At 58.7% G+C, this 122,752-nt stretch overlaps 7 protein-coding genes and 2 non-coding genes across 15 annotated transcripts; 7 read left to right on the forward strand and 2 right to left on the reverse strand.

The window, feature by feature from the left end:
* The first annotated feature begins 6,721 nt into the window (after positions 1 to 6,721).
* On the forward strand, positions 6,722 to 11,427 carry SALL2 (spalt like transcription factor 2). 2 transcript variants are annotated; one of them, XM_077832262.1, is made up of 4 exons: positions 6,722 to 6,829; positions 7,935 to 10,192; positions 10,349 to 10,747; positions 11,134 to 11,427. In XM_077832262.1, exons 1-3 carry the CDS (start codon positions 6,814 to 6,816, stop codon positions 10,727 to 10,729), a joined length of 2,655 nt encoding a protein of 884 aa, XP_077688388.1. In that variant the 5' UTR covers positions 6,722 to 6,813; the 3' UTR covers positions 10,730 to 10,747; positions 11,134 to 11,427. The 2 variants fall into 2 exon arrangements, with proteins under 2 accessions (XP_077688388.1, XP_077688389.1); XM_077832263.1 differs by lacking the exon at positions 6,722 to 6,829 and adding an exon at positions 7,439 to 7,586.
* A 1,923-nt stretch (positions 11,428 to 13,350) lies between these two features.
* Positions 13,351 to 18,105, forward strand: METTL3 (methyltransferase 3, N6-adenosine-methyltransferase complex catalytic subunit). Its single transcript, XM_077832355.1, has 11 exons — positions 13,351 to 13,556; positions 14,480 to 14,670; positions 14,994 to 15,392; positions 15,824 to 15,999; positions 16,220 to 16,436; positions 16,831 to 17,018; positions 17,283 to 17,321; positions 17,403 to 17,511; positions 17,597 to 17,662; positions 17,763 to 17,875; positions 17,946 to 18,105. Exons 1-11 carry the CDS (start codon positions 13,463 to 13,465, stop codon positions 18,055 to 18,057), a joined length of 1,704 nt encoding a protein of 567 aa, XP_077688481.1. The 5' UTR covers positions 13,351 to 13,462; the 3' UTR covers positions 18,058 to 18,105.
* A 247-nt stretch (positions 18,106 to 18,352) lies between these two features.
* Positions 18,353 to 25,792, reverse strand: TOX4 (TOX high mobility group box family member 4). 2 transcript variants are annotated; one of them, XM_077831657.1, is made up of 9 exons: positions 25,680 to 25,792; positions 23,000 to 23,068; positions 22,079 to 22,321; positions 21,572 to 21,829; positions 20,934 to 21,173; positions 20,686 to 20,757; positions 19,424 to 20,131; positions 18,707 to 18,870; positions 18,353 to 18,585 (listed from the first exon to the last, which is right to left on the reverse strand). In XM_077831657.1, the coding sequence occupies exons 1-9, from the start codon at positions 25,683 to 25,685 to the stop codon at positions 18,522 to 18,524; spliced, it is 1,824 nt and encodes a 607-aa protein (XP_077687783.1). In that variant the 5' UTR covers positions 25,686 to 25,792; the 3' UTR covers positions 18,353 to 18,521. The 2 variants fall into 2 exon arrangements, with proteins under 2 accessions (XP_077687783.1, XP_077687782.1); XM_077831656.1 differs by having other exon boundaries at positions 20,934 to 21,176.
* Positions 25,793 to 26,059: 267 nt separating this feature from the next.
* Positions 26,060 to 33,883, forward strand: RAB2B (RAB2B, member RAS oncogene family). 2 transcript variants are annotated; one of them, XM_077831659.1, is made up of 8 exons: positions 26,060 to 26,090; positions 26,538 to 26,609; positions 27,573 to 27,640; positions 27,924 to 28,006; positions 28,102 to 28,194; positions 28,505 to 28,616; positions 29,005 to 29,073; positions 29,403 to 33,883. In XM_077831659.1, the coding sequence occupies exons 3-8, from the start codon at positions 27,593 to 27,595 to the stop codon at positions 29,505 to 29,507; spliced, it is 510 nt and encodes a 169-aa protein (XP_077687785.1). In that variant the 5' UTR covers positions 26,060 to 26,090; positions 26,538 to 26,609; positions 27,573 to 27,592; the 3' UTR covers positions 29,508 to 33,883. The 2 variants fall into 2 exon arrangements, with proteins under 2 accessions (XP_077687785.1, XP_077687784.1); XM_077831658.1 differs by lacking the exon at positions 26,060 to 26,090 and adding an exon at positions 26,097 to 26,226.
* A 3,165-nt stretch (positions 33,884 to 37,048) lies between these two features.
* CHD8 (chromodomain helicase DNA binding protein 8) lies at positions 37,049 to 69,187 on the forward strand. 3 transcript variants are annotated; one of them, XM_077831997.1, is made up of 38 exons: positions 37,049 to 37,145; positions 42,944 to 43,815; positions 43,948 to 44,322; positions 44,784 to 45,151; positions 45,600 to 45,714; positions 45,972 to 46,160; positions 46,402 to 46,470; positions 46,695 to 46,750; positions 48,029 to 48,146; positions 49,705 to 49,788; positions 50,122 to 50,259; positions 51,294 to 51,415; positions 51,836 to 52,079; positions 52,724 to 52,900; positions 53,156 to 53,299; positions 54,057 to 54,312; positions 57,044 to 57,257; positions 57,508 to 57,703; positions 58,180 to 58,347; positions 58,697 to 58,876; positions 59,200 to 59,310; positions 59,902 to 60,110; positions 60,270 to 60,469; positions 60,592 to 60,748; positions 61,346 to 61,435; positions 61,599 to 61,702; positions 61,904 to 62,018; positions 62,455 to 62,530; positions 62,800 to 62,854; positions 63,411 to 63,615; positions 63,853 to 64,061; positions 64,319 to 64,837; positions 65,725 to 65,870; positions 66,150 to 66,392; positions 66,721 to 66,834; positions 67,101 to 67,280; positions 67,776 to 67,892; positions 68,278 to 69,185. In XM_077831997.1, exons 2-38 carry the CDS (start codon positions 43,093 to 43,095, stop codon positions 68,755 to 68,757), a joined length of 7,266 nt encoding a protein of 2,421 aa, XP_077688123.1. In that variant the 5' UTR covers positions 37,049 to 37,145; positions 42,944 to 43,092; the 3' UTR covers positions 68,758 to 69,185. The 3 variants fall into 3 exon arrangements, with proteins under 3 accessions (XP_077688123.1, XP_077688125.1, XP_077688124.1); XM_077831998.1 differs by lacking the exon at positions 37,049 to 37,145 and adding an exon at positions 41,942 to 42,063; XM_077831999.1 differs by lacking the exon at positions 67,776 to 67,892 and having other exon boundaries at positions 68,278 to 69,187.
* On the forward strand, positions 62,270 to 62,372 carry LOC144273940 (small nucleolar RNA U6-53/MBII-28). The gene has a single exon (XR_013347827.1). It is a non-coding gene; the product is annotated as a small nucleolar RNA U6-53/MBII-28 (small nucleolar RNA).
* LOC144273939 (small nucleolar RNA U6-53/MBII-28) lies at positions 66,516 to 66,623 on the forward strand. Its single transcript, XR_013347826.1, has one exon. It is a non-coding gene; the product is annotated as a small nucleolar RNA U6-53/MBII-28 (small nucleolar RNA).
* Positions 69,188 to 70,126: 939 nt separating the features above from the next.
* On the forward strand, positions 70,127 to 83,633 carry SUPT16H (SPT16 homolog, facilitates chromatin remodeling subunit). 2 transcript variants are annotated; one of them, XM_077832087.1, is made up of 26 exons: positions 70,127 to 70,282; positions 71,788 to 71,880; positions 72,045 to 72,215; positions 72,593 to 72,745; positions 72,918 to 73,064; positions 73,273 to 73,424; positions 73,702 to 73,874; positions 74,073 to 74,163; positions 74,500 to 74,573; positions 74,940 to 75,052; positions 75,338 to 75,403; positions 75,792 to 75,890; positions 76,146 to 76,261; positions 76,871 to 77,024; positions 77,422 to 77,549; positions 77,872 to 78,007; positions 78,145 to 78,271; positions 78,384 to 78,502; positions 78,657 to 78,782; positions 79,078 to 79,190; positions 79,486 to 79,561; positions 79,831 to 80,000; positions 81,319 to 81,448; positions 81,728 to 81,857; positions 82,219 to 82,296; positions 82,554 to 83,633. In XM_077832087.1, the coding sequence occupies exons 1-26, from the start codon at positions 70,217 to 70,219 to the stop codon at positions 82,703 to 82,705; spliced, it is 3,153 nt and encodes a 1,050-aa protein (XP_077688213.1). In that variant the 5' UTR covers positions 70,127 to 70,216; the 3' UTR covers positions 82,706 to 83,633. The 2 variants fall into 2 exon arrangements, with proteins under 2 accessions (XP_077688213.1, XP_077688214.1); XM_077832088.1 differs by lacking the exon at positions 71,788 to 71,880 and having other exon boundaries at positions 70,142 to 70,282.
* A 287-nt stretch (positions 83,634 to 83,920) lies between these two features.
* RPGRIP1 (RPGR interacting protein 1) lies at positions 83,921 to 100,977 on the reverse strand. Its single transcript, XM_077831779.1, has 24 exons — positions 100,890 to 100,977; positions 100,557 to 100,613; positions 98,482 to 98,614; positions 97,916 to 98,187; positions 96,651 to 96,807; positions 96,268 to 96,373; positions 94,409 to 94,432; positions 93,924 to 94,070; positions 93,646 to 93,719; positions 92,980 to 93,089; positions 92,540 to 92,619; positions 90,526 to 90,699; positions 90,153 to 90,270; positions 89,295 to 89,741; positions 88,767 to 88,936; positions 88,058 to 88,397; positions 87,742 to 87,926; positions 87,314 to 87,517; positions 86,847 to 86,997; positions 86,160 to 86,266; positions 85,711 to 85,897; positions 85,021 to 85,105; positions 84,346 to 84,476; positions 83,921 to 84,036 (listed from the first exon to the last, which is right to left on the reverse strand). The coding sequence occupies exons 1-24, from the start codon at positions 100,975 to 100,977 to the stop codon at positions 83,921 to 83,923; spliced, it is 3,663 nt and encodes a 1,220-aa protein (XP_077687905.1).
* Between the last annotated feature and the right edge of the window lie 21,775 nt (positions 100,978 to 122,752).

Below are 122,752 nucleotides of genomic sequence, written 5' to 3' on the forward strand. Positions count from 1 at the left end.
TTGGCCCCCCCTAAACCCAGGGTTGTGAGTTCAATTCTTGAGGGGGCCATTTAGGGATCTGGGGCAAAAATTGGGGATGGTACTGCTTTGAGCAGGGAGTTAGACTGGATGAGGTCCTGTACTTTCTCCACACCAGTCATGATTTTATAGATCTCAATCATATCCCCCCTTAGTCATCTCTTTTCCAAGATGAAAAATCCCAGTCTTATTAATCTCTCCTCATACGGAAGCAGTTCTATACCCCTAATAATTTTTGTTGCCCTTTTCTAAATCTTTTCTAATTCCAATAGATCTTTTTTGAGATGAGGCGACCACATCTGCATGCAGTATTCAAGATGTGAGAGTACCGTGGATTTATAGAGAGGCAATATGATATTTTCAGTCTTATTATCGATCCCTTTCTTAATGATTCCCAACATTCTGTTCGCTTTTTTCACTGCCGCTGCACATTGGCATAATCCAGATGTGGGCTGGTGTTGTATCCTATTCACCTGTCTCGGTGGGATTTATGCCTGAGTTGCGCCTATTCTCCCATCCAGATGTGGGTCTGTGATTGCCCGATGATTACACACCCAGATGCAGCCCATCAGGCTGACCGCACCACACTGTGCGCCCAGAAGCTCTTGGCTCAGAGCACAGAGCAATCCACCTGCCTAGCTAAGGTGCACTGGTTCCCTGCACCCCCGCAGGAGCAGCTGGCCTGCAAATGTAGCCAAAAGGCTTTGAATGTGCAGTTCTGGCCTTTTCACACCCGAGTGGGTCTCCTCCCCCCACTTCTCTAGCCCCACCAGGAAAAGCTCAAGGAAGGAGCCGGGACAGAGCACTGGACCTTAGTGTCGACTCTCAGGCAGTTTGGCCTCTTCCCCAGCCGGGGGAGCTGCTTCCTCATTGGGCTGCAACGAACTGAAAACACAAAGATAGGGCCAGATCCCCCAGCTGGTGTCAGGCGACTGCAGCTCCATTGGAGCCAAGGCGGGCCAGATCCCTAGCTGGTGTAAATCAGCCATCTCAAGATCTGTCCCATATTCCCTCTCTCTGTCTCACTGCCCCCCACACACACACACTCACACTCTCTCTCTCTCACACACACTCACAATCAGTTTTGGTATCTGAGTTCCTCTCTCTCTCCTGACCCTTCTCTTCAGGCCCCAGGGTTTCCTGGGGCCAGACAAATTGGCTGTGTATGCCCTCCACAGACCCCCCACTCCCCAGCACAGGGGCTGGGGTGCAGCCTGCCGTTTCCTCCTCCCCTCAGCCCACTGGCCTCATCACAAGCCCCCTTGTCTTTGTGCAGTCAAGGGGAGCTGCGTAGGGCTGGGTGTGAGGTGCTGGAGAGCACTAACTCTGCCCAGGGATGCAGGGAGGGGGCCAGGGACAGATCCAAGGGGATGTATGGGGGCAGAGAGCTAGAGCTGCCTCTGGGCCCCTCTGCTCAGCCCCATGGCAGGACTGGGGGTGTTCTGTGCTCGTAGCCATGAGGGCCTGTATTTTCAGACACTTCTAGACACTGGGGGCCTGCTGTCCAGTGGGGCCCCTCAGGAGTTGCTCAGCTCCTGAAAGAGACTTCTCAAGCCGGGCACCAAAAACTTGGGGCCACTTTTGAAAACCAGTGCCCCGCTTCTGCTCAGTGGTTTACAAAGGGATTAGGGGAGGAGCACGGTCCCTGTCTCTGCCCTCGCATCCACCCCCAGCAGCTCCCCTGCTGGAACTGACGCTCCTACACACAGACAGGGGCCAGCCACACCTCGGGGGCAGAGAACTTCACCCTATGGGCTGCAGCAGCTTAGCTGCCATGCATGTGTCAGGGAGGCTGGACAGGAAGGGATGAAGATTAAAGTCCATGGGAGACCATCCCCCTCTCCCCTGCAGTACCCCCTTAACAGAGTGAGTGGGGCCCTATGGAAACACAGCCCCCCTGCACCCCCTTTATATGGAAAGCATGGTCATATGGGTAAATGCAGCCCCCCCGCGCACATACCCTGCACCCCCTTTACACGGAAAGCATGGCCCTATGAGAAACACAGCCTCTCCCCCCACTCCACCCCCTTTATACAGGGAGGGGCCCTGCACCCCCTAAAAATCCCCATCCCCCTTTCTCCAGCCCCAGTACATGAGTCTCCTCTCAGCTGCATGAATGGAAGGGGCAGGCATGGCTCCCATAGGCAGCAAGTTGGGAGGTTCTCAGAGCCCCCCCCCATCCCCATCCCCCCAACCCCTCCCCACTGAGCCACACACAGCAGCAGCCTGTCTCAAAGGGGCCCTTTCTGAGGGTTTTTTCGAAGTCTTTTCCCCCTTTGTGCTGCGGCTTCATTAACATTCCCGCAGCGCCAGCTCTGCTGAGGCCTGGGCTTTTGTGGTGCTCGGAGAGGTCAGGAGGCCGCGGGGAAGAGGTGAAAAGAAAAGGGGAAGAAAGAGGAAGGAAGGGTGTCATGGGGGGGAGACGGGGGGAGACGACAGGGCGGGAGAAGGGAGGGGGCATGTGCTGGGGGGGGCTCTGCTGCACGGCGTGGGGTGAGGGGCTCAGTAGGGGGCGCCCTCTGGACCGTCAGCGCTGACCCTAATGCCCCAGTGCGGCAGGAGGGGCAGGTTTGGGGAAGTGATGCCCACTTGGTGAGCGGTAAGGGGATGCTGCGTTTGCCCGAATCGGGGTATTAAAGCCAGTGCCACGGTTCAATCCCAAGTCGCATCCTGCCAAGTTCTGCCTGCAGGTTCCCTGCCTAGGGGAGGCACCTTCACGTCCCATCCTAACCCCCGTTTCGGCAAAATTAAACACCCTCCAGCCCTCCAGAGCCTGTAGCACTGCGAAGCAGCTGTTAAACTTTCCTCTGCCCCACCCCAGAGGCAGCTGCATCTCAGCCTCAGGCCAGGGCTCTCTGCAGAACCAGCCCAAGTGTCGTAGCTCTGGACCAGGCCGGCCCTGGGTAACCAGCCACCCCACCCAGCGCCCGAGCTCTGCCCGGCAGGAAGGGGTTAAGGAGCCTTCGCAGCCCCAGGCACAAAAGAGACCCGAGTGACCGGCCAGATTAGGACTTCGCCTTGCCAATGAGGGCGCAAAGGAGGGGGCGTGTCCCTGCTCCGGGGAGGGGGCAGAGACCCCGCCTGGGAGACTCCCGGTGCCCACTGGCTCCCAAGCCGAGCGGCAGACCCAGGGGTGCCCGGCCCGGCGCCCCCGCGGGGATGTCTCGCCGCAAGCAGCGCAAACCCCAACAGCTCATCTCAGACTGCGACGGGTCCACGGCCTCCGAGAACGGTGGGTGCCGGGGGGGCCTGGCAGGTGTTGCTCGGAGGGGGGGGGCTGGGGCCGGCAGGGGGGCAGGGCAGACGGGGCAGGGGGAGTTCCCAAACTAAGTGAAACTCTCCAAAGTCTCCAACTCCCACGGGCTGTGCCCCTGCGCCCCTGCTCTGTCTAGGTCTGTATCCCCCTGCACCCCCTCATCTGTCCCCTGCACCCCGTCTAGCTCTGTATCCCCCTGCACCCCATCTATCCCCTGCACCCCCTCATCTGTCCCCTGCACCCCATCTAGCTATGTATTCCCCTGCACCCTCATCTGTCCCCTGCACCCCATATAGCTCTGTATCCCCCTGCACACCATCTGCCCCTGCACCCCTCATCTGTCCCCTGCACCCCATCTAGCTCTGTATCCCCCTGCACCCCTCATCTGTCCCCTGCACCCCGTCTAGCTATGTATCCCCCTGCACTCCATCTGTCCCCTGCACCCCCATCTGTCCCCTGCACCCCATCTAGCTATGTATCCCCCTGCACCCCTCATCTGTGCCCTGTACCCCATTTAGCTATGTATCCCCCCTGCACCCCCTCATCTGTCCCTTGCACCCCACCTAGCTTTCTGTCCCCTGCACCCCATCTAGTTATGTATCCCCCTGCACTCCCTCATCTGTCCCCTGCACCCCCTCATCTCTCCCCTGCATCCCATCTAGCTATGTATCCCCTGAACTCCCTCATCTGTCCCCTGCACCCCCTCATCTCTCCCCTGTACCCCATCTAGCTATGTTTCCCCTGCTCTCCTCATCTCTCCCCTGCACCCCACCTAGCTTTCTGTCCCCTGCTCCCCCTCATCTATCCCCTGCACCCCATCTAGCTATGTATCCCCCTGCACCCTTCATCTATCCCCTGCACCCCGTATAGCTCTGTATCCCCAGCACCCCTCATCTGTCCTCCAGCACCCCATTTAGCTATATATCCCTCTGGCATCCCCTCATCTGTCCTCCGGCACCCCATCTACCTATGTATCCCCTGCACCCCCTCATCTGTCCCCTGCACCCTTCATCTCCCTTCCGGCACCCCATCTAGCTATGTTTCAGAGTAGCAGCTGTGTTAGTCTGTATCTGCAAAAAGAAAAGGAGGACCTGTGGCACCTTAGAGACTAACACGTTTATTTGAGCATCTAGCTTTGTATCCCCCTGCACCCCCTCATCTGTTCTCTGGCACCCCATCTAGCTCTTTATCCCCCTGCACCCCCATCTGTCCCCTGCACCCCGTCTAGCTCTGTATCCCCCTGCACCCCCCATCTGTCCCCTGCACCTCATCTAGCTCTGTATTCCCCTGCACCCCCCATCTGTCCCCTGCACCCCATCTAGCTCTGTATCCCCCTGCACCCCCATCTGTCCTCCACGCACCATCATCTCTCCCCTGCACCCCTTCATCTGTCCTCCAGCACCTCATCTAGCTGTGTATGCCCTGCACCCCTCATCTGTCCCCTGAACCCCTCATCTATGTATCCTCTGCACCCCCTCATCTGTCCCCTGGCACCCCATCTTTGTATTCCCCCTGCACCCCCTCACCTGTCCCCTGCACTCCTCATCTGTTCCCTTCACTCTTCTGTCTATGTATCCTCCTTGCCCCACCTCATCTGTCCCTCCCCACCCTTCATCTATGTGTCCCTGTGCAGCCTTCCACCTTCTCCTGCCCCCCTATCTGTGTGTATCCCCTGCACCCCTCATCTGTCTCTGGCACCCCCTCATTGCTCCTCCAGCGCCACATCTAGCTATGTATGCCCTGCACCCCACATCTGTCCCCTCCTACACGCTTTTCTACCTGTCCATCCACCCACCCATCCCTGTCCGTCCGTCTGTCTCTTCCCCACTCTGTGCAGCACAGGTCCCCTCCCAGCCCCCTCGGGACCCTTTGTGCGGTTGCTAGGTAACCCTGTGAGCCCTGGAAATCTTCTCTTGTGTTGAGTTTGGGGTTTTTCTTCTTGGGACTTTGGCTGCGGCAGAGGGAGCCGGAGAAATGGGCCAGGGCTCCCTGGGAGGGGCTGGTCAGAGCGAACATGCCCCCCAGTCCAGTGTCTGTCTGTCTGTCTGGTGCCAAACAGCAGGGCCCCACGGGCGTGAAGCCCCAGCTGGGTACACTGACCCCTGCTGCTCCAGAACCAGCGAGGCTGGATCCCGGGCTGGTGTAAACCTGCATGAGGGAAGCCAAGCCACCTTGGGGGAATCTGCCCCCCAGCGTCTGGGTCACCAGGTTCTCCCTGCACCTGCTGGCTTGGCCTGTGACAGTGCTTCGAGCCCTGGGGGTACACAGAGCTCTTCCAGGGGGTACCTTAACTCATCTAGAGATTGGCCTAGTTTTACAACAGGCTACAGAAAACGGGCTAGGGAAGTCCGGACAAAGGAGCATAGCGTCCAATAACTGGTTTATACCGCTCTCTACGCTAGACACGGAAATGTTGGAACAATAGTGATGTGCCGGTTGATTTACTGTATAATTACAGGGTAAAAGCTCAGAAGTCGGCCATTGTTCAGTACTAGTGTGGCTGGGCCACTCTTCTATTTTCATGTCTGATGTTTAAGCAAGTAGTTTTTAAGTGTGGTGAAACTTGGGGTTACACAAGACAAAGGGGTACAGTCGTCTGGAAAGGTTGAGAGCCACTGGCCTAGGGGTCTCCTTCCACAACCCCACCTCCACCTGTCCCCCTGGGTGGCAGCTGCCCTGGGCATGCAGGAGGGCGGCTGTGGGGGAGTATCGGGGAGCAGGGACCCACAGCTGGGATCTACAGGGTGCAGGGACACCCCCCACACACACACACGTATAGGAGGGCGCAGGGACCCCCAGCTGGTCTCGGGGACCCCCCAGGCATTGGGCTCAGGGATGCCCGGCTGGGCTCGGAGCTCGGGAACCCCCGGCTGGGTTCGGGGACCCCTGGGCATTGGGCGCAGGGACCCCCGGCTGGGTTCAGGGACCCCACGGCTGGATTCAAGGCGCAGGGACCCCCAGGCGTCGGGGGACAGGGAACCTTGGCTGTGCTCGGGGCACAGGGACCCCCAGGCATAGAGGTGCAAAGACCCCCAGTTGGTCGCGGGGACCTCACAGCTGGATTCAGGGCACAGGGACCCCCGAGCATCGGGGCGCAAGGACCCCTGGCTGGGCTCGGGGACCCCACAGCTGGATTCAGGGCGCGAGGACCTCCCGGACATCTGGGCACAGGGAACCCTGGCTGGGCTCGGGGCATAGGGACCCCCGGGCATACAGGCGCAAGGACCCCCAGTTGGGCGCGGGGACCCCACAGCTCGAGTCAGGGCGCGGGGGACCCCAGGCATCGGGGCGCAAGGACCCCTGGCTGGGCTCCACACGGAGCGGGCCCCCGTGCGTCGGAGCGCCCGCAGCGCTGGCCCCGGGCTCGCCGCCCCGGACTCCGGACACCAGAGGTCCCTGCAGCCCCGGCGGGTCGGATCCGCTCCGGCTCCTCCCTGCATCCGCCCCTCCTCCTGCTTCCTCCCCCCGCATCCTCCTTCTCCTCCGCCCGGAGCGCGCAGGCCCCGCGCCCGCAGCTCCAGCGCCCGGGGACACGGGCCATGGCGGAGCCCGCAGGTGCGGTACTGTCCCTCGGCCCGCCCGCCTGGGACCGGTCCGGGCCGCCGCCGCCGGGAGGGGGGAGCGGCTCGTCCGGCCTCTGTCCGTGCGTCCCCTGCACCGTCTGTGTGTCTGTCTGTCCGTGCGTCCCCTGCACCGTCTGTGTGTCTGTCTGTCCCCTGCACCTTCTGTGTGTCTGTCTGTCCGTGCGTCCCCTGCACCTTCGGTGTCTGTCTGTCCGTGCGTCCCCTGCACCTACCTGTCTGTCTGTCCGTCCATCCGTGCATCCCCTGCACCTTTCTGTCTGTCCCCTGCACCTTCTGTGTGTCTGTCTGTCCGTCCGTGCATCCCCTGCACCTTTCTGTCTGTCTGTCTATCTATCTATCTGTCCCCTGCACCTTTCTGTCTGTCCCCTGCACCTTCTGTGTGTCTGTCTGTCCATCCGTGCGTCCCCTGCGCCTTTCTGTCTGTCTATCCATCCGTCCCATCCATGTGCCCCTCTCTGTCCATCCCTACCTCCCCTGCACCCTCTGTCTCTCTGTTCCCCAGCACCTTTCTGTCTGTCCGTGCGTCCATCCTCTGCAGCCCTCTGTGTCTGTCTGTGCATACATCCCCTGCACCCTCTGTCTGTCCGTCCCTCCCCTCTGCCTGTCTGTCCATATGTCTCATGCATCCCAATGGGATTACTCCTGATTTACACCCTGGGAAAATGAGAACCGGGCCCTGTCTCCCTCTCAGCCTGGGACCTGACCCCCCTCTGGACTCCCTTGTGCCGGTGAGGGGTGGGCATGCGTGGCACCAGGGGGTGCCGTGCGGGGAAAGCCAGCTAGGCACTGTGTTCTGAGCGGGGAAGGGGGAGGACTGCATGGAGGGGACTTGGGGGAGGCAGCTCCCCAGCCCTTATGCCTCCTTGAGGGGAGCAGGCTCCTCTGCCCCCTATAGCTTTGGGGGGATGTAGGGACACCCGCTATAGTTACGGGGGAGATCTTAGGTTCCTGTATAGATATGGGAACTGTCTCTGGTTCCCCTATGGTTTGGGGGAGTTGCGGAAGCTCTGGGTTGCAGGGGACTCCCCTGGCATTGCCACTCCAAGGTCTGACCCTCTGTCTCTCTCTCTCCACAGGGGACACAGGTGACGAGGCAGCCCCGTCCTGCCCCACGGAGCTTGCTGCCCACGGGGACACCTGTCACCCCGAGCAGCCCCCTCCCTCTTCCTCCTCCTCGGCCAACGGGCAAGACAGTGCTGGCTCTTCCTCCTCCTCCTCCTCCTCTTCCTCCTCCTCGGAGCCCCGGCCCGACAGCCCCCCGGGCATGGAGACAGAGACAGCTCCTCTGGCCAGCAATCCCTTGGCCCCGGACCCACCCCCTCCTCCACCGCCACCGCCCCTGGCTCCACCAGCTGCCCCCCCCCACTCTGGGCACCTCAACATCCCCCTGATCCTGGAGGAGCTGCGGGTGCTCCAGCAGCGCCAGCTGCACCAGATGCAGATGACGGAGGAGATCTGCCGGCAGGTGCTGCTGCTGGGCTCCTTGGGGCAGTCAGCCCCCTCGGCCCCCGCCTCAGAGCCAGCCCCGGGAGCCTCCCACCAACCCAAGGCCCCCTTGCCTGTCTTCTCCATCAAGTCCGAGCCGGTGAGGACCCAGGTGTCGGGCTCCCCAGAGGTGCCCAAGCCCACCTTTTTCCACCTCTACCACCCCTTCCCTGGCAGCGCCAGGGGCCCCAAAGCAGAGCCCATCCTGGCCCCAGCGTTCCCTACCACGGGGCTCCTGGCCGCCCAGTGTCTGGGGGCAGCACGGGGCCTGGAGCAGGCCACCTCCCCAGGGCTGCTGCGGCAGAAGAACGGGGCCGGGGGAGCCGAGCTGGGGCTGGAGGAGAAGCCGGGGGGTCGGCACAAGTGCCGCTTCTGCGCCAAGGTCTTCGGGAGCGACAGCGCCCTGCAGATCCACCTGCGCTCCCACACGGGCGAGCGCCCCTACAAGTGCAACGTCTGTGGCAACCGCTTCACCACCCGGGGCAACCTCAAAGTGCACTTCCACCGGCACCGGGAGAAGTACCCCCATGTCCAGATGAACCCCCACCCGGTCCCGGAGCACCTCGACTATGTGCTGACCGGCGCCGGGCTGCCCTATGGCATGTCCGTGCCGCCGGAGAAGGCCGAGCCGGGTGAGGAAGCAGCGCCCCCCGAGCGCAAGGGGCTGAGCGCCACCGAGAGCCTGACACTGCTCTCGGGCACCGCGGCCGGGGGCACAGCCGCCACTCAGACCCTGCCCGTCTTCAACAAGCTGGTGCTGATGAAAGCGGCCGAGGGGCGGGGCAAGGGGGACGAGAACACGCCGCCGGGGCGGGAAGCAGAAGGAGCCCGGGTGCCCCTGGGCAAGCTGCCCAGCTGGGCCCTGCTGGCCAACCACTTCAAGGCGGGCAGCACCGGCTTCCCCTTCCCCTATGTGCTGGAGCCGCTGGGAGCCTCCCCCTCGGAGACCTCCAAGCTGCAGCAGCTGGTGGAAAAGATCGACCGACAGGGGGCCTCGCCCGGAGCCGGCCCGGCGGCCCCCTCGGCCTCCTCGCCGCCCTCCTCTTCCTCCTCGGGGCCCAACCAGTGCGTGATCTGCCTGCGGGTGCTGAGCTGCCCCCGGGCACTGCGCCTTCACTATGGGCAACACGGAGGGGAGCGTCCCTTCAAGTGCAAGGTGTGCGGCCGGGCCTTCTCCACCCGGGGCAATCTGCGAGCGCACTTCGTGGGCCACAAGGCCAGCCCGGCTGCCCGAGCCCAGAACTCCTGCCCCATCTGCCAGAAGAAGTTCACCAATGCCGTCAGCCTCCAGCAACACGTCCGCATGCACCTCGGGGGCCAGATCCCCAATGGAGCCCTGCTGCCTGAGCCCCCCGCTGCCCCGGGGGAGGGCCCCCGCCAGCCTGAGGGTCCCGCCCCGCAGAGGGACGAGGAGGAGCTGTCGGAGGAGGAGGAGGAGGAGGAGGAAGGCAGCGATGAGGACTCACTGGACAGCAGCACAGAGAAGGCCATGGGGGGCGAGGAGAGGGCGTCCAGCCCGGAGGAGGAAGCAGCCCCAGCTCATGCCAAGGAAGAGGAGGATGTTGGGAAGCCAGAGGTGGGGGGAGCAGCTGATCGCAGCCGCTCGCCTCCTGCGGGAAGGAGCCCCCCACCGGCCACGGAGGGAGAAGGGGACCCTAGCGCCCAGAAGGCAGAAGAAGGAGGAGACAGAGCACAGGAGGGAGAGGAGGAGGGGGCAGCAGGGGCTGGAGCCGAAGAGCCACGGGCCAGCCAGGCCAAAGAGGGGGTGGCACTGGCCTGTGGGGTATGCAAGGAGGGATTCCCTGACGGGGCAGCACTGCGTAAGCACGCCCTGGCAGCCCACCACCAGGTAAGGGAGCCCCTGCTCCTCACCCCCTATTCGCGAGACTGTCCCCTGCCTCTCTCCCTGCTCGAACCTCCCCCATCTGCCCTTGCCTTTATCCAGGGCCCTCGGTCTCCCTTGAGATTGAATGGGCTCCCCTGTCTGTCTCTGTCCCGGTGGCAGGTTCCCCTGGGCAGCACAGCGTGGAGCTGCGGCACAGCACGGCGTGGCCGGCGTCCGGTCCCAGAGGCCCTAGCAACACCGGGAGGCACAGCAAAGCTGCAGGAGTTCCTGGCGCGGGATGTGCCAGCCCAGCTGGTGGGGCCCCTGTCCTTCTGGAACCAGTACACGGCCTTCATCGCAGGGGGGTGCCTGGCTGCCAAGACCTGCCGGGGCCCCCCCATCACCGCTACCCCCTCCTCCTCCACTGCACCCCCTGTGCTTTTTGGCCCGGCCACTGCGCCCAGCAAGGCAGCACCCCCCGAAGCCAAGGAGAAGCCGGCGGGAGGACCCCCAGCTGCAGGGGAGGCTGCCCCAGAGAGCCAAGGCAAAGCGGAAAAGTAGCCTACAGGCCCTCAGCAGGTAACATCCTTCCTTCCCCAGGGAACAAAGAGAGGAGGAGCTTGACCCCAAAGTCCAGCCCAGCTGTGATGGGGGGCTGCCCCAGAGACACAGGGAATCCCCCCAGCCTTCCCAGCCATGGCACAGCTCTTTCCCCAATTTAGCCATTTCTTGGGGGGTGGGGAGCTGGGAGGGTGGTTGATGGAAAGGATGGGGGCCAGGGCAGACTAGGGGTCACTTGGGAGAGGGCTGGGGTAGGAGGCTGCTCGGTGGGATGGATTTGGGGTCAGAGGTCAGTCAGTAGGAGGGGTAGATGTCAGAGGTCATGCCATCAGTTTGGGGGTTGTGCGACCCCACTCTGCCCAGCAGTGCTGCCCCCTAACCCCATCTCTCTCTCTCTCCTCCAGGGGGCGCCAGCCCTGGCGTGCTGCAAGAGGCACCAGCCCCCGCGAGGGGATCAGGCATCGGGGACGCGGCCCCCACACAACTTTAGTGGCATTTTAGTCTTTTACTTTTACCGTAGCTCAGAGGGGACTGGGCGGGGGGCAGGACCCTGGCGCAGGGACCGGGGCTCGTCCCAGCCACCCTGGACCCATAGTGAAGTGCCCTCTAGTGTAGAACAAAGGCCCAGCCTCTCTGGCCAGGGTCAGCGGGACTTTGTCTGCGTCCATCATTAAAGCAGTTTGACAAATCCCCAGAGACTCAGGTCTTATTCTTCCCAGGGACGGGATGCGGGGGGTGAGTAGGGAGATTCAGACTTTTCTCTGCATCACGCACACAGAGCAGAGCTTGTCCCTTCCAGCAGGGGGCAATAGGGGTACACAGACACATGGCAGGACTCCTCCCTCCACCAGGGGGCAACAGGGAAACACACACCCACACAGAGCAGAGCTTGTCCCTTCCAGCAGGGGCAGCAGGGACAGACAAACAAATGGCAGGACTCACACACACGGCAGGGCTTGTCCCCTCCAGCACAGGGAAGCAGGGACACACACACACACACACACACACACACACGGCAGGGCTCGTCCCTTCCAGCAGGGGTCAGCAGCGACATATACACACTTTGGTCGCCTCATTACCTCCAGTGTGACTAAGGAGCCAGGCCCATGTGGCTGGGGGCTGTAACACGCTCATGTTCCCTGTGGATCGACACTGGGGGGCAAGAGGGGGGTTGCACATACTCCCCAGCGGATTACCAGTACTGCCTGGCTCCAGCCCTGCTCCCTGCATCCAGGCCGGGCTCTTTTCCCCTCCCCTGCCAGTTTCACATAATGCTCCTCAGCTGCTTGAGCCTGATCCAGCCAGAGCTGCTTGGGAGGCCTCTGATGAGGGGAACGTCCAGCCACCGCTAATCCCCAGAGTCATCCCCCCTTCCTTCTCCAACTCAGCTGTTCTTCCCTCCCCTCCTATCTTGCCATCCCTGTTTCATTTTCCCTCCCTCCTGCATCTGCCAGCTCTTCCTGTCTCTCTCCAGCCCCCTCACCACGACAGATTAGCTGCCCCCTCAGCCCAGGTGCCATGCTAAAGTCAGGGGGAGGGAAGAGTTCTTTACCCCCAGGAGGGACCTAGGGCTAGATTCAAGGACCGTGAGTCTGTGGCGGAACTGGGACTGGAACTCAGGCATCCTGAATCCTAGGGTGTGAACTGCCTGGCAATCTGGCGCCCCCCTTTGCTCCACATGGGGCAAACACCCAGGGGTGTTTTCTGCTGCCCTCCAGAGGTGGCTGCATGTTGAGGGGGTGATGTGCCTGGGGACACAAAGGGGCTGGAGGAATGGCAAATGTTATCCTTCAACCAGCCTAAAGCACGCCAGGAAAAGGAGAAGCTGCAACAGAAGAGGGAGCAGGGTTAGGCCCTCATCCCTGCCCACAGCTGGTCACTATCACTGGGTTTGTCTGTCAGCCCCCAGGATCGGGTCAGTGCCAGGTGCTCACTACCATGCTCCTTCGTGCCAGAACGGCCTCCCTAGTGTCTGCGAAAAGCAGCTGCCCCCAGTCACCAGTGGGACGGGTTTTGCGCCCAGGGGCCAGTGACCAAGATGGCTGCCTCCACAGGTCCACTGCATTGACAGCAGGGCTTGTGGCTTGGGGAAGGAATGCTCTGGTGCCAGTAACCAACATGGTCGCCACAGCTTCGCAGTGAGATTGCCACGCCTTCTATTCATCTCCTTGATGTGAGAGACCAACAGGGGGTGCCACCTCAGATGGGAGCCAGACACCAACATGGCTACAACCACTGCCCTGTGAGGCTGGTGTGGAGTCCAAGTATAGCCAACAAGGGCCAAAGCCTTTGTGCCAGTAACAAAGATGGCTGCTATAGCGTGGCTAAGCGCCTCGGTGCCAGTAAACAAGATGGCAGCCAAGCCATCCCCAGTCAAAAATGGCCGCCGTGAGGCTTTAAAACCAAGATGGCCGTCGTTTGCCAGTAAATAAGATGGCTGCTTTTACAACAAAGATAACCAAGATGGCGGTTTTAAAAAAATACCCCTAACCAAGATGGCCGCTCTGTACGCAACCCCCCCATAACCTTGCTTGCCAGTATACATGATGGCCACGGCGGGTTCGAGGTGTGGGCAGAAACCGGAAGTGCGCGCTCCTTATCTCAATCCCCCCGAGGCATTTCCGGTTACTGCTGTTTGCGCGGCTCGGGTGAGCAGCATCGGTCCGCCCGGTGCCTGGGGCTGCCTGAGCGGGGAAGGGCGGCGGGGCCGGAGACCCCGGGCCGGGCCGGACCATGTCGGACACCTGGAGCTCGATCCAGGCCCACAAGAAGCAGCTGGACTCGCTGCGGGAGCGGCTCCAGCGGCGGCGGAAACATGATCCGCTGGGTGAGGAGTTGGGGGGCAGTGGGGGGCAAAGGGCAGCGCGGGGCCATGTAGTTCAGGGGTCAAAGGGCACGGGGTCGTGGCCACTCATAGGGCATTGATGATGCAAGTAGGTCGGGGCAACGGGAAGAGGGTCAGGAGGCAAAGGACACGTGGGGGCAGTGGTGACACTGGCAGGATCCCCTGGGGGGGGTCAGGGGGGTCGCAGGGCCAAAGGGCAAGTGGCACGAGTGGGGAACTGGGGCCCAGAGGATACCAAGGGGTCAGGGGTAACTAGGGGAGGCAACGGGCACAATGGACATGGGGCGGCGGGCACAAGGCTCGGTGGGGACTGGGGTTTGGCCGGGGAAGTGGGGGCTCAGGGAGGTAGATGGTCGTGTGGGAGGGTGCAGGCTAGATCCCTTGGCTGTGAGATGGAGGGGCACTGTGGGGGTCAAAGGTCAGCAAGGCCATGACTGGATCAGATGGGCAGATGCAGGGGTACTGGGCCAGGGGGATTAGGAACCATGAGGCAGGGCCAGAGGGTGGCTGCAGCAGTGGCAGAAGCAGGACCCTTGTGTTGGGGTAAGACGTTCAAGGGCATTTTGGGCTCAAGTGGTCCCCAAAGGGCACTGGGGCAACAAGGTGCTGGGGATACAGGGGGTCAGGAATGCAGGAGGCATTGGGGTCCAGGGTGGCAGGAGAAGCCATGGGGTTGGGGCACTAGGGGGGTCGACAGCAGCTGCAGCAGAGACCCCAGCTGGATCCACTGGCACAGTGGTGAGAGGCAGTGGGGAAGGGGGCAGGACTGATTGGCTGCGGTGGTTGGGATTGGGGTGAGGTGGGGGATTTGGTGTTGTGGGCAAGTGCCAGGGCAGTAGGTGGGGAAGGGGGTGTCACCTCTCGGTACTCAGACATCACCAGCCTCACCCCATCTCTCTCCCCAGACCTCAGGAACCCAGAGCTTGCGTCACCCTTCCGCAGCGACAGCCCAGTGCCCGCAGCCCCCACACTCAGCACCGCAGCTAGAGAGCTGGCCACTGACCCTGAGCTGGAGAAGAAGCTGCTGCATCACCTCTCGGACCTGGGGCTGGCGCTGCCCACCGATGCCCTCTCCATCTGCCTGGCCATCTCCACAGTGAGAGCCCGGTCCCTCCCTCTTGCTGCCGGTCCCATGGGACCCAGCCCCATTCCCCTCCACCACCCATCCATGTGAAAACACACCCGCCTTCCCCCAGCAACGCCTGCTTTGTTTCCTGTTTGGTGTTCCTTTGTTCCCTGGGTTGGCTGATCCTCTGACACATGCCCCCCACCCTCCCTCCAGTTTGACCATCCTGCCTCCCAATGCTGCACTCCATCTCTCCCCACATGGGGGACCCTGTCTCTCCACCCTGCCAGGCACTAGGGTGACCCCATCTCTCTTCACACTTGCCCCACCCCGTGACCCTATCTGTCCCACAGCCGGAGGCCCCCATCACCCAGCACAGCGTGGAGAGCCTACTGCAGAAGTTTGCAGCTCAGGAGCTGATCGAGGTGCGCCGGGGACTGCTGCAGGACGATGAAGAGCAGCCCACTCTGGTCACCTATGCTGACCACTCCAAGCTCTCCGCCATGATGGGCGCTGTGGCTGAGAGGAAAGGCCCCACTGAACCAGGCAGCACTGGGGGCCAGAAGCGCTGGGCGGAGCAGGATGCTGGGGGTGCCGTTCCTTCCCCAGCTGGTGCCACCCCCTCTGCCTTGACCACCTCGGAGCTGGCCAAGGAGCCGGCCAAGAAGTCTCGGAAGCAGGCATCAGACCTGGACCTGGAGATCGAGAGCCTGCTGAGCCAGCAGTCCACCAAGGAGCAGCAGAGCAAGAAGGTACCAGCTGGACACCTGGATCCTAGCCTCAACACAGGCTGGGGGGCCCAGTGCTGGGATCGCTCCATGGCTCTGGGAGGGCAGAGGGGTCTAGTGGGTTGGAGCAAACATGATCTCAACCCTGGCTTGGGGTGGGATCCTGAGACCTTTTTTCTCTGGACCAATACAGTCTGTTTCCTTTCCGCACCTCGTTAACAACGTTCATTGGTACAGGCTATTGTGACCATTTATGAACCCTTACCCAGTTTCCAGCAGTTGGGGAAGGTCTGCTAGACCACAGTTATTCCCACAGGGAGGAGCAGGGTGGTGGGGAGACTGGGAGTCAGGACTCCTGGGTTGTATCCCTGGCTCTGGGAGGGGACTGGGGTAGGAGTGGGGGGAAGGGAACCCCGGATTCCTGGGTCCTTCTCACTGCTCTCCCCCCACCCCAGGTGAGCCAGGAGATCCTGGAGCTGCTGAACACAACCACGGCCAAGGAGCAGTCAATCGTGGAGAAGTTCCGCTCGCGAGGCCGTGCCCAGGTACAGGAGTTCTGTGACTATGGCACCAAGGAGGAGTGTATGAAAGCCACAGATGCTGAGCGGCCCTGCCGCAAACTGCATTTCAGGTGAGAGCCAGCCCCGGGGCTGGGAGCCAGGACACCTGGGTTCTGTCCCAGGCTTGAGGAGGGGAGTGGGGTTTGGTGGGTTAGAGCAGGGGGCGTTGGGAGCCGGGACTCCTGGGTTCTGTCCCTGCCTCTGGGAGGGGAGTGGTCTAGTGGGGGGAACGGCAAGTCGGACACCTGGACTCCTGGGTTCCATGTCTGTCGTTTCCCGCTCTCCCCACAGGCGCATCATTAACAAGCACACGGACGAGTCTCTGGGCGACTGCTCCTTCCTCAACACCTGCTTCCACATGGACACCTGCAAGTACGTCCACTATGAGATTGATGCCTGTGCCGACCTGGACGCCTCTGGGGGGCGCGACCACAACGCTGGCCAGGAGCTGGTGCTGCCCCAGGCAGTGGGTGGGGACCCCAGCATCGACCGTCTCTTCCCCCCGCAGGTATCGCTGGCAGGTGGGAGGAATGTCTGGGCAAATCAAAGGGGGTGGGGGGTTAGGGAGGAAGTGGTATGGGACAGCAGGGCTCTGGGCAGCGCAGCTGTCAGATCTCTGGGGAAAGGTTTGGTGGGGGGCTCTGGGCAGCATTACGGGGGTGAGACTGTCCTGTCTCTGGGGAAGGGTTTGGGGTGATGAGGGGACTCTGGGCAGCGTTACGGGGGTGGGGCTGTCAGGGCTCTGGAGAGGGGCACAGAGGCTGGCGAGCTGTGGGACGAGGTGGCTCTGGGGAGCCCAGTGTGAGGTGGAGGCTCCCTGCTGTGCCATCAGCGGCCGGAGGCCATTCTCCTTGGGGATAGGGAGTTTTGGTTTCTCTCTGACACCCCCCTTCCCCCCCCAGTGGATCTGCTGCGACATCCGCTATCTGGATGTCAGCATTCTGGGCAAGTTCGCGGTGGTCATGGCTGACCCGCCCTGGGACATCCACATGGAGCTGCCTTACGGCACCCTGACTGATGACGAGATGCGGCGCCTCAACATCCCCGTCCTGCAGGACGAAGGGTTTCTCTTCCTCTGGGTCACTGGCCGGTATGGGGGGGCGGGGGCAGGGCTTGAGCCTCTGGGTCACCAGCCAGTACGGGTGGGGCATGCAGCAGAGGCTCTGGGTCACCAGCTGGTACTAGGCAGGGGAGGAGGTGGGTGAGCCTGCTACGGCTCCTGGGGTGGGTCAGGCTGCGGGACAGGCAGTCTGTGCGTCACTGTGTGGTGTGGCAACGGAGGGGGGGTCTAGGCTAGGTTGAAAGGGTGCCTGGGTCAGTAGAGCATCTCACCTCTGCCCTGCTCTCCCCCCAGGGCCATGGAGCTGGGACGCGAGTGCCTCAATCTCTGGGGGTAAGTGTCTGTCTCCCTCACCCCCCCCCATGCCACTGCCCCCTCTAGCCTAGCCCCTAACCCCCTCTCCTTCTGCCCCAGGTACGAGCGGGTGGACGAGATCATCTGGGTGAAAACCAACCAGCTGCAGCGAATCATCCGCACGGGGCGGACGGGGCACTGGCTGAACCATGGGAAGGAGCACTGCCTGGTATGGGGGAGCACTGCCTTGGACCAGGTAATATGGGGGGGGTCTCCCCAGCACCTGGCTCAGCCTCTCTCTCTCTCCTGTACAGGTGGGGGTCAAAGGGAACCCCCAAGGCTTCAACCGGGGCCTGGACTGCGATGTCATCGTAGCTGAGGTGAGTTCAGCCCCTCCCCACGCTCTGGCCCCCCTGCTGGGAGTGGCCAGGGCTCTTTCCCTGCTCCCCACAGCTCCCCCATGGCCACCACCTCTTGCAGGTCCGTTCCACCAGTCACAAGCCAGATGAGATCTACGGCATGATCGAGCGCCTCTCTCCTGGCACCCGCAAGATCGAGCTGTTTGGCCGCCCTCATAACGTGCAGCCCAACTGGTGAGTGTTTCCCCCCTACCCCGGACACTAGGACCCCCCACCCTCTAACCCTGCCCTCTCTCTTTGCCAGGATCACCCTGGGCAACCAGTTGGATGGCATCCACCTCCTGGACCCTGATGTGGTGGCCCAGTTCAAGCAGCGCTACCCAGACGGGATCATCTCTAAGCCCAAGAACATGTAGGGGATGGGGGGACAGGGGGCTATTTCGTAATAAAACAAGAAAACTGGTGCTGGGCCTCATTCCCTGGGACTGGTGGCAGCTGCTGGCGCTGGGCACAGGCAGCACCCCCAGAGCCCATTCCGCTCCCAACTCCTGGCTGAAGAGGACCCAGGCCAGGCAACGGGGTGATGATGGGGATCACCAGCAGCTAGCCTGTCATCCCCCCCCCGACCCTCTCCCCAATAAGCAGTTCACAAAGTTCCAGCCCCTCCCACTTTAATCAGCTCCAGAGGCATGGCCTGTAGAAAGGGCAAAGTCTGTGCCATCCCTGTGCCTGCACCCCATCTCCCGCCCACCCCTAGGGGACATCGTCCCCCATGGTCCCCTGCAGTGTCTGTGCCGGGCTTGCCCGCTGTCCTGCAGTGTCTGGGCCAGGCACTGCCCCACACTCTGAAGGGGGGCACTCTGCACCCCTGCCGCGACGGTCACTTCACAAACACCACGCTGTTGTTGGAGTTACGGGAAGCCAGCCACGCTAGGAACACGTCCCTGCGAAGGGAGACAGAGCGAGTGTGAGCGTCAGCAAGCAGGAGGGGCGTCCAGGTCCCTGCCACCTGCACGAGGACAGAGGGGAGGAGAAGGTTGGGGAGGCACAGCCCACCCCCCTCACCTGCAGTGCTTGACAACACACTCGCTGCTGCAGTACTCGTTGTCCCAGTCGCTGCTGCTGACAGGCGGGTTGTCACAGCCAGAGCGCACGCAGCGGGGCCGGGGCGACAGCCCCATGGGCGACTCTGACACCAGCTCCACGTCCATCTGCGTCGGGGACTCCACCTGGGCATGGGGGGGGGAGAGACCGTCACTGGCTGCGGAGCGAGGCCCCAAGGCTTCTGCCCAAATCATGGCCCCGCCCCCTGCCAGGCCAGTCCTCCCTCAACCCTCCACGACCTCATACACCCGACCTCTCACCCCTCCACAACCCCACACATGCCCCCACAGCATCCCTCCAGACCCCCCGCACCCAGCCTATCCCTCCTATCAACCCTCCACAACCCCACACTTCCCTCCACCACCCCCTGCACCCAGCCTATCCCCCCACACCACCCCTCCGCAACCCCGCACATCCCCCCAGACCCCCTGCACGCAGCCTGTCCCCCCCACGTCACCTCTCCACAACCCACACAGAGAACCCCTGGGTCATCTACACCCCTCCAGTCTACCCCACCCCATGGCCTCTCAGAGACCCCTCAGCACTGAATGGGCTGGGTCTTGGCCCTGCCAGCCCCCCCATCGACCACGGGGCGGGGCAGAAGTACAAGGACACAGGAGGCACTGTGTCTCCGCCCAGCCCTCCCCACTTCTAGGAGCAGGGCCCCCATTCCCTCACCTCAGGCACCACGTCAGCCGTGATCATCTCCACGGGCTCCGGGGAGCCCTGGGGCTCTGGGCTGGGCCGCTCAGGACTGGCCTCCTCAGGCTGCAGGGTGACAGGCTGGATCTGCAGGGCTGGTGGAGGCAGGATCTTGATCTGCAGGGGCGGGGGCTGCTGCTGCAGGTGGAGCCGCACCTTCTGCTGTAGGGCAGGCTGCTGCATGGCCTGCAGGGGCGGCGGGGGCTGCAGGACAGCGACCTGCTGGGCAGGGGGCTGGGGCGGGGGCATCTGCTGCAGGGGTGGGGGCTGGAGCCGGGGCAGCTGCATGGAGGAGGCAGCAGCTGCAGCCGCAGCTGCAGCCTGCAGCACAGAGCGGGTAACTATCTGGGTGGCGCCCGTGCCCAGCTGCAGCCCCCTGGAGGTGACGGAGGTGACGGGGATGACAGTGACCACACCGCCCTGCGAGGACACGGCCAGCGACGAGGGCAGCATCTGCTTGGGGATGATGATCTTGGTGAAGCTGGGCTGGGCTGGCGGTGGCGAGCAGAGGTTCCCAGCGCTGGGTGCTGGCTGGGGGGCAGCCGGTGGGGACTCCAGAACTGGCGAGGGGGCAGGGGGCGTGGGGGCTGGCGAGGGGGGCGTGGGGGCTGGAGCTGGCGCTGGCGGGGGAGCTGCTGGGGGCGGCACTGGGTTCAGGTCCAGCTCTGCCGTCTCAGCTGCTGTCTGCGGAGAAGGAGAGGGAAGATTAGCCCAAGAGTAGAGAAAGCAGGAAAGTGGGGGGACTCTGAACCCTCCTCCCTGCAGCAACCCAGGGGAGAACAGACAAGCCGGAGCCTCCTGGGGGGTGGGGGAGAAGCAGCTGAAGCAGGGACCTTCTGAGAACTTGTTACAGTTTTGCTGAATTCCCTCAGCCATTTTCTCTGACCCACTCCCTCCTCCTCCATCTCCACCTCATTCCACCCTGCTCCTCGTCCAGCCCCCTCTGTCAGCTGAGCCCAGCCCGCCTTCAGAACTGCAGGGCACAGAGCGGCCACTTGCTGCCAGCCCCTGCCCTCGGCCTGAGACTATACATACGGCGCCAAGTGCAGTGGGTCCCCATGCCCGGCTGGCCTTTGCACTACCAGGGCACACCTGATAAGGGACAGACAGCGACATGGACAGATGGAGCCAGTGAGTGTCCTGCTGAGGGGCTGCAAAGGGACTTGGCAGGGGAGAAGGGAGCAGACCAGGCCAGCTGTGGCAGGGAGATGGAGGCCTGACCCCCTTATCTGACACACCTGGATAGCCCGATAAGCCGCCAGTGCCTTCAGATACTCCTTCTTCGCCGCCTCCGTCTTCCTCTTGTAAACCTGGCAAGGAAGGACAGGGACTGAGCAGCAAGGCCCACCCCACCACCCTGCTCCTAGCCTGGCCCACCCCCAGCCCCACCCCCACTCCTCCCATCCCCAGCCCTCACCTGCCTGTGCTCTTCCCCCCAGACCCCCATGGCCCTCCCCACCGCAGTCCCCCCCCATGCCACCCCCACCTGTTTCTGCTCCTCGCCCAGGCTGTCCCACATGGAGGCCACAATCTTGGAGACCTCCCCAAAGGTGGCGTTGGGGTTCTGGCCCTTGATGGCAGCCTGTGTGTCACGGAAGAACAGGGCGTAGGCTGAGACCGGCTTCTGCGGCTCATTTGGGTCCTTCTTCTTCTTCTGCTTCTTGGCGGGCTTCTGCTTCCGCCCCGCGTCCAGCACCACCGGCGCTGCCTTCTGGGCCGGCACCTGCTGCTGGAGACAGGCATCACCTTCAGCAGCACGCAAGTGGGAGCCAAAAGGCCAGGAGCCATGGGCCCCAGCAAAACCCGTGGGGGAGGGAGTGAGGGGCCCCGGCAGAGCCTGTGGGGGAAGGAGCAAGGGGCGGACAAGAGGGCTGGGCACTGGCAGAGCCAGGCAAGGGGGAGGGAGGGCAGGAGAGAGCACCAGACGCTTGTGTGTGCGTGTGCGTGTGCGAGAGAGAGAGAGGATGGAGGGCGCCATCAGAGCATGGCGGGGAGGGAAGAGGCGGGTGGCTGGGAGCACCGGCCCGCAGCAGAGCCCATGGGGGGCGGTGGGGAGACAGACACAAGGGGCGCCAGCACTGCCCGTGGAGGGGGGCACAGCCCGGGGCACCAGCAGCATCTCACCCGTCTGAACTCCTCGGGCTCGTCTTCCTGCAGGGAGCTGGTGGGCGAGGGCGTGGTGGAGAGCCGCTCCTCGGGCGACTGGGCAGCGGGCGGTAGGATGGAGCTGCCCCCCAGGCTCAGGCCCAGCTGGGAGCTCAGCTCGGACTGGTCAATGGTCGTCAGCTGGCCATGCCCCATCAGTGCCCCAGGGCTCATGGGCACATCTATCGTGACAGGCGGGTTGGTGCTATACTGGGTGCCCATGGAGTGATCCAGGTCCTGGAGGGGCAGACACAAAGCTGAGGGGCTGGCGCTGGGGGGAACTGCCCCTCCCCCGATGCAGGCCCAGCAGCACCAGCCCCCTGCAATACCCCAGCCTGCTGCTAGAGGGCACCAGCCCTGGCCCCCCCGCAGCACGTACATCCCAAGTTAGCCCCTGGGGGGCCCAGGCTCCTCCACACCCCACAGCCAGGCACTACAGGGCAGCGCCTTGCAAAGCAACCCGCCCTCCCCTGCCCAGCCCCTCACCATGGCCAGCCCCCCCGTCAGGAGCCCGCCGCCCTGCTCCATGAGGCTGTGGTTCATGCCCACGGGCATGTCGAGAGCCTGCACGCCATACTGGGTGGAGAAGCCGGTGTCCGGTGCGCTGCTGGGGTCCCCCAGGTCATCGAAGTGCCCCACCACGTCTGAGACAGCTAGCGAGGGGTCGGCGTCCAGGGAGATGGGCGGGATCTCAAACTCCTCATCCCCCAGGCTGGGGGTGTGGAACGTCTACAGAGAGGTCGGAGACTTGAACTCGGTGCCACCTGCCCCCTCCCCCGGCCAGGGCCCAGCCCCCATCTCCCTGGTGTCCCCTCCCCTGGCCAGGGCCCAGCCCCCATCTCCCTGGTGTCCCCTCCCCTGGCCAGGGCCCAGCCCCCATCTCCCTGGTGTCCCTCACTACCCCTCCCCCAGCCAGGGCCCAGCTCTATCATCCTGGTGCCCCATAGTGATCCAAAGGATCTGTGCTACACCCCATCTTTTAAACCGTCCCTCGGACAAATCCCTTCAGTGAACCAGACCCCCTGGGGTCCCACCAGCGTCAGCCACATGGCTCCACGACCAAGCTCTGGGCTCCAGCCCCCCTGCTTCACCCCAGCAAATCCCACTGGGGCAGCAACATTTTCCCCGCTTCAGGGACCAATGCACCTCCGCGGGGGTCTGCAGTGCCAGCAGGCAGCCTCTTCCACCCTGAGCCGGGCCCAGCCTGGCCAGGTCCCTCTGGCCGAGCCACAGCTCCTTCTCCCAATGCTGCTGAAGGAACCGTCTTGGTTTCCTCTCTCTGCCTCTGCTAGTCGATCATTCCCAGGTGAGCCTGGGTCTCCCAGCTCCAGCCTCCGTCCATGTGCCTCCTCCCGCAGACCCTGCTCTGCTCAGCTCCCACCCCAAATCTATCACCTGTTTTCTCACCTCCGCCCCCGACAGGAAGGGATGGGCCGTCCCCGTGATGGCCAGGTAATTGTCGTTTCCTCCAGGGAACTATGGGGGAGAGAAGAGATGTGGGCTGGTGAGGGAGGGGGAGCAGAGCAGCCTGTGTCTTCAGTCTCTATGCAAACCCCAGCCCACGAGCCCTCGCTATGGCATTCAGCCCTGTACATGGGGTGACTGGCACCCAGTCCAGGCAGCAGCGAGAGGCAAATACCTGCCCTTGCCATCTGCAGCTGGGCCTTTCGAAGGAGCCCCGGGGGTGTTAATGGGGCTTTCCAGTAAGACACAGGCAACCATGCCAACCTCACCTGCCCTGGAAGCTGGGCTAGGCACATTCCAGGTTGGAAATCAGGCACCATTTGGGGGTTTTTTTGTTTGTTTTTTAACAATGAGGGTAATTAACCACTAGGACAAACTCCCAAGGGAGGTGGTGGAATCTCCATCTCATGAGGGCTTCAGAGACAGCCCAGAGACCTTCCAGAGGGAACTGGGAGGAATTCTCTGGTCTGTGACACACAGGGTCCCTGTTGGCCTTAAAATCAATTAAAAGTGCCAGGGATTTACTTGAACCATTTTCCAAACCAATTCAGTTACCCTGGTGCTGAGCCTTGTACAGATGCCCTCCTTACGGATTAAAGCAGGTACATTTCAGTTTGGGGCCACCCAAAATAACCAGTTAACCAACTCAAAATAAACTGGCTTTAATGGGAGATAAGGCCCCCCACATGCTTCTGTTCTGGTTTAACTAAATTTAAACCAACCTGTGGAAGTGGAAAAAGGGATAAAGGGAATTTGAATGCAGACATCTTAGTTTCTTAGGAATAGAGCAAGAGTCAGGCTAACTCTAAACATGAGACTTTAAGGCAGGGCCTGGGCGAGCGGGAAGCGAGTGGGAAAACTGTAAGAGATGCTGTTTTGACTTTGTGTTAGATAAGAATGGAATGCAGACTGTAGCAGGAACTGCTGAGAAAAGTGAGATATCAGGAAAGAATATGTATAAACAAGATGTGGCTGTTGATCATTATTGTATACAACAAAAGGTATAAATGCTTGCCCTAATTGTTTATCAGGCAGAGACTTGCCTAGGAAGGGGAAATCCCTGTCCCTGCACACTCTCCCCCTTGCAACTGCTTGAGAATAAACGGTCTCTGACTTGTTGCAAACAACCTAAGAGTGAAGACTGTGTTTTCTTCCACAATTCTCTTAAACTAGCACAACAAGCCGCCAGGCTACATACTGGCTTCAAAGGTTTTAGCATTTGTCTAGGTTTGAAAATTAACCCAGATTGAGACAGGAAGAATTTAAACTACAAGTTACTCCACTCCCTGCTTTGTCACAGACTCCCTGTGGAACCTGAGGCAAGTCACTAAGGGTTTGTCTACATGGGACACTCAGAAAAGTTAATCCAATTTAACAAGTGTAAATTTCAAGTGGATTTGCTAAACTGCACACAACTCCTGTGTGGATAGTCTTATTCAAGTGGCCCTAATTCACTTTAATTAACTTCCAAGTGAGTTAGGTTAAATTGAATTGAGGCCACTTTAATTCTGAATAAGAGCAAGCATCTTCATATGTATTTAATGTGGTTAACTAATCCACTTTAAATGAATTCACATTAATTTTCCTGAGTGTCCCAGACAAGGCCACAGCCTGCAGTTTAACCCACATAAGCTGGGCTAAAGCAAAGCCCTGGTCTAGAAGGTTTAGTGCCAGAGCTGTCTGTTACGGGTGTGACACTTATGCCAGAAAAACCCCCACAAGAGCCACAGTGAAACTGGTAATAAAAGATATGCTAGAAGAGCTTGTTTCACTTCCCCAGCACAAATATTTTATACCAGCAGAGCTATCTCTACACTGGGTGAGGGGTTTGCTGCCTTAACACTACTGACATGGCCATGACACCACCATGTTTAAGTGTTGACAAGACCTGGCTCACAGCCTTTTTGTCCCTCTAAAGTGGCCTAGGGATCTGGGATTTCAGCCTGACCCACAGGCAGAGATCTCTTTGAGGATGGGATTTTACACAGGTTCAGTCAAAGTGACGTGAGTTCGCGAGTGCTCAGGTGGGCCGGTAAGTTTACAGGTGCGAATCAAACTGCCTGAACCAGTTTCATGCCAGCGGGAGGCAGGTGTCAGTCACAATCCAGCCCCTTCATTACTTTGGTGTAAGGTCTCATCTATACTAGCACAGATTTGCTGACAGAGCTGGACATCGGCGCAGCTCTGCTGCCAACGCTGCCCTAATGGAGACACGCCTGATGCCAGCCCAAGAGAAATAGCATTTGAGTGGGACACAGCTCAGGCCAGATCGCAGAGCCAAACAAGCTGCACCAGCAAACGTGCTTTTGTGTCAGCATCACCCCACCCGGGGGTCCTGGCTCCATTATTTGGGGGAGGGGGGATGCACACGTGTGTGTGTGTGTGTCACACATGGATACTAGCAAAACCTTTACGTGTGGAACAGGTGTGAGACTGACTTCAGCACCCCCCAGCCCCAGCCCCCCGCCACCTCCCCAGCCCCCCAAAGCCCCAGCCACCTCCCTGCCTCCCAAACACCCCCCTGCCACCTCAGGCCCCAGTCCCCCCCCCCCCGCCACCGCCCCAGCCGCCCAACGCCCCAGCCACCTCCCCAGCGCCCTCCCTCTCACCCACCCCCCCTCACCTCCATGGTCCCAGCAGCCGCCACCGCCTCCGAGTCTGTAAGCGACACCCCCACCCCCCCACCCCGAGCCCTCTCCCGGAACCGGAAATCGACGCCCTCCCGTGCTCCCCAGCAGCACTATTCTCCCCCAGCCGCCGCTGTTTGGCGTCACTTCCGGTGCAAACCCCAAGCCCTCCCGTAGAGCTGGGAGTGGGGGACAACGGGACGCGCGGCCGGCCAGAGCGGCTTCCGGCTGGAGAGCAACAGAGTTTAGCCCACCCAAAGATAGAGCGGCGCCGGAAGTGGATAATAGAGTCGGCACCGGATACAGGATAGAGCGTACCAGAAGTAGGGCATAGAGTAGGCCCTGTGCTGGGGATAGAGCGGCGCCACGCGCTGGAATAGTGCAGTGGAGACTGGAGACGGCACTGGGTGGGGATAGAGCGGCTACCAGATGTAGAGCAGTAGAGTCGGAGACTGGGCGGGGATAGAGAGGCCTTTGGCGGACCTGGTTGGGGCGTCATGTCTTATGCCTATCTTTTCAAATACATCATCATCGGGGACACCGGTACCGGGGGCCCCGGTGGGGGAGGGGCGCTGGGCCCACCGGGGAGGGGGCGCCCCGGTGGGGGAGGGGCGGGGCGCGGCGCTGGGCCCACCGGGGAGGGGGTCCCCGGTGGGGGAGGGGCGCTGGGCCCACCGGGGAGGGGGTCCCCGGTGCGGGAGGGGCGCTGGGCCCACCGGGGAGGGGCGCCCCGGTGGAGGGGCTCACTGCCTACCCCTGGCCCCGCGCTCCCGGAGTAGGGGGCGGGCTGGGGGGAGACGCAGCTTCAGCCCCCAGGCGGGGCCGGGCCTGAGAGTCTCATTTTGTGCCCCCAGGTGTCGGGAAATCCTGTCTCCTGCTGCAGTTCACGGACAAGCGCTTCCAGCCCGTCCATGACCTGACCATCGGTGACAGCGGGCCGGGGCACCGGCTGCCTGGGGGGCAGGGGCTGCGGATCGGGAGTGAGGGGCACCGGCTGGCTCGGGGGCTGGGCTAGCAGGGGCTGTGGGTCGGGACTGAGGGGCACCGGCTGGCTGGGGGGCTGGGCTGGGCTGAGCTGGGCTGGGCTAGCAGGGGCTGTGGGTCGGGACTGAGGGGCACCGGCTGGCTGGGGGGCAGGGGCTGCGGGTCGGGACTGAGGGGCACCGGCTGGCTGGGGGGCTGGGTTAGCAGGGGCTGCGGGTCGGGAGTGAGGGGCACCGGCTGGCTCGGGAGCTGGGCTGGGCTGGGCTAGCAGGGGCTGCAGTCCGGGAGTGAGGGGCACTGGCTGGCTGGGGGGCAGGGGCTGCGGGTCGGGATTGAGGGGCACCGGCTGGCTGGGGGGCTGGGCTAGCAGGGGCTGCGGGTCGGGACTGAGGGGCACCGGCTGGCTGGGGGGCTGGGCTAGCAGGGGCTGCGGGTCGGGACTGAGGGGCACCGGCTGGCTGGGCTGGGCTGGGCTAGCAGGGGCTACAGGTCGGTAGTGAGGGGCACCGGCTGGCTGGGGGGCAGGGCTGGGCGGGGCTGGGCTAGCAGGGGCTGTGGGTCGGGAGTGAGGAGGTGAGCCCAGGGCTGCGGGTTGGGAGTGAGGGCCACCGGCGGGGTCGGCAGGGTTCGGCTAGCAGGGGCTGCGGGTTGGGAGTGAGGAGGTGAGCCCAGGGCTGTGGGTCGGGAGTGAGGGCCGTCGGCAGGGTTCGGCTAGCAGGGGCTGCGGGCCGGGATTGAGGGCCACCAGCAGGGTTCAGCTAGCAGGGGCTGTGGGTTGGGAGTGAGGGGGTGAGCCCAGGACTGTGGGTCGGGAGTGAGGAGCACTGGCGGAGCTGTGTACTATACTGCGCCTGCCCCATTGGGTCCCCCTTTTGATGGTTTCCAATGTTGTGTCTTTCTGCCAGGTGTGGAGTTCGGGGCTCGGATGATCAACATTGATAGCAAACAGATCAAGCTGCAGATCTGGGACACGGTGAGATGGGCAGACACTGGCGGGGAGGCTGCATTCACAATTGTGGGGAGAAATGGGGCTGGGAGAAGTATCTGAGGAGGTGTGGGGTTAGGTAGCTAGGAGCAGTGGGAGTGATGGGGCTGGGAGCTGTGGGGTGTGGTTGTGTGGAGGATGCTAGGGAGGATTGTACGGGAAGGAGGTGGGTGTGATGCAGGGGAATAGGGTGACTGGGAGAGCCGGGGGACCCAGCAGGGAAGTGGAGCCAGGTGAGCAGCTGCATTCACCCCCTTTTTCTCCCATCCAGGCCGGCCAGGAGTCTTTCCGTTCCATCACCCGCTCCTACTACCGTGGTGCAGCCGGAGCGCTGCTGGTCTATGACATCACCAGGTAGGGCCTGGCTCCCTCACCCCACACTCCCCTCCCTCACACGCTCAGAGCCTGTCTGTCCCCACAGCACCTCCCAACCCCTCTCTGCCCTGCAGGCGGGAGACCTTTAACCACCTGACCTCGTGGCTGGAGGACGCTCGGCAGCATTCCAGCTCCAACATGGTCATCATGCTTATCGGCAACAAGAGGTAACTGAGGGGGTTGGGGTCCAGGCCAGGTCCATGCAGAGATCTTCTGTCAAGGAGCTGGGGGAGCTGCCAGGGGGGTTCTCATCTCTGTGGGGTGCAAGAACCCCAGGGGGTAGGTGGGTGCAGGGCTGGCATCTGCTGGGTCAGATGGGAAGCTGGCTCTCAGTGAGGGAATTCTCTGCGTGGTGCAGGGATCCAGGGTGAAGCGTGTTCAGCCCTGCCAGTACAGGCTTCACAGCCGAGGGCAGGACTCCCTGGAGCAGGACCCCTGCCCAGACATGCTCACCCCCCACCCCTGGTGTCCCTGCAGTGACCTGGAGTCCCGGCGGGATGTGCAGAAAGCAGAGGGAGAGGCCTTCGCACGGGAACACGGGCTGGTCTTCATGGAGACCTCGGCCAAGACATCCACCAACGTCGAGGAGGTGACCAAGGGAAAAGGGGGCTGGGATCACGGCCCGGACTGCCCCTTCCCACCCACCACCAGCTCTCCCGCAGTCTCCCCATCTGCCCACCTGCTCTCCTGCCCCATCCCCCAACCTGCTCTCCCACCACCTCCCCCCGCCTGCCCACCCGCTCTCCCGCCCCATTCCTCCCTGTTCTGCCCACCCCATTCCCACACCCTCCGCTTGGCCAAGACAGCCGCCAGTGGCAGAGGGGACCTGGGGTAACTTCCCATAGTCCCCCCCTCCACACCCTGTTACACCCAGGAGTCCCCCCCCTTACAGCAGGGCTAGGGGGTGCATCTTGGGTGTGGGGGAGAGACGCCCCCAGGCCAGCCTGCTTTCAGCCCCACATGTGTTGGGTTTTCAGGCCTTCATTGACACAGCCAAGGAAATCTACAGGAAGATTCAGCAGGGGCTCTTTGACGTCAACAACGAGGTGAGCCAGACCCACCCCCGCTCCCTGCCCCACCTGGGCCCCATTGCTCATCCCCGAAGGCCTGCAGGGTCTCCTGGCTTGGGGGTGCCCTGGCAGTGCTGTCCTGGACACCTGGGTTCCCACTTCCTCTCCAAGGCATATGCTGTGGGAGTGAGTGCCCCATGCTGCTATCTCGGATGCCTGGGTCCCTTCCCCTAGGGGCCAGGAGCTCTGTGAGATCTTCTAGGGGTGATGGGATCCCATTCCCAGACCCAGTGTCTTGTTGCAGGGCCCCTGGGGGCAGCACCCTCCCCTGTGCACACCTGAGTAACCTCCCCTCTCTCTTCTAGGCGAATGGCATCAAGATCGGGCCCCAGCAGCCGTCAGGCACAGCTCCTGGCGCCGGCTCTCGCCACAGCCCCCAAGGCTCAGGAGACAGCTCGGGCTGCTGTTGAGCCCCTCGTTGTGCACTCTGGTGCATGCCAGTGCCCCTGGAGTGGGGTGGCGGGGGGTCACCCTCTGCTCCCCTGGGACTGAGACCAGCCCACCCCAGTCCCTGGCGGGGAAGGTGGCTCCCTTGCTGAGCTGTGGAGGTGGGATGGGGCTCATGACTCCTGTCCCAACCCCATAGAGGGGAACAGGTGTCCCCTGACTCGTGCCTGGGGGGTGGTTAGAGACCCTGCCCGTGGTTCCACCACCCCCAAACATTCCTTCTTGTAAGCTGGGGTGGGGGGCAGAGGCAGAGCCGGGTCTGGAGTCTCCCCTCGTCAGTGCCTTCTCGCTTCAGCTGCATTTCTTGCTGCCCGGGCCTCAGCGAGGCCCCACCCAACCCTTCCCTGAGGCTTTTGGGTCCCAACTGGGGACCCCCCCACACCCTGTTTGTGTGTTCCTGGCCAGGTGCCCAGCCCCCACCCCTCAGCCTGTATTGGCTTTTATTGTGTACTCGCTCTCTGTGGCTCCTCGTCTTATTAAACGTGTGCATGTCTGCAATCCGCACTCCCTGCATCTCTGCTTATGGGGCAGGGCACCATGGCTTGGTCCTTCCCCTCCCAGAGCCGGGGAGAGAACCCAGGCATCCTGGCTCCCAGCCCCCCTGTTCTAACCCACTAGACCCCACTCTCCTCCCAGAGCTGGAGATAGAACCCAGGAGTCCTGGCTCCCAGCACCCAGTGCTGTAACCTCCTAGGCCGCACCACTGATGGGAGATTTATTCTTTTGTCAGTGTGGGCAGGACTCAGTTTTTCTAAGCTTTCTGGGGGCTTCAGGCACTGAGTTCCCCATTCACTGGGCACCCAGTTCCCTTAGGGAGCTCTGAACATCTGGGCCTCAATGTCTCTGGCCACAGGGGGAGCATACTGACAACACAGAGGTACAGACACTGGTGATTGGGCCATAGACTGCATTCAGTAACTGGTGCATCTGGGGTAGCGTTTTACAGTCAGGACTGGGGTTTGCAAAGACCCCAACTCCCCTTTTCTCTCAGCTCAGGTCAGCATGGCTCCCAGAGGGAACAGACAACCATGTGCCCGGCCTCCATTCCTGCCCCTTAGCTCTGGGGAAAGCTCCCTAAAGATACCCCTTGGCCTCCTCTGAATCCCGTGTGCGCTGCTGCAGGCAGCTGGAGGGCTGTGCTGGCCCGTGGCTACACACTGCATACATTCTACTAAGTCACCCCATCTCACTTCACCCACCTGCAGAGTCTGGAAGGTCTTTTAGTCTTTACCTGCATGGGAACGTTGCACCGGTTACACCAGGGATCTCAAACTCAAATCACCACGAGGGCCACATGAGGACTAGTACATTGGCCCAAGGGCTGCATCACTGACACCCCCGCACCCCCACTGCCCCCAGACCTGCTCCACTCCACCTCTTCCATGAGACCCCGCCCCTGCCCTGCCTCTTCCCACCCCTGCCCTGCCCCCATTCCAACCCCTTCCCCAAAATCCCCACCCCAACTCTGCCCCTGCCCTGCCTCTTCTCTGCCTCCTCCCCTGAGCAGGAGGCTCCCTGCTCCTCCCCCCCTCCCTCCTGGCTGTTTGGCGGAGGGAAGCGCCTGGAGGTAGGCGGAGGCGCGGGAACGCGGCGCTCTCTGGGGGGAGCTTGCTGGCCACAGCAACCCCTGGGTTACACGCTGATTGGTTTGAACCTGCTGCTGGACCCCGTTGGACACTGTTCCCAATTGTAAACTAAACTGAAATAGGTAGGGTGACCAGATGTCCCGTCTTTATAGGGACAGCCCCTTTTTTGGGGACTTTTTCTTATATAAGCGCCTATTACCCCCCACCCCCTGTCCCGTTTTTTCACAGTTGCTATCTGGTCACCCTAGAAATAGGCCACTTCTAAACCCAAATGGGAGACAGTGCCGTGGTTTGTTCTGGCTTGGATGTCTGAGTTGGAATTTGCAGGTTGGCTGCGTTAGACTGATGCAATTTCCCCATGTAGATGATACCTGAGGGGCTGTCTACTCAGGAAAGTTAATCTGAATTCACTTTTAAAGTAGATTCCTTAAAGTGCATTAAACCCCTGTGTGGATGCTTTTATTATTTAGAATTAAAGTGAGCTGAATACAGTTTAGCTTAATTCATTTTGGCTGTAAATTAAAATAAACTGAATTAGCGTCACCTTAATTCTGAATAAGAGCATCCATACAGGGATTTAATCTGGTTTAATGGCTCCATTTTAAATTCACCCCTTAGATCACAAGCTGCTTGAGGTGGGGAGGGTTGGGTATTCTGTGTCTCCTGGACCAAGTGGGCCCCAACCTGCTGTGCTCTTTGTGTGCTACTGCTGTATACGTGTTACTGGCATAAATAGCACTGGGGGGGGCGGGGGTGTCATTGGATTTTGGACAAAAATGTTTTGCTGAAAAATAGGGTTCCATCTCTATATACACGTAGATTCCCCCTTCCCATAAATATTTAACAATTTAAAATATTTTGAAGGGGAAAATATTGCAAATTTTTGGTTTGAAATTGTGGGGAAATGTCAACTTTCTCGCATTTTTATTTTCTTGCATTTTCTATGGGGGAAAAAGGAGTTTGAAAGGTTTTTAAAGTTGGAGAATGTGGGAGGAAGAACCCCTCTGTTTCTCGTGTCTGCATTTTCCCAGTGAGAAAAAACGTTTTAACCAAAAAAAAGTGATCATTGTTCTACCCTTTTTTTTTTTTTTCCCAGTGAGGTAAAAAAGGAGAGAAAGGGAATTTAAAAAAAAAAAAGAAAAAAAAAAAGTGAGAGAAGGAAAAAGCAAGAAAATCCTTTTTTAATTACATAAATGTTTGTTTACAAACACTTTGAAAAAAAACTTGTTTCAAATTTTGAAACAAAAACAATTTAAAAAGTTTAAAATGTTGAAGAAACAAAAATTGTTCATTTTCTGTTGAAGCTTTTTGTAAAACAAACTTTCGACCCATCTCTCAAGTGCAGGAGACAGTTTCGAGGCACATATTGGCTTTGTTAGGTACAGTCCCAGCTTGCAAGCCTGGGGACTTGCACGGTCTGTCTCTAGCTGTGTCTACACTACGCAGGCTATGCCAGCATGCACTGCATCTCCAGAAGTTTTTCTGCCAGTGGAGGAACGTGACCTCGCCAAACAACGTGAGTTGTGCTGACAAGCCCTTTTCTGCCCGCACAGCTGGGGCTTTGTTGGCATAGCTGTGTTTGTGTTTTGTTCACACCCCTGGCTGACATATCCATTAAGTGTAGACAAGGTCTTAGCATCTCCTGGGACAGGACTGACCTGAGGGAGTCCAGCCCCACAGGGAAGCTATCTGGGAGTTATGAATTCAGTCCAAAATTTGGGCATTTTAGGGTTTGTTTTGGGGGCAGTTTTTTATTTTATTTTAAAAAGAAAATGAGCAATTTTAATTTCATTCAGACATTTTGATTAGTTTTTGTTTGGTTGTTTTTCTTCCTGTTTCAGGGGGGACGGGACTCTGAGGGGGAACACTAGTTTTTCTGGTTCCCCTTTTTTCACGGGTTATGGGTTATTTAAACTTTTGAAACTGTCAAATGGTTTCATTTCAGAATAGCAGGAGTCGGGGGAATTCCTTCTGTCCCTCACTTTTACATCCCCTCCCTCTTTTCCTGGGGCAAGGAAAGGGGAGGGCTACTGGAGGAGGGAAGGAATTCCCCCACTGTTTGTAGAATAAAATTTTTTACTTTGTTTAAAAAACAATAAATCTTTTTCTGTGGGAAGTGGCTTTGCGGAAACATCCCTTTGGGATTAAAAAGCTTTTTGGAGGGAAATGTGTTGAGCTGCTCCAGGTCTCAGCATCAAGCTGGAAGGGCTGAGAATCCCAGCTGAGGGATGCTTTCGCCAGACACCAGTCACTGGGCTTAGTACAGAAGTTAGACTAGGTGAGCCACTGCTCTCTGCTGGAAGGACCGGAACGGTTTTGTGGGCATTTCTCCCTGCACTTCTCAGACACCTTGGAGCTGCACTGGGTCATCTGGGTGTGAGACGTGGCCCCGTGTAGGCTGGCTGGGTCGAGCCCCCGGGAAGCGCAGCAGTGACTAATACATGGGTCACAGAGGCTAATGTTTCTGGGCATCTCTGGGGAGAATGAATTTGACTGGTCACCCACGCAGCTGTCTGTCCTTCCCTCTGCAGTGTCTGTCCTCATCTACCCACCTTGTCCTTTTACTGATAACATTACATATCTCTACCTGGTGTCTGTCTGTCCATTTCTCCACGCTTTCTAGCCATCCCCATACACACCTGCTTTTTTCTCTGCCTGTGTCCTCCCATCCCTCCTCAGTCTGCCTATCTGTCAGGACTCCTCTTGGTTTCTTTGTGACCCTGGATGTCGAATAAACCCTGCCCCTGCCTCAATGTGCCTGTTTTATTTGAATCCCATTGGGGCTCAGCTTCCTTTGTGAAGACTGGGTCCTGGTTCATAGGCTGAGCCCTGAGACCAGGGGCATGGCGCTGACTTCAGGCAGTGACCTCTGAATGAAGAGCAGAAATGGAGCAAGGCAAGCAGGCTTTTAACGCTCCGGGGTCAGGGGCAAATAGCTTTGTTCCTACTCTGCGATGGTGCCTCTGAGCGTGCCAATGCAGGGGGCAATGGGGGGCAGAGGCCCCAAAGAGTCCCACAGGAGGCGGATGCTGCTGCAGGGTTTGTCCCTCTCACTGACAGAAGCTCTGTTGGCCACACCATGATCCTAGCTGTAAAATCCTCAGGGACCTGGAGTGGAGCAAGCCCCACCATCTCTCTGTTCACTGCCCTGGAATTTCCTTCACATCTCCCAGAGCCCAGAACGCACCTAGACTTAAGGCCTGCTTACACACAGCGTTGTCCAGATTAACCCCACATGTGGACATTCTTATTCCAGAAGAAGAGTTCTTGGCTTCTGTGTATCACTGCACAGGCTTTGCCAGGGTAACTGTAGTAGCTAGACCAGCAAACCCTCTTAGTGTGGACACAGTTTATACCAGCAAGAAAAGATGGTGCTTTTGCTGGCACGTCCAGCAGGTGCCTTGTACACACTAGAAAAGCTTTTCTGCCGTAGCTGGACCAGTCTAGTTACACGGGCAAATCCTCCTGGAGGAGACAAAAGTACTCACGTGCCAGTATAAATCCATCTGCTCTCAAGCTTAGAACGGGTATGTGGGTAACAAAACACCTGGTGAAACAGCTCTGCTCATATCAATGGTAAATGTAGACCAGATCTCCATCAAGTGAAAGAGCTGTACCAGTAGAAGAGGAGTATTGCTAAGAGCTTTCCTGGCACACCTTTGTGAGTCGGGATACACTGCTTCACAACCCCGACCCATAAACTGAGTCGACAGGAGTCTACAGTGTAGACAGCGCCTGAGGGTTTATGTACATGTGTAGTTTTCCTGACTAGAACTCCAGAAGTGGGCATTTTTAGGGATTGTCTACATGGGGATATTAATCCAGTTTATGGCAGGGCATGAATTTAAAGCGGAATAGTTTAGAATAACTTCCTGTGTTGTATGCTTTTATTCTACAATAAAGTCTTGTTTACATGGGTGCACTCAGAAAAATTAGTCTGTATTAAAGATGTGAATTACAGAATAAGAGCATCCACATATGGAGTTTTTCAGAATAGCTGTTCTACTTTAAATTCACACCCTGCCTTAATCAAGAGCAACTCCATGTGTAGAACAGCCTTTAAGATTCTGAAAACCAGGATTGACACCATTTTATTCCTTTGAAAAATGGGAATTAGAGGGCTAAAGTAAATCTCTCCTGTGGTAATACCCAGAAATAGGGTTATGTGCAGGGGAGAGAACTGCACCTCCCACTCAGCTACCAGCTGTATCTCCCTCCTGACCTCTCCATCCCCCCACAGGGCTAGAGGGGAAAGGGGCTCTGCAGTAGGTGAGGGTCATAGAGGTATGAGCTGCCTCATTCATCTCAGTGTGGTGCTTTCAGCTGACAGATTTATCTTGATGCCATACCAGTGTGTGTGAGCTGCCACATTCATCTCAGTGGGGTGTTCACCTCCCCCATATCCTGGGGTGCACTACTTTTAAGGCAGATTACCAATATGCATGGATGGTAATCTGAAAGCTGTAAGCAGCTCACTTGTGTTGGGGGTAGGAGGGGGGTTTCTGACTCTAGAACTCCTTGACCAAATTACTCCAAATTCGCAGCACAACTGCTACTCCAGTTCCTGTCGGTGGTCTACCAGCAATCAAGATGATCTCACTGTGTATGTGGATTTCAGTGCATTTTGAAGATGTAAAAGAAGCTAATTTTGTGTGGGGCAGAATCTTGGGAACCATTGGATCAAATGACCCTAAACACTGGCCACTAATTCTTCCCCTAGGCTTAATGAAGCCAAGCAATTTTCAGGACAGTGTGAGTATGCCTGCAGATTTTAGAGCCTTTTGAATTCGCTACTCTTTAACAAAAAGTTCTGCCCTTGAGGTTGACTGTTCCACTCCACTCTAAACTCCAACCATAGAAGGATAACAAAAATATTTTTTTTTTTGGTGCAGGTTGGTGGTTAATTAATGTTTTTTAGCATTTCAGTGTTGCCGGATTTAATCATTTTATTGCAAGTCTTGGACATTGGGTGTTTCTCTTAAAGCCCCAGCTCCTAGCGTTAGGTGATTATTCCTGGCTCTGCTTCTGGCTTGCTGAGTGACCTTGAACAGTCACTTCACCATGTTGTGCCTCAGTTTCCCCATCTCTAAAATGCGGGTAGTTATACTGACCTTGTTTTTAAAGCACATTGGGATCAACACAGATGAAAAACAATAGATAGAAGCTAGAGATTATTATAATTGTTTGTGAGACAGCCAGCTTTCTTACTTTGTAAAGGGACTTTCTGGCCCTGCTGTTGGATGAGAAAAGTTGGAAAAGTGACCACCCCTAAAGTCTTAAAAAAAAAATTAAAAAGAATCGTAAATGTTATACTTGTTTACAAAAAACTCCCATGATTTTTAAACACAATCCCATTAATTTAAAAGTCAGTCTCATTACTATTGAACCCAATCCCAGGATTTCTAACCCTGATCCCATGATTTTAGGCCCATCTCATGATTGGGGGGGAAGCTGACTTATGGTTTTTGGATCAGGGTCAGGCAGACTGTTCACCAGCCGGGCATTGGAGGGTGGTGGGGCACTGCGAGTGTGGGGTCACCCCTGGGTGAAATAGGGGTCCCCCTCAAAATACACTCAGCATCCATCCCACACCAACATGGCTATACCACATAGCTGACCTACCCACTGCCTGACTGTGAAAGGGGTGTAAAAAAATTCCCCACAACAGGTTTCCAAACGAATGGGGGGGGGGATAAATCCACAAACAACGGGTTTATTAAATTATTATTATTTTAATTCAGGCACCACTCAAGGCAGACCCGCCCGGGCGAGGCCCCTCACTCCTTCCCCCTCCTCTCTGCGGAGACTTCCTGGTCGGCTCTCAGCCTAACCTGCTGGCTGGCCCCGCCTCCTAGGCCGCCGGGCCCGTCGCCGCGGCCGGGCGAGATGGGCGGGGCTTGGAGGGGCTGCGGGTTAGGTTGCGCCGCCCATGCTCAGCTGCCTTGTTCTCTCTCCCGGGGAGGGGGGGTAGCGCCGCGAAGGGTGAGGCCGAGGCAGCCGCAGGGGAGACCCCAGGTAAGGTCCCCGCCCCCCCGCCCGGCAGGGGTATTATGGGATGGCGACGTGCCCGTCTGCGGGATGCAGGCCAGGCAGGGAGATTCCCCCCCCCCCCCGAGAGGGATGGTCCAGCCCGCCCCCCATAGGGGATAATGGGGGGGGCGCGTCCACACTGCACTGGAGGAGGGGGGGGCTGGTCCACGCTGCACTGGAGGTGGAGGAGGAGGAGGAGGGGGCTGGGTTCACATTAGGATTGGGGGGCTGAATCCACATTGTACTGGGGGTCCATGTCACCTTGTCCTTGGTGGGTGGGGGAGGGGTAAGGAGATTGGTGGGGGGAGGAAGCACCAGGTAGCCCTTTCCTGGGGGGGCAGGGAACACATGGGGGGGATTGGTGCATCTGTGCTGTGCTGTTCTGGGGGGCACAGGGAGAGGATACATCGTGCTGCCCCTTGTGGGAAGGTTTCTGTGGGGAGGGTGCTGCCCAGTCTTCCCTCTGGAGTGAAAGCCCTCCTTCTTTCCACACCCCCTCTAGGGCCTGGGAGCCCCCTGCCTGTGGGGGTGGAACTGGTGCTGGTTAGCAGTAGAGGGGCATCCACTCAGGTTGGTCCCATGTTACTGTATTGAGTGGGGAGACAGTGTGGATGATGTGGGGTGTCTCCAATAGCACCTTAGCCCCTCTCCACGGGGTTCTGAACCCCTGTCTTACCATGGCTTGTCTCTGGTTTTCTTCTTCCCTTGTGTCTGGTAATAGCTCAATCCTCCCCTCCCCATGGTGCATAGGAGTAGGTAGGCCCCATGTGTACGCAGGGGGTGTCTGCCATACAGAGGAGAAAGGCTGGAAGGTGGGGGGCCTGTGGGAGGGTGAGGGTGAGGCACATGGTGTTGGAGCCCCGTTACAAGGACTATCAGGGATCTGAGAGATGTCAACCCAAGATCCTATCACAGATATTTTCAGTGGGAGTTTTGGGGCTGGGGAGAGCTTGGTGCCTGTGTGTTGCAGGGGCAGCTCAGGTGAGGGGAAAAGTATTGAAGGACACTGGCAGAGCTGTGGGTGGGAGCCCAGGGCTGGGCTAGCAGGGGGCTGCAGGTCCGGAGTGAGAGGCACTGAGAAAATTGTGTGTGGGGAGCCCAGCCAGGGATTGCAGGGGTCTGTGGGTCAGGAGTGAGGGGCACTAGCAGTGCTATGGGTGGGGAGCCCCAGGTCAGGGATAGCCACTATTCGTGGGTTGGGACTGAGGGGCACAGGCAGACCCTTGCCTGGCATACATCACCCGCCACATGTGGGCCAGGACAGAGCCTTGTACAGCATTGCAGGGCTGTCGGCATGGGTGATGGGGAGTAGCGGGGTGCAGCAGGCTGTGCTGTGCAGCGTGGCAGGGGATGGCAGGCTCTGTACGGCAGCAGGGTGTGTGTGTGCACGGCTCAGACCAAGTGATGGCATCGGGGGAGGAAGGGGGATGATCTCTGGGCCAATTGGGGGCTGGCACCTAGGAGCCCTGGTAGCTGCAGCACATTGCATGGCTGTGAGGGGACAGAGGGTGCATGCTCTTCTCCGTGTGTGAACCCTAGAATGACGAAGGACCTCTTTGACATGAACCCGAGATTCTGCAGCTGCTGCCTTCCCCCTTAGTCACTGCCTGGCCAAGCCAGATCACTGGCACTCTCCTGACTCTGCAATTTGCCCATTGAGGCCCTTAGCTGCGTGCATTTGAATCCCTGAGCCCTGGAGTGGGGGGTGCTCCCCGACCCCCATTGTTGCCGAGTCACATTGCTAGCTCCCGGCTGTTTTCCCATCAGTAATGTTGTGCAACCTGGATGTAAGGTCGTTGCCCGGCAACAACCCCAGCCTGTCCCCCAAGGCAGGGATGCTATGTTGAGGGGAGAATGGAAAGTTAGTTTTCTCCCCTCCTGTCCCATCACACACTTGCCCCCTGGGGCATCCCCTCACCCTGGTACAGTGGGATGGCCTTGGATCCCTCCCTGCGAGGACTCTTCCAACCCCCAGGACCTACCTCCAGGAACGTGTCCTCAGGTGGGAGCTGGAGTTGGCAGTGGGGTCCTGATCCCTGTCATGTGGCCCAGGCCCAGCTGAGCTCCACAGGGCCACAGTATGGGGGATCCCCGTTTTATGCTGACACTCCCAGGGAGCGGGGCATGGGCTCCCAGTGTCAATTTTGTGTTGTGCTGCAGGCGGGGGACAGGATGATGCATGCAGGGAGAGGGTATGTGGCGTGGGCCTTCAGCAGAGCTTGGTTACTAGTGGGTGGGCACCGGGAAGTGGGGGTCACAGTGCAGCCCAGTGGGGGGTTGCGGTATGGGGAGCGTAATGGCTGAGGTGCCCTGGGGGTTCGGCTGGCGCAGAGTGAGCATGGGGGATGGCTGCCTGCAGACAGCACTGAGAGGGGTGTTGGGAAAGGTACAGGACTAAGGGTTGCACCCCCACCCATTGGCTTGTTGGGTGTTACTTTCGGCTCTGGGGTGTATGGGAGGTATCTCTGGGCACAGTGGGGAGAGGGCAGCTGGAGCAGTTGTGGGGGGCCCTGGAAGCGGCTGTATCTTGCACAGCCCTGAGGGGAGGCCGGTAGGTATATGCTGGGGTGGGTGGGTGGCTGGAGCTCCAGGCCTGTCGTGCAGTGGGGTGTTAGATGGGGGGGGTCCTCTGGGCTCCTGCGGGGGGGGAGTTGGTGTGTGGCACAGTGGTACGGCAGAGGTCGGCCCCAGCATGTGTTTGGGGAGTCATGGCAGAGTTTAGCACTTAGCACCTGCATCCCTGGGCTGGCTCTGGGAGTGACTCGGGGGTGCAGCAGCTCAAGGGGGAAAGGTGGGGCAGGATGGGGGGGCTGAGTTGGGTTTTTCTGGGGGGTCTGCTGGGTGGGGTGGGATGTTGGGGTTCTCAGGAGCTCTGGGGGGGTGGTCGGATCTTGGGGGTGTTGGGTGGGGGGCTGGGAGGGGGGTCTCTTGGGGGTGGAGTTTGTGGGGGGGTGTCTCTTCTGTGGTGCTGGGGACGCTGGGTGTCCGTGGGGCCAGGCTGGGGGAATCCTGGGGAGCTGGGGGGGGCGGGTCTCTGTGGGACCAGGTGGGGTAGGGGCAGGTGTCTGTGGGGCTGGGCTGGGGGGGGGTTCCTGGGGAGCTGGGGGGGTGTCTGTGGGGCTGGGGGGGGTCCCGGGGGTAGAGGGGGCTGGTGTCTGTGGGGCCAGGAAGGGGGGAGGTCCTGGGGGCGGGGGGGCGGGTGTCTGTGGGGCAGGCTGGGGGGGTCCCAGAGGGAAGTCGGGTGTCTGTGGGGCCGGGAAGGGGGGTCCTGGGAACTGTGGGGCCGGGAATGGGTTTCCGTGGGGGCGAGCTGGGGGGGTTCCGGGAGCTGGGGGGGCGGGTGTCCGTGGGGGCGAGCTGGGGGGGTTCCGGGAGCTGGGGGGGCGGGTGTCCGTGGGGCCGGGCTGGGGGGTCCTGGGGGCGGGTGTCCGCGGGGGCGGGCTGGGGGGGGTCCCGGGAGCGGGGGGGGCGGGTGTCCGCGGGGCCGGGCTGGGGGGGGGTCCCGGGAGCGGGGGGGGGCGGGTGTCCGCGGGGCCGGGCTGGGGGGGGGTCCCGGGTGCGGGGGGGGCGGGTGTCCGCGGGGGCGGGCTGGGGGGGTCTCGGGAGCTGGGGGCGGGTGTCCGTGGGGCCGGGCTGGGGGGTCCCGGGGGCGGGGGGCGGGTGTCCGTGGGGCCGGGCCCTCTGTCCGCTGCGCTGCTGGAAGCGGCCGGCCCCGGCCCCGCCTCCCGCCCGGCCCGTGGGACGGACCCGCCGCCGAGACGCCGGGGTTGGAGCCGCGTCCGGGAGAGCCTGGGCCCCGTTGCGGGTGGGGGCATGTGGGGGGTGCCCTGGGGGTGAGGAGGGAATGGGGGAGCATGGGGGGGGTGAGGGCATGTAGGGGGAGATGGGGTGGGGGGGCATGTGGGGGAGCATGGGGGTTGCCCTGGGGGCATGTGGGGGGAGATGGGGTGGGGGAGCATGGGGGTTGCCCTGGGGGCATGTGGGGGGAGATGGGGTGGGGGAGCATGGGGGGGTGCCCTGGGGGCATGTGGGGGGAGATGGGGTGGGGGAGTATACGGGCCATGAGGGGCATGTGGGGAGCTGTGCGAGAGGCATTGGGGTACTGAGGCAGATTGGGGCAGGGGTGTACAAGGGGAGGGACCATGTGGGTGGGGTGGGGGAGCACTGGGGCCATGTGGGGGTGAGGTGGAGCAGTATGGGTTGGGGGAGAAGGAGCACTGAGGGGATGGGGGTGTGGGGAGCTGTGGGAGAGGCGTTGGGGGCAGGGAGTGAGGTGGATGGGGAACACTGAGGTTATGGGGGAGCTGGGGCTGGAGGGAAATGGGGGTTGGGTTGGGGGCTGCAGGGGGATGGGAGTGGGTGTGGTGAGGGTGCATGGGGCAGGGGTTGTGGCGAGATGGGGAGCTGGAGAGTTGTGAGGGATTAAGGGAAAAGAGGACACAGGCTGTAGGAGGGTGGGGATAAGATGGAGGAATATCAGGGGGCACTGGGTCGGGAGAGGATTGGTGGGGCAGGAGAGGGATGGAGATGGGACAGCCTGGGGAACTAGGAGCAGTGAAGTAGGGGTTCTGGTATGGTGTGCGGGGCAACGGTTGGTGTAACGCTGTGGGGGGTGCGGTGTGGGAGGCAGGGTCTGTAACAGTGTGGGGTGCAAGGCCTGTAACGTTGTGTGGGGGTCTAACACTGTAGGGAAGGGTATGTGTAACGCTGTGTGTGGGGTGCGGGGAAGGGTCTAATGCTGTGGGGGCTGCAGTGTGTGGGGATGGAGGGAGCAATGTGATGGGGGAGCAATGTGGTGGTTGCCCGAGTTCTGTCTGCTCAGTGCCATCTTATCCACCGGACGCTGTTGGGGAGCCCTTTTCTGGCCCCAGTCTCTGTGCAGCACCCCCCAAGGTGCATTGAGGTGAGGGGGGCCTGCACTGGAATCATCAGATACTGGATGTATCTGATGAAGTGAGCTGTAGCTCACGAAAGCTCATGCTCAAATAAACTGGTTAGTCTCTAAGGTGCCACAAGTACTCCTTTTCTTTTTGGAATCTTTCAGTTTCTCTGGGGTTGTCCCGAACTCATCTTGTTGTTTCCCTGCTGTGTCTGGGGACGGGGGGCTCCTGGTTGTCATTGTTGGTTTATTGGCAAGGGGAGGACTATGGTGGGGGGGTCTCTTGTTTCTGTGCAGTGACAGCAGGGAAGTTGGGATCCCTGCTGCTGTTGTGCGCTGCAAAAGCGAGACAGGGTGTGGGTCTGAGCAGCGGTTTGGGACAGGATTTGGGGGGTCACGTCTCTTTGGGGACCCTGCTCCTGCTCTGTGGGACTGGTAGCTGTTCAGGCATGAAGAGGGGGACTCTTGGATACCAGAGATGTGCCCCCTTTTCTGTCTCAGTTGGAGAGTTGGGGTGTGTGTACGGGACATGGGAGAAGCATTGGAAAGCAGGGGACGGTGGGTCGGGATTGCTGGGGCCATGGGGCTGTGGGACGGGATTAAGGGGCAGAGCTGGGATGGCAGAGCACTGTGGGTCAGGATTAAGAGGCAGCAGAACTGAAGCAGCAAGGAACTGTGGGGCAGCAGCAGAGTGGGGATCGCAGGGGGCTGTGGGGCGGGATTAAGGGGCAGAGCTGGGACGGCAGGGGGCTGTGGGGCCACGGCAGATCTGGGACAGCAGGGGGATGTGGGGCGGGAGTGAGGAGGGCATGTACATGGGAGCATCTGGCCTCCCTAGCTGGGAGCCAGGGATTGAGATACTGGAGGTGCGTCCAGTAACCCTCCTCCCGTGTCTCCCATGCAGCCGGACCTGGACTCCTGCTCTTCCTTCTCCATGAGGCCTGGCGCTGCCTGACGTGACCCGCGGAGGCCCCAGTTTTGACGCTCTTTGGGGAGGGGAGCCCCAAACCCCTCCCCACTGTGACAGCCCCCTCTTCCCCCCCCCCCACCGCCATGGCTGACCCCATCATGGACCTGTTCGACGACCCCAACCTTTTCGGGTTGGACTCCCTGACGGACGAAGGCTTTGCCCAAGCACCGCCCGACCCCATCGAAGAGGCGCTGGGACTGCCGGGGGCACTGGACCCCTCCCAGCCAACGCCGCCCCCTGCCACAGAGCCTGCCCAACCAGAGACGCTGCCGGGGCAGCCGAATCCCACGCCTGTCTCCCCGCAGCCAGACCCTCCACAGCCAGGACTCCCCCAGGAGCAGGAGGTGCTGAGCCAGGGGAACCCCTTTATGGGCGTGTCCAGTGCCGTGGTGTCGTCCTCCTCCGTTGTGGGGCAGCAGCTGCCGCAGGCTGCAGCCCCGCTGCCAGCCCCCAAGATTGTCATCCTGAAGGCCCCAGCAGGCGGCTCCGTGACGGGGGCCCACGTGGCTCAGATCCAGGCCCAGCCCCAGCCACTGGGGGCAGCCAATGGGGGCAAGGTGACCTTTGCCAAGGTACTGACAGGCACCCCACTGCGCCCTGGCGTCTCCATCGTCTCCAGCAATGCTGTGCTGGCCACCAAGGTGTCCGCCTCGGGCGGCCCCACCACTGTGCACCGGCTGGTCCAGCCCGGCCGGCCCGTCAAGCAGCTGGTGTTGCAGCCAGTGAAAAGCCCGCCGGGGGGCATGGGGGCTGCAGGTGGAACACCCCTGAAACCTGCTGTCACCCTGACATCCGCCCCTGCTCAGGTAAGGAGGCTGGGGGACGGGCATGTCTGACCCCAGTGTGAAAGAGTCAAAGCGCATTCTGCTGACGCTCCGGGGGGAGGGCACTGGAGTGGGAGGGCTGGTGTCTAACCCCCATTGCTCTCTCCCCTGCAGGGTGAGTCGAAGCGCATCACTCTGGTGCTCCAGCAGCCGCAGGGGGGCAGTGGCCCCCCAGGGCAGCGCCACGTGGTGCTGGGCAACCTGCCGGGGAAGATCGTGCTGCAGGGCAACCAGCTGGCAGCCCTGAGCCAGGCCAAGGGGGTGCCGGGCCAGCCGGCCAAGGTGGTGACCATCCAGCTGCAGGTGCAGCAGCCCCCAGGGGGTCAGCCTGGGGGGCCTCACAAGATCCAGCTGCTGCAGCAGCCCCCGGCGGCAGGTGCCTCAGGACAGCAGCCCCCCCTGGCGGTCTCCTCCGTTCAGCAGGCCCAGGTGGTGGGTGGCCCGGGGCAGAGGCTGACGGTGCCGCTCAAGGTTGTGCTGCAGCCACAGGTGAGCTGGGGATTGGGGCCTGCTTAGGGGGAGCTGCCCAAGGTGGGGGGTGGTGAAGGTGTCTGTGAAGGCTCCCCAGGCCCATTGGGAAACTGGGGCCAGGGGTGACTTTCCCCTAGGCCACACATCCCTGGGTGGCTCCACATGGGGAAGGCGGCGTCTGAGGGGAGTTTGGGTTGGGGATGATGGTCCCAGGCTGGCTTGTCCCACGGCAACTTCCCAGGGGGAAAGTGGGATCTAAGGGGAGTTTGGGTCGGGGTGATGGTCTCGTTGTCCCCCCCTTCCCCCTGGCTGGCCCATCCCTCGGCTGCTGCCCTGGTGGAAGGCGATGTCTGAGGGGAGTTTGTGTCAGAGGGTGATGGTCTGAGGCTGGCTCGTCCCACGGCAGCTCCCCGGGGGGAAGGCTGGGTCAGGGCGTCTGAGGGTAGTCCGGGTGATGGTCTCGTCCCCCGCTCTCCCAGGCTGGCTCATCCCAGGGTGGCTCACCTGGGCTCTCCGTGGTGAAGGTGCTGAGCAGCAGCGAGGTGGCGGCACTGTCCGGCCATGGCACACGCAGTGGCTCAGAGGAGACCCGCAAGCTGGAGCACCAGAAGAAGCAGGAGAAGGCGAACCGCATCGTGGCGGAAGCCATTGCCCGGGCGCGGGCCCGCGGCGAGCAGAACATCCCCCGCGTGCTGAATGAGGATGAGCTGCCTAGTGTGCGGCCCGAGGAGGAGGGCGAACGCAAGCGGCGCCGCAAGGGCGAGCGTGGGGGGCCCAAGGAGGAGAGGCCCCGCAAGGGCCGGGGCCAGGGGGGCTCTGGCAAAAGCAAGGGGCGCAGCAAGCCCAGGTGAGACCCCTCATACAACCCCCCCAGTCCGGAGACGCCCATCTCATCATGCAGCCCCACCCAGGGGAGACTTGACCCCCAGCCCAGAGATGCATGAAACTCAGGGTTGAAGGCTGGAAAGTTTCTCCATCTTCCCCTGTTCCAGCCGCGCCCCACCTTTCCCCAGCCCCTCTGGTCCCATCTGCCCTGCCTTGCCCTTGCGGGGTGCAGGCAGGTGGCTGGTCCCTGGTGGGGGTTGTACTGGGAGCTGCAGCCAGTGCTGGAGGGGTTGGGGCTAGATCTGGGCTTGAGTGGGAGCTGTGCTGGATGCGCTGGCGAGAGGTGGGTAGCGGCTCTGTCTGCCCAGCAGAGTGGAGCCCTGGCCTCCCTTCCCCCTGCACTCCCCCCGATGGGGTGTGAGCCCAGCCCCCCCTCACTCTGCCTGTCTGTCCCCTGTCATCATCCCCAGCACCATCACCCCCGTAGTGGGGAAGAAACGGAAGCGGAACGCCTCCTCCGATAACTCTGACACTGAGGCCATTCCAGCTCCATCCCCCCGCGAGGAGGAGGAGAGCAGCGTTCAGGTGAGGAGACGTGTCGGGGGGTTGATGCACGGCATACAGGCTTTCCGGACACTTGGGTTCCCTGCCTGGGAGGAGAGCAGCGTGATCTCTGCTAGGGGGGAGTGAGTGGGGCAGGGGGCTGTGCCATGCACCCTGTGTGTGTGTCTGTCCCCCTGCCTTCTAACGCCTTATGTGTGTATGTGGGGCCCTATCTGGGCTCAGTGTGCAGTGTCTGTCCTGGGGTGTCTCTAACACGCGCCCCACTCCTGCACCCCCAGAAGCGTCGCTCCAACCGGCAGGTGAAGCGGAAGAAATACACCGAGGATCTGGACATCAAGATCACGGACGACGAGGAGGATGAGGAGCTGGACGTGACAGGGCCAGTGCGGCCTGAGCAGCCTCCCGTGCCGCAGCCCCCTGCCCCTGAGCCGGAGGGAGAGACCCTGCCCTCCATGCAGTTCTTTGTGGTGAGTCCGCCCCCCAATCTGCCTGGGCCCCAGGGGGATGCAGGGAGCAGAACCACTGCACCCTACACCTTTCCTTGTGGTAAGCCTGGGGGCTGGGTGGGAGGGGCCCCAAGAGCGTTTGGGCCGTGAAGTATGATGCAGCTGTGGCTAGGGTCCAGTCTGCAGTCTGGGGGGCAGGGTGTGAAAGGCTTCTGCTGCTTGTAATTCCCTCTCCCCCAATCTCTCCCATCCTTGCCCTCAGGAGAACCCCAGTGAGGAGGATGCCGCCATTGTAGACAAGGTGCTGTCCATGCGGGTGGTGAAGAAGGAGGTGAGAGCGCACCCTGCAAGGATGGGTCTGATGCCTCCTGGGCACCAGACCCCACAGGAGGGGGCCAGGGACTGCGATATGAGGCTTTTCTCCTCTAGGGGGTGCTGGCTGCAAGGGAGGAGGGTGGAGCTGGGTGCTTCGGTGGGTTTGGGAGGGGGTGGTGTTCAGGGAATTGAGTATAGGGTGTTAGCAGCACTAACTCCTCTCTCTTTCTCTTTCTCCAGCTCCCCTCAGGGCAGTTCACTGAAGCAGAGGAATTCTTCGTCAAATACAAAAACTAGTAGGTATCATGCCGTTCCCCGAGGCGTCTGGGCACCGCTCCCCCTCCCAGAATGCACTGAGCCCAGCTCCTCACCTGCCCCTGCGTGGTGTGAGGAGGGTGCAGCCGTATCTCCCCAGCTCTGGTTTTCCCCTGCAAGGGCCTGAGGGGAGGCAGATGGATCTGGAGCACCTAATGCCACAGACCCTGGGTGGCAGGGGCACTGGGCTTGCCGCTCACCGCTGCACTGCAAATGGGCACCAGTGCCCAGTTGGGGAAGGTCAAGGGTGTAGGAGGGGTGGAGCATAGGAGGCATTTAGAGCTGGTTGAAACATTTTCAGCAAAACAGTTTTCCCTTCCCAAAAAATGCCCCAAAATGTGTCAGCTCTGTGACAATTTCACAACCAAACTTTTGACAAGAAGATTCTCATTCCAGGGATGTCCAGGAAGTAGAAGTGTTTCATTTTGACTGGCTCTCTGTTGACTCCACTTTTCTATTAACAAATTGGGATGTTCCATCTATGTACATTATCCTGGGGCCCGAAGGCCCAGGCAGGTTGTCGGAACCTGGGGCCTTGCCGGGTTGTTTCCATAAAGAGAAATCGGTGATAGTCAGGTCTGCTCTTTGCTGCAGTCCTAAAGAACCAACACACAGTCCCATGCCCTGGGACACGATAAGGCAGTTTCCTGGCCCATGCTCTCCAGGCCTGCCTCCGCGGCCAGTCCTGTGTCCCAAGGAGCTCCATGTCTCAGCTCCCACCCCAGGCCATGCTCCTTGCTGCATCGCTCCTTCCTGCTGGCTTTCGCCCATGCCCACGTCAGCCCCCAGACCCTGCCTCTGCAGCCAGACCCTTTGCCTAGGGGGATGGTTACCTACTGCTCCCAGCAGTCACTACCTAACAGGGCATTGAACTGCTCCTTCTGTTTAGCTTGACTGAAGGATGGCCGGTGCGCCCACCAGCTCTGTGGGCCATGGCCGCTGTCGATGCCCGCTAGCACAACATATCGTGTTATATGTCTGTTTTCATATAAAATGAGACTACTTGAAACCATAAATTCATAAGGCTCCACCTTCACCCTATGGAAACGGCGGGTTTCCATGCCCATGGGTCACACTTGTTTCACGGTTTTGTTTCTCAGGAGATTCTAAAATTTCTGCTTCCGTTCAGATTCTGAATGGAGAAAACCCCCCACTGTCAGAATTTCCAGGCGCGGAATTCAAACTCCAGTTTCTGGCCAGATCTAATATCACTCGTGGGGTGTCCGTCCATTTGCCTAACCCCTCTGCCCTTCCTCCAGCTCGTATCTGCACTGCGAATGGGCCACCATTGCCCAGCTGGAGAAGGACAAGCGAATCCACCAGAAACTCAAGCGCTTCAAGACCAAGATGACCCAGATGAGGCACTTCTTCCATGAGGTACCATGGGGCGGGTGGGTGTGAACCATGGGGGGACCACAGGGTCTGGGCAGCAGTGACACTTCCTGGGAGTACCCAGAGCTGTGAGGCTCCTCGATACCCCCTACCCTGAGTGTGAGGGCAACCCAGCACCCCAACTCTATGGGTAACACAAGCACTGCCCCCTTGCCTCGCCTGCCCCACTGTTACTGAACAGGTTAGCGATTGACACACCCCAGCTCTGGGCCCTCCACACCTCCCCTGGCCACTCACAGCATCCACAGACTTACTACTCCCAAAGAGGCAGGACGCCCTCAGATCACCGCTCCCTCAGCACAGCACTTGGATACATTTAGAGCTGCGGTTCTCTGCCTGTGGCCCATGTGACACCCTCAGGGCCATACAGGTAGTGTATCTATTGTAGTGGGGGCAGCCTACGTAACACAGAGCCACATATGCAGCCCTTAATGGTAAATAGGCTGAGAACCACTGGTTAATACTGAAAACGAGGATACGGTTTCATTGACAAAGTGTAGAGATTCCAGTTGCAGTAAGTAAAGTATTGGAAAGAGAGGGTGACTAGAAAATGAAACACCACCACCCATTCCAGAGCCTGGACTGACTGAGCTACAGACTCTCTTGATGAGTATTGCTCACCCAGATTCTTTGCAGCCAGGTCGGCTGTGACCCTCCTTTCATGGGACAGGCATGCTGGCTGGCTGCCTCCCAGATGAAGGCACTGGTGTTCATTGCTTTGCACTCCGAGGTACAGCAGAAATCCTCTGTTGTTCCTCCTATACAGGATGCCCCCACTGTCTGTCATTCCCGTAGATGCTGCAATCTCTTACGTAGCAGATGGCTCGCTATATAAATAGGTGCACGTTGTGAGGCCACAATAATCAAATTGCCAGACAGGGAGACCTTGGGGGGTTTCACCTTCCTCTGCAGCGTGGGTCACCTGCAGGTTTTAACTAGTGTCAGTGGTGGATTCTCTGTAACTTGAAGTTTTAAACCATAGTTTGAGGACGTCAGTAATTCAGCTAGAGGTTGGGGGTCTGTTACAGGAGTGGGTGAGGGTCTGAGGCCTGCGACTTGCAGGAGATCAGATGAGAAGATCACAGTGGTCCTTTCTGGCATTAATGACTGAGTATCTGAGAAGTGTCTGGTCCTGTCGGCCTGAAAGCAGCGTTTCAGAGGATGTCGCCACTCTAACTCCAAGCCCTTAAGAACATAATTTCCAACACAGACCCAGAACTCCGTAAATGTTCTCTGTATGTGCATTTCCTGAGGACTGGCAGCTGGTGGGCTGCTGGCTCATGGGACAGATCTAACTTGCCACGCTTTGGTGAGCTGTGACATACCTAACTGACCCAGCAGGCTCCTGTGAAGCCCTCTGCCCATGGGCACCCAGGGGTCCCTTTGGCACTGTGGCCATGGGACTGACTCCTTCCCCACAGCAGCAGAGGGCTGGGAGGGTGGGAGCTGGGGGTCCCTGGCCAGGATGGGGTGTGTGGGTGAGTGCCAGCCCTCGGGGAGACGGGGGACAGGGAGAGGGGAGTTATGTACATCTCCTCCCCAGGATGAGGAGCCTTTTAACCCTGACTATGTGGAGGTCGACCGGATCCTGGATGAGTCCCACAGTGTCGATAAGGACAACGGAGAGGTGACCAGGGTGGGGTTGGGGGTTTAGCTGTGGGGGGAACTGGGACAGTGAAGTGTGGGGGGGAAGTGGGGTCTGAGGCAGGGGCCAAGGCTCTGGGGCTGCAAACCCCTCTGATTTATGGGGGGCTATTGGGGCTAGTGAAGCTCCAAGGAAACTCGCTTCAGGGGTGGGGTTGAGGGTTGGGAACAGGCACCAGTTCTCCCCTCCCAGCACGTGGCCCTGGCCTGGTTGGGGAGAGCTGACACTCTCCATGGGGCGGGGATGAGCTGTGGGGGCTGGGTGCCGTGGGAGCCCCTTGTGACCATGGGCCTGTCCCTGTCCCTGTCGCCGCAGCCGGTGATCTATTACCTGGTGAAGTGGTGCTCCCTGCCTTATGAGGACAGTACCTGGGAGCTCAAGGAGGATGTGGATGAGGGGAAAGTCCGTGAGTTCAAACGCATCCAGGCCCGGCACCCTGATCTCAAACGCGTGGTGAGTGACAGTCTCTGGCTCCACCCCCCAGTCCCAGCACTAGGGTTGCCAACTTTCTAATCACACAAAACAGAACACCCTTGCCCTGCCCCTTCTCCAAGGCCCTGTCTACTCCATCCACCCTCCCTCCGTTGCTCGCTGTTCCCCCACCCTCACTCATTTTCACCATGCTGGGACAGGGGGTTGGTATGCAGGGGTAAGGGTTCCAGGGTGGGGTGAGAAATGAGGGGTTCTGGGCTGGAACAGGGGGTTGGGGTATGGGAAGGAGTTTGGGTGCTGAAGGCATTCCGACCTGGGGCAGAGGGTTCAGGGCGCAGGATCCGGGCAGCACTTACATCAGGTGGCTCCCAGAAGTGGCCGGCATGTCCAGCTCCTAGGCGTAGGGGCAGCCAGATGGCTCTGCATGCTGCTCGCAGGCGCCACCCCTGCAGCTCCCATTAGCTGCAGTTCATGGCCAATGGGAGCTGTGGAGCCGGGGTGGGGGCAGCGCATCGAGCCACCGTGGCTGTCCCTCCACCTAGGAGCCAGCCATCCGGACTTCTAGTGGCCTGGTCAACAGTGCTGACTGGAGTCGCGAGGGTCCCTTTTCGACCGGGTGTTCCGCTCGAAAACTAGATGCCCGGCACTCTGAGCTCAAATGTGTGGTGAGTGACAGCCCCCAGCTCCACTCCCTCAGCCACCAGCTCTGCCCCCTCAGCCTAAATGCATCCAGGCCCTGAGCTCAGAGGCAGGAGGAGTGACAGCTGTGGCTCCACCCCCTACCCTGGCTCCAGCCACCCCGCTTAAATGAATGGTGAGTGACAGCCCCCATCTTGCCTCCCACCCCAGCCCCCATCCCAAGTTGGCTCAGCCATCATTTCTCCCCCCCTCCAGCTACCTCCCATCCCAAAAGCAACAGGTCAGGCACCTGGAACGCCCATGCATGCTGAGTGACAGCACCTGTCTCCCCTCCGTGCAGCCCCCTCTCCACCGCCGCTGGCGCAGGGGGTGCTTCTTTCTGCCATGCTGACGGGGTCCCCCACTGTTCCCCCCAGGCCCGCCCCCAGGCCATCTCCTGGAAAAAACTGGAGCTCTCCCACGAGTACAAGAACCGCAACCAGCTGCGCGAGTATCAGCTGGAGGGGGTCAACTGGCTGCTCTTCAACTGGTATAACAGGTGAGCTGGGTCTGGGCGACACAGGAAGGGGACGGGCAGGTGAGGCTGGGGTTAGCGCTTGGTCTCCCACTCAGCGGGCAGAACTGCACCCTGGCAGAGGGCCTGGGGCGGGGGAGGAGGTGGTTGGGGTGGGGGGATGCTGACCCCCATTTCTCCCCCCACAGGCAGAACTGCACCCTGGCAGAGGGGCTGGGGCAGGGGAGGAGGTAGTTGGGGTGGGGGGATTCTGACCCCCATTTCTCCCCCCACAGGCAGAACTGCACCCTGGCAGAGGGGCTGGGGCAGGGGAGGAGGTAGTTGGGGTGGGGGGATGCTGACCCCCATTTCTCCCCCCACAGGCAGAACTGCACCCTGGCGGAGGGGCTGGGGCAGGGGAGGAGGTAGTTGGGGGGATGCTGACCCCCATTTCTTCCCCCATAGGCAGAACTGTATCCTGGCAGATGAGATGGGGCTGGGGAAGACCATCCAGTCGATCGCCTTCCTACAGGAAGTTTACAACGTGGGCATCCGAGGCCCGTTCCTGGTCATCGCTCCCCTCTCCACCATCACCAACTGGGAGCGCGAGTTCAACACGTGGACCGAGATGAACAGCATCGTCTACCACGGCAGCTTGGCCTCCCGCCAGATGATCCAACAGTACGAGATGTACTGCAAGGACTCCCGGGTACGGGGGAGAGGGGCAGATGCACGGAGCGTGGACACTGACACATGCGTGTACTGCAGGGACTCCAGGGTACCGGGAAGGGGGCAGACGCAGGGGGACATGGACACAGGGACTCTGGGGTACCGGGGGGGACAGACGCAGGGGGGTGTGGACATATGCATCTATACTGCAGGGACTCTGGGGTATGGCAGGGGGGCGGACACAGGCGTGTGTATTGCAGGGACTCCGGGAGGAGGAGCAGACGCAGGAGGACGTGGACACAAGCGCGTGTACTGCAGGGACTCCAGGGTACCGGAGGCGGGGTGGGCGGGTGGGCAGATGCAGGGGGACGTGGACATAGGCGTGTGTACTGCAGGAACTCCGGGGTACCGGGGGGGGTGGGCAGATGCAGGGGGACGTGGACACAGGCATGTGTACTGCAGGGACTCCGGGGTACCAGGGGGAGGGGCAGACGCAGGGGGACGTGGACACAGGCGCGTGTACTGCAAGCAAGGAGCAGGGGACCCAGCAGGGCAGGCTCTCTGCAGGCCCCAGGAGGTGGGTTTCCTGCCCTGGCATGTTGTGGGGAGGCTGTTCTCGGCTGTGCTGGTTCCCGGTGCAGCCCACCACCACTGCGTCGTCTGATTGCCCTTGCTCCCCTCCAGGGCCGGCTGATCCCTGGCGCCTACAAGTTCGACGCGCTCATCACCACTTTTGAGATGATCCTGTCAGACTGCCCCGAGCTGCGGGAGATCGAGTGGCGCTGCGTCATCATCGACGAGGCCCACCGGCTCAAGAACCGCAACTGCAAGCTGCTGGACAGCCTCAAGCACATGGACCTGGTGGGATGACTGGGGTCCCAGAGGTGTCCGGGGATGGGGCGGAGGGGAGCCCTGGGGGGAAACTGGTGGCTGTGGTGGAGCTGGGCTGGGGCTGTGTCGGGGGGCTGCCCTGTGCTGGGCCCTGAGTGGGGGGGTTGGGGCTCTGTGAGGTGTGGGCCCAGCCTCTGGGCACTGTGGGGGGTTAGGAGGCTCCATGGAGCTCTTTGGAGGGAGGGGTAGCGTGGGGCCGCCCCCTGACACCCTGTCCCGTGCCAGGAGCACAAGGTGCTGCTGACGGGCACTCCGCTGCAGAACACAGTAGAGGAGCTGTTCAGCCTGCTGCACTTCCTGGAGCCCTCGCAGTTCCCCTCCGAGGCAGAGTTCCTCAAGGACTTCGGGGACCTCAAGACAGAGGAGCAGGTAAGGGCGAGCGGGCGTCCCCCGTCCGTGTGCCTCATCCTGCTCTTCCTTGCCATCCGCGCACCACTGCCCCGCCATCCCCAAGCCCCTCGTCCCACCATGCACCACCGCCCCACCCTCCCAAACCCCTCATCCCTCCCTGCTGACCGCGCACCACTGCCCAGCCCTCCCTGAGCCCCTCGTCCCCCCACTGCGCATCACCGCACCACCCTGTTGTCTGCTTACCCCCGCCCCGCCTTCCCAAGCCCCTCGTCCCGCCGCGCACCACCGCCTCACCCCGCCCTGCTGTCCACGCACCCCTACCCTCCCTGAGCCTCTTGTCCCTCCGCCCATCACTGCCTCGCCCTCCCTGAGCCCCTTGTTACTCCACACACCACCGCTCCACCCTCCCCGAGCCCCTCATCCCTCCGGGCACCACCGCTCCGCCCTCCCTGAGCCCCTTGTCCCACCCCGCCCTGCCGTCCACGCATCACTGCCCTCCCTGTGTCTCTTATCCCCAACCCCCTCGTCCTGCCCCCCCGGTCCTCTGGTCCAAGTCCCTTGTCCCCCATCCACGTGCCTCGCCCTGCCCTCCTGCTCGCACGCGAAGAGCCCCTTGTCTACCACGCACACAGCCCTTCCTGCCCCCAGCCTGTCCTCTGTCTCCTGTTCACAACACCCACCCCTGACGGTACCCCTCAGTCCCATACCGCAGCCCCCTGCTGTCCCAGCCCTGGGCTCCTCCCGCATGTGCTGACTCCCCCAGCCCTGCTCCCAGGTGCAGAAGCTCCAGGCCATCCTGAAGCCCATGATGCTGCGGCGGCTGAAAGAGGATGTGGAGAAGAACCTGGCGCCCAAGCAGGAGACTATCATCGAGGTGGAGCTGACCAACATCCAGAAGAAATACTACCGGGCCATCCTGGAGAAGAACTTCTCCTTCCTGTCCAAGGGGGCGGGGCACACCAACATGCCTAACCTGCTCAACACCATGATGGAGCTCCGCAAGTGCTGCAACCACCCCTACCTCATCAACGGTGAGGGGCTGGGTGGGGGCTCTCCCCTCGGTCAGCGCTGCCCCCTCGCCACCGGCGCCCGTCCCTGCAATGGGGGCATCTCAGCGGGGCCGGGTGGGGGCTCTCCCCTCGGTCAGCACTGCCCCCTCGCCGCCGGTGCCTGTCCCTGCATCCCCCCCGGGGGCAGCAATGTCCCCTCGCTGCCGGCGCCCGTCCCTGCAATGGGGGCATCTCAGCGGGGCCGGGTGGGGGCTCTCCCCTCGGTCAGCGCTGCCCCCTCGCCGCCGGCGCCCGTCCCTGCCTCCCCCCCGGGGGCAGCAATGTCCCCTCGCTGCCGGCGCCCGTCCCTGCAATGGGGGCATCTCAGCGGGGCCGGGTGGGGGCTCTCCCCTCGGTCAGCGCTGCCCCCTCGCCACCGGCGCCCGTCCCTGCAATGGGGGCATCTCAGCGGGGCCGGGTGGGGGCTCTCCCCTCGGTCAGCGCTGCCCCCTCGCCGCCGGCGCCCGTCCCTGCCTCCCCCCCGGGGGCAGCAATGTCCCCTCACTGCTGGCGCCTGTCCCTGCCTCCCCCCCGGGGGCAGCAATGTCCCCTCGCTGCCGGTGCCCGTCCCTGCAATGGGGGCATCTCAGCAGGGCCGGGTGGGGGCTCTCCCCTCGGTCAGCGCTGCCCCCTCGCCACCGGCGCCCGTCCCTGCCTCCCCCCCGGGGGCAGCAATGTCCCCTCGCTGCCGGCGCCCGTCCCTGCAATGGAGGCATCTCAGCGGGGCCGGGTGGGGGCTCTCCCCTCGGTCAGCGCTGTCCCCTCGCCGCCGGCGCCTGTCCCTGCCTCCCCCCCGGGGGCAGCAATGTCCCCTCGCTGCCGGCGCCTGTCCCTGCCTCCCCCCCGGGGGCAGCAATGTCCCCTCACTGCCGGCGCCTGTCCCTGCCTCCCCCCCGGGGGCAGCAATGTCCCCTCGCTGCCGGCGCCCGTCCCTGCAATGGGGGCATCTCAGCAGGGCCGGGTGGGGGCTCTCCCCTCGGTCAGCACTGCCCCCTCGCTGCCGGCGCCCGTCCCTGCCTCCCCCCCGGGGGCAGCAATGTCCCCTCGCTGCCGGCGCCCGTCCCTGCAATGGAGGCATCTCAGCGGGGCCGGGTGGGGGCTCTCCCCTCGGTCAGCGCTGTCCCCTCGCCGCCGGCGCCCGTCCCTGCTGCCCCCCCAGGGGCAGCAATGTCCCCTCGCTGCCGGCGCCCGTCCCTGCAATGGGGGCATCTCAGCGGGGCCGGGTGGGGGCTCTCCCCTCGGTCAGCGCTGCCCCCTCGCCGCTGGCGCCCGTCCCTGCAATGGAGGCATCTCAGCGGGGCCGGGTGGGGGCTCTCCCCTCTGTCAGCACTGCCCCCTCGCTGCCGGCGCCCGTCCCTGCCTCCCCCCCGGGGGCAGCAATGTCCCCTCGCTGCCGGCGCCCGTCCCTGCAATGGGGGCATCTCAGCGGGGCCGGGTGGGGGCTCTCCCCTCGGTCAGCGCTGTCCCCTCACTGCCGGCGCCCGTCCCTGCCTCCCCCCCGGGGGCAGCAATGTCCCCTCGCTGCCGGCGCCCGTCCCTGCCTCCCCCCCGGGGGCAGCAATGTCCCCTCGCTGCCGGCGCCCGTCCCTGCCTCCCCCCCGGGGGCAGCAATGTCCCCTCGCTGCCGGCGCCCGTCCCTGCAATGGGGGCATCTCAGCGGGGCCGGGTGGGGGCTCTCCCCTCGGTCAGCGCTGCCCCCTCGCCGCTGGCACCCGTCCCTGCAATGGAGGCATCTCAGCGGGGCCGGGTGGGGGCTCTCCCCTCTGTCAGCACTGCCCCCTCGCTGCCGGCGCCCGTCCCTGCCTCCCCCCCGGGGGCAGCAATGTCCCCTCGCTGCCGGCGCCCATCCCTGCCTCCCCCCCGGGGGCAGCAATGTCCCCTCGCTGCCGGCGCCCGTCCCTGCAATGGGGGCATCTCAGCGGGGCCGGGTGGGGGCTCTCCCCTCGGTCAGCGCTGCCCCCTCGCCGCCGGCGCCCGTCCCTGCAATGGAGGCATCTCAGCGGGGCCGGGTGGGGGCTCTCCCCTCTGTCAGCACTGCCCCCTCGCTGCCGGCGCCCGTCCCTGCCTCCCCCCCGGGGGCAGCAATGTCCCCTCGCTGCCGGCGCCCGTCCCTGCAATGGGGGCATCTCAGCGGGGCCGGGTGGGGGCTCTCCCCTCGGTCAGCGCTGTCCCCTCGCCGCCGGCGCCCGTCCCTGCCTCCCCCCCGGGGGCAGCAATGTCCCCTCGCCGCCGGCGCCCGTCCCTGCCTCCCCCCCGGGGGCAGCAATGTCCCCTCGCCGCCGGCGCCCGTCCCTGCCTCCCCCCCGGGGGCAGCAATGTCCCCTCGCCGCCGGCGCCCGTCCCTGCCTCCCCCCCGGGGGCAGCAATGTCCCCTCGCCACCGGCGCCCGTCCCTGCCTCCCCCCCGGGGGCAGCAATGTCCCCTCGCTGCCGGCGCCCGTCCCTGCAATGGGGGCATCTCAGCGGGGCCGGGTGGGGGCTCTCCCCCCGGGGGCAGCGCTGCCCGTCCCTGCACCTCCCCTTGGGCAGCACTGCTGGCGCCCGTCCCTACACCGGGGGCATCTCAGCGGGGCTGGGCGGGAGCTCTCCCCATAGTCAGCGCTGCCCCCTCGCCACCAGCGCCCGTCCCTGCAATGGGGGCATCTCAGCAGGGCCAGGCACGGGAGGACTGCTGGGCCCCGGGGTAACACCCCCACCTGTTCCTTCCCTGTCAGGCGCGGAAGAGAAGATCCTGGCTGAGTTTCGGGACTCTTGCCCGCACTACGTGCCCCATGATCTGCACCTCCAGGCCATGGTGCGCTCGGCCGGCAAGCTGGTGCTCATTGACAAGCTGCTGCCCAAGCTTAAGGCGGGCGGCCACAAGGTGCTGATCTTCTCGCAGATGGTGCGCTGCCTCGACATCTTGGAGGACTACCTCATCCAGAGGCGGTGAGGGGGTGCTTGCTATTCTAGGGCCTGTGTGTGAACAGACGCTCCTGCCCCCAGCTGTGTGTGTGGCGGGAGGTGGGATCCAGGGGGTGGGACCTTAGCTCTGCTGCAGGGCATACATCAACACAAGCTGGAGCAGGTTGGAAGGGGTGTCACAGGGCCAGTGGTAATGAAGCTGGGGGTGCAGTGGAGCATGGGGTTCCATCACTGTAGGCCCTACGTAAACACGGTGCTGGCGCCTCCCCCGCAGGTACCTGTATGAGCGGATTGACGGACGGGTGCGGGGGAACCTGCGGCAGGCTGCCATTGACCGCTTTAGCAAGCCTGACTCGGACCGCTTTGTCTTCCTACTCTGCACTCGGGCGGGCGGCCTGGGCATCAACCTCACGGCAGCCGACACCTGCATCATCTTCGACTCAGACTGGAACCCCCAGAACGACCTGCAGGTACCGGGACCCCCACACACACAGCACCCCAACCCCTCTACAGCTCCCCTCAGAGCCCCATCCCACCCACTGACACCCACATCACCTGTGACTTGGATTGGAACCCCCAAAACGACCTGCAGGTACCAGGGACCCTCCCCTGCCCCACACCCTGTCCCCATTGTGTGCCCCCTCCGAGGGCAGGGTCATGCCCTTCTCTTCCTGTACTCCCTGCAGTGTCGTCCTCTTCTCTTCTGGGCTTCCCCTCCACTGAGCGCCCTCTGGGGTCCCTGAGTGTTCTTACCCCACAACCCTGCCCCATCCCTGAGCATCCTCCGGGCCTGTCCCAGCCCCTGTGCACTTCCCAGGCCCCATGACCACTGTCCCCCAGCTCCTCCCTTTCCCTGCTCTTTAGCGTGCTCAGGGTCCCGCACCCCAGACACCGGCTCCTCCCCCTGCCAAGTGCACCGAGCACCCTGCCGCCCCTCTCTCCCCAGGCGCAGGCCCGCTGCCACCGGATCGGGCAGAGCAAGGCGGTGAAGGTCTATCGCCTCATCACCCGCAACTCCTATGAGCGCGAGATGTTCGACAAGGCTAGCCTCAAGCTGGGCCTGGACAAGGCCGTGCTGCAGTCCATGAGTGGGCGCGAGGGCAGCATCGCTGGGGTGAGAGTGCAGCAGGAGCCCTGGCTTGGCTCTGATCCGCCCCAGGGCAAGGGACTGGTGGGTTCAGGAGGGTGGCGGGGAGGAGGTTGCGTGGAGCTGCGATGTTGCAGGCATCCATGGGCTGGGGTGGGAGGGTGGTGGGGAGGAGGTTCGTGGGGGTACTGTGACATTGGGGGTACCTGTGGGCTGAGGTGGTGGCATGACGGGGAGGAGGTTCTGAGGGGTGGGGGTGCTGTGATGTTTCAGGTACCCATGTGCTGGGGTGGGAGGGTGGTGCGAAGGAGGTTCCTGGGAGTGCTGTGATGTTGTGGGTACCCATGTGAACAGGTTCCTCCCCCCTCCTCCCCAGATCCAGCAGTTCTCCAAGAAGGAGATTGAGGACCTGCTGCGCAAGGGGGCCTATGCTGCCATCATGGAGGAGGACGATGAGGGCTCCAAGTTCTGCGAGGAGGATATTGACCAGATCCTGCTGCGCCGTACGACCACCATCACCATTGAGAGTGAGGGCAAGGGCTCCACTTTCGCTAAGGTACCCTTCCCCCGATTCCCCCGCACAAATACCCCCTGGCTACCCCCTGGCTACCTCCAACACCCTCCTCTGGAGAGTGAGTGCAGGGGCTCCCCCTTCACCATGGTCCAGCTCTACCTCCCCACTGCCCTAGGGGGCCATCTCACACCTGCATCCCAGTGAGAGGGACAGAGGGACACACTAAGAGGTCAGCCTGTGGGTGGGGAATCGAAGCAGGGAGGGACAAATGGGATAGCTAGACATGTGGGGCATTGTAGCTGGGAGATCCAGAGGGGGCCCCCCACCCACACACACACTACTAACCCCCCGGCTGCCTCTGCCAGGCGAGCTTCGTGGCCTCGGAGAACCGCACAGATATCGCCCTGGACGACCCCAACTTCTGGCAGAAATGGGCCAAGAAAGCAGACCTGGACCTGGACCAGCTCAACAGCAAGGTTGGGGGGAGGAGTGGGCACGAGGGGGCTGGGGAAGTGAAGGCATGAGGCGCAGGTGCTGGGGACGTGCCCTCTTCAGCTGTGGGGGGAGGGGATGGGAAGTATTGTGTGGGGAGGTGGAGTTGTGGGGGAGGGCATGTGGGGAAAGTGGGGTTATTAGGGACCCCATCCCCACAGCAGGCTGGGCAGACAGAGAACACAGTCGCCCCAGTAGTGTGGATGAGCATCGGGTCGGAGCCCTACCAGGAGGAGAGGCTGCTTCCCACTGTGCTGTGAGCCCACACAGCTCCCCACCACTCAATCTCACTCCCATGGGGCACTGGAGCCTCGGGTCAGCAGGGGCCCCGGGCTTCCCTGCGCCTCCCTGAAACTGAACGTGTCCAGAGCCACCTTGGAGAGGTGGGGATGTGTCTGGGCCCTCCTCCTCCCAGGCTGAGCCTAGGTGGCAGGAGGTTATTCCAGCGGAAGGGTGGGGGGCGTATCCCAGAGCTGCCCTCCTACAACAGGAGCTGGTTCTGGGGGCTGGGCTGGCAGCTCTCCCTGTGTGCCCCCACCCCCCAATCTAGGTGTAACCGTCCCTCCCCTCCCCAGAATAACCTGGTGATCGACACGCCGCGGGTGCGGAAGCAGACCCGGCACTTCAGCACCCTGAAGGACGATGACCTGGTGGAGTTCTCGGACCTGGAGAGCGAGGATGAAGAGCGGCCGCGCTCCAGGCGTCATGACCGCCACCACCCCCTGCACCACTCTTACGGGCGCACCGACTGCTTCCGCGTGGAGAAGCACCTGCTGGTCTACGGGTGAGGAGGGCTAGGAGGGCTTGTCTGGGGGTTCCCAGGGCTGGCAGTGACCCAGCCAGTCCCCCAGGGCTGCAGGTGCTGGTGGGAGAGCTTGGTATGGCCGGGAACACTGAGGGGAGGAGAGTTGGGGCCAGCGCTGACCCGTGCGGCTCCCCACAGCTGGGGCCGCTGGCGGGAGATCCTGTCCCATGGGCGGTTCAAGCGGCGCCTGTCGGAGCGGGACGTGGAGACAATCTGCCGTGCCATCCTGGTCTACTGCCTGCTGCACTACCGAGGTGACGAGAACATCAAGGGTTTCATCTGGGACCTGATCAGCCCCGTTGAGAACGGCAAGGCCAAGGAGCTGCAGAACCACTCGGGTGAGGGTTCCCAGCCCACCCCCCAGCTCCCTCCCTGCCCGCCCGCCTGAGAGAGGAGCCATGGGTGCGACGCCCCGCCAGCTGCCTCCCCAGTCTGACCTCTCTGTCCATCTGTCCACCAGGCTTGTCGATCCCCGTGCCACGGGGGCGCAAGGGCAAGAAGGTGAAGTCCCAGAGCACGTTCGATGTCCACAAAGCCGAGTGGATCCGCAAGTACAACCCCGACACACTCTTTCAGGACGAGAGCTACAAGAAGCACCTCAAGCACCAGTGCAACAAGTAAGGGACCTAGGCGTCCGGGCTCCCCCAACACATGTGCACTGGCCGCTGGTACAGGGGACTCAGATGTCCGGATCCCCTTCCCAAGACTTTCTTACCACCAGTACAAGTAAGGACCCTGGTGTCCAGGCCCCTTCCCCCCAGCGCGTATGCTCAACACTGGTACAAGTAGGGGTCCCAGGCGTCCAGCTCTCCTTCCCCCTCCCCCACATACATGCCACTGGCTCAAGGGACCCAGGCTCCCTCCAACATGCACACGCTTGCCACTGGTACAAGTAGGGGTCCCAGGCGTCCAGCTCTCCTTCCCCCTCCCGCACATACATGCCACTGGCTCAAGGGACCCAGGCTCCCTCCAACATGCACACGCTTGCCACTGGTACAAGTAGGGGTCCCAGGCGTCTGGGCTCCCCCAAACACACACACTCACCCCTAGTACAAGTAGGGGAGCCAGGCATCCAGCTCTCACGCACACCCACCCCACTAGTACAAGGGACCTAGGGGTCCGGGCTGCCCTCCCAGGGCTGGGGATGGGACTCAGGCGTCCTGCTGCCCAGCATGGCTCGGTGCGCTCTCTGATCCGTGATGTGTCTCTGCCAGGGTGTTGCTGCGAGTGCGGATGCTGTACTACCTGCGCCAGGAGGTGATCGGGGACCAGGCCAGCAAGGTGCTGGCTGGTGCTAGTGCGAGGTAATGGACCTTCTGCCCCCCACGCTGTGCTCCACTGCCCCCCCCCCCCGCCCCTCATTGCTGCCTGTTCTGTTTCCCACCCTGTCCCTGGGACCATCCCTGTCTTGTGCCTCTATGTCTGGGCCCGCGTCTCACTTGTTTCTCTGCCCCACTCTCCTCGCAGCGAGATCAACATCTGGTTCCCACTGGTGGAGCAGCTGGAGGTGCCAACCGGCTGGTGGGACGCTGAGGCCGACAAGTCCCTGCTCATTGGGGTCTTCAAGCATGGTGGGTGTAGGGCACTCAGCTCCCCTAGGTTGGCAGCAAGGGGGGTGAGGGGAGTCTCACCTGGGGAGAGGTGACTTGTGCATGTGGTGGGAAGGGAGCGGAAGTTCCAATGTGGCTGGGCCAGGGAAAGCTGTTTCTGGCCCCGGTGTATGTGTGCCTGCAGAGAGATGCTGACCCCTGATCTGTGCCCCCTCCCCCCAGGCTATGAGAAATACAACACCATGCGAGCTGACCCCGCCCTCTGCTTCCTGGAGAAGGCTGGGCGACCCGATGACAAGGCCATTGCTGCGGAGCACCGCCTGGATGTGGGGGAGGGGTGAGTGATTGTCAAGCGGGTGGGGCCTAGGTACGGGGTAGGGGTTGTGGTGAATGACTGTTTAGGGGCTAGGATGCAGCCTGGCCACAGGAGTGGGGGCAGGGCCTGGGGATGGGGGGGGTCCTGGCCACAGGGGCAGGGCCTGGCCACAGGGGTGGGGTGAGTGACTGTCTGGTGGGGGGCAGGCATAGGGGTGGGGGCGTGAGTGGTGGCCATCAGGGCGGGGCCTGGGTAACCTGTCCCGAGGGGCATGCCTGTGATGACTCGCCATGCTAATACCGACCCCCCAGCAGCACTTGGCTCTGCCCTGGGGGGGAATGAGTTAAACTTGCTCCTCATGGAGTTCTGAGGCACCAGCCCCCCAGGGGCTGTGGAGGGGGCCCAGCTGGGGGCAGTTCCTGACGGTCACTAACCCCTCCTTTCCCATGGGCCTCAGGGCGGAGTTTGACAAAGACTGCGAGGACCCTGAATACAAACCGCTGTCTGGGCCAGCCAAGGAGCAGGATGACGAGGTGAGAGCTTCTCCTGGCCACCCCCTCACCCTAGGGTCCCCCCTGCCTCCTACTCTCCATGGCACTCCACCTTGTCCCGCTCTGCCCCCAGGTCCGTCTCCACACTGGGTTCCCCAGATCCCGTGCTCCCCAGCCCCCCATTGGCTCCTGGAAGCATCTGTCCCTGTCTGAGGCAGGCAGCAAGCTGTGTATCGGGCAGGGGGTGCGTGAAATGGCTGGGGGGCACAATACTCTCCGTCCTTACTGTGTCTCCCCTTCCCCACCCTCAGGGCGATCCCCTGATGCTGCTGGATGAGGAGATCTCGGTGGTGGATGGGGATGAAGGTAAGGGGGTGGGGGAGAGGGTGGCAGGAGCACAGAAGGGGTTAAGGCAGGCACTGTCCCTCAGCGTGCAGGCTGGGGGTGGGTGGGAGGGTTTGGGGTGCAGGATCTGCGTGCACTGGGCGGCTCTGACCCTGTTGTCCCCCTGCAGATCAGCTGAGAGTTTGGGGTGCAGGGTCTGTGTGCACTGTGGGGGCTCTGACCCCTGTTGTCCCCCTTACAGGCCAGCCGGGGGGTTGGGTTGCAGGGTCTGCGCACTCGGGGGCTCTGACCCCTGGTTTCCCCATGCAGGGCAGCCGGAGGTTTGGGGTGCAGGGTCTGTGTGCACTGTGGGGGCTCTGACCCCTGTTGTCCCCCTTACAGGCCAGCCGGGGGGTTGGGTTGCAGGGTCTGCGCACTCGGGGGCTCTGACCCCTGGTTTCCCCATGCAGGGCAGCCGGAGGTTTGGGGTGCAGGGTCTGCGTGCACTGGGGGGCTCTGATCCCTGTTGTCCCCCTGCAGGCTGGGGTGCAGGGTCTGCATGCACGGGGGAGCTCTGACCCCTGTTGTCCCCCTGCAGGCCAGCCGGCCCAGCCTGGGCACCTGTTCTGGCCACCAGGCTCGGTGCTCACAGCCCGCCTGCGGCGCCTCATCACCGCCTGCCAGCGCAGCTACAAGCAGGAGCAGCTGAAGATGGAGGCTGCAGAGCGTGGGGACCGGCGGCGCCGTCGCTGCGAGGCAGCCTGCAAGCTCAAGGAGATGGTGCGCCGGGAGAAGCAGCAGCGGTGAGGCTGGGCAAGGTGCAGCCAAAGGGGGGAGGGGGAGCCCCACCCTGTTCCAGGGGGTGCTCTGGAGGTGTGGGGACGGGACACGCACCCTGCAGCCACCACAGGTCTCTGGGATGTGAGGGCCAGGTTCTGGGATCTGGAGCAAGCAGGGTAGGCCTGGGGCAGAGGTGCATCTTCCCAGGGACTGGCTCAGGTCCACGGGCCCGCTGAGGCTCTCCTGTTCCCCACCCCCAGATGGACGCGTCGGGAGCAGTCTGATTTCTACCGCGTGGTGTCCAGTTTCGGGGTGGAATACGACCCTGACACGCTGCACTTCCACTGGGGCCGCTTTCGGGCGCTGGCCCGGCTCGACCGCAAGACAGACGAAAGCCTCACCAAGTATTTCCATGGGTTTGTGGCCATGTGCCGGCAGGTGTGCCGGCTGCCCCCAGCCGCCAGCGATGGTGAGTGCCTGTCTGTTTCTGTGCCGGCTGCCCCGGCCACCAGTGATGGTGAGTGCCTGTCTGTTTCTGTGCCGGCTGCCCCTGGCTGCCGGCGATGGTGCATGTCTGTCTGTCTGTCTGTGCCGGCTGCCCCTGGCTGCCAGCAGCCCTGAGTGGGCATGTACATGCCAGAGAGAGTGAGGATAGGGGAATGCTGGGGGGGCTGTGCTCCCAAAGTCTCTGACACCTCCCCCCCTTCCCCCCACCTCTCCTTGTAGAGTCCCCGGACCCCACGCTGTTCATTGAGCCCATCTCAGAGGAGCGGGCCTCCAGGACGTTGTATCGCGTGGACCTGCTGCGCCGGCTGCGGGAGCAGGTCCTGTGCCACCCACTGCTGCAGGAGCGCCTGGCCCTGTGCCAGCCACCGGGCCCTGAGCTGCCCACCTGGTGGGAGTGCGGGCGGCACGACGGGGAGCTGCTACAGGGGGCGGCACGCCATGGGCTGAGCCAGACGGACGACACCATTATGCAGGACCCCGACTTCTCCTTCCTGGCTGCCCGCCTCAGCTACCTGCATGGCCGGGCCGGGACACCTCAACCCCCTGCAGGGGGTGCTGGAGCCGCCACCACCTCCCCCCTGTCTCCCACGCCCGAGATGCCGGCCCCGCTGCTGCCTGTGCTTCTCTCCAAGCCGGACTCGGCTGACGACTCGGACTCGGAGCTCGACCTGGGGAAGCTCTCGCCCTCCACGTCCGGGTCGTCATCGTCCTGCTCTGAGGACAGCGACGACGAGAGGGGTGAGTGTGGGACCCCCTGTACCCCTCCCCTTGGGGTCCCACCCCATCCCCTCTGGGTCACCCATACCCTCCCTGAGCCAGGGATCCACCCCTGCCCTCCACATCCGGGTCGTCGTCCTGGTCTGAGAACAGCATGGAGTGTGGGACCCCCATACCTCCTCCCTGTACGCAGACTGAGCTAAGGGTCTCCCTGAGCCAGCTCTGACCGCAGACGAGGGTGATTGACCTAACCCCATAAGCCAGGTTCCCCCCTCCACAGCCTGTTCCAGTGACCATGATGAGAAGTGGGGGTACCCTCCTGGGCCGCCTCCAGAAGCCCTTAAAGACCTATGGAGCCAGGAATTCTCTTCCCCCACCCCTACCCCCTTTGATATCAAAGTGTCCCCCTCTGGAGCACAGGGATGTCCCCTGGCCTGAGGGACAAGCCCCTGGGGGGGTGGGGCAGGTCCATTTGTGGCGGCAGGTCAGTCTGTCTCTGCGTCATCCTTGCCCTTGTCTCTCTCTCTTCACAGGCAGGGCAGCTTGCAGGATGGGTGCTGGCCTTGGGAAGCAGGAGGCCTCCGTCTCTCTGCGGCGGGGGCGGGAGGTGTCTCTCACCATCCTCTGTGTCCCCCCACCCTCACCCCCTAGGCACGATGCCCTGTATCAGGAGTTGCCCATGGGGTGGGATGTCTGTCTCTCACCATCCCCCTGGCATGGTGCCCTGTCTAGGGAGATGTCCGTAGGGGGCTGGGTGTCTGTCTCATCATCCCCAGGCACAATGCCCTCGGGGGGGGGGGGGGGTGTCGTCTGTCTCACCACTCCCCAGGCATGGTGCCCTGCGGAGGCAGCTGTCTTTGGGGGGGTGGGGTGTCTGTCTCACCACCACCCCCCTTCACCACCCTCAGGCACCATGCCATGCAGGGGGAAGCTGTCCGAGGAGGAGGAGGAGTCCCTGCTCTCCCTGCCCACCTCCCAAGAGGGTGACTCTCCACAGCCCACTGCCCCGGAGCTGCTGCTACAGGAGCGGCAGCGTGCCCACGAGTGGCCCAAGGTACTGCTCCCTTGCAGTGGGGGGGGACACAAACCCAGCCCCGATCATCTGGGGAGCAGGGCGGGGCCATTGGGGGGTAGGGGGTAGGTTCTGTTGGGGAGTGTGGAGTGGTCATGGTTACATGGCAGGTTTCGATGGGGTGGTTGCTGTGGTTATATGGCAGGTTTCGATGGGGTGGCTGGCATGGTTCTGCGGGGGAATGAGGTGGTTGCCATGGCTATGTGGCTGGTTGTAATGGGGTGGTTGCCATGGTGACATTGACACCCCTGTTTCCCCCAGGACCGGGTGCTTATTAACCGCATCGACCTGGTGTGCCAGGCTGTGCTGTCGGGGAAGTGGCCCTCAAGTCAGCGCACCCAGGAGCCCTGTGGGGGCCCGGGAGGAGACGTTGCCCCACGGCTGCCAGGTGACTATGCCAGCTTGCCTGCTCCCCATGCCTGCCCCCAGGAGGAAGCACCAGCCCTGTACACCCGGCTCCGGCACAGCCCCGAGGAGAAGGAGTTCACTGTGCAGATCAAAGACGTAAGTGGGGGGTGAGGACTATGGGAGGGTGTGGGGGCGCCTGTCCCATGGGATGGGGGCAGAGTCCCATAACTCACCATGCTAATACCAGGCAGGGCATGGGGGATGTCTATCCAGAGGTGGTGCCTGTGATGACTTGCCATGCTAATACCGACACCTCCCTGGCAGTGCATGTGGCTCTGCCCTGGGGAGGAATGAGTTAAACTCACTTCTTATGGAGACCTGAGGTGCCTGCTCCCCTGTGGGTCTAGGGCAGTCGGGGGGGTCACTCTGGGGTAGCATTGGGCCCCATTTCCCAGTGCTCATGCTGACCCTGTGTCTTCCCCAGGAGGAGGGGATCAAGTTGACGTTCCAGAAGCATAAGCTGATCCCCAATGGCGCTCTACATGAGCGGCACCCACACCCGCTGGGCCACAAGAAGAGCAGCAAGAAGCTGGTGGAGGTGAGGGGATGGGAGAGTGTATTGGAGGAGGTGGGGCTGCGGGGGGTTTCTGAGTCCAGCAAGAGCTGCAGAGCCTGGGAGGGCTGTGGGGGGTTGTATGCGCAGGGGTTTCTGCCTTCGTGGAAGCTGCAGTGCCTGAGGGAGGGTCTCTCTCCTGATTGGGGGGTCTCTCTGCCCCAGCTGGAGCTGCAGTACCTGGGGAGGTGGGATGGCTGGGGGGGCTCTGTGAGGTCTCGCTCTCCTGACTGGGAGTCTCTCTGCCCCAGCTGGAGCTGCAGTGCTTGGAAGGGCTGCGGGGCCCTGACATTGATCTGGAGGCACGGATCCCAGTGGTGCACAAGGCGAATGGGACATTGCTGGTGGGGGAGGCGGCCCCACGCCGAGCTGATCTGGAGGCCTGGCTGCATGCACACCCTGACTTTGCCATTGACCCCCGCTTCCTGGCTGTGAGTGTCACCCCATCCCTCCCTTCAGTCAGGGCCATGCCGGAGAGCCTGGAGCCCTCAGGCCCCAGCTTCCTGCCCTCCTGCCTCTTCACCCTGGGCTCCTGCTCCCCAATGTCAGACTGGAGACAGGAGAGAAATAGGCTTTGGACACGGGGACACATACACACCCACCTGTCTCTCCCTCCCTGGTGCTGCTTCCCCCATGTGATCCTCCAGAACTGCCCCCTCCCACCCTGTGGCTCTGCCTCACTCCCAGAGACACAACTGCTCCCTGAATACACTGCGGCCAGGAGTGTTCAGTGGGCCCAGGCCCCAGTGAAATGGGTGGGGGGATGGGCTTTGTTGGGCCCCAAATGGAGGGAGGCTCTGATAGCTGCTGCGCCCTGGTGGCATGGGGCAGATGCTCTGCCTGGGGAAGCGGAGACAGGGCTGAATAACCAGGTGTCACTTTCTCTTGCCCCGATCCCTGTGTCATTCCCCGTTCCTACCCCCCAGTACATGGAGGATCGGCGCAAGTGGCACCGGTGTAAAAAGACCGGCTCAGTGGAGCTGAGCTGCCTGCCGGGGTTGGAGCGGGGCCCGGGGGCCAGTGGCTCCCACAATGGCAAGAAGGTGAGAGGCATGTGCTAACCCCTCCCTGTCCACCCCTTCCATCTCACCCAGGGCTCGCCTCCCCCCTCCCATTGTTCTACCCCCCGCCTTTACCCTTCACCTTCATGCAGCTTGTTCTAAGCCCCTGCAAGGGCAGGGCCCAGAGGCTGGGTCCCCGTCTGCCCAGACTCTCCTTGGGTTTCATCCCCCAGATCCCCCTAGTCATAGTGCCTGCCCTCTTGGGAGAGGGGTGAGACAGCGAGGGGGATCTCTAACTGCTGGGCTAGCAGGGGAGGAAGGGAGCCCCACTATCCCTGCTGGGGGCAGGCTAGACCCATAGCAGTACTGGGTACTGGGGCGGGAAGCCTTGCAGCACTAATTCCTCCCCATCTCTCTCCCTGCCCAGGGCTTCGTGACTGACCCTGTGATGAGCCGGCTGTTGCCAGGTCCGTTGGAATCTGAGGGGGGCCTGAAACAGCCACGGGGTCGCCGGGCTGGTGTGGAGCTGTCCAAGATGGTATCCCTGATGGGCGGGGCCGGGCGGAGCCAGCTGGGGGCTATAGGGCCCCTGTCTTTACACGGCCCCTTCCAACCTGGACCAACCCCTGGCTCTTCCCTTCCCTACATGCCCTTCCCTACAGCCTCCTCCTCTGGCTCCCTGCTGCACCCGGGGTTGGGCCACGGCAGCTATCCCCCAGGCCCGCACATGCACCTGGGCTCCCTGGGGCACCCGCAGCCTGATGAGGAAGAAGAGGAGGAGGAGGATGAGCTGGATGACTTGTCTCAGGGCTACGCCAGTTCAGAACAGGACTTCTCTCTGCTCGATGACCCTATGATGCCGGCCAACTCGGACTCCAGTGATGGTGCTAATGATGGAGGCGACTGAGCTGAACAGACAGAAGGGGGTACTGGAACTCACTGACTGGGTGGGGGATGGCTGGAGCGACCCTATTGTGGGCCCTCAGCATCCATCAATCCTCTTCCCCTGCTGGGGGTCAGGGTAGAGAGTGGGGGGACTCTGCCCTGACCTAGGGTGATGGGAATGGGCACAGATCCTGTCCTGGGGCAGGGGAGCTTCCCTGGGACAGAAGTATGTGGGCTTGGCCAGTAAAACTGCACCCCAGCATGAGGCACCAGCTGGGGTCACCTCCCAACCTGCGGCATTATCTGCCAGCGTGCATCCCTGCTCCTTACTTGGCCTTCGGGGGGTGGCAGCCCCTATCCTCAGCCTCAGTGGTGAAGGGCCCAATGCTGTATTGTATGGGGGGGAGGGGGGCCTATATTTATATAAATATGTAATATGTCTTGTGTAATATGACGGGGTGGGGAGGGACTGCTGTGGTGGGGCCGGGACCCTGTGGGGGCTGCCATGTGGCTGGAGCAGGTGAGGGGTAAGGGTGGGGGTGGGGCAGGTTCGGTTAGCGCTTCCTGTAGTTCGATTTTTTTTTTCTAATAAAAGAAACAAAATGTGCAAAAAAACCCCAAAGGTGGCCCTAGCCCCTGGTGTACGCGGTGGGCATGGAGGAACTGTAGGCGCGCTGGCGAGGCCGGGGCAGAGGGAGCTGCTGGGCAGCGGGACCCCTGGGCTGGATGCTCCTGGCTCTGAAATGGGACTTTGTGTCCAGCCCCCTCCCACCAGCCGCACCTTTCACTGAGGGGCCCAACCGGCCAGGGGAGGGGTGGGGGGAACGGGCAGGCCTCGGGCCTGCCCCCCATCCAGGCCGTAGTCTGCCCCTCCCTGGAGCCGCAGCCTGGCCAGCTTTCCGCTCCTGGTCTCCTCCAGGGCAACCTGCCCTGAGCTGGGAGACCCCTGCCCCGGCCCAAGGGGCCCCTTCCCCCGTCCTGGCCCAAGGGGCCCCCTGCCCTTCTCCCTCCCCCCCACCCGCCGCCGGGCCCAAGGGGCCCCCTGCCCCTCCCTCTCCCCCCCATAGCGCGGGGGGGGGGCGCTGGGCCACTCCCCCCGTGAGCGCGCATTACGTTTCCTGCGGGGGGCCCCGCGTGGGAGCCAGGGGGTCACGTGGTCGAGGGCGCGCGGCGGCGTGACCACGTGCTGGGCACGTGGGAAGGGGCGTGTCCAGGATCCCCGCGCGTAGCAGGGTCACGTGCCCGGTGAGCGCCCCGCTGTTGGAGGCCGTTCGCGCGCGGGCGGGGCGGGGCGTCTCGGGGCCGCGCGGTGGCAGGAGCGGAAAAAAAGCCGCGAAAAAGGCGGGGAGGCCCCGCGGGCGCGAGGCGGCGGCCCGGAAGCGGAAGCGGGTCGCGGGAGGCGGGGCGGTGGAAGGTGCTTCCGGCGGGCGAGGGGCCGCGGCGGGGCCTGGCGCGCGGGGACGAGCCGAGTCGGAGTCTCCATGGCGCTGAGCCTGGACCGCGAGGCCTATTACCGCCGCGTCAAGCGTCTCTATGGCAACTGGCAGGTGCGGCCCGGGCCCCCCTCCCGCGGGACCCCGCCGTGGGGAGACCCCCGGGGCTGCCCAGCCTGAGCGCCCCGGCCAGGGCTCTCCTCTGGCCTGCGCCCCCGGCGGCCGTCGCTGGGGTCCCCTTTCCCTGCCCCCGGCCAAGCCCGAGCCCCCCGAAGTGCCCGGGCGCGGGCCTGGAGCCCCTCCCGCCGGCGGGTGCGGGGACTGGCCCCCCCGTTCGCCCCGACGTCCGCGCGACCCAGCTTCTCCCTCAGCCCCAGGTTGTCCCTAGCTCTGCTCTGCTCTCTCCAGCCTGGGAGCAGGGCAGTGGCCCGGGGCGGGGTCGCTGCTCGGGGTCGCCCCAGGGCGCTGTAGTGGGGTGCCGGGTTCTCTTCCCCCACCCAGCGTGGGGCTCTCAGGCGCCCTGGAAAGGTGCCATGTTGCCGTCAGGCCCCCACCTGTGAGGGGATCTGGTGGCGAGGGGTCCCGCTGGCTGCTAGCGGTGCAGTGCCCCGCTCTGAGCTCTGCTGTGCCCCCGCCTGCCCCCCGCCCGCCGTTTATTGCCCGCCTAGCAGCCTCCAAGGCGGAATCGGAGCGCCGTTCTGCTCGGGGCTGCACAGAAGAGGCCTCCCTAAGTCATTTGTGATCTAAGTACAGAGCTGAAGGTGGATGCAGCCACCAGAGTTGTGTTAAGATCAAAGGGTGCACAGGACAAGGGGCTTGGGACTCTGAGGACCTGGGTTCAACTTCCTGCTTTGCCACAGACTCTCTGTGAGAGTTTGGGCCTGTCCCTTAGCCTCCCCATGCTTCAGTTTCCCATCAGTACAATGCCCTACTCCAGCCCCAAATGCTCCAAAATCATGAGATGGGCCTAAAATGGTGATTTTTTTTCTTAAATGAACTTTGATGTTTTGTTTTGTTTTGTTTTTTGCTGTTTGGTTTCTAAGTCTTTGGGTAGCATGTGAGTCGCGTTCCCAGGCTTTTCTCTGCTATCCGGAGCCGAGAAATGTGCCATGTGTTTCAGCTTTTCTAACCTGCCTAGGGGATTTGGGTGCCCACTTCTGTTCACTTTGATGGGACTAGGGTGTCCAAATCCCTCAGGTAGCTTAGGCCATCTCTGCCCAAGTGAGAGGCTAGGATTTTCAAAGGGAGTTAGGTGCCCAGCAGTCATTGAATTGCCGGTTGGGTACCTAACTCCCTTAGGCTAAAGAGTCTTCGCTGTCCAATTTTGTAGTCCGCTGTTGTCTCCTTTCTCGTTCATCTCTGCTAAACACACTTCCTTCCTCATTGCCGGTCTCTGAGCTTCTGCTTCGGTTTCTGCTCTGTCCTGTCTGAGAACCCTTCGGGTTCATATCACATTAGGATTGCTCCCTACCCTTCGAAGCCCTGGGCAGCTCCTCTGAGGCTACAGGTCATTGAGAGCCCAGAGAGGTCAAATGAGCCTTTCTGATTAGCATGACATGGTTTGGGGCAGCTAGTGGAGGAGAGACCCAAGCCCTCGCTTCCCTCTGCTTCCCTTGCAGAAGGGAGAGGATGACTATGCCAACGTTGACGCCATCGTGGTCTCAGTGGGGGTGGATGAGGAGATTGTCTATGCCAAGTCCACTGCCCTGCAGGTCAGTAGGAGGGAAATCCGTGGAGGATGCCGCTGAAGCTGGGAATGAGGAAAGCATTGAGCAGAGGGGAGGTTGGGGTAGCACTCATGGGGGGTGAGGGGAGTCTCTGATGGGGAGCCATGGGGAGGAGTGACTCCTTTCCCTCATGGTTCCCCTTCCTGCAGACGTGGCTCTTTGGCTACGAGCTCACCGACACCATCATGGTTTTCTGCGTGGACAAGATCCTGTTCATGGCCAGCAAGAAGAAGGTGGAGTTCCTGAAGCAGATCGCCAACAGCAAGGGCAGCGAGAACGCCAATGGCGTGCCGGCCATCACGCTGCTCGTGCGGGAGAAGGTGAGTGTGTTGGGTGCCGCCTGGCAGTTGTGGGGCACTGCACAGCGGGGTGTCCATACCAGGATGGGGTGGTGCATGCTGAGGGATGGAGAGTTGTGGAATGAAGATTGACACTCCAGGCTGGGGGAATGTTGAGGGTGTTGTGCTGCACCCATTGAGAGTTGCAGGAAGGTTCAGCCCATGGGAGTCGGGGGTGGTGGAAGGTTGTGCACACTGGGCTGGGAGGAGGTTGAGGTTGCTGCTTATGGGGCAGTTGAGGAATGTTGGCAGGGTGAAGGGCTGGGGGTAACCAACAGGGACTCTGGTGGTGCAACCTGCCTCCTCCCTAATGCCACTCCCCCGTTTCGGGGGACTAACCCTACCCCTGCCCTCTGCAGAACGAGAGCAACAAGGGGAACTTTGAGAAGATGATTGAGGCACTGAAGGGCAGCAAGAACGGGAAGCGCATTGGGGTCTTCAGCAAGGACAAGTTCCCTGGGGAGTTCATGAAGAACTGGAATGATTGCCTCAGCAAGGAGGGCTTTGAGAAGGTGAGCTGGGTGGCAGGATGGGTGGAGGGGAGCTCCCTTCCCCCCATCTCTGGCTTTGCAGGCGGATATCAGTGGGGTTGTGGCCTTATGCCAAGGCAGGGATGTGAGGAGCTCTACCTGCTCCCCTCACCCTCTCCCTGCTCCCCTCACCCTCTCCCTGTCCCTGGAGCAGGTAGATATCAGCGCAGTCGTGGCCTACACTATCGCAGTGAAGGAGGATGGGGAACTGAACCTGATGCGCAAAGCGGCTGCCATCACCTCTGAGGTCTTTAACAAATTCTTCAAGGAGCGGGTCATGGAGATTGTCGACGCTGACGAGGTGAGAGGGTAGGGAGGCCTTGGGGTGTGGTGGGGTGAGCTGTGGATGGGATGTGGGGGCTGGTAGGGGGTGAGCCGCGGCTTGGAGGTGGTGGCAGGGGGGCTGGTAGGGGTTGAGCTGCGGCTGGGAGGTGACTTGGGCCTGGGACGCTGGCAAATCCTGTGGTCCATCTGGCTGTTCCTACTCGAAGTCTCCATGTGCCCCACAGAAAGTGCGGCACAGCAAGCTGGCAGAATCGGTGGAGAAGGCCATCGAGGAGAAAAAGTACCTGTCAGGGGCTGACCCCTCCACAGTGGAGATGTGCTATCCCCCCATCATCCAGAGCGGCGGCAACTACAACCTCAAGTTCAGTGTCGTCAGGTAAGTGCCCGCATGGCTCCTAGCCCTCCCACCCAGCCGCCCCACCCCTACCTCTGCTGAGCAGGCAGATGAGGGCCAGGGTCAGGCCTCGCTTCCCCCAGAACCGCCCAATGCTGGAGACTTGTCAGGGAGCTGGTGCTGCTGGCTGGGTTGGGTCGGTCTGTCTGGTCCTGCCTTTTCCAAGATCCAGGGACTCCTGGCTCAGCCCCCAGACACCCCACGCCCAGCCCATAACTAGCGCCTCCCTGAAATCCACCTCTCTTTGTCCATCCACTAGCGACAAGAACCACATGCACTTTGGGGCCATCACCTGCGCCATGGGCATCCGCTACAAATCCTATTGTTCCAACCTGGTGCGCACGCTCATGGTGGACCCGCCCCAGGAGGTGCAGGACAACTACACCTTTCTGCTGCAGTTGCAGGAGGAGCTGCTCAAGGAGCTGCGGCATGGTGAGTAGGGGTGATGCGGGGGTGTGTGCTGGGGAAGTGGGGAGGGGTTCTGCTGCCCTGATGGGAGGAGGGGCAGTGGAGGATGTCGCACTGCCCGGCCCCGGAGGTGTGGGACTGGGATGTGATGCTGCCCTGGCCCAGGTGGGAGGGAAGGGGAGGACATCATGCCACCTAGTGCTCACGCTGAGACTCCCCCAGGCGTGAAGCTGTGCGAGGTCTACGCTGCCGTCATGGATGTGGTGAAGAAACAGAAACCGGAGCTGCTGAACAAGATCACCAAGAACCTGGGGTAAGAAACCGCCCCCCCAACATCCACTACACAAACCCACACGCACCGCACACCCTGCATCAGCCGCCCTGAGTCTGCTGAGCATGAGCATCCAGAACCTAGGGGAAGAGAACCCTGCTCCGGGTTCCAGCCGCAGCCCAGCCCCCATGTGCCCAGGGCCTGCACAGCTCAGCCTGGCTCAGGAGCGAGGCTCTAGGCTCCTGCTGGAGTGGTGCCTGCAATATCTGCCCAGCCTGGTGTAGGGCAGGGACTGGCGCCGGGTCTATGGGGCAGGGAGCATTGCCAGGGCCAGAGGGTGGCTATGGGTAATGTGACTGCCCCCTGGACTCTTCACAGATTTGCCATGGGCATCGAGTTCAGAGAGGGCTCCCTCGTCATCAACAGCAAGAACCAGCACCGGCTCAAGAAAGGTGAGAGACACCCCCACACACACACACACACAGATCCCTTCTTGCTGATGCCATCGCATCCCCATGCCCTCAGAGCCAGCTTAGTTATGGGGAGGGACCCCCATTGTCCTCACAGTCAGGTACCCAGTCCCTACACCACCCCCTATGCAGCCCTTGAGGCTCGAAATCTCTTTTCCTGCAGGCGGGAGCCTCCCCTAAAGCATATGCAGGGAGGGGTATCCTGCTCGTGTGTAGCTCCGTGTGCAGCTGCTGCCTGTGCATGTGGACTGGTTGGCGACTGCTGACCTCCCTGCATGTCCCCCGGGCCCTGCCACCCCAGCCTGGGCCTCCCTGAGCGTGTCACCTCCTTTCTCATCTGACTGGCAGGGATGGTATTCAGCATCAACGTGGGCTTCTCTGACCTGACTAACAAGGAAGGGAAGAAACCAGAGGAGCGAACATACGCACTGTTCGTTGGGGACACCGTGCTGGTGGATGAGGTGGGTGTTGGGGGTTGGGCCGCAAGGTTATTTGGGGAGCACCATGCTGGTGGATGAGGTGTGAGGCGGGGCCAGAGGGTTATTTGGGGGGCACTGTGCTGTTGGGGTGAGGCGGAGGGTTATTTGGGGGGCACCGTGGGGGTGGGGAGGCACGCAGGGTTATTTGGGGGGCACCATGCTGGTGGATGGGGGGGCGTACAGGGTGAGTATTTTATGCTTCTCTGCCCCATGTGCGTTATGGGCTGCCATCTGCTCCCCCCTCTGACTCTCTCTTTGCTCTCCAAGGACGGCCCAGCCACCATTCTCACTTCTGTTAAGAAAAAGGTCAAAAACGTTGGCATCTTCCTCAAGGTGAGGTTTGGGGTGCGGGAGAGGTGGGGGGAAGGCAGACTCGATATCAGAGCAGGGCATGCCGGGGCTCCCATGCTTCGGGGGCAGGGAGTTCTGCATGGAGGAGGGGATGACAGAAGGTCCTCAAGGTGCTGGGTGGGGGTGGGCCTGGGAGATGTTGTGGGGCAAAGTGGCAACATTTCATAGATTTGTAGGTTCCCAAGGCAGAAGGGACCATTACGACCCTCTGGTCTGACGTTCTGCAGAATGCAAGCCAGCGAACGACCCCAGCGTAAATCCTAGCACATCCCTTCCAGTGTGGTGGAGGATGAAGGGTGCAAGGAAACGTGGGGGCAGAGGTGTAAAGGGTGGGGGGACCAGCTCTGACCATTCTGTCCATCTCCCACAGAATGAAGATGAGGAGGAGGAAGAGGAGGAGAAAGACGAGGCTGAAGACCTGCTGGGGCGCAGCTCCCGAGCAGCAGCTCTGCTGACGGAGCGGACGCGGGTGCGGTTCCTCCTGCCATGGGGAGCTGGCCAGGGCTGGTTGGGCTCCAGAGCCTGCGTGGGACACCGGCAGGGGTCCCTGCAGCTCAGAAGGGGCTGGGGGAGCTAATTTCCCCACAAGGGAGGGGCTGGGGGCCATGCTCCTATGGGACTGGGGCTGAGTGGTCCCTGTGGCTGCGGGGTGGCTCAGGGGCAGGGTGGTGGCTGGGCTGCTGAGCTGGGGTCTGGGCCTCACTCGCATTCCTGCTACCCCCAGAATGAGCTGACGGCGGAGGAGAAGCGTCGAGCCCACCAGAAGGAGCTGGCCATGCAGCTCAACGAGGAGGCCAAGCGGCGGCTGACGGAGCAGAAGGGCGAGCAGCAGATCCAGAAGTGAGTGGAAAGGGAACTCGGGGGTGAGAGCAGATCTAGGAGTGAGTGGGGAGATGGGGGGGCAGGGAGGGGAGTGACTCTAGAAGTGAGTGGGAGGAGAGCCTGGGGGTGGGGTGAGCAGATCCAGAAGTGAGTTGTGGGGGAGTGGATCCAGAAGTGGAGCAGGCCTCAGGGTTGATACCTGTCACTCTGTGTGTATGTATGTATGGAGGGCCTGGGTTGGAGCTGTATCTGTGGGTGATCTGGGGTTCCTTGGAAGTGTGGTGCCAGAGAAGGAGCGCTGTGCCGTTTTTCGGGGGGAAGCTATGCATGCTTGCTAGATATCTGGGGGCCCTAGAGGCTGTGCCGTGTTTCGGAGGGAGGCTGTGTGTGCCTGCTGGATATCTGGGGGCCTGGGGACTGTGCTGTGTTTTGGAGAACGCTATGCATGCCTGCTGGATATCTGGGGGCCTGGGGACTGTGCTGTGTTTTGGAGAACGCTATGCGTGCCTGCTGGATATCTGGGGGCCTGGGGACTGTGCTGTGTTTTGGAGGGCGGCTGTGCCTGCCTGCTGGATATTTGGAGGCTCCGGGGGGCTGTGCTGTTTCATCTTCCCCCACCCCACCCAGGGCCCGCAAATCGAACATCTCCTACAAGAACCCATCGTTGATGCCCAAGGAGCCACACATCCGGGAGATGAAGATCTACATTGACAAGAAATACGAGACTGTCATCATGCCAGTCTTTGGCATCGCCACACCCTTCCACATCGCCACCATCAAGGTATGGGGGGCTGCGTAATGGGGAGCCTGCATGCTTCTGCGTGGCCACTGTCAGCTCGGGAAGGTGACTCCTCAGCCAATAAGACAGGGAGGAGGTTAGGGAACCTGTTGGGTTGAGGGTTGTGTTGGTTCTTCAGCTCGAAGGAAAGTGGGGGCCGTTTCCCCCAGAGGCCCTGCCTCTAGGGGCCATGCAGGCAGGAGCCCTGGGGAATGGGGGGGTTACAGGCAGGAGCTCTGGGGAGTGGAGCTGGGGGGGCGGTTGCCGGCGGGAACCCTGGGGAATGGAGCTGGGGGGTGAGGGGAAGGGTGCTTACAGGTGGGAGCCGGGGTACAGAGAAGTCACCAGCTGCATTCAGGGCGCACAGTCTGACTGACCCCCCGACCTCCCTGTGGTGCAGAACATCAGCATGTCAGTGGAGGGTGACTACACCTACTTGCGCATCAATTTCTACTGCCCAGGCAGTGCCCTGGGGCGCAACGAGGGCAACATCTTCCCCAACCCCGAGGCCACCTTCGTCAAGGAAATGTGAGTGCCCCCTTCCGCCGCCCCCCACCCTCTGCCCACTGCTTGGACGACCTTCCCCAACCACTCCCCTACAGCCCCCTCGCGCCCCAGGCTGGGCTGGGACTCAGGACTCCTGGCTCTGGCATAGTCTGGCTGTGTGACCTGGGCTCTTGGCCTCTGTACATGGCAGAGCTTGACAGCCTGCTGTATGGGGCAGCGGGGAGACTAGGCACCAACTTTCTGTGGGGGCTGGGCACCCAAGTGCCCCATGGGCTGTGTGGGGCAGGGGCTGCATACATGCAGTGCTGTTATGGCCAGTAACCACTTACCGCACCTCCCCCAGCACGTATCGTGCCTCCAACATGAAAACGCCGGGTGAGCAGACCGTGCCAGCCCTCAACCTGCAGAACGCCTTCCGCATCATCAAGGAGGTGCAGAAACGCTACAAGACCCGGGAGGCAGAGGAGAAGGAGAAGGAGGTGAGCCAGGAGCGGAGAGCCCCTGGGAGCCTGGGAAAAGTTGACCCCGTATCCTGGTCTCAGGCAGAGACGCTAACACACGGCGGGCTCTGTGCTCCGCGGGATCTCACTTCCTGGTTCTCATCATCTCTCTCTAGGGCATTGTCAAGCAAGACTCGCTCATCATTAACCTGAACCGGAGCAACCCCAAGCTAAAGGACCTGTACATCCGGCCCAACATTGCCCAGAAGAGGATGCAAGGCTCACTAGAGGCCCACGTCAATGGTAAGGGCCCCTTCCCCCAGCCCGCTCGGCTCCCAGCCCCAGTCCAGGGACAGCCTCCTCCTAGTTGCGCTCCAGCCCAAGGGTCCCCTCTCACTGTCTGTCTCTTGGGCAGGTTTCCGCTTCACCTCCGTGCGGGGAGACAAGGTCGACATTCTGTACAACAACATCAAACACGCGCTGTTCCAGCCCTGTGACGGGGAGATGATCATCGTGCTGCACTTCCACCTCAAGGTAGGGCCCCTGTGCCCCCAGGAACCATCTCCGGGCCTGATCTTGCCCTGTTCTGTGCGGGGCTGGGGAGGACTCTTGCAGGGTTTGACCCGGGCGCTGGTGTGGGGTGTGAGAGACACAATGGAGCCTTCATGCCCCCCCTCCACTCCCCCAGAATGCTATCATGTTTGGGAAGAAGCGGCACACGGATGTGCAGTTCTACACCGAGGTGGGCGAGATCACCACAGACCTGGGCAAGCACCAGCACATGCATGACCGTGACGACCTCTACGCTGAGCAGGTGAGATGTGGGGCAGGGGTAGGCTGCAGTGGAGGGGCAGCCTCCAGGCTGACCTTGCTGCCCCTGCAGATTGAGTGCGAGATGAAAGGGGACTGGGCTGAGGGGGTCTCTGTCCTTAGGAGGCTGTGCTGACCCTGCAGATGGAGAGTGAGGGGTTACGTTAGGGGGCTCCTATCCCCAGGAGACAGGCTGTTGTCCCTGAGCCCCATGCAGATGGAGCGTGAGGGTAGGTGGGGGGCTCAGAAGGGAGGGAATCTCCCTGAGAGCCTGGCTGATGTCCCTGTGCCCCATGCAGATGGAGCGCGAAATGAGGCACAAGCTGAAAACGGCCTTTAAGAATTTCATCGAGAAGGTGGAGGCTCTGACCAAGGAGGAGCTGGAGTTCGAGGTGCCCTTTCGGGACCTAGGGTAAGGGGGTGAACTAGGGCATCAAGGTGCCCTTCTGGCACTCCTAGGGATGGGGGGAGCAGGGGCGTGGAGGTCCCCTTCTGGGACCTTTGTGGGGGAGCAGGAGTGTGGAGGGTGCCCTTCCGGGATCTTTGGGGGCGTGGAGGGTGCCTTCTGGGACCTGGGGATTTGTGGCCCTGGACCCCGTGGGCACAGTCTAACACAAGATGCCCACCAGGGGTTCAGTCTGGCCCCTCCCCCCCCACTCTGGGTCTGTGGCTCTCACTGACCTCGCTCCCTTTGCTCTCTCTGGCAGGTTCAATGGCGCCCCCTACAGAAGCACCTGCCTGCTCCAGCCGACCAGCAGTGCCCTGGTGAATTGCACTGAGTGGGTAAGTGTCTGTGGGGGACCTGTTCATGCCCCCACCCCAGTCCCTGCCCTGCTCAGGACCTGGCACAAACCTGTGTCCCAAGGGACCTGCGTGGGTGCTTATGGGGGTGGGCGGAGCTCAGGGCGAGCACCGGCACTGTAGGGTGGGAAGGGACTTGGGGGTGCAGCTCTGTCCCCTGTGACTACTGGCCTCATTGGCAGGGGGTCTCTGTCCCAGGGTTGGTGAGGGGGTGTCTCCATCCTGGGCCTGACCCCACCCCTCCCCTGCAGCCTCCGTTCGTGGTGACATTGGATGAGGTGGAGCTCATTCACTTTGAGCGAGTCCAGTTCCACCTGAAGAACTTTGACATGGTCATTGTCTACAAGGACTACAGCAAGAAAGTGACCATGATCAATGCCATCCCCGTGGCCTCCCTCGACCCCATCAAGGAGTGGCTCAAGTGAGTGACACCCCCCCCATCCTCCTCCCTGATACCTGCCTCATCAGGATCCTGATCCACACCATACCCACCAATTCCATCAACTGGGGGGGTCTCCACTGAGGAATGATGCCCCCTGACCCCTCCACTGAGACCTACTTCACCAGGATCCCGATCCCCCAGCTCCCAGCCTCCTCACTGGTACCCACCAACGCCATCAACTGGGGGGTCTCCACCAAGGATTGTCCCCCTTCCCCCCCCACAGGACGCCTCTCCTCTGCCTACCCCACACACACCAGGACTCTGATCCCCCCCCGAGTGGAATGATTTAAATCAAGGGACTTTAAATCACCAGTTTTTAATCATGATTTAAATCAATTTTAATCGTGTTTTGCATTCGTAATTTTTCAGGGGGGTTTTCCCCTAAAGAAAGGTTGATTCTCATTGGCTGGTAACAATTAAAACAAGTTGATCTGCAACTGAATACAGCCTTTATGCTACATTTAGTTCTTTTTGCTACCCAGGAAGACATGCTATCTATATCTATACACAGTTATTTAAGCAATGAAAGCAGTTTACAGTTCATTCAGATTCTTAATTTTACATTTTTTATTCTGTTAGAAAATGGTGAATGATCCATATCTTGATGATGATTTTTTACTTCTGGTTTGTGCCAAGCTCTGTTTGGATTGAAATTCAAATCCAATTCAAAAATGCACAAAACCATTGTAAAATGCTTTTTTATTCGTTAAATAAACTGTCTTAATGTGCTGGATACATGCCAAAAAAGTATATCAAAGTTTATCTAAACATGTTTTGCATTTTACAACCAATTAAGCAAAGGAAGCTTTTCCAGTTCCCAATAGGTTTTTCAATTTTGAAAACTAGTCATTGAACTGAACTTGGAACGCACGGAAATGAAGACAATATTCTCTCTGCACTTGCAGAGGAGGCTATTGCTATTAAAAGCTTGTTAGGCCTTCAACAAACTCTGGTTCCAAATGCTTGGCCAGCTACTTCCACCAATTCAGTGGTTTAACTTTCCTTAAAAGTTGGTAGCAAACATTTACTGATAAAAATATTTAAATTTAATGTAAATAGATTATAGTAAGTTTAGGTCTTAACATAGGTTGTCATAATTTTAAATAGCTTTATTTTTTTAAAAAAAGTAAACCTGTTTAGTTTTATATAAAGTAAATCCTATTTAGATAAAAAATCTGATTTTATTTATTTTAAATCATCAATTTTTATCCACTCTGGAGCCTCCTGATACAATTCCCCCCCAGTCCCAGTACCCTCATCCACTCGGACCCAATACTGATCTCTCCTTTCTCCCTAGCTCTTGTGACCTGAAGTACACGGAGGGGGTGCAGTCCCTCAACTGGACCAAAATCATGAAGACGATTGTGGATGACCCTGAGGGCTTCTTCGAGCAGGGGGGTTGGTCGTTCCTGGAGCCCGAGGGAGAGGTATGTGGGGGACTGGACTCTGACTCCCCTGGAGGAGGGGGGAGCTCTGTCTCCCAAGGGGGAAGGGCCCCTGCAAAGGGATGGTGGTTGGGGGGATTACTTAGATTTCCTCTGGACACCCTGGTATCTGAGCCCAATGAACATTAATTAATCTGATCTCACTCCCACTTCTTTCTGCCCCCCATGACCTATGGGAATCACTGAAGATCACCCAGTGAATCAGTGACAACTGGGGATAGAACCCAGGAGTCCTGATTCCTGGCTGCGATCTCTCCCCAGGGCAGTGATGCCGAGGTTGGGGAGTCAGAGTCGGAGATTGAGGATGAGACATTTAACCCCTCGGAGGATGAGTATGAGGAGGAGGAAGAGGACAGTGATGAAGATTACTCCTCTGAGGCTGAGGAATCAGGTGAGGAGGCCCCTGCAGCTTAGGCTGGGGGTGGAAGGGTTCTTGGCACCAAGCCTCTGTGCTGGGGGTCTAACCCTGAGGGGTCACCTGGCAGAGTACACCCTGCTGGGCAGCAGGAGTCACCCCTACCCCCTTCTCCTGGGAGCCCTCCCTTATCCTCCACACACTGCCTGCTCTGTCCTGCCTCATTTCCCCCTCCCACCTGTGCTCCCATTCTGAGGGGTGGGGTGGGGTGAGGTGAGGTGGGATTAGGCCCCTTGTTCCAGTACAGGGGGATGGTTCCCTCCATTGGACAGAAGGTTGAGCTGTGGGGTGGCGCTGTGCACAGGGCCATCCTCTGAGCTCCTGTCTCCATTTGCAGATTACTCCAAGGAATCCATGGGCAGCGAGGAGGAGAGTGGGAAGGACTGGGACGAGCTGGAGGAGGAGGCCAGGAAAGGTGAGTGCCAGCCCTTGGGACATTTCCCAAATGCACACAGGGGCCATGGGATCTGGGTTTCCTTGTGACACCCTGTTCACTCTGACCCCTAATGGTTATGGGGGAGGGGACAGAGCCCTGCACCTCCTGTTGCCTTGCAGTAGGACAGGAGAGCTGGTAGTGGAGGGTGTTGGTGGGGATAGGTACCAGCCTCTCACCCGCTCCAGCAGTTTGGTGGGTTACACAGCCATGCCCTGACCCCCATCCTACTCCCCTAGCGGACCGGGAGAGCCGGTACGAGGAAGAGGAGGAGCAAAGCCGCAGCCTCAGCAGGAAGAGGAAGGGCCCAGCCCACAGTTCCAGCCGCCGCAGTTCCCACAGCCGCAGCCCAGGCCGCAGCTCGGGGCCCCCCAAGAAGAAGAGGAAGTAGGCAGTGAACTCTGACCCTCCCCAGCAGCGAAGCCTGGGGCACCAGACCCTGCTCAACAGCCAATCCCAGGGTGGGGGGGGGCACCATGCCCCACCCACAAACTTTTGTCTTTTCCTGTTTTCAATTTTCCCTGTTTTTGTTTCTTGAGTTTTTCTGGCCATTTGTACGGACCAATCAGCTGTGAGAATTCCAGGCCCCGCCTGCCTGTAACCATGGACATGAGCACTGCCAATGAAGAGGAGGAAGAGGCCTCTCGGAGTAAGGACGCTGGTGTCAGTGATTGCTCACCCCACCCCCTTCACTCCCTCCTGGGGTCCCTCCCTAGTCACCCCCACATTCCCTTGTGAGGTGTAGGTATGGCCATGGCGCAGGCTGCTGCTTTCTCCCCCCAGGGAATCTCTGGCAATGGAATCATCCCCTGTTTCCCAACAGCTCTGGGGAGACGCAGCCAGCGCAGAGGATCTCTGAGTGTCTCGGACTTCATCCTCAGGGTGCTGGTAACCAAGGCGGGGGGTAGACTGTGCAGGGCTGGCACCTACAGGTCCATCCCATCCCTGCTACTGCCTTCCTCAGCACTGGAGGGGTTGGGAGTGGCCCAGCCCTGCCAGGAGTGGGGTGGATGGGGGGAGTGGTCTAGCCCTGAGAGGATCCAGCTTCTTGTTTTTTACTCGCCTGGCTCTGTTCCGTATTTATCTCGTTTCCTCAGTTGCCAAGTCAAGCCTCTGGTAGGAGAGATGCTTTTGTTTTGGGGGGTTTTATCGTGTCATCTCCCATGGGCCCCCATCACCTGCCCCTGCTGCTTGCTGGTGAGGGAGGCCCCTGGGGGGTGATGGGGCAGGGGAGGGCTCTAATTTTTTTTCATAGCCGGTAGCTCTTGGATTTTCGACTTTGGAGAATTGAAACAATAAAATGTGTTTTTGTAAGTTCACCTTTTCCAGGTGCTGAGTCTGTTCAGTCAGTGGGGAGGGGAAGCTGGTCACCTATTGTTGTTGTTTGTATTACGGCAGCACCTGGGAGCCCAGGACCCCCTTATGCTAGGCTCTGTATAGACAGAGCAGGGACAGGCACTGCCCCGAAGAGCTCACAATCTGAGTCGTGTTGATTGCTCAGGCGGGGTGGCATCCTTCACTAGTGAGCTTTGAGCTGGGGGAGGGGTCCCCATTTGAACCTTACAGTCCCAAGTCCTTGCACGCCTTGTGGGAGCTGATGGAGCCCTCATTCCTCCTCTTCAGCCTTTCGTCTCCCCTCCCAGTAGATGGCGCAGAGGGCAGCAGCTGCTTCCACAGAGACCTTCAACCTCCCGATGGCAGAGCGGTCCTGAGGGCTGACAACTGCCGGGAGTGGGTAAGAGAGCGGAAGTGAGGGGAGGGGTCAGTGTTTCTCCAGGGCCATTCTCTGGCTGGGCCTGGTGTAGGACTTGCCTCCCCCAGCCCCGGGAAGGGACAGGACTTGCACTGCTGCAGCTCCCAGGACATGGAGGGAGGTTGGCTCCCAGGTATAGATCCCAGTTCAGTGGCCAGGTCCCTGGCCTCTTATTTGCTCCACTGGCCCCCTTTCATGCAGGTGGCGTGCAGGGGAACAGAGGCAGCAGCTCAGCAGTGGAGACCGCTCGTTTGGGTGCTGCTGGCTTCGTCACTCACCATCGAGGTCACGCTCCAGCACATCATTGCCTGTCAGCAGGATCTCGTGCAGGTCTACATAGGCAAAGCCCACGTCCTCACACTCGCCTCCAGTCCCAGGCGGGGGCTCGCTCACCACCACGAACTGCAGCCTGCAATAAGGGGGCAGTGTGTCTGGATCCTGCACCTGCATCCAGCCCATCCTACCCCGGCTCCCCACAGAAAAGCCAAGCTGAAGGGCGCTGTCCGCACCTCTAGTGCACTCAGTGGCCTGGGCCCAGGGGATCTAAAAGAGCCAAAAGCTCAGGGAGGAGGGCTCTGCCTGACAGCTTTACTCTTCTGGCCAAGGGGGCCTTCTGCAGGAAGTGTAAAGCTGCAGAGGGGCACGTTGGGCCTGTGTGAAACAAATGCCTCCAAGAGCTAAGGACCATTACAGACCTCCCGGCACATTCCTTTGATCTGCCTTCTCTAACCTACAGCAGCATGGGTGCACATGCTCCACCCACAGGAGAGAACAAGCATGGGGCGGATATTGGTCACAGTGTTCAGGCACTTACAGGAACATGCTCAGAAGAGGTGATGAGCAGGCTGTAAGAGCCTGTACGGGGAGGGGATGGGGGTGGGTGCAGCAGGGGTATGTGCTGGGGACCTTTATCCCAAGGGACTGGAATTCCTGTCCCTAGCCAGGATGCTCACCAGCTCTGCCCTGCCTCCTCTGCCTGCAGCATGGAGAAGAGGCGTTCCCGCTGCATGCTCACCCCCTCGGTGTCCAGCTGAATCACTGTGGTGGGGGCAAAAGGCTGTTAGCCATGGCAGTGCTCAGTGGGGGGGGCACCAAGGGGAGGAGTCAGGGCGATGCTCGCTGGGGACTGGGGGGGGACCAAGAGGAGGAGTCAGGGTGATGCTTGCTGGGGACTGGGGGGGGGGACGACCAAGGGGAGGAGTCAGGGCAACAATCTGATGCTCCCCTGGGGCCAGATGGTGACAGTCGACCCATCTCCAAACTCCCCAGTGTTGCTCCTCTTCCCAGGCTGCTAGTGGTCCAGCGCCACCTTCTCCCTGTGGGGAGGGGGCCTTTGTCAGCTTGCCCTGGCAGTGGGGGAGCTGAGTCCCAGGGAGGGGGCTGAGGAAAGTGGGGCTATTAAACTAGTCATGGCCCCCTTTTCCCAACAACAGCACCGCTGTTCTGGGCCTGGAGTGATGCCCTGCAGACCTGGGCCCAAAGGCCTAGGTATGAGCTCTGTCCCGGGGCGGGGGAGAGATGCTTTTCCTGTCTCCACCCATGTGTCATCCCCATCCCCACATGAGGCATGAGACGCCCGCCCTGCCTCTGGGGGGTAGGGCTGTGGGAAGGGCGAGAGCCAGACCCTCCCCACAGCAACTCACCCTTGCTGAAGTGGAAGTAGATCTCCTCATTGCCCTGGGGCTTGCGGAGGGACAGGGGGGTCTCAGTCTCAGCCAGGGGCACCCCTGGGAAGTGGTACTCCACGTACAGCTGCTGGATGTGTTCACAGGCCACGGCCTCAGGGTGCAGACTCAGAGAGACGATCTCAATGCGGATCCACTCCATGTCCTGACAAGATGAGGTGAGAGCAGGTCACACAAGGCCTGAGAGGGTGGGAACCAGGGCCCCAAACTCTTCTGCAGGGGGTAGGGGGAGGCTGGCTGAGCCAAGCTCCCCTCTCCCCCACTTCAGAACCCAGTAGGGCTCAGCACTGTCACGACAAGCTGTAGCTGCCCCATGCTCCTCCCCGACTCCTGTACCTGGCATGGCTCCCTCCCCATGGGTCTGTGCACCCTCTCCTCCAGCACTGCCTCAGGGGTGGGGGCATTACCGCCTTTGGAGGGCTCCCCAGGCTGGTCCCCACCACGATCTCGTCACTGTCTGTGGTCTGTGTGTCGCTGCTGCTCTCCGGCGCTGGCTCACAGGCCTCCTCGGGGGCTGGCAGGGACAGAGTATTTGTTACCAGGAGGGGAATTAGAATGGAACCTGCCCGCCCCCTGCTCCCATCTGTACCATGGGCCTTGAAGAGCATGGCTGCAGCGGCAGCCTGCTTTGGGGCTGCACCTATGCCCACCACTGAGTTTGTTCATGCAGGGACCCTGCTCTGCAGCTGGATAGCCACGTCGCCCTCCCCCACCACAGTGAGCCCCAATCCACAGCTGGATGGCCGCGTCGCCCTCCCCCACCACAGTGAGCCCCAAGCCACAGCTGGATGGCCGCGTCGCCCTCCCCCACCACAGTGAGCCCCAAGCCACAGCTGGATGGCCGCGTCGCCCTCCCCCACCACAGTGAGCCCCAAGCCACAGCTGGATGGCCGCGTCACCCTCTGCCACCACAGTGAGCCCCAAGCCACAGCTGGATGCCCTGTCTGTGGTTCTACATTGTGCCACCTGGGGCTGGGTGCGTGTGACCTGTACCATCAGCTCTGGCACAGCATGAGGGACTGAGCAGGACCCGAGGGTAGCCTGGCCAGTTGGCTTTGACAGCTGGGTACCCCATGGGAGGCAGGAGCTGGTACCCATGTCCTCGGGAGCAGAGCCTACATCCAGTGCAAGGGATTTTGGCTCCAAGTGCTGGGTCCTGGCAGAGGTTTCAGCATCCTTAGCTGAGTATCCTGTTTCCTCCTGCTCCTCCTGGCCAGCCTGGACCTCCTTCCCCTCCAGCGTCCCCTGCACAGACAAACCACATCAGGCTCGGGGAACAGCTGGTTCAGTGTGGGGCACTAGGCAGCCTGTGGGCCAAATCTGGACTGCCAGATGCTTGTGAACAGACCATTACATCTTTTTATGTACTTATTACTATCATTGTTATTGCGGTGTGAAAACTGTTTCTCTGAAGTCTGGACCTTGACTGTACCTTGCCCAAGAAATTTGGACCCTGAGTAAAAATAATTGACGACCCCTAGTGTGGGGTGAGCATTGGGAAGGGGCCTTGGGTTGCTGCACCCTCACTGCCTGCTTCCTGGTCCCCTCTAACTAGTCTCACCTCAGCAGTGTCTCCCATGGGAGCCACCTCTTCTCCCTCCTCCGGTGTGTAGCCACTGGCTGCTGGCACTGGATTGGGCTGGGTCTGACTGCTGGCTCCCCGATCCCGCTTCCCCCTGCATCCATCAGCCTTGACCACCGAGACCTGGAGCTGCTTCCCCTGGCCCTCAGGCTGCGATGGCAAGGTGCTGGGACCAAGCCGGGCCTGAGCAGGGGTCAGAACAGCACAGTCACGCCACAGCCTGGCAGCTTCCCCCATTCCCACTAACCTACTCCTTTTTGTACTGGGGTGCAGGAATGGCAGCATCGCCCAGCAAGGCAAAGAAAGAGCAGTGGATAGAAGCCAGGAGCCCTGACTCCCAGCCCTCACTAGGAGGGTGATATTGTAGGGGGCAGGTGTTAAGAGAGGGCTGCTGGGTCGTTCTGTACCTGGCTGTGTAGTGCAGCCCTTTCCTCCTCAATCAGCTGCTCCAAGGGTCTCTCACTCTGGTGTTCCCTGGCCCAGGCCACTTGGTGCAGGGCAGCCCCCGGGGGCAGATACCGACACTTCCACTCCAGGCTGAGGCTGATGGAGCCATTGGGGTACCCAGATGGGTTGGTGAGGACGAAATCTCCTATGGAGTACAGAATTGGAGGCATAAGAGGGCACAGGGGGTGGGGGCCTGGGCACTGAGGCCAGGGGCAGGGGAACTGTGCCCAGCTCTGTTCCTTGAGCAATAGAGGATCTGGGTCCAGCGGCTTTCACCTGTGATATTGTGCCCGCATGCCAGAGGCAGCAGCGGGATCTGTGCTTTGCCCAAGTAACTGCCTGGCTCTGCATCCTCATCATCGAAGATGTACACCCAGAGGCTCTCTAGACGCAGATAGCGGTCGAGTTCAGCTGTGGGGCGCATGGGGAAGGTCTGCAGGTCTCCAAAGTGCGGGTTGTTGCTGGAGTGGATGATGGGTGTGTCGTGGTCAGGGAAGGTGAAGAAGCGGTACATGGCGTAGGGGCTGGGCTGGGTGCTGAGCCAACGACCCCGCAGGCTGGTGCAGCCCACAATCTGCACCTGCAGCTCATTCCACAGCCACTCAGTTTCCAGGACCTGGAGGGGGAGACTGAGAAAGGCTGGTAACTGGATGAGCAGAGGGCCCAGGCTGCATCCCATAGGAATCATGGCTTTGCCACATTGAAGGCACTTTAATGTCCAGAGTGCCTGAGGCCTCCCTTACAGGGATCCTGCTCTGACATGTGCCAGAGAGCTCCTAGTGCGGAGCACATATCCCTGTGAGGCCCTGTGGTTGTGTCCCACCATGGGGAGTCCCTTTTGTGGGAGCATATGTCCCTACAGGGATCCTGTACCAGTGGGCATGGCCCTGTAAGGCTCCCCCTTTCTGGGGTGCATTTCCTGCAGTATGAGTGTGTGTGTTTACCCTCACATACTCCTCCCCCATACACACCCCTGCTTCCTCACCCCCTCCTTGTCCTGCTGCCTGCTCTGCTGGGCAGCTCTGGCCTGGGGCATGCAGGCTGACAAGTAGCCCAAGGCCTTGGTGCGCTCGCAGTGCAGCCGCATGGTCTGCTCCATGGGCAGGCAAAGCCTCATCCAATACTCCAGCATCCCATAGTTCTCGCCGTTCGGACCTACAGGGTGTGAAGCGGGCAGGGGGGTGAGGGGACATGCAGAAGGCAGTGTGGACAGAAAGTCCAGGGGATAGGAATTGGGGGAGCAAGAAGGAATTAGGGCAGCAGGTAACAGGACATGAAGGCCACAAGGACATACGAATGGTTAGAAACCTGGAATGTTCCCCAGGCTGCAAGCCTTGGCCCCAGGGAGTCTTTACTGTGAGGGAAAGATGAGCTAATGGCTCTCCAGGCCATGGGAGTGTTTTACTGTCTGTGGCACTGACAGGCCGGGCGCCCTCACTGAGCAGCTGCCATGGCAGAGGGCAAGGGGAGCGCTTCATCGTAGAGCATCACCGTGGCGAGGGAAAGCTCTTACCGTGCAGCATCGCTGTGGCGTGCAAGCGCTCCCCACGCCCCAGAACCGCCCGGAAGTGCAGCCAAGAGGAAGCAAGAGTGCTGTGTTCAGCAGCCGTGGCCAGGTGCAGGTCTAGGCGAGCGGCAGCCCCCTGCAGGTACTGCAGGAAGAGGGGCTCAGCCTGTATCACGTACTGAGAAGTGAAGCTGTAGCGTGGCCGGGCCCCACGCACCATCGGTGTGCAGTGCGTCTCGCAGTCGTAGAAGGCATAGGTGCAGAAGGTGACGGGCTGGACATCCCCCAGCACCTGCAGCGCCTCCCTTGACAGCACTGCCCCTGCAATGTGCAGCTCAAACAGGTTCTCACCACGCCGCAACACAGGTGCCTTGCCCTTCTCCACGTCCACATCACCCTCGGTCCGCAGAAGTGGGAGCTGCTGCGTCCCATAGGCCACTTCCTTCAGCTGCTCTGGGGGAGGAGATGCGGACCTGTGAGGCGTGGACATGTCCCCATCTTCTCCCCCCTCTATCCCCAAGGCATAGCTTGTACCCGGCCCTCTCCCCTATCGGTTCCTGACAGGAGTGACCCACTGCCCTGCTGCTGTCTTCCCCCCTCTTGCTGCAGGGTCAGTCCCCACAAGCCCAGCGTAGCTGTCTGCCAGCCCAAGTGCTGTGCAGCAAGCCAACTAGCGAGGGGCCAGGTCCCCCTCGGAACAGTACACTGGGCACGCAGGGACCCAGCACAGCCTCTTGGGGCAGGGAACGAGAACACAGGTCCAGCCAAAGATCCATCCTGCCCCGTTCTGTCTCCAGCAGTGGTTGTGAGGGAGGCACGACGAAAATTGCTCCAGGGGGCAGGTGGGACTGGCTCTGCCCTTACCCTCCAGCTGGCGGATGTGGGCGCTGCGCAGATCCAGGAGATGCACCATTTTCTGCTGCTTTTCCTCATGTCCCCTCTTCTCCTGCTCAGCCTGCACCCTCACACCTTCCAGCTCGGCCTGACACAGCACCCGGGTCAGTCACACAGTAGCTCACCCCCCCAGTCCCACAGTTCATCCACCCCCTGCCCCCCCGCCCCACCACTCATCCCCTCCCCCCGCCCCACAGCTCGGCCTGACACAGCACCTGGGTCAGTCACCCAGCAGCTCATCCCCCACACCCACCCCTCAGCTCATCCCCTCCGCCCCCTAGCCCACAGCTCGGCCTAACACAGCACCCGGGTCAGTCACCCCCTGTGCCACCACCTCCCCAACCTGATAGTCCCGGTTGATGCGGTGCTGCAGGATCAGCATGTCCCGGGTTTTCTCCAGCTCCAGGATGGTGTCAGCATGGGCAGCTTCTGTCTCCCGGAGCCTCCGGCTCAGGCTCCGCTGGGTGAACAGCTCCTCCTGCTCAGTCTGGGTGGGGAGCCGATCCAAACAGGGGTGCTGTAGGGAAACGGGCGAGTGAGCAGAAGAGAGCCTTGCCTCCCCTGCTGAATGAGGGAGGAACACCACAGTCCCCAAGGCTGCAACTCCCCCGTGCCTAGCACCAGCACTCGCCAGGACGTGCGGGCCCAGCCTAGCCCCCCTTTGTCTTCCCCGCACAGGCTGCAGCACTTGTCATGATGGGGGGGCCGGCCCAGACTCCCTAAACTCTTAACTCCCCCTACATAGCATTCGCCATGAGAGGAAGGACCACCCCAGACCTGCTGACTCCCCCACATATGGCCTTGCACTTGCATGAGAGGAAAGTGATCAGGAACAGCCAGCATGGATTCACCAAGGGAAGGTCATGCCTGACTAATCTAATCGCCTTTTATGATGAGATTACTGGTTCTGTGGATGAAGGGAAAGCAGTGGATGTATTGTTTCTTGACTTTAGCAAAGCTTTTGACACGGTCTCCCACAGTATTCTTGTCAGCAAGTTAAGCAAGTATGGGCCGGATGAATGCACTATAAGGTGGGTAGAAAGCTGGCTAGATTGTCGGGCTCAACGGGTAGTGATCAATGGCTCCATGTCTAGTTGGCAGCCGGTATCAAGTGGAGTGCCCCAAGGGTCGGTCCTGGGGCCGGTTTTGTTCAATATCTTCATAAATGATCTGGAGGATGGTGTGGATTGCACTCTCAGCAAATTTGCGGATGATACTAAACTGGGAGGAGTGGTAGATACGCTGGAGGGGAGGGATAGGATACAGAAGGACCTAGACAAATTGGAGGATTGGGCCAAAAGAAATCTGATGAGGTTCAATAAGGGTAAGTGCAGGGTCCTGCACTTAGGACTGAAGAATCCAATGCACCGCTACAGACTAGGGACCGAATGGCTAGGCAGCAGTTCTGCGGAAAAGGACCTAGGGGTGACAGTGGACGAGAAGCTGGATATGAGTCAGCAGTGTGCCCTTGTTGCCAAGAAGGCCAATGTCATTTTGGGATGTATAAGTAGGGGCATAGCGAGCAGATCGAGGGATGTGATCGTTCCCCTCTATTCGACATTGATGAGGCCTCATCTGGAGTACTGTGTCCAGTTTTGGGCCCCACACTACAAGAAGGATGTGGATAAATTGGAGAGAGTCCAGCGAAGGGCAACAAAAATGATTAGGGGTCTAGAACACATGACTTATGAGGAGAGGCTGAGGGAGCTGGGATTGTTTAGCCTGCAGAAGAGAAGAATGAGGGGGGATTTGATAGCTGCTTTCAACTACCTGAAAGGGGGTTCCAAAGAGGATGGCTCTAGACTGTTCTCAATAGTAGCAGATGACAGAACGAGGAGTAATGGTCTCAAGTTGCAGTGGGGGAGGTTTAGATTGGATATTAGGAAAAACTTTTTCACTAAGAGGGTGGTGAAACACTGGAATGCGTTACCTAGGGAGGTGGTAGAATCTCCTTCCTTAGAGGTTTTTAAGGTCAGGCTTGACAAAGCCCTGGCTGGGATGATTTAACTGGGAATTGGTCCTGCTTCGAGCAGGGGGTTGGACTAGATGACCTTCAGGGGTCCCTTCCAACCCTGATATTCTATGATTCTATGATTCTATGACAGGTGGGACCAGCCCAGCCCAGCCACCCTCTGATTTCCCTGTGCTTGCCATGATGGGTGGGTCCAGCCCAGTCCCCCTGACTCCTCCATACAGGGACCAGACCAGCCCCACCCCACTCCCAACTCCCCCCACACCGGCCCCAGCTCTATGCCCTTTACCTGCCAAATGCTGTGAGAAGATGGGGCACCTACCACACCCCACGAAGGGGCCTGGGGAGATCAGCCAACCCTGGCTCCTCCCTGGCTCGTACCCACCTGGGACAGGGTCGGCTCAGGCTTCTGCTCTGGAGTTTGGTTCCCCCTCTCCACTTCCTGCTTCAGCTCCTCACTCCGAGCTGGGGACAAGACGGGGGTCAGGCCTGGATACCAAACTGGTTGTGGTACAGAGCTGGTCCTGGCCCTGTGTGACTGGGACACATTCTGCCCCCCAACACACGTGTTGCACACCAAGGATCCACCCCCTCCCTCAGGCCAGACTCCATGCACCCCTCCCCTTTCCCCCCACGGCTGTCGTGTGGCTGGGAGGCACCCCTCTCCCCCCTCAGACTGTAATGCACCTGCAACGACCCCACCCCAGGGACAGCGGCCTAGTCAATGGGGACGCAAGAACTCCCCACTGGGATGAAGCTGCCATTTCAGTCCCTTGTCCCTGTGCTGGTACTGAGATTCTCCCCCCGTCCTGCCAGCCCCCTCACCTCTCTCCTGCACCAGCTCCTCCACCAGCCGCCTCTTCTCTGCCAGCTCCAATCTCAGCTGCTCCTCCAGCCGTGAGATGTTCCCCTGCCGCTGCTCACAGGCCAGACTGCTGCAGCAAGAGGGGCAATGCTACAGGGTCACCGCAAGGGCCACAAACCCCAATCCCGCCAAGAGAAGCTCCAACACACGGTGCCCTGAGCCTTCAGGGCCCTGGGAGCTGCTGCTGCATGGCTGCTGCAAATCATTGCCAGGCCCCACCCAGGCATAGCAGACTGAGGGTGAGGGGATGTCCCTATGGCTCTGCCAGGCCCTCCCCACACTGTACCACAGACTTGGAGAGGGCTCCCTAAGGCTCTCCCCCAAAACCCCCATCCTCCAGGGTCAGCCCTTTGGGATCAGTCTCCTGTCTCTGGCAGACTCTGGGGCTGCTCCAGACCTTTGCCTATCTCCTGCAGGCCAGAGCTTCCAGCCCCAGCAGCCCGACCCTGAATGGAGCCCAGGGTGGGGGCTGAGCAGGCACCAAACAGATCTGGTGTGACTGGACCCCAGGCTGTGGCATCTCTGGGGATAAATGGGGGCTGAGACGTCTCACTTGACCTTGGGCACCATCTCCGTGGGACAGCCCCACTGCATGGTGCGGGGCTCGGCCAAACTCATAGTCTCACCTCTCCAGCAATTTATCATAATCCTCCTTCAACAGGTCTCGCTCCTTCTCCAGGAACCTGATTCTCTCCTGAAACTGAGAGAGAGAGAGATCAGTCCCCAGACCTGGGTCCCCCAGCCAATGAGGGGTGGGCCTGTCAGGCTCTTTCTCTAGGGTTAGAAAGGGACTCCCCCAGCCCCTGCTCACCAGGGACCCCCCTACTGACTCCAGGGAAGCTGGCCTCAGAGTAGGGAAAAGGAGGGTCCCCAGGGCTTGGATTAGCTGGATAGGGCTCCCTACCTCCTCCAGCGCCCCCTGCAGGAATGAGACGCTCTCCACTTTGCTCTCCAACGCCATCACCTTCTGTGTCTCTGCCTTCAGCTGCACGGTGAGCTCCTCCACCTGGGCCAGGAGGGCCTCACTGCTGGTTCTCAGCATCTCCTGGTTCTGGTGCGGGAGGGAAGGAAGAAAGACCAGCACAGGCAGGAGAGAGGGATGCCGGCCCCTCCCTGCTGCAGGGCTGCCAGGATGGAGGGACCTGGAACTGAGCATGATAACCCAAGGACAAGGGAGTGAGGGCTGTCTCTTTAGGGCTGGATACAGAGAGACTTTCTTTGCCCCAGCCTCCCCGCCAAGTCTCGAGTGCATTGCCCTCGGGATGGGTCCCAGCCAGGGGAGGGGAGCTCTTGTCCCATCAGTACAGAGGGGCACTCCCTTCCTGGGGGGTGGAGTGCAGATCCCATGAGGGTTGCTGGGGAGCGGAGTTCCCGTACCTCAGTATTTACCTGCTGGAGTTGGCTCTCATAGGCCTGGGAAGAGAAATCGCAGAGCTGCCATCAGTGCTGCTATGTGGAGCCTATAATTTGCTGAGCGCTGACTTGGGAGGGCTTTGGGCCTGGCCTCTCCCTGTCGCCCTCCTGCACTCCCAACCCGGGAAGCAGTTACACTGATCCCACTGGAGGAACAGATGCAGACATGAGGCGGTGAAGGCGGGAGCTCCCCATGGGGTTGGCTGAAGGGAGAGCTTCCCCTCCAAATCCCTACTCATCCCCACAGGTGGGTGGGTTGGTGGGGTCACATTGGATACTCGGGTATCTCTCCCCAGGTGGTACAGGCAGGTGCCTAGATGCTGGGAGTGTCTCTTCTCCTCTCCCCCTGGGTGGCACAGGCAGGGGAACTGACAGCTGGGGGTCTTTCTCTCCCCTCCCCGGGGTGGCACAGGACTGGGAAACTGACAGCTGGGGGCCTTTCTCGTCTCTTCCCCTGGGGGGGCACGGGCAGGGGAACTGACAGCTGGGGGCCTTTCTCGTCTCTTCCCCTGGGGGGGGCACGGGCAGGGGAACTGACAGCTGGGGGCCTTTCTCGTCTCTTCCCCTGGGGAGGCACAGGCAGGGGAACTGACAGCTGGGGGTCTTTCTCGTCTTTCCCGCAGGGGGCAGGGGAACTGACAGCTGGGGGTCTTTCTTGTCTCTCCCCAGGGTGGCACAGGCAGGGGAACTGACAGCTGGGGGCCTTTCTCATCTCTCCCCCGGGTGGCACAAGTAGGGGAACTGACAGCTGGGGGCCTTTCTCGTCTCTCCCCCTGGAGGGCAGGGGAACTGAGAGCTGGGGGTCTTTCTCTCCCCTCCCCCGGGGGGTACAAGCAGGGGAACTGACAGCTGGGGGCCTTTCTCGTCTCTCCCCCTGGGGGCCAGGAGAACTGACAGCTGGGGGCCTTTCTCGTCTCTCCCCCTGGAGGGCAGGGGAACTGACAGCTGGGGGGGCACGGGCAGGGGAACTGACAGCTGCGGGCCTTTCTCGTCTCTTCCCCTGGGTGGCACAGGACTGGGGAACTGACAGCTGGGGGCCTTTCTCATCTCTCCCCCTGGAGGGCAGGGGAACTGACAGCTGGGGGCCTTTCTCTCCTCTCCCCCTGGGGAGCAGGGGAACTGACAGCTGCAGGTCTTTCTCTCCCCTCCCCCAGGTGGCACAAGTAGGGGAACTGACAGCTGGGGGCCTTTCTCGTCTCTCCCCCTGGAGGGCAGGGGAACTGACAGCTGGGGGTCTTTCTCATCTCTCCCCCTGTGGGGTAGGGTAACTGACAGCTGGGGGCCTTTCTCATCTCTCCCCCTGGAGGGCAGGGGAACTGACAGCTGGGGGTCTTTCTTGTCTCTCCCCCTGTGGGGCACGGGACTGGGGAACTGACAGCTGGGGGCCTTTCTCTCCTCTCCCCCTGGGGAGCAGGGGAACTGACAGCTGCAGGTCTTTCTCTCCCCTCCCCCAGGTGGCACAAGTAGGGGAACTGACAGCTGGGGGCCTTTCTCGTCTCTCCCCCTGGAGGGCAGGGGAACTGACAGCTGGGGGTCTTTCTCATCTCTCCCCCTGTGGGGTAGGGTAACTGACAGCTGGGGGTCTTTCTTGTCTCTCCCCCTGTGGGGCACGGGACTGGGAAACTGACAGCTGGGGGTCTTTCTCATCTCTCCCCCTGTGGGGCAGGGGAACTGACAGCTGGGGGCCTTTCTCATCTCTCCCCCAGGGTGGCACAGGCAGGGGAACTGACAGCTAGGGGCCTTTTTCTCCTCTCCCCCTGTGGGGCAGGGGAACTGACAGCTGGGGTTCTTTCTCTCCCCTCCCCCGGGGGGGCACAGGACTGGGGCTAATTCACCTCCTGCAGGTCAGTGAATCTGACTCTGGTCACAGCCAGCTCGCAGCTCCGCTCCCTCAGGAGCCGCTGCAGCCGGATCAGCTCCACGTTCCCCCGGATGGCGGCTCTGCAAGGGGAGCAGTGGGTGGCTTGAGCTAGAGCAGCAATCCCTGCAGGGGACCCACATTCCATCTGTCCTACGCCCCCAACCTGGGCCTGGCACAACCTCTCCCTGGGCCTGGCACAGCCCCCCATCCTTACCCTCCCCTGTCCCGCCCCAAAGCGAATCGGAATCACTGCCTCTTCCCACCAGGCCTATATAGGCATAGACCCGCCCTCTCCCCCAGGCCCAACAGAGCCACCCCCTCACTCAGGGGGTCATGGTGGGCTGAGGAGTGCCATACCGATGCTCCAGGGCCTGCTGATAGTACTGCTGGGATGGGGCCCCTTCGAGGTTCATCTCTGTCCCCCATGCCCGGCATTGTAACTCAGGCTCCATCTCTGCCAACACCAGGCTGTGGGATCTGTGGGGAGCAGGGACCTGGGTTGACACGCTGACCCCTAAGAAAGTGTGGGGCAGGATCAGAGGACACAGGTGCTAGGGTGATGCCACATTGACTCCAAAGGGAGCAGAGGGCTGGAAGGCAAGTTTGGAGAGCAGACGGCAGGATTAGGGAGTTTGACAGAGCACTGAGAGGGTGCTTGCATCACCCTTCTGGTCACGATTAGCATCAATTAGGCCCCCCCCCTCAAGGCCTAACTGGTCAGGGCTGTGCCTGATTACTGGGCCAGTGGGGTTGGGAAGGTAATGAACTAACTAGCCAATGGGCAAGTGGTTTAAAAAGAGCACAGGAAGTGCCTACTGGATTCTGGAGCAGAAGTTGCTAAGCTGGGAGAGCCTGGCAAGAGGGAGCTCCCTGAGCACCCCACAATTCACCCCCTGCGAAGAGGGGCCAGAAAGCTGGAGAACCGTGCAGAGGTCTGGATCTGATAGTGGAGGGATTGAGAAACTGTAATGCAAGTACATGCTGGTGTGCTCAAGTAAGATGGTCTCAGAGCAGTCTGTGATGGTGAGGGTGTGGTGCCCATGTCCTGCTGCAGGGAGGGAAGGGGTATCTGAGGGAGAGGATGTGGAAGGACTCACAGTGGGGATTCAGGGGCTGTTACCCCTTCTGTGGTGCTGGGTGGGAGAGGGATGCATTGTCTCTCCATATTGGCTTGTACTCCCTCTGTGATGTGGTCTCTGTATCTGGGGGGAGCTGTGTGGGTAGGTCGGGCCTCTGGACTGCGCATCCGCATCCCTGCACAGGAGAAAAAGGTAGATGAGGTCTTATCTTCCTGATGCTAAACCTGTAGGGGCAAAGGATTCCTAGGGGACTGGACCGAGGCCAGCAGACTCACCTCACTTGTGAGCTGACTCCAATACACAGAAGCAGAGCTGGGAAAGGGCCTGACTGGAGGCCAGGATGTGTCATCCCCTGGGCTCTTTACTTGAGCTTCTGCTGCCCCAGACCTTCTCTCAGGGTGGGGATCCCCCACCTCTCTCAGCCCCTGAGCTCCCAACCCCCTTCTAGGGGGAGGCACTTCAGCCCCTAGGAATGGTGATTTCCCACTCCCTGTCTTGATCCATCCCCTTCACCTCTGTGATGTCTCTCGGTCACCCTCCCACCTGCCGTGTGGACCCGCCGGAGTCCGGTGTCCACCCGGGGTTGGATGTAGCCATAGGACCAGTGGTGCCTGCAACTGTGGAGCTGCAGCTGCTGCTTGTAGGAAAGCAGACGACTCCGCAGCCCCTCGTTGCGCCGCTCCAGGTCCCACACCCGCTCCTGCAGGTCCTCCAAGGACTCCTCCAGGTTCCGGCATGACCACCTGGCCCTGGAGCCCAGCTGGCCCTCAACCTGTGCCCGCTCATGGGTACGTCTCAGCAGCTTAGTGCCCAGCCTGGGGAGGAAGCATAGGTAATGAACTTGCGGCTGATCCATCCCTGGGCACATGCTGCCACAGCCCCTATCTTACCCACCCCAGTGTGTCCCTCAGCCTGTGCCTGCTTGTGGGGAGCACAGCCCCGTTCACTCCCTGTGAATCTTCTAACCCCAGGCCCCCTTCCTGCATTACCACAGACCCCTACACCTGCTCCTCTGCAATCCCTGCATACCCTCCTCTGCCCCATCATGTCTCGGGGAGCCTAGGATCCTAGTGGTGAGGGTGATGGGTTTTATGGGGCCCTGCTGGTACCTCTTGACCCTGTCCTCCTGCTTGCACGCAAACTCTTTGAGCACCAGGTTCTCGTCATGTAGACGCAGGAACCCATTCTCCAGCTCTGCCCGGTTCATCTGGCTCACATGCTGCCGTGTCCATGCCACCGACTCTGAAAGCCCAACATCAGGGAATGAGGGGCCAGGGGCTGGCACAGATTCTACCCTACAGACTAGGGCTAGTGGCTGGGACCAAGGACTGCTGACCCCTCTCCAGAGCTCTGGGAGGGGAGTGGGGTCTAGGGGGTCAGAGCATAGCTGTGAGCTCAGATATAGCAGTTGTGAGGCTGGGATCAATGCAGAGGAGTATGGGACCAGCTGGGCCCCTGTGAGGAAAAGAAGGCAACCCAGCAGCCCCTGCCAGTTTAGGAGTGGAAGGATCTTAAGGACGTTCCCATGGCTGACAGGACAGAGCAGAAGCCCATGTAGAACTTAACTATCTACAAAGTCTGACAGTGGCATGCTTGCAGGAGCGTCTCAAGGGACAGGGCTTGGACCCAAGTCAGCGAGAGCAAGTAGGACCTGGCCTGCCATGGAGTAAAGGAAGAGAAGGGGAAGAAGCAGTGGCTGCTTGAGGAAGAACTATCGCTAAATCTTCCTGCAGAGCCAGCCCATCCGAGAGAAGGATGAGAAGCTGGAGGCTATGGACTATGGAGGCTGAGGTCACAGTTTTAAAGAAAGAACTAAGCACTGGGCTCCTTGGGGAGAAAGAGGCCCTGTGCTGAGAGTCTGGCCATTACACACCAGAAGTGTGGGGCCCACATGACTGCAGTCACAGGAGGAAGATTTGGGAAGCTAGCAGACAGCGCAATTTTAGGCCTAACAGGTCCCGGTCAAAGCAGCTGAAGGAAGGGCAGTTTTGAAAGATTGTCATTCAGGGAGAAGTGGGGGCAGGAGAGGAACTGAAGTGGGGTCTGTTAGGGGCTGTGACAGGGGCGGTGAGTTATATGGGCCCGTAGTACCCATGCTCCAGGAATATTCGGGGCCCAGCTCCATCAAAGTTCAGGGCAAGGTCTCTTCCCCTGGCCGTGCCTGCTGTCCCCGGTTGATTTAAAAGGGCCCAGCTGCCACCGCCAGCAGGGCCAAGGGTGGCTTCCTGCCCGGCCTTGCTCCACGCCACTCCTAGAAGTGGCTGGAATGGCCCTATGGTTCAGGCGGGAGTCACCACGTGTTGCCCCCGCCCCGAAAGCTGACTCTGCAGTGCCCACTGGCTGGAAACTGCGGCCAATGGGAACTGTGGGGGTGGTGCCTGTAGGCAGTAGCGTGCAGAGACCCTTTGGCCCCCCTGCCTGGGAGCCACTGCCAGAGTGGTGTGCAGGTCACTTTTGGGAGCCACCCAAGGTAAGCGCTGTACCCCTCACCCTCTCCCACACCCCAACTCCCTGCCCCAGCCCAGAGCCCACACCCAAACTCCCTCTCGGAGCCTGCACCCCAAACCCCCTCCTGAACCCAAACTCCCTCCCAGAGCATTAGGCAGGTGTGGCAGGGGGCAGGACTTGGACCCGTTGTGGGCACCACCAAAAATTATACCAACCTGCTGCCCCTGGGCTGTGATGGAGGTTGTAGGAAAGGGGATATGAAATGGAGTGTTTGGGTCCATTCTGTGGTGTGGATTCTCCAAGCCGGTATTTGTCTGTCTGAGCGGGCTGTGTCCTTGGGACGAGGAGGCAGCACTAGTCCTCACCCCCAACAGCTGAGGTTCTGGCTGGTATTTTGCCTGCTGCAGAAGCAGGCAGGAGCTAGGATGGGAGTGGGTCCATATGTTTTTGTTGTAGGAAGGTGGGCACATTAAAAAGGCACTTAGACTTCAGGAAAATGGACTGTATCCCTGGGGAAGACTGCCTCTCTGGATTGAGGGATACCTGTCTCCTGCAGAGAGTTGTGCTTGGGGGAAGTACCCTGTCTGTGCCCCACTGTCCCCTCTGAATGGGGTGGTGACATAGGGTGCTGGTGAGGGTAGAGGCTCATCCTCTCTAGTGTGCTATGTTACCTACCTTAGCCTGTGTCAACCCTGTATCCCCTCACTGTTTGTGTGGGGTGGGCCCCTTTGCTCACCTCGCATCCGGGTCTTCAGCCCCTGGGCCTTCGTGGGATGAGCAATGGCTGACACATCTAGAAAGTCACCAGGAAAGCAGTTAGACCATCACTCTGTCATGGGCATCAGGGGTGCTGGGATGAGCCCAGGGACAGCAGTGAAAGTGAGGAGGATGGGGATAGATGAGGGGGACAGGAGAAGAGGAAGGGGTATCAGGGAGGGTTGAATGGGTGAGGGGGCGCAGAGTGGATGGGTGAGGGAGGCTGGGAGGCTTGGAAGTCAAAGAAGGAGTCTGGGGGTCCGTATGCCCCCCCTTCCTTGGAATCCCTGCGTTGTTGTGATGTGGCCCTGACCTCGAATAGCTGTGATCACTGAGGGCCTCTGGCTGTTGTCTCTGACAGGCAGGTCTCCGGCTGTCTCATCCAGCAGGAGTAGTGACATAGCAGCAGGCTAAGCCCAGTCTGGAAGGCAGAGAGAGGTAGTTACAGATGGCCTTCAGGGGTCTGGCCCCCAATCATGTCCCACAGCGGGTGAGCCCAGCCTCGAGAGGGCAGAGCGGCAGCTTGGACACTTGTGGGGAAAGACCACCAGGGCTTGGCTCTGCAGCTGCCTCATTAGCCTGGGGAAAATAAATCACGTATCCGTGGATACATGGGATACCAAGGTGGCTTCCTCCCTCTGCTGAGCTCCTAGGGGGTGGGATGGCAGAGCAGCTCAGCTCTGGGGTCGGACCTCCACTTCAGACCCCCCCCGTCTGTGCTGTCTGCCCCATCCCCATGTGGGAGACCTCAGCCCTATGAGGCCCCTGCCCCAGACAGGAGGAGCAGCACTAACCCAGCATAAGGCTCTCCTTCTGGCCCCCCACCCCACCTGGTGGGTGTTTCTTCCCCCTCACTCACAACCCCCTCCCAGCCTGCTGACTGCTCTGTCCCTGAAAAGAGCTGTCTTGGCAGCTGTGGAGGAGGATTTCCTTCCAGCTAATCTGCTACCATCTGTCAGAAAGTAGTGCAAGCCCCCTGAAGATCCACGGCCCAGTCACGCCCATGTTGGGGCATGGGGGTTATAATGGCAGAGACCTGAATCAGACTGAACAGCCAGCTTCTGTGCAAGCTTCCTCCAGACATCCCTGGGCTCCCTCCACCACAGTTCCACTGAAACGTCTCAGTCCAGACACAGAAGGCCACTGCTATCCCAGCCCTGGACTCTCCATGCCCCACAGCTCTACCATTCCCACTCACTCCCAACCCACAGACCCTGTGCTATTCCAGCCCAGCTCTCCCCTGACTCTGCTAAGGTCCCTCACTCCACATCTACAAATTCGCTGCTCTCTCAGCCCTGGGCTCCGTACCCTGAGCACAGCTCAGTCAATACCCTGCTCCTGACCTGCAGTCCCCTGCTAACACAGCCCAGGGTTCCCTCAAGTTCTGCCAATGCCCCTTGCTCATGACTTGTAGTCCCCACACCCCTGGGCTGCACAGTCTGACCCCAGCTCTACCAGAGTCCTCACTACCAACCCACAGCTCTCCTCCTATCCCAGCCCTGGACTCTGCCCTCAGTCCCAACCTACAGATTCCCTGCTATTTCAGCCCTGCATTTTTACTCTGCTCCATCTCACCTTGCCTGTCACTGTCTCCTGTCCTGGTGCTCTGCCCAATACCAGTGAGAGTCTGGAAGGAGAGCATAAATCCCTTGTAATCCTCTGCTGTGTAAACTCATTAGGACAGGAGGCGGGAAGGGTGGGGGGGTTAACACCTTGTGCAGCATGAGGTTAAGCAGAGGGGCAAATCCCCCTCACCCCTAGAGCATTCCTTTCATACAGTTGGGATCACAGGAGAACACTAGCTGCGGGTGGGAGCAGAGAACAGCCCCAGGGATGGGCATTCCAGCTCAGTACCCATCTGTGTCTGGGACACTGCCAGAGGGAGCCTGTGAGTCCAGAGAGCAGAAGAGAGTGATAAGGGTTGAGTCAGCAGGGGACACCAGGAACTGGGGTTGGGAGATGACCCTGGGCAGGGAAGAGGGCGGGACTGTGTGTGGGCTGGAGGTCTGTTGCAGGGAGCCCAGTGTGTCTATGTTGGGGCCTTGGTGCTTGAAGAAGGGCTTTGCTGATGATGATCCCTGATGCACCAGAGAGCAGTGCCCAGCAGAGTCCTTACTGTGCTAATGCCTCATAGTGCAGACACACTTCCAGCCTCAGCCCCTAGTACTGCCAAGGATCCTCACACAACCTCAGCCCCAGGCACTGACAGGGTCCCTCCACTGCCACCCTTCTCCCAGGACACCTCTTTCTACAGCCTCTTTTCTCCCAGGGACTCCCCAGTGGCTGCATGTACCTTCCCATCCCACATTCAGTCTTGCTCAACCCCTCGCTCCCCATGCACACAGCCTCCTTCCTTTCCCTCTATGACCCCTGGAGCTGGTGAGTCAGAGGCAGACAACTGAAGTGCCCAAAGGAACTGTACCTCTGATAGGTTTCACAGTAGCAGCCCTGTTAGTCTGTATCCACAAAAAGAACAGGAGGACTTGTGGCACCTTAGAGACTAACAAATTTATTTGAGCATAAGCTTTCGTGAGCTACAGCTCACTTCATCGGCTGTCTCCCTGGCACCAACCGCCAATGTTATGCAAGCTCCGGAAGGGAAGAACCTCTCTGTGGTTTTCAGGAGGTTACTGAGCAGTTGCTGAGGCATGTTGTGCTGGTGAGTGATGTGCGTATATCTGCATATGTTTGTAAGGGATATGTGTGTTGTACTTAAAGTACTGCACAGGATCTCTTCAGGGAGGATAAGGCAAAGCACCACATTTATTGGTAATCCATGTATCAATCAACACCGTATCATATGTATATGATATATACTACACTCATACACACACAAATACACTGTCTTCTTGTTACCAACTAGTTGCTCTCCTTAAACGTCACTGGCCAAGTGAGTTAGATGGGGGAGGGGTGGAGCAGGGCTTCTGTCGATCTGGATCGATGCTCCGATGTTGACAAGACAAGACCCGGGGTCCTCTGCAAGACACCTCACATTTATAGCAGCTTCCCTCGTGCAAATCTATACCAGATGCAAAATCTGTGTCTGTGTCAGTTGGTCACCTGTGGCGCTTCCTTCTGCGTGTGGTCTTAATGGTGCCACATTTATTTTCAAAGAGGGTGTTTTCAAAAGAAGGTTTCAGAGTAACAGCCGTGTTAGTCTGTATTCGCAAAAAGAAAAGGAGTACTTGTGGCACCTTAGAGACTAACCAATTTATCTGAGCATAAGCTTTCGTGAGCTACAGCTCACTTCATCGGATGCATACTGTGGAAACTGCAGAAGACATTATATACACACAGAGACCATGAAACAATACCTCCTCCCACCCCACTCTCCTGCTGGTAATAGCTTATCTAAAGTGATCACTCTCCTTACAATGTGTATGAAAATCAGGGTGGGCCATTTCCAGCACAAATCCAAGTTTAACCAGAACGTCTGGGGGGGGAGGGGGTAGGGAAAAAACAAGGGGAAATAGGCTACCTTGCATAATGACTTAGCCACTCCCAGTCTCTATTTAAGTCTAAATTAATAGTATCCAATTTCCAAATGAATTCCAATTCAGCAGTTTCTCGCTGGAGTCTGGATTTGAAGTTTTTTTGTTGTAAGATAGCGACCTTCATGTCTGTAATCGCGTGACCGGGGAGATTGAAGTGTTCTCCGACTGGTTTATGAATGTTATAATTGTGTCCATTTATTCTTTTACGTAGAGACTGTCACATTGGTCAAACTGGACAATGTGACAGTCTCTACGTAAAAGAATAAATGGACACAAATCAGATGTCAAGAATTATAACATTCATAAACCAGTCGGAGAACACTTCAATCTCCCCGGTCACGCGATTACAGACATGAAGGTCGCTATTTTACAACAAAAAAAAACTTCAAATCCAGACTCCAGGGAGAAACTGCTGAATTGGAATTCATCTGAAAATTGGATACAATTAACTTAGGTTTGAATAGAGACTGGGAGTGGCTTGGAAATAGGTTTGAATAGAGACTGGGAGTGGCTTAGTCATTATGCAAGGTAGCCTAAGCCACTCCCAGTCTCTATTCAAACCTATTTCCAAGCCACTCCCAGTCTCTATTCAAACCTAAGTTAATTGTATCCAATTTTCAGATGAATTCCAATTCAGCAGTTTCTCCCTGGAGTCTGGATTTGAAGTTTTTTTTTTGTTGTAAAATAGCGACCTTCATGTCTGTAATCGCGTGACCGGGGAGATTGAAGTGTTCTCTGACTGATTTATGAATGTTATAATTCTTGACATCTGATTTGTGTCCATTTACTCTTTTATGTAGAGACTGTCCAGTTTGACCAATGTACATGGCAGAGGGGCATTGCTGGCACGTGATGGCATATATAATAAGATCTTCTAAACTTTCCACAGTATGCATCCGATGAAGTGAGCTGTAGCTCATGAAAGCTTATGCTCAAATAAATTGGTTAGTCTCTAAGGTGCCACAGTACTCCTTCTCTTTTTCAAAAGAAGGTGCAGCTTTGCCGTTAATATGTCTGCTCTTCTTTAGTGAGCCCACTTGACAAGTTTTACTGTTCTTGGGGCTGGCTACTATCCCCTCTCCAACAGTTGCAGCTGTCTGGAGATGCTGCCTTCCATGCCTTGCTCATTCACACCTCATTCATTCAACAGGGCAATTGTATACCTTCAGATCAGTGGCACTGCTATGGGTACCCGCATGGCCCCACAGTATGCCAACATTTTTATGGCTGATTTAGAACAACGCTTCCTCAGCTCTCGTCCCCTAAAGCCCCTACTCTACTTGCGCTATATTGATGACATCTTCATCATCTGGACCCATGGAAAAGAAGCCCTTGAGGAATTCCACCATGATTTCAACAATTTCCATCCCACCATCAACCTCAGCCTGGTCCAGTCCACACAAGAGATCCACTTCCTGGACACTACAGTGCTAATAAACAATGGTCACATAAACACCACCCTATACCGGAAACCTACTGACCGCTATTCCTACCTGCATGCCTCCAGCTTTCACCCTGACCACACCACACGATCCATCGTCTACAGCCAAGCTCTGCGATACAACCGCATTTGCTCCAACCCCTCAGACAGAGACAAACACCTACAAGATCTCTGTCAAGCTTTCTTACAACTACAATACCCACCTGCGGAAGTAAAGAAACAGATTGATAGAGCCAGAAGAGTTCCCAGAAGTTACCTACTACAGGACAGGCCTAACAAAGAAAATAACAGAACGCCACTAGCTGTCACCTTCAGCCCCCAACTAAAACCCCTCCAACGCATTATTAAGGATCTACAACCTATCCTAAAGGATGACCCAACACTCTCACAAATCTTGGGAGACAGGCCAGTCCTTGCCTACAGACAGCCCCGCAACCTGAAGCAAATACTCACCAACAACCACATACCACACAACAGAACCACTAACCCAGGAACTTATACTTGCAACAAAGCCCGTTGCCAATTGTGCCCACATATCTATTCAGGGGACACCATCACAGGGCCTAATAACATCAGCCACACTATCAGAGGCTCGTTCACCTGCACATCCACCAATGTGATATATGCCATCATGTGCCAGCAATGCCCCTCTGCCATGTACATTGGTCAAACTGGACAGTCTCTATGTAAAAGAATAAATGGACACAAATCAGATGTCAAGAATTCTAACATTCATAAACCAGTCGGAGAACACTTCAATCTCTCTGGTCACGCAATCACAGACATGAAGGTCGCTATCTTAAAACAAAAAAACTTCAAATCCAGACTCCAGCGAGAAACTGCTGAATTGGAATTCATTTGCAAATTGGATACTATTAATTTAGGCTTAAATAGAGACTGGGAGTGGCTAAGTCATTATGCAAGGTAGCCTATTTCCTCTTGTTTTTTCCTACCCCCTCCCCCCCCCAGATGTTCTGGTTTAACTTGGATTTAAACTTGGAGAGTGGTCAGTTTGGATGAGCTATTACCAGCAGGAGAGTGAGTTTGTGTGTGTATGGGGGTGGGTTTTTGGAGGGGGGTGAGGGAGTGAGAGAACCTGGATTTGTGCAGGAAATGGCCTAACTTGATTATCATGCACATTGTGTAAAGAGTTGTCACTTTGGATGGGCTATCACCAGCAGGAGAGTGAATTTGTGTGGGGGGGTGGAGGGTGAGAAAACCTGGATTTGTGCTGGAAATGGCCTAACCTGATGATTACTTTAGATAAGCTATTACCAGCAGGACAGTGGGGTGGGAGGAGGTATTGTTTCATATTCTCTGTGTATATATAAAGTCTGCTGCAGTTTCCACGGTATGCATCTGATGAAGTGAGCTGTAGCTCACGAAAGCTCATGCTCAAATAAATTGGTTAGTTTCTAAGGTGCCACAAGTCCTCCTTTTCTTTTTGCGAATACAGACTAACACGGCTGTTACTCTGAAACCTGATTAAAAGGGGGGAGATCTCATTCTACTCCTAGCAAAAAGACATTTTTCTTCTGCCTTAACTATCCTTTGGGGCTATAACATTATACCAAGGCTGAATACAAAGTTTCTATATAAGGATTTGATATAAAGTTCCTATATCAAAGCACTTGACACAAAGTTGCATGAAAACAAAGGTCACACATGGATAGACCCAATACAAGGTTATATGAAGAGGCATAATACAAAGTCATATGAAAGTTATGTGAAGATGCTTAATGCAGAGATCTATCTACATGTGCACCCATCTTTGGGCGGGAGAGCTTGAGGAGCATGTCTGTGCACATGTGGGAGATGTGTTAAGGGTGTGTATGAGGAGAAATATGAGGATGGTTTGTGCCTCTTTGGGGATGTGTGTTGGGGAAGCATGTGCGTGTTGTGGAAATGTGTGAAGGATGTGCACAACCCGGAGGGACATGTGAGGGGGGGTGTGAGTCTGTGGAAGGGGGACTGCAAGAGGTCTGCATGTACCTGCATAAGAGGAATGAATGACCGGTGTCTGGGTGGGTGGGAGGGTGTGGGGGTTGTGCATGCAGCTGCACATGGCTGGGGAACTGAAGGGTGTGCATGGGTGGGGGATTGTCTGTGTGGAGTGGGGGGTATTTGTGTGTGTCTGTAAATGAGGACATTGTGAAGGGGGTGTGGGAGGCGTGTGGGGGGGTGTCTGTCTATGGTGAGTTGTGGGTGTGTATATGGGGGATTGTGAGGGGTTAGCATGTCTGTATGTGGGGGGATTGTGAGGAGGTGTTTAGAGGCTTGAGGGGGTTGGGTCAGTGGGGGAGAGGTTGTGAGGGGTGTGTGTCCATGTATGTGTGAGAGAGGTGTGGGTATGGGGCTTGTGTCCATGTGGGGGGGGTGGCTTGTGGGGGGAGTTGTAAGGGGGCATGGGGGCTGTAAAATTCTGTACTTTGGGGGAGCACCCTGTAACCCCCATGTTCCTCATCTGGGTATAATTGTGATATTACATATAAAGGAATTTCAAGGAATCCCTGTTGAGGTTACAGGGACAAACCATCCCGATGAGTCGAAAGAATAGTAAATATGGCAGGCGACCGGCTTGGCTTAACGGTGAAATCCTAGCGGATCTTAAACATAAAAAAGAAGCTTACAAGAAGTGGAAGGTTGGACATATGACCAGGGAAGAGTATAAAAATATTGCTTGGGCATGTAGGAATGAAATCAGGAGGGCCAAATCGCATCTGGAGCTGCAGCTAGCGAGAGATGTCAAGAGTAACAAGAAGGGTTTCTTCAGGTATGTTGGCAACAAGAAGAAAGCCAAGGAAAGTGTGGGCCCCTTACTGAATGAGGGAGGCAACCTAGTGACAGAGGATGTGGAAAAAGCTAATGTACTCAATGCTTTTTTTGCCTCTGTTTTCACTAACAAGGTCAGCTCCCAGACTGCTACGCTGGGCATCACAAAATGGGGAAGAGATGGCCAGCCCTCTGTGGAGATAGAGGTGGTTAGGGACTATTTAGAAAAGCTGGACGTGCACAAGTCCATGGGGCCGGACGAGTTGCATCTGAGAGTGCTGAAGGAATTGGCGGCTGTGATTGCAGAGCCATTGGCCATTATCTTTGAAAACTCGTGGCGAACCGGGGAAGTCCCGGATGACTGGAAAAAGGCTAATGTAGTGCCAATCTTTAAAAAAGGGAAGAAGGAGGATCCTGGGAACTACAGGCCAGTCAGCCTCACCTCAGTCCCTGGAAAAATCATGGAGCAGGTCCTCAAAGAATCAATCTTGAAGTACTTGCATGAGAGGAAAGTGATCAGGAACAGCCAGCATGGATTCACCAAGGGAAGGTCATGCCTGACTAATCTAATCACCTTTTATGATGAGATTACTGGTTCTGTGGATGAAGGGAAAGCAGTGGATGTATTGTTTCTTGACTTTAGCAAAGCTTTTGACACGGTCTCCCACAGTATTCTTGTCAGCAAGTTAAGGAAGTATGGGCTGGATGAATGCACTATAGGGTGGGTAGAAAGCTGGCTAGATTGTCGGGCTCAACGGGTAGTGATCAATGGCTCCATGTCTAGTTGGCAGCTGGTGTCAAGTGGAGTGCCCCAGGGGTCGGTCCTGGGGCCGGTTTTGTTCAATATCTTCATAAATGATCTGGAGGATGGTGTGGATTGCACTCTCAGCAAATTTGCGGACGATACTAAACTGGGAGGAGTGGTAGATACGCTGAAGGGGAGGGATAGGATACAGAAGGACCTAGACAAATTGGAGGATTGGGCCAAAAGAAATCTGATGAGGTTCAATAAGGATAAGTGCAGGGTCCTGCACTTAGGACTGAAGAATCCAATGCACCGCTACAGACTAGGGACCGAATGGCTAGGCAGCAGTTCTGCGGAAAAGGACCTAGGGGTGACAGTGGACGAGAAGCTGGATATGAGTCAGCAGTGTGCCCTTGTTGCCAAGAAGGCCAATGGCATTTTGGGATGTATACGTAGGGGCATAGCGAGCAGATCGAGGGACGTGATCGTCCCCCTCTATTCGACATTGGTGAGGCCTCATCTGGAGTACTGTGTCCAGTTTTGGGCCCCACACTACAAGAAGGATGTGGATAAATTGGAGAGAGTCCAGCGAAGGGCAACAAAAATGATTAGGGGTCTAGAACACATGACTTATGAGGAGAGGCTGAGGGAGCTGGGATTGTTTAGCCTGCAGAAGAGAAGAATGAGGGGGGATTTGATAGCTGCTTTCAACTACCTGAAAGGGGGTTCCAAAGAGGATGGCTCTAGACTGTTCTCAATGGTAGCAGATGACAGAACGAGGAGTAATGGTCTCAAGTTGCAGTGGGGGAGGTTTAGATTGGATATTAGGAAAAACTTTTTCACTAAGAGGGTGGTGAAACACTGGAATGCGTTGCCTAGGGAGGTGGTGGAATCTCCTTCCTTGGAAGTTTTTAAGGTCAGGCTTGACAAAGCCCTGGCTGGGATGATTTAACTGGGAATTGGTCCTGCTTCAAGCAGGGGGTTGGACTAGATGACCTTCAGGGGTCCCTTCCAACCCTGATATTCTATGATTCTATGAAAGCATGTCTTGTAAGGTGTCAGGGGAAAGGGTATGATCTGCTGAAGATCATTTCTCTATCCATAGATGTGTATCATTAATACATGTGAAGTTATAAAACTGTGTTGTATGGTTGTCACTAAAACATGCTGTAGGTTGGGGAATCAGCCAGATATTCGCTCCCTAGGGGCAACAGCAAGGAGAGTAACCAATGCCCTGGCCCAAATTACCTGGATTTGTGCTGGAAATGGCCTAACCTGATGATCACTTTAGATAAGCTATTACCAGCAGGACAGTGGGGTGGGAGGAGGTATTGTTTCATATTCTCTGTGTATATATAAAGTCTGCTGCAGTTTCCACAGTATGCATCCGATGAAGTGAGCTGTAGCTCACGAAAGCTCATGCTCAAATAAATTGGTTAGTCTCTAAGGTGCCACAAGTACTCCTTTTCTTTTTGCGAATACAGACTAACACGGCTGTTACTCTGAAACCCATCAACAGCCATTGTCCAGCAAGGGAGCAGCAATTCAATGACTCACCTGCATGAGGCCACACCAGGGGGATTACTTCTCAGCCTTGCCTGGAGACTTCGCAATGCCCCCCAGACATGCCTGGACTTGTGTTTTTCCAAGCACATGGACTGAGGGTATAAAACAGAACACCAAGGGGCCATGCAAGGTCTTTCTCCTGCCCCCCCACCTATGCTGCAAGCAACAAAGACACTGAGGGAACATCTACACTGGCAAAGTTACAGCGCCACTCAGAGTGCTGAAGGGAAACCACTGTGGTGTGTTCACACTGTCAGCTGCCTGAGCAACAGTGTGTTCACACTTGTGGCACTTGCAGTGGTATTCGGAGCAGTGCACTCTGGGCAGCTATCCCACAAAGACAGAGACAAAGCACCTCTTTCTCTTCTGCCGCTAAGACTTGTGGGAAGGCGGATGGGGTTGCGTGGCATCCTGGGTCCTGTCCCAATGCCCTGTGATGCATTGCTTCGCATCCCAGAAATCCCTGTGCTTCCATCTGCATTTGGCGCCATCTTTCAATGGTTTGTGTACTTTGCTCCCTGCCTCTTCAGGCTGCAGGAATGGATCCTGAACTGCTGACTAGTATGCTGCTTGCTCTGACCAACACATCACGAGTGGCCGTGGAGTTATTCCTTAAACTAAAAGGGCAAGAGGAGTGTGACATTGATCTCACTACGCGTACTAGCTACGACATGAGATTGCTTGTGGCATTCATGGAGGTGCTGACCACTGTGGAACGCTGCTTTTGAGCTCGGGAAACAAGCACTGAGTGGTGGGATCACATTGTCATGCACATCTGGGATGATGAGCAGTGGCTGCAGAACTTTCAGATGAGGAAAGCCACATTCATGGGACTGTGTGGTGAGCTCGCCCCAGCCCTGCGGCACAAGGACACGAGAATGAGAGCTGTCCTGTCATTAGAGAGGTGCGTGGTGATTGCATTGTGGAAGCTGGTTACTCCAGACAGCTACTGATCAGTTGCTAACCAGTTTGGAGTGGGAAAGTCGACCATTGGACTCGTGTTGATAGAACTGTGCAGGGCCACTAATGACATCCTGCTCTGAAAGACCGTGACTTTGGGTAACGTATGTGAGATTGTGGCTGGCTTTGCACAAATGGGCCTCCCTAACTGCGGAGGGGCACATTCCAATTCGGGCACCAGACCACCTAGCCATCGAGTACATTAATCACAAGGGGTATTTCTCAATGGTTCTCCAGGTGCTTGTGGATCACCAGGGGCATTTCACAGACATTAATGCAGGCTGGTCCGGAAAGGTGCATGACGCATGCATCTTTTGGAACACTGGCCTGTTCAAGAAGCTGAAAGCAGGTACTTTCTTCCAGGACCAGAAGATCACCATGCCCATTGTGATCCTGGGAGGCCCTGCCTACTCCTTAATGCTGTGGCTTATGAAGCCATACACCGGGCAACTTGACAGCAACAAGGAGCGGTTAAACAACAGGCTGAACAAGTGCAGAATGACTGTTGAGTGTGCTTTTGGCCATTTAAAGGCCCGCTAGCGATGCCTCTATGGGAAGCTGGACCTGGCCGATGACAATATTCCTATGCTTATAGCTGTGTGCTGTAAGCTCCCTAATATTTGTGAAGGAAAGGGTGAAATTGTATGTTGCTTTGCAGTGCTCTTTTTGCTTTCAATTAATAGAATAAAGATTGCTTTCAAACCAACACAATTCTCTTAATAAAAGCCAACAACCGGAGGACAGAGTCAAATGAAAAAATACATCAGCAGGGAGGGGAATGGGGGAAGGGAAGGTCCCAGGAGGAGGAGGGGACCCAGGATGGCTAAAGATTTGTGTATGTCCAGGGATCATATCCAACCTTCTCCTTTTGAAGTACAATGCAGTGGGTACTGTACTTTAGCAGGGCCAACTGCAGAGGGATGTGTGCTGAGTGCAGTGGGTAGTGGGAGTCTGCAGTACTGGACTGGGGGGGCGGGGAGTGGAATGCTGCGGGTAGAGAGTGGAGCCAGGAGGTTGATAACAACAGCATGTTGGCAGTGTCTGGGGGGTGCATGGGAAAGAGTTTTGCGACAGCGGCTGCAGGGGAGGGTGGGCGCGGAGCTGCTCGGTTTGAAGAGCTGGTATCGCCTGGAGCGTGTCCATTTGGTGCTTCATAACGTTTAAGAGCTACTCTGTGGCTTCTTTCTGGCATGCCGTGTTCTCCTTTCGGTCCCTCTTCTCGCTGTCCCACCACTCCTTCAGTTCCTGTTTCTCAGCAGCTGAGTGCATCATAACCTCACTCAGAAAGTCCTACTTAGTTCTTCTTGGCCACTGTCAGGGTTCCTTCCCCACTCTGAACTCTAGGGTATAGATTTGGGTACCTGCATGAAAGACCCCCTAAGCTTATTCTTATCAGCTTAGGTTAAAAACTTCCCCAAGGTACAAACTTTGCCTTGGCCTTGAACAGTATGCTGCCACCACCAAGCAGGTAAAGAGACCACTTGGAGACGTCTTTCCCTGAAATATCCCCCCAAGCCCTATGCCCCCTTTCCTGGGGAAGGCTTGATAATAATCCTCACCAATTTGTACAGGTGAACACAGATCCAAACCCTTGGATCTTAAGAACAATGAAAAATCAATCCGGTTCTTAAAAGAAGAACTTGAATTAAAGAAAAGGTAAAAGAATCACCTCTGTAAAATCAGAATGGAAAATACAGGGTATTCAGATTCAAAACACAGAGGATCCCTCTCTGGGCAAAACCTTAAAGTTACAGAAAACAGGAATAAATCTCTCAACACAGGGAAAATTCATATTAAACAAAAGATAAACTAATCTGCCGTGCCTGGCTTACCTACACTGGTTGAAATATTGGAGACTTGGATTAGGATAGGTTGGAGAAGATGGATTTCTGTCTGGCCTCTCTCAGTCCCAAGAGAGAACAACCATGTAAACAAACAGCACAGACAAAAGCAGCCCCACCACCAAGACTTGAAAGTATCTTGTTTCCGCATTGGTCCTTTGGGTCAGGTGCCAGCCAGGTTAGCTGAGCTTCTTAACCCTTTACAGGTAACAGGATGTTGCCTCTGGCCAGGAGGGATTTTATAGCACTGTATACAGTAAGGTTGTTACCCTTCCCTTTATATTTATGACAGCCACTTTCTAATTCTGCACAGCCGTTCTGCTGCCGATAACAAAGAGAGAGGCTGGGCTCCCAAGGTCATCTCTGGGAAGTTTAAATGCAACATTTTACAGAAGCAGTATTGTTTGCAAGACACACAACAGTGATTCAGTGCTTTAAAACACAGCCAGTACTCTCACCTGTCACTAACTGGCTGACCCCAGGCAAGCACACATGAGCCACAAGACCCCCCAAATGGTGAGTAGCTGCAGGGGCAGGATAAATCAGTCTTCCCAGACCCTGCTGTACACTTGGCACATGGCTCTTGGGGAGAGCCAGCACTGTAGGGGGGGCCTGATAATCATTCCTGTCCCCACACTTTCCGCAGGATGTGATCATTATGGAAGATATCTCACTGCTGAGGGTGAACAGGAAATCAAGGGAGGGTCTTCTCCAAGCCTGCGGCTTCTGCCCTGGCCTGTGGAAGTATAACATTGTATAAGTATAGCGTTGTATAAGGGGACATGCTGGATACACTGTATATGAGAGGGCATGCCAAAACATGTTGCAAAGTATCTGAGGGAGCACATGTAGGGACAGTTAGCTTTTGAATGGAGAAGCAATTAAGATAGAGCCAGCACGTCTAAGAAGCAGGCATCAGAATGGAAGGTGTGAAGGGCAATTAGTTAACTGGAAGCTGATAAAGGAGATTGTTAAGGGTGGCAGGTAATTGAAGATACGTGACTGGTCTCAGGGATCTCGAAGGGTGGTGACTAAAATCTTTTTTCTTCTTTTGTCTGTAACTTCTCTGTAACTTGTTCTCCAAAAACTGTATAAATTAAGAGACACAAGCCCCACTCGGGGGGGCTTACTTCTAAATGTACTAGCAGAGCAGCTTTGCTAATAAAACAGAGTGGTCTGATAAATTGTGAGTCTGAGTCAAACTTTGACAATTTGGAGGTTCCACCGAGATGGCAAGCGGCTTCACTGAGGCTGTGTGATCCCTGACTGCCTTGCAGGACGATCGTGGCAGCCGGTGCCTGGACGCTTAGTCCAAGTGATCCTCCACAAGACAGAAAGGTACACAGCAGCAGCGCAGTCTACGCCATTGAACTTGTTGGTTCCCACTCTGTTCGGGTAGGGGTCCTTGGATCCAGCTTCTGGAATCAGACGTCTCAGGTAATTATTATTTTTGTGCTTTAACCGGTTTGAGGACTGTCTTGTCTTTGTGTCTATCCGTTTTCCCTGTGGTGTGTGTGTGAATCTGGGAGCCATCTCTGTCCGGAGACTGGCTGACCAAGGGGTCCCCGTCCCCACAGTCTGAATAAGTGGAATCTGCACAGCTGCAGCCGCACCACGCCTTGGGTATAACCCCTGGTGTGAAAGCAAGGGCAGTTGTCATAAATATAAAGGGAAGGGTAAACCCCTTTGAAATCCCTCCTGGCCAGGGGAAAGCTCCTCTCACCTGTAAAGGGTTAAGAAGCTAAAGGTAACCTCGCTGGCACCTGACCAAAATGACCAATGAGGAGACAAGATACTTTCAAAAGCTGGGAGGAGGGAGAGAAACAAAGGGTCTGTGTCTGTCTGTATGCTGGTCTTTGCCAGGGATAGACCAGGAATGGAGTCTTAGAACTTTTAGTAAGTAATCTAGCTAGGTATGTGTTAGATTATGATTTCTTTAAATGGCTGAGAAAAGAATTGTGCTGAATAGAATAACTATTTCTGTCTGTGTATCTTTTTTGTAACTTAAGGTTTTGCCTAGAGGGGTTCTCTATGTTTTTGAATCTAATTACCCTGTAAGATATCTACCATCCTGATTTTACAGGGGGGATTTCTTTATTTCTATTTACTTCTATTTTCTATTAAAAGTCTTCTTGTAAAAAACTGAATGCTTTTTCATTGTTCTCAGATCCAAGGGTTTGGGTCTGTGGTCACTTATGCAAATTGGTGAGGCTTTTTATCCAACATTTCCCAGGAAAGGGGGGGTGCAAGTGTTGGGAGGATTGTTCATTGTTCTTAAGATCCAAGGGTCTGGGTCTGTAGTCACCTAGGCAAATTGGTGAGGCTTTTTACCAAACCTTGTCCAGGAAGTGGGGTGCAGGGTTTTGGGAAGTATTTTGGGGGGAAAGATGCGTCCAAACAGCTCTTCCCCAGTAACCAGTATTAGTTTGGTGGTGGTAGCGGCCAGTCCAAGGACAACGGGGGGGAATATTTTGTACCTTGGGGAAGTTTTTGACCTAAGCTGGTAAAGATAAGCTTAGGAGGTTTTTCATGCAGGTCCCCACATCTGTACCCTAGAGTTCAGAGTTGGGGAGGAACCTTGACAGCAGTTGAGGCAGTAGCCTGTGGGCTCCTTTCTGTGTGTTGCACCGGGTACCGCTCTGCTGAGCCCGAATTTCCTTCTTGTGTGAGTGCTGTGTGAAGCCCTCCTGGATGGGTAATCAGAAGTCTAAGGTAGAACAGTTCCCTAAGGGAACTCCAGCTTATTTTATGTATTTTAGGAGGGGTCCGGACTCCTGTAGGTTTCTTGAAAAATGGTCCAAATTAGCTCTAGAGAACCCCAAATTACAGTGGCCGCTGTTAGGTTCTTGGGACAAGGATCGAGTGGACGCTTTAAAAAGCAAACTCGTCCTCCCAAAAACCAAATTGGAGAGAGGAGAAGTAGACTGCTTCATGCAGTGGTGGGAAGAGGCAAATCGTAGATGGACTGAGTCAAAACTCACCTCTCTTAAAAATTCTATCAAAAAACTAACAGTTCAATTGGATGCAGTCTCTCCCACCACTAGTCCGAGCGCTCCCCTTTGCCCAGTCCTGTGCAATGATCTGGATCAAACCCGACCCCCACCATACTCCTGCGCAAATAAGAAATCAGAAAAGGAAAAATCTTCAGTGACTACAGATAATGAAAGTGAAGAAGATACCCTCATTGGCCTCACAGCTCTGCAAAATATTATGAAGAAGAAATCCAAAGCAGACTGCAAAGCTTCTCTTGACATCTCTTTTTGGAAAAGAGAACCTGAGGGGAGGTTAATGAGACACTCTGATCAAACTGTTGTGGCACCCTTACGAGTCCTTAAGATGGGAGAAAGTGAGTCCATATGGGATTATAAGCCCTGGACTCGTACGGAACTTTTATCTATAGTTAAAAGTTTTCCCAAAACACAGGAAAACTCTGTCAAATTTGCTGAGGAGTTTCTGTTAATCTGTGAAACCTATGAACCCTCTGAGACAGATCTCCTCCAACTGTGTAAATTGTTAGCTCCTGCCAGTTATTATGAAAAATGGTTGGCTGCCGCAGACTGGCCAGCTGAGGCACGTCACTCAACCATAAAAAGTATTGGCCCAGATTCGGCATACAGAGACCGGTGTATGGCTCTTTGGAAGCGCCTGCATCAAGCCATTCCCAAAGTGTGGTCTCCTAAAACAAACTGGACAGCAATACGTTGCTGTAAGCAAGGGCAAGGAGAAAGCCCAGGCAACTATAGGTCCCGGCTAACTGATATTTTCCTACAACATTCAGGAATACAAGAGCCTGATGTAAATGGGCAGGGGGCCTTGGCACATGCATTTGTTGATGGTCTTCTCCCTGCCACAGGCAGCATGTTAAAACGAATAAGTGTGGGTTGGGAGACTGAAACCATGGACAAATTGCTGGCAGTAGCAGAGCATTGCCACCGCACTTTAAAAGGAAAGGAGGAACAGTCCTCCCAAAAGTTAATGGCTCTGCAGATACAGCATTATTCAGGACTAAGCAGACCACACCGGGGACAGGGACGGGGTTGCGGAAGGGGGCGGGGGGCTGGATTAACTGGAGTTTGTAACTACTGTAAACAGCCTGGACACTGGAAAAAGGAGTGTCCAAGACAACCTAATAATTGTATGGGAAATCAAGTGAACCCCCCGCTGGTTCCTCCAGCTGATCCCCAACCCTATTTTTCACCCCAACAATGACGGGATGCTGGGGAACCTCACAAAGTTTTAGCTCCCTTATTACCTCTGTCCCCTACTGGAGAATGTGTCCTGACTGTAAATGATCTCTCTCTCCCTTTCCTTGTTGATACTGGAGCGTCTCTTTCTACAATCCGCACCACTGACTTGCCTGAGGTTTCCCGATCTGGAAAATCTGTGTCTGCTGTTGGCATTACAGGGATCCCTACCTCTTTTCCCCTCTCAAAACCTTTGTCTGTTCAGGTCGGTCCCCTCTCTGAGGAGCATGCATTCCTCCTCTCTGATTCCACCCCTGCAAACCTTCTGGGACGGAACTTGCTATGCAAACTTGGCTGTTCTATTTACTGCTCCCCAGATGGTGTCTATCTGCAAATCCCTCAGTCTTTCTTATGTGATTCTGTAGCCTCCCTGCTGTCTGAAACTTCCCTCTCCACTCCGGTCCCTTGCTGTCCCTTAACTCCGTCCCTAGAGCACCTAATCTCTCAGGTTCCTTCCTCCCTATGGCCATCTCACCCATCTGAAGTGGGCCGATTAAATACGGACCCAGTTCGGATTACTGTAGACAATTCCAAACCTCTGCCTCGCCTGTCTCAGTATCCTTTGAATCCTGAGGCAGAGGCTGGGATTGCTCCAGTTATATCTGCGTTAAAAGAACAAGGAATTATTGTCCCTTGTTCCAGCCCCTGTAACACCCCTATCCTCCCAGTTCAAAACGCTGATGGCAAATCGTGGCAATTTGTTCAAGACCTTCGAGCTATTAACCGTATTGTCATACCTTCTTTTCCAGTGGTTCCTAACCCTGCTACAATACTAGCGTCTATTCCTCCAAATGCAACCCACTTTACTGTTGTAGATTTGTGCTCCGCTTTCTTCTCTGTCCCAGTTCACTCTGAATCCCAGTATCTCTTTGCCTTCTCCTACAAGGGTCAGCAATATACATGGACTACCCTTCCCCAGGGGTATACAGAGAGTCCATCCTATTTTTCTCAAGCCCTAACCAGGGATCTCGCTGATCTGGTTTTCCCATCAGGATCCAGACTGATCCAATATGTGGACGACTTACTCCTGTGCTCCCCCTCTCTGTCTGCCTCAGAAACTGATTCACTAACACTTCTCACAGCTTTAGCAAACAAGGGTCATAGAATCATAGAATATCAGGGTTGGAAGGGACCCCTGAAGGTCATCTAGTCCAACCCCCTGCTCGAAGCAGGACCAATTCCCAGTTAAATCATCCCAGCCAGGGCTTTGTCAAGCCTGACCTTAAAAACCTCTAAGGAAGGAGATTCTACCACCTCCCTAGGTAACGCATTCCAGGGTCATAAGGCTTCTCGCACAAAATTGCAGCTCTGCCAAACCTCTGTCACATACCTAGGCTTCCTTCTCTCCTAGGGCTCCCGTACACTCTCTCCAGCCCGGGTACAAGCCATCCTTAGCTTTCCCCAGCCTTGCTCTCCATGCCAGGTCAGAAAATTCTTAGGCATGACAGGGTTCTGTAGGCAATGGATTCCCCAATATGCTTCTCTGGCTAAACCGCTCCAAGAACTCACTCAATCCTCTGTACCTAACCCCATGCCATGGCCACTTGAAGCAAATGCTGCTTTCATCTCCCTTAAGCAGAATTTAGCCTCTGCCCCTGCCTTAGGGTTACCTAACTATGACAAGCCTTTTACCCTTTTCTGTCACGAACAATCTGCTTGTGCCCTCGGGGTTCTTACTCAGGAGCACGGTGACAGAAATCGCCCGGTGGCTTATTTTTCTGCAACCTTGGACCCTGTAGCTCAGGGTTTCCCCCTTGCGTACACGCTGTAGCTGCTGCAGCGTGCCTGGTCGAGATGTCTGAGTCCCTTGTCCTCCGCTCTCCTCTCACTCTCATGGTTCCCCATTCTGTGGAAACTCTCCTTCTGCAACGCAACACGGCTCACCTCTCCTCTGCTCGCCTCACTAGGTATGAACTTTTGCTGCTTTCAGCCTCACATATCACTATTAAGCGCTGCTCCCGGTTAAACCTTGCTACCCTCCTTCCTTTACCTAGTGATGGTGAACCCCATGACTGCCTTGCAACTGTCTCTGCTATCACTGTCCTGCGCCCCGACCTTTTCAGATGTACCTCTCCCTAACTCTGACCTGGTATTATTCACTGATGGGTCCTGTTATAGAAATGACCAAGGCCACCTTCTTGCAGGGTACGCTGTGGTCTCTCTCTCTGAGACCATAGAAGCTGCGCCCTTACCCTCTGTGACCTCTACCCAGGTGGCTGAACTGATTGCTCTAACCCGTGCCTGCTTTCTAACCGAGGGGCTCTCTGCCACTATTTTTACTGATTCTCGGTATGCGTTTGGGGTTGTGCATGACTTTGGCACCCTCTGGCAGGCTTGAGGTTTTCTTACCTCTACTGGTACCCCTATCAAGAATGGCCCCTACATTGCCACCCTCCTGTATGCAGTTTTACTACCATCTACCTTGGCAATTGTTAAGTGTACTGGCCACTCAGCGGCAGACACCGAGGTGGCAAAAGGTAATGCACTTGCTGATGCTGCTGCAAAACATGCCGCCACTATAAAACCTTCACCAGAAGCGTTTCTTGGTCCCCTCTCTGTCTCTGTAATGCCACCATCCCTGTCTCATCTCCCTCAGCTCCAGGATTCTGCCCCAGAAACAGAGAGAGACTCCTGGAGTGCTTTGGGTCACTCTTTGCATTCTGATTCCCTTTGGCGATCGCCCACCGGTACCTTTGAAGCCCCCCTCTCACTCTACCCGTCTCTAGCTGCCCTGCTACATGGTGTTTCACATGTCGGCAAGGAGGGGATGGTCTCTGCTATGAGTAAGGCGGGGTGGTGGGCTCCCCATTTCAGCTGCTTTGCAACCCGCCACTGTGCCGCTTGTGTTATTTGTCAAAGCCACAATGTAGGCAAATCTGTAAAAGTAACACAAGGGTTCCGGGGTTTGCCTCAAGCACCTTTCCTACACTGGCAACTCGATTTTGTACAAATGCCAAAGTGTCAGAAATATGAATTCATTTTAGTTAAAATATGTCTGTTTTCGGGTTGGATTGAAGCCTTTCCCTGTCGCAAAGCTGATTCATTGTCCGTTGCAAAATGTCTGTTAAGCCACATTATCCCTACCAAGGGAATTCCTGCCACTTTGTCTAGTGACTGGGGAACACATTTTACTGGAAAAATTGTTCAACATCTAAACCAGATATTACATGTCACCCACCTGTTGCACTGCCCTTACCATCCACAGAGTGCAGGGGCAGTTGAAAGGCGAAATGGTGTGCTTAAAAATAAGCTGGCAAAAATCTGTAGTTCCACAGGGTTAAACTGGCCAGCTGCTTTACCACTGGCCCTTATGGAAATTCGGTCATCCCCATCCCAGAGACACAAATTGAGTCCATTTGAAATCATCATGGGACGCCCTATGCGAACAATGGCTACTATTACCCCAGCCCCAAACCTAAACCTAACTCACAGCACGCTCCTCCAGTACTGCAAAGGGTTAATGCAAGCTGTGAGCTCCTTCCATTCGCAGGTGCGAGCAGCTTGGCCGACGGAACCCACCTCTGCTGCCTGTCACACTCCTGAGCCTGGTGATTGGGTCTACCTGCGGCACCACCTTCGGAAGCACGCCTTAGAACCCCGGTGGAAGCGTCCATACCAGGTACTGCTCACCACCCAGACAGCAGTGAAATTATCTGGCATCGCTGCATGGATCCACGCCTCACAGTGTAAGCCAGCACCACCTCAAGGGGACCAAGCACCTCTGCTTGACCACGCAGAACCAGCTTCAACCCCAGAAGACAAAGAGGAACAGCCTGCAGTACCTTACAATCTGCGCTCTCGTAAGGGTTGCCAGAAGCAGAAGGTAAGCAGACAGCAGGACCCAACAAACAAGAAGCAGTAATGAGCCTAGTGCCTGCTGCCTGGTGGACATAAAACCATGACTGCGGTTCCCTCGAAAGGGGTTGTCGGAACCAGAAAGGGTCCTGCTTCCAACATGTGTCCTTCAAGAAGCTTAATCCTCAGCTACTGTGGCCTGAGGGTCTGGGGAATCCAGAGTGCTAATCTAATGTTGTTAAATGTCACCAGTGAAAGTAATGAAAAAGAACGATTGATGTATGGAATCCAGTAAGTCATTGGTCATGGGTGTAGCCTTGACCAAAAGGGGGGATTGTGGAAGTATAACATTGTATAAGTATAGCGTTGTATAAGGGGACATGCTGGATACCTTGTATATGAGAGGGCATGCCAAAACGTGTTACAAAGTATCTGAGGGAGCACATGTAGGGTCAGGTTTCAGAGTAACAGCCGTGTTAGTCTGTATTCGCAAAAAGAAAAGGAGGACTTGTGGCACCTTAGAGACTAACCAATTTATTTGAGCATGAGCTTTCGTGAGCTACAGCTCACTTCATCGGATGCATACCATGGAAACTGCAGAAGACTTTATATATACACAGAGAATATGAAACAATACCTCCTCCCACCCCACTGTCCTGCTGGTAATAGCTTATCTAAAGTGATCATCAGGTTAGGCCATTTCCAGCACAAATCCAGGTTTTCTCACTCTCCACCCCCCCACACAAATTCACTCTCCTGCTGGTGATAGCCCATCCAAAGTGACAACTCTTTACACAATGACAGGTTTCAGAGTAACAGCCGTGTTAGTCTGTATTCGCAAAAAGAAAAGGAGTACTTGTGGCACCTTAGAGACTAACCAATTTATTTTGCTCATGCTCATGCTCAGATAAATTGGTTAGTCTCTAAGGTGCCACAAGTACTCCTTTTCTCTTTACACAATGTGCATGATAATCAAGTTAGGCCATTTCCTGCACAAATCCAGGTTCTCTCACTCCCTCACCCCCCTCCAAAAACCCACCCCCATACACACACAAACTCACTCTCCTGCTGGTAATAGCTCATCCAAACTGACCACTCTCCAAGTTTAAATCCAAGTTAAACCAGAACATCTGGGGGGGGGGGGGGGTAGGAAAAAACAAGAGGAAATAGGCTACCTTGCATAATGACTTAGCCACTCCCAGTCTCTATTTAAGCCTAAATTAATAGTATCCAATTTGCAAATGAATTCCAATTCAGCAGTTTCTCGCTGGAGTCTGGATTTGAAGTTTTTTTGTTTTAAGATAGCGACCTTCATGTC

The sequence above is a fragment of the Eretmochelys imbricata genome, chromosome 13, assembly GCF_965152235.1.
Source record: "Eretmochelys imbricata isolate rEreImb1 chromosome 13, rEreImb1.hap1, whole genome shotgun sequence".
Taxonomy (NCBI): Eukaryota; Metazoa; Chordata; order Testudines; family Cheloniidae; genus Eretmochelys; species Eretmochelys imbricata.

Bases quoted from the DNA above. Each gene is read 5' to 3' on its own strand.
- SALL2 (XM_077832262.1), top strand. The intron at 10,193-10,348 runs GTAAGGGAGCCC...TCCCGGTGGCAG, and splicing joins CCCTGGCAGCCCACCACCAG to GTTCCCCTGGGCAGCACAGC.
- METTL3 (XM_077832355.1), top strand. From the start codon at position 13,463: ATGTCGGACACCTGGAGCTCGATCCAGGCCCACAAGAAGCAGCTGGAC. The intron at 17,019-17,282 runs GTATGGGGGGGC...CTCTCCCCCCAG, and splicing joins TTCCTCTGGGTCACTGGCCG to GGCCATGGAGCTGGGACGCG. The intron at 17,663-17,762 runs GTGAGTTCAGCC...CACCTCTTGCAG, and splicing joins GCGATGTCATCGTAGCTGAG to GTCCGTTCCACCAGTCACAA.
- TOX4 (XM_077831656.1), bottom strand. The intron at 20,758-20,933 runs GTGGGGGTGGCA...CTTCCTTGCCAG, and splicing joins TGGGCGAGGAGCAGAAACAG to GTTTACAAGAGGAAGACGGA. The intron at 20,132-20,685 runs GTGTGTCAGATA...CCTTCTCCGCAG, and splicing joins CGGCTTATCGGGCTATCCAG to ACAGCAGCTGAGACGGCAGA.
- RAB2B (XM_077831658.1), top strand. From the start codon at position 26,181: ATGTCTTATGCCTATCTTTTCAAATACATCATCATCGGGGACACCG. The intron at 26,610-27,572 runs GTGACAGCGGGC...TCTTTCTGCCAG, and splicing joins CGTCCATGACCTGACCATCG to GTGTGGAGTTCGGGGCTCGG. The intron at 29,074-29,402 runs GTGAGCCAGACC...TCTCTCTTCTAG, and splicing joins TCTTTGACGTCAACAACGAG to GCGAATGGCATCAAGATCGG.
- CHD8 (XM_077831997.1), top strand. From the start codon at position 43,093: ATGGCTGACCCCATCATGGACCTGTTCGACGACCCCAACCTTTTCGGG. The intron at 57,704-58,179 runs GTACCGGGACCC...CTCTCTCCCCAG, and splicing joins ACCCCCAGAACGACCTGCAG to GCGCAGGCCCGCTGCCACCG. The intron at 58,877-59,199 runs GTACCCTTCCCC...TGCCTCTGCCAG, and splicing joins AGGGCTCCACTTTCGCTAAG to GCGAGCTTCGTGGCCTCGGA.
- SUPT16H (XM_077832087.1), top strand. From the start codon at position 70,217: ATGGCGCTGAGCCTGGACCGCGAGGCCTATTACCGCCGCGTCAAGCGT. The intron at 71,881-72,044 runs GTCAGTAGGAGG...CCCTTCCTGCAG, and splicing joins CCAAGTCCACTGCCCTGCAG to ACGTGGCTCTTTGGCTACGA. The intron at 79,191-79,485 runs GTAAGGGGGTGA...TCTCTCTGGCAG, and splicing joins GTGCCCTTTCGGGACCTAGG to GTTCAATGGCGCCCCCTACA.
- RPGRIP1 (XM_077831779.1), bottom strand. From the start codon at position 100,977: ATGTCACTACTCCTGCTGGATGAGACAGCCGGAGACCTGCCTGTCAGA. The intron at 92,620-92,979 runs GTGAGGGGGCTG...TCTTGTCCCCAG, and splicing joins GGAGCTGGTGCAGGAGAGAG to CTCGGAGTGAGGAGCTGAAG. The intron at 88,937-89,294 runs GTAAGAGCTTTC...CACACCCTGTAG, and splicing joins CGCCACAGCGATGCTGCACG to GTCCGAACGGCGAGAACTAT.